The sequence below is a fragment of the Fundulus heteroclitus genome, unplaced genomic scaffold, assembly GCF_011125445.2.
Source record: "Fundulus heteroclitus isolate FHET01 unplaced genomic scaffold, MU-UCD_Fhet_4.1 scaffold_200, whole genome shotgun sequence".
Taxonomy (NCBI): domain Eukaryota; kingdom Metazoa; phylum Chordata; class Actinopteri; order Cyprinodontiformes; family Fundulidae; genus Fundulus; species Fundulus heteroclitus.
This window is the reverse complement of record NW_023396612.1, coordinates 69359-213537: the sequence shown is the minus strand read 5'-3', so window position 1 is coordinate 213537 and position 144179 is coordinate 69359. Positions and strand designations below refer to the sequence as shown.

The 144179-nt window shown below is 41.6% G+C and overlaps 1 protein-coding gene and 1 long non-coding RNA gene across 2 annotated transcripts in view; one reads left to right on the top strand and one right to left on the bottom strand.

Moving 5' to 3' along the window:
* Positions 1 to 42560: 42560 nt before the first annotated feature.
* On the bottom strand, positions 42561 to 128781 carry LOC118559011 (coxsackievirus and adenovirus receptor homolog). The gene is made up of 5 exons (XM_036129682.1): positions 128376 to 128781; positions 126944 to 127297; positions 60241 to 60525; positions 47844 to 47912; positions 42561 to 43780 (listed from the first exon to the last, which is right to left on the bottom strand). The coding sequence occupies exons 1-5, from the start codon at positions 128440 to 128442 to the stop codon at positions 43539 to 43541; spliced, it is 1017 nt and encodes a 338-aa protein (XP_035985575.1). The 5' UTR covers positions 128443 to 128781; the 3' UTR covers positions 42561 to 43538.
* Positions 128782 to 144163: 15382 nt separating this feature from the next.
* The window catches only part of LOC118559013, a 69212-nt gene continuing 69196 nt past the window's right edge, over positions 144164 to 144179 (top strand). Inside the window, exon 1 of the long non-coding RNA XR_004928598.1 lies at positions 144164 to 144179. This exon is cut by the window's right edge and continues 103 nt beyond it. This is a non-coding gene — a long non-coding RNA (uncharacterized LOC118559013).

The window sequence follows — 144179 nt, the reverse complement described above, 5'->3', positions numbered from 1 at the left end:
CAGGGTGTACCCCGCCTCTCGCACATTGACAGGTGGAGACAGACAGCAGCACCCCTCAGAACCCCACAAGATAGGCGTGTTAGAAAATGGGTGGATGAAGATCCTGAAGTTATCATAAAATGGTGTTGAGGATCCAAAGACAGCGACGACGATGGAAAGAAAGATGAATTAATGATTTTTACCCTCATTCAGGTCTGTGGTACCTGGTTTTGATACAATAATGTATTTTTCTCAAACCTGGATTCGTAAGCCTTGTCTCATTTTTCATAAAACAGACATCTAGACACATTTTCAGGTGTTCAGGTCCAGTGGCTGATCAAAGCAGTAGATGGGTGTCCTCCAGTCTAGACCTGCTGTTAGTGTGTCATCATGTGTGGGTGAGAGCTTTGTGTGTCTAAACGTAACAGTTTTGACAAATGCCCAAAAATCAGCACAAAATGTTACCTCCAATACTGTGAGGTACCGAGCCGGACAAGCATGAGGACACAGTGGTAATTTTCAAGAAAATAGGTTTTATTTCCCCAAAATAACGAAATTCCAAACAATAATTATAGGGAAACTTAAAAGTGGTTGTTTGTGGGGTTACCGACTGTGTGGCTGCAGGACTAGCCATCACAATCACCAGCCTGCACACTTTAGCTTTTGTCTAACAGGAACCAGTTTTCATTTTCTCTGTTTCTGTCCCAGCAGCAAACAGGGAGTCACAACATGGCTTTGCAGTTTTGTTCCTGTTTTTAGCACTGAGCTATATTACACACTGGAGTGCTAATCACCCGCTGTGAGAACGAGACGCTTTGAAGCCACCAGCCGCCATATTGGTACTCCCTATTTCCCCCCAGTAACTAAGGAATATGTGTACTACAGCATCGAATAACGAGGATTTTCTCATGTTCAGGGGGGGCTTAAGACTTTTAAAATGTCAAATGCCATATACTTTTATGTTATGTTCTAAAAATATCAAGTACTGAGAAAGTCATGTGCTGAAATATTTTGCATTTTATTTATTTAAATATATATGTTTAACATTTATAAATATATAAATAACAATATACAAAAACATATATTTACGTATGTGTATACATATATATATATATATATATATATATATATATATATATATATATATATATATATATACATACATATACACATACTTATATATACATATATTTAATATGAATAACATGTAAAATATTTCAGCACCTAATTTCCCAGTAGTTGATAGTGTTAGTACATCCACTGACTGTAGAATTACCTGTGAAATGTTTTCACACAGCCAGAAAACTGCTTGTTGTTGCAAATAAATCCTATGGGATTCTGTGAGGGTAGGGAGTAGCAAGATGGCGGCCAGTGACTTCACTTTTTCGGCAAAATCAGCACTCCAGTGTATTATATAGCTCAGTGGTTTTTAGCCAATCTGCATGGCAAATAAGATAAGTGTTATGCCAAAAAGGCTGTAAAATTTAAAATAAATATCAGTTTTGAATGTTTTCAAGCATTAAGTGTAAAATAATTCCCTGTCTTTATTTGATTCCTAATCTGTAATAAATTCTTAGTCAAAAATCGCTTTGAATTAAATTCTTTTTTTTTTTTTTTTTTTTTTTTTTTTTTTTTTTTTTTTTTTCCCAGTGTCCTGTCTTGCAATATGGCAATAGGAATTGATGTCTCAATGCCAGATAGAGCTCGACAGATTTTGCTTTTACAAGTGGAGCGTACAGCTTTCGCCATAGTGCTCCACTTGATTTATGCTTGTAAATAGCTTTATTATGATTCCTGCAAGGAGAATTTCAAATTATATGGACATGACAATGGGAGAGTAAAGGAAGAACAAAAAGTGAAAGAAAAGGAAAAAAAAAAGAGTAGAGGTGAAAGAAAGAGGAGATAAAAGGGAGAGAATGATAAAACCTTCTTTGTCTGCTCCATCATCTGGAAAGAGACACAAAAAGAACAGCACAACCAACAGAGATAAAGCAACAGATACACTCGAATAACACCTAGATGCCATTGCTAAATCATATGTATTATTATGTAAGCTGACATGTGTAATGTGATATTTGAAAAAAGAAAGTGAAAGAACATAATTGTATATAAGTGAACACTTAATACCTGGGACCCAGCACCTGTGGGAGATGTGAGAGTATACTAGTTTAGGTGAAAATTATCCAGAAATAGCTTGATAGTGAATGTGGAGAACCGAAGACCCACCTTCCCCGAACACAGAGGCAGGTGTCAGGGCACCCGTAACCCTGGACTCCCAAAGGGGCCCCCAAAGCAGGTCGCCCAGGAGGGGCCGACACAGGATATCCGCAGCCCCCCCCCAAGGAAGGAGCAGAGACGACCCCGAGGAAATCCCCCAGCCACCGCAATGCCGACGCCCTCAAGAGCCGCGGGGACGAGCCCGTGGGCTCCGCCGGCAGCTAGCCCCGCTGAAGTGGTCCCGGCCATGGGCCCTGAGGGCCAGAGGCCCCAGGGGCGCCACGCCCCCGCGACGGGGGCCCCGGCCGCCCCTCGGGGGGCCAGGCCCCGCGAAGAGGCTGCCAGGAGTGGGCAGGCGCACGCCCGGGAACCCGCCCCAAACCCGAAGCCAACCAATGCGCCAGAGGGCCAAGGCGCCCGCCAACGAAGTGGAGGAGGGCAGGAGGACGTGGGGGGATGGGCTCCGCACCTAGCGGAGGCTTGAGATGTTCTTGGGAGAGGGAGCGGACCACACCCATACCTGGGGAAAAAAAAAAAAAAAAAAAAAAAAAAAAAAAGGAAAACTCATTCACACCATCCCTCCCTTGTGCCCCACTCACCACACACAAAAAAAAAAAAAAAGACGCTGTACACACATTCCCACATAACACTCACATCCACCACTGACAAGAGGGGGGGGGGGGTCACCCCACATCGACTATACGACTGCTTGTGCCCGACCCCCGGCCCCGGACCGGGCCCCCCCAAGAGGGCGGGCCAACACGACCCGCACGAGCCACCCGGCCAGAGCCCCCCCCTCCCCCCTAATACCTAATAAACCCCCTCCTTCCCCCACTTAACCCTTGCCATCCCTGCCCCCTGCCCCTCCTGGGGGGAGCGGAGGCATCAGCCCCAGACCTGGCAAGCCGCTGACTACACACCGCAGCCCCCCGCCAAGACCCCGGACACAGTGGCCCGCACCTCCTCCAGGCCCCAGACTCCTTGCCGCCATCGGAGAACGGGGGTGTGCAGAAGACCCCGATCCTCCCTACGCCCGCTCAGATGTTGTGTTGTTGCATGTTGTTCTCAAGTGCGTTTAAAAAAAACTGGGAGCGCCGAAGGGGATGCACGGCACAGCCCACCCCCCTTCCGGAAGGAAGCTGGTGCCAGCGCACCCCCTCCGGACGACTGCCCAGAACCCTCAATGTCTAAGTGGGAGAGGAGGTGAAGGGAGCCGTCCGAGGTGAGGCTCACACAACATAAGCCCCCCCCCCAGACGTCATCTCCCCACCCCCCCCCTACCATGGCCTATATGAGTGTGCGATGTGAAAAATGTTTGAAGTGAAAGTGTCTAAGATGCATGATAAAATTGGGGAGAGGGGCGTCACCAGAAAGTGGCCACCTCCAGTAACGCCCCCTCCCCCAGGACCTACATGTGTGGCGACGTGATGGAGCAGGCAGAGGGAGGAGTCCGGGGATGGGGAGCAAAGGACTGGGAAGCCAACCCAGGGAGCCAGCTCCCCTACTGACTCCAATAGGCACCCCCGCTCCCCGAAAGCCCCACCCAGAGAAGGGGGCCTCGCCAGCGGCACCACCGTAGCCCGGGGGCCAGGGAGAGGCCGCAGGGCCCGCCAGCCAACCACCCACCAGGACCAACACCTCAACCCCCCGCAGCCCACCCACCAAGCCTACCGGCCTCCCCCCCCCCCCCCAAAAAAAAAAAACCTAACTAAATAAATAAATAATTAATAATAAAATAATAATAATAATAAATAAGAGGGGGGGACCCCGGCCAGCCGGCCCGCACGGGCCACCCCATACCCCACCCCCCAGTTGAAACCCGCCCCGGAAGACGACACGGACCAGGACCGGGACAGGGGGCCGGACACAAGCCCACCAGAACGTCCACCCATCCCCCCCCCTCCACCCGTAGATTTAATCCCTCCCCAACACTAACGTTCAAACAACTCACCATAGATTCGACAGTAGACATCCAGGCTGGGTAGGTCCCTACTCCCCCTCCTTTCCCCCTCCCCCCACTGGCAGAGTGCCTATCCAATGAAGGAGAAGAGCATCTGCCCAGAGATGTTAATGACCATGCCCCCCTACCAGCCCGATGGGCCCCGAGGCCCCCCAGCGCACCAGAGGCCCCGTGCAGGGGCGGACACCCGGGCGCGCGCCGGCCCACACCAAAAGCGGCACACCCCCCGGAACCGTAACCCCAGAGGCCCCGCCGGGGCCCCCGCCCGAGGGCGACGCGCCCCAGGGACCCCAGACCCCCAGACCCACCCCGGCCCCACCCAGCGGCAGCCCAGCTACCAGGTCAGTAACCCACGTCCGTCAACACGCAGCTCCCAAAGAGCGCCGCAAGCGGCCGCTGTGGGCCACCCGTAGGCCTCCCAAGCTCCTCCCAGATGGGGGCAACAGACCCCGGAGCCGGATCCACCAGGCGCCCTACTCCAAGTGACCCCAGGGCCCCAGGAACCCCTCCATCCAGCCACTGCGCCCTGCAGGAAGTAACCCACCGCCCCCTATTCCACTAAGTGATGGTGTTGATCAAAGGAGCCCAAAGAGACCAATCAGATGTGGAAGCAGATGCTGTCTCTAGATTAATATGATCCAACAAAAGATCTCTGTACTGATTGATACTGAGATTTTGTTTACTTTTCCAATTCATGAGGATAGTTTTCTTTGCGATACATAAAGCAGTAAAAACCATGTAAACTATTTCTTTTTTCAAAGGATTTTCCTCAAAATTACCGAGCAGGCAAACTGATGGGGAAGGTGTAATTTTACAGCTCAAGCACTTTGATAAGTCCTTACATATCTGTGTCCAGAACCTCTGGACTGGTGTGCATAACCATAACACATGAAAATAATTATCAGGATGATTGCCTATGCAGTGTGGGCAGATATTAGATTGTGCCAGACCCATCTTGAATAATCTTTGTCCTGTGTAGTGTACTCTGTGAAGGATTTTGTATTGTATTAGTTGTAAGTTGGTGTTTCTAGTCAATTTGAAAGTACTTAGACATACCTGAGCCCAGAAGTTTTGTTCAAAGTTGACTGATAGATCCTCTTCCCATTTCATAATAGGAAGAGATATTGAATCATCTATTTTAGTCAGTGTCCTGTATGATTTAGACATTAGTTTAGGGGGGTTTAAATCTAGGAATTCTAATATATTACTTGGAATTTGTAAACCACCTTTAATATGCTTAAATTTTTTTCTAATTATAGATTTAAGTTGTTCATATTCCAAAAATTTATTTTTACTAATGCCATATTGCATATTTAGTTTGGAAAAATTTATGAACTCGGTTCCATCAAGTAAGTGTTCCAGATATTCAATACCTTTATTCTTCCAGTATGTAAAGTTTATCATTTTATTATTTTGTAGGATGTCAGGGTTGTTCCAGATGGGTGTACGACTGCATGGGATAAGTGACGACTTTGTCATTTTAAGAAACTCCCACCATGCTGTCAGAGTAGAGCTGATATTGATATTTTTAAAGCATGTATGCCGTTTTATATTTGAGCTAATAAACGGCAAATTGAATTAAATTCTAAGTTGTAAAATTTTTTTCAATGTTTATTTTTTTCCAGAAGTTTACCCAATATTTATTTCTGTTTCTCACAATAACGGACTTAAATAATGAAATAGCCCGAAATAATCAAAACTAAATAAATTCTGAGGGACATGAACACTGAATAAAGCGTGCACATTATGTTGAGAAAAGAGTTAAATAATAAAAAGAAGCTCAAAATAAAAACTTCTAATCCTTATCAATATCAATGTTGCCAAATGTAACTGTGAAAAACATAAAATCTCACATTGTAATCACCCAAAGGCACAGGTTGTAAGGCAAGGCAAGGCAAATTTATTTGTATAGCCCAATTCAGTACAGAGAGAATGCAAAGTGCTTTACATAATTAAAATATAGGAAAATAAAACAGAATAAAAGCAAGTAGGAATAAAATGTAGAAATTAAATAGAACATTACAAACAGTTGGACTACAAAGTGAACAAGTGATGTTTTAGTAGAACCGTTTAACTAGAACAGTCAAAGGCAGTCCTAAACAAATGTGTTTTTAATCTTGATTTAAAGGAACTCAGGCTTTCAGCACTTTTAGTTTTCTGGGGGTTTGTTCCAGATCAGTGGAGCATAGGAACTAAATGCTGCTTCTCCTTGTTTAGTTCTGGTTCTGGTTCTAGGTATGCAGAGTAGGCTGGAGCCAGAAGACCTTAGTGGTCTGGAGGGTTGATACACTGATAACAAGTCTGTGATGGATTTAGGTGCTAATTCAGGGATTTATAGACTAACAGAAGGATTTTAAAGTCTATTCTCTGAGGTACAGGGAGCCATGGAAGGACTTCAGAACCGGGTCCATGTTCTCTACTTTCTTAGTCTTAGTGAAAGGACTTCAGAACCGGGTCCATGTTCTCTACATTCTTAGTCTTAGTGAAAGGACTTCAGAACCGGGTCCATGTTCTCTACGTTCTTAGTCTTAGTGAGGTTGCGGGCAGCAGCGTTCTGTAGTGGTCTTTACAAGCAGAAAATGGTGCAGATGGTAGAGAAACACTGATTAATTGCCAATTTAATTTCTTGTTTATCCAACATGATTTTATCATGTTCTCGTTTGAAACATGAAATTATTGTGTTAAAAGTACATGATATTCTTTTATTGATGTTATAACCCCTGAAGTTCCTTTTTTTAAGTGATATGTCCAAAAAATTTAAATGCTTTTTGTGTCATTATAGAGAGGTCCTGTTTCTGTAGTGGGGGATGGAAAAAAGTCAATAAGCTACCGAGAAACTAATGAAATAAAATAAACGGATAAACTGACAATCCAGCAAAACTCTGTTATCTATCCCACCAGTTAGCTTGTTGAAAAGATCTTAAAGTTTTAAAGGGATGATGAAGTTTTTACTTTACTGTTGTAACTCACAGGGGTTCATCTTCTGGTGCTGGAGGTGGGTCAGGTCTTGATGAAGAATTTCTCTGCCTTTTACAGAGCAAGATGACTCCGACAGCAAGAAAAATAAAGGCAATAGCTAAAACTATAAAACCAACTATCGAACGAGTAAAGCTCCTTCCATCCTCCTTTAGTTTCTCCTCGTCTCATGCATGCTCAGTATGAGGGATTGCTGCAAAGCCATCAACAATGCAGACGACTGTCCACTGTGGCTCTACGCTCTTTCAGGAGGAGTGAATGCTGCTTGGAGAGACTCGTAAAGATTTCTTTGGCTGAAAACGGAAAATTTCAAGGTCATTCATTGTGGACAAATTCTGGACAAAGCCCTGGGATTCAGTTATAAAGATGAAACAATAAATTAAATAATTAAAAAGTTTAGAAAAAAACCTTCATAGAGAATCTGAGCATGAAAACAAAATTTGTTAACATTAGTTTTAGAGTTAGTACTTCAGAAATGTGTGACTAGAGAACCGAATCACAATCAGGTAGAAATCAGTTTCAACCTTCATGTTGGTTTGCTGACAACATCTCCATGGTTGGTAGGAATGATCAGACAGTTAGAGTCCTGTTGTAACTTACATGGGTTCATCTTCTGGTGCTGGAGGTGGGACAGACCTTAGTGAAGAATATTTCTACCAAGAATATTTGTTCTTACCATCTTGACATTTTTTGTATATCTGTACACATCCTGAGCTGGGAAGGAGCACACATAACATAAATCACAGTTATAACAGATATAATATAAAGTCAGTTAATGCACAGATCAAACACTTCCTGAGAAGCTTAAAGCATGAAAATAGTGTTTGGTGTCTGAAGCTGAAGGTTTCTTCAGGTGGAAATGATGCCTTGATGTTCACTCTTCAGCTGGAGACGGTTTTCAGGATTCACAGGTTCAAGTTCTACTCCAGCTGCAGGAGAAGTTTTCTGTTCCTGATGCAAACGTCCCTGATGTTGATAGAGCAGAAAATTTACTGCAAGTGAAACCAAAGCAAATCCAACTAGGAGACCACAGCATCTCTATGGTTGGTAGGAATGATGAGACTATTAAAGTCCTGGTTTATCTTGCAGGGCTTCATCTTCTGGTGCTGGAGGTGGGTCAGATCTTGGTGAAGAATTTCTCTGCCTTTTACGGAGCAAGACAATTACAACAGCAGCAAGAAGAATAGAGGCAATGGCTAAAACTATACAACCAATTTTCCAGCCAGTCCAGCTCCCTCCATCCTCCTTTTGTCCATCCTTGTTTCCTGCAGAAGAGAATCAGGAGTTAGTCTGGTCTTCCAGCTAGGAGACGATAGAGAAGCTGCTGTCCCACATCATCTACTGATCTCTGATCTCAGAGCAGCTGCTTCCTCCAGAGTCTCATCAGCATCTCCAGCTCTGTTTCCTCCACCTTTCTATTACGCTCCCTCCTCTGAAGGTCCACTAGATTAAATGTTGTAGACAGCAGCAGAGCATAGCAGCAGTTCTTGAAGGTGACCTTGTAGTGCAGCTCTGCAGCTTGTCATGTTGCTTAAAGTGACTAAACAGCTTGATGGTAGAAATCTTTCTCCACCTTTAACAGGATCCTGAGGAAAGTTCTGGAGGATTGTTGCTGTTCTGCTCCAGAACAGCAACAATCCTCTGATCCAGAAGCTGTTCTCTGAAAGCCAGGAGTCCATCTTGGTGCTGGCCAGGAGCAGATCACATGATGCTGCTCTACATATCTGATGTCTGACTACTGGGGACTGAAATAGACTTTATTCTGCATTGATTTCAGCATCTTTACCTGAAATCAGCTGATTGGTAAATGACTGGAATGACATGGAGACTGATTTTAAACAGAGTCACTGCCAGCCCTCATTTATCTTCTGATTCTCCACATTTGTTTCTATGTCTTCAATAATAAATAAATGTCTTAGAGCACATCAGTAGAACTGTAATAATAGATGATTTTAGCAGCAGCAGCAGCAAAGCAGCATCTGATGCTTCTTGAACTAAATCAAAGCAGCTGGATGACGTTCTACATTTCTGTTGGACTTTCTGGAAGAAAACTGTCAAATTGTTCAGTTCTAGGATGGTTCTGTCAGAAATGAAAACCAGGATTCATTGAAGTCTTTCTGTCCATCTCCATCATCTAACATCTGATCTGTTTCTCTCTTCCATCAACAACCAGGAAGCTGCAGGAGCTTCTGATCCACAGACAGACTCACCTGCTTCAACTCTCAGGTCAATGGTGCTGATGAACATAAATTCATTCTTTCCTCTCTGAATGACTCGACACTCATACGTTCCTGTATCATCAGTCGTCACGTTCTTCAGAACCAAAGACACGTCTCTATTCTCCACGTCCAGCAGAGACACCCGGTTCTTAAAGGATGGAGGCTGACCCTCTGGATTATACTGTCTGTCTCTGTAAAGAAGAACATATTGATCTGACCCCAGATCAGTTCTCCTCCACTCTACAACTCTAACATCTTTGTTCTCAGCTGCTCTACATGTCAGAATGACGTTGTCTCCTGGTTCTGCTGTGATGATTCTCTGACCTGCAGGAGAGAAAACAAACAACACAGAGCAGAAGTTAGAGAGGAACATGCACTATAAGAAGAATTTAATGTCTAATCCTGCTTTAGAAACATAAACACTAGACATCAAGGCATTTAAAATAAACAACTGATGCTTGGCATGGGGGGGGGGGGGGGGGGGGGGGTACCAGATCTGGTTTCAACCAGAAATTGGTGTTTCTTGTCTCCAGGCCTCAGCAGACCTTCATCATGTTCCAGACCAGAGAAGAACCAGAAGTCTCTGCTAGGCCCAGAAATATATGGATTGTAATGCACCTAATAATTGTGGAGCTACTCTTTCAATTCTAAAGTCGCCTGGCTTGACCCCTTGTTTCCAAGTGTCGTCTAACTTGACCACAGTAGTGAACAGACAGATACACTTTTAAAATGTGTATCTTGTATAAATTCCTGTGTTACTTTCAGTCACTCCCGCTTATTTGTCATTATCTTTTTCATGACTTAAATAAACTCTTTAGTCAATTCATTTGGAATAATCGGAAAGGAAGACTTTGTTTTCAGCCACTATATTTACCTGATGTAAGAGGTGGTCTTCAACTTCCAAATTTAAAATGGTATTTTATGGCAGCCCAACAAACATCAGCTTAAAATTATTATTATTATACAAGTTCACCCCCATTCTGGGTAAGTATCACTTTTATATTTACCAATACATGGCTATCTTTACTCTGCAGATTTCTCACAGTTCAGATCATTGTGGCACAATAATCAATTTACTCCTCAAAAAAGGTGGAGAATTTAAAATATAACTTGATTCCTAAAGTATTGGCTAAAGTAATTTTTTACTAAAATTATATTTTTCTCTATATCAACTCAACTTATTCATCCGTCCGTTTTCTTCCACTTTATTTCACTGTTTATGGGAATGTCCTTAAATACTGAAAAGCTGAAACTATGTTCTAAAATGTGTGTCAGATGTGTTAAATGATAAAATGCCATTTTCTGCCAAATGTTGTATACTGGGAATACATCCTGAAGAATGATGTCACCAACAAGCAGACGACAGATTTCCTGATGGGAAAAAGAAGGATTTTCACAGGCGTCATTTTGCATGAGATTGACAAGTATAAATATGGCTGGAAATGTACGGTTTGTCTTTGAGTTCCTGAGACCACTTGTTTCACTGCTGTCCTGCTTGTGTCCCCTTCTGGAAGAGCATCAAATCATTTTGTTTCTTATGCATAAAAATAGCAAAATGATGTGGTACTGAATATGTTTTTTAAAAAAGAATGAGGCTAAAACAATCTTTACCAATTAAAAACAAACCAAATTTATGGATATTAGACTGTTACAAGCCACAATTCACTTGAATTGAACTGAAAGAGCTTGGAAGCACCTTTTAAAAAAACAATGGGTTATACAACAAAAGCCTGTTTCCATTACAATCCCCAGGCTTTGGTTTTTAATTATCTTCACATATTTATGTAGGTTTGATGTTTAGATTTCAGTTGCAGATCTCTTTATGCATGTTTTGAGTTATTTAATGTTTATTGTTATTTATGAAAGCATTACTCTCTCATAAACAGAGGCAATATCGCGTGATGGGTCCATACACCGGACAGATGCTGTCCCCGTTGTATTAAACAGGGAAGACGGTCTGATGAGTCCACCACCCTCACATAATTCCCCTCTTTTAATTAGGAGGTTGATCTGGGCGGGGACCTCTCTGGAAATATCACTGCTAATTTGTTAATAGACAATTCAGCATTTATCTGTATCGACATTTGTCCAAACTTTAACAGAAAAACAATAACCTGATTGTTATATTCGCACCAGAATGCTGCTGCCCGCGTCCTCACTAAGACTAAGAAAGTAGAGCACATCACCCCAGTTCTAAAGTCCTTACACTGGCTCCCTGTATCTCAGAGAATAGACTTTAAAAATCCGTCTGTTAGTCTATAAATCCCTGAATGGCTTAGCTCCTAAATACATCACAGACTTGTTATCAGTGTATCAACCATCCAGACCACTAAGGTCTTCTGGCTCCAGCCTTCTCTGCAGAACCAGAACCAGAACCAAACACGGAGAAGCAGCATTTAGTTCCTATGCTCCACTTATCTGGAACAAACTTCCAGAAAACTGTAAAAATGCGGAAATCCTGAGTTCCTTTAAAGCAAGATTAAAAACACATTTGTTTAGGATTGCCTTCAACTATTCTAGTTAACTGAATCACCACTTTTTTGTTCTATTTTCTATCTACATTTTTTCCTACTTGCTTTTATTCTGTTTTATTTTGCTATATTTTAATCATGTAAAGCACTTTGCATTGTCTTTGTACTGAATTGTGCTATATAAATAAATTTTCCTTGCCTAGCCTTACCATGAAAGTCCAAATTACTACTGTCCTGGAGGCATCAAGTGGGTCACAAACGTAGCAAAAGAAACAAGATCTACCTTATTTAATTCTCTGTTGTACAGTAAAGAATTGTATGTTCTTTCTGGGTTTACAAATGTTTCCAAACTGGCAACTTTCTTAATAACCACATTTGACTTTGCAAAGGATTTGACAAATGTTTCATGCTGTAGGATGGGAAATATGGACAATCCTCACAGGATTAGATGTAGATTAGATTAGATTTCTGTCCCCATAGGGGAAATTTGCCTTAGACTACATTCACTAAAAATATCAAATAAAAAACAACTGCCACCATAAAATACCATAAATAAACATCAAATGCAAATATTGCACACTACACCACATTAAGTGCAGAAAAAAAAACGTAGTGTTCAATAGAAACATAGAAATTCACCAAACCGCATATATTCAATTAACAAACCAACACAGCAAACCAAATCATCCACTGTGTTTATTAATCTGATGCTGGCAGGGATGAATTAATATTTATATCTATTATATTTGCAAACGAGCACTCGGCATGAATTGATGGTCTGTACAGGTTACCCTTCTCAAAAACCCAGCTATAGTCATGTGACCTACAGCACTCCTTAAACAAGATGGCTACCTCATGCCAGTGGTCTACAGGGTAGCTGAGCCTGGAACTTTTAGGTCTAGGCCCCCTAGAGCTTAAATGTTAAATATTGTTGCTTTAAAGAAAATAGCAGATGGGTTAGTTGCTTTGAGGAGGATTTTCTCCTAAAGAGCCACAAAGGAGCTTCTTCTGCAGCTCCAGATCTTTCTTGGTCAGCAGCAGTAGTGAACTGATGAGGGTTCCAATTATTACAAGACCACGGTCATAAGACCAATATATTGGGAATAGTAGCAACCATGTGTACAAACTTTTACACTGATGAAAAGAAAAAAAATAAATGGCAGTTTAATTTAGGGTGCATTAGGAACGACCTCACCCTTCATACTATAGGCTCTAGATTAGGCGGAGAGCATTAGGCACTTTTAATCTTGCGCTTAATACCTTAATCAAATGATTTACACACTTCAATAATTTTACCAATTAAAACAACATTTACATTTACTAATTAGTTGTCTAATGCTGAAAATGACAAACACATGACGGTCCATCAACAAGTTAAACAACCTTTCTCTGTGCGGTGATGCAGGGAGAGACCTAATGTGGCGGGGGAATGTGGCTCGGCGCAACACAAGCAAGAATTACAAATTTTTTATAAAACAGAATATCTTAAAAGACATGATGTCACATGAAAACATCATGCTTTGTTATCATCAAAGATTAAACTTACCTGCAGAAACTAACATGAAGCTCAAGACGAGTGACGCAGTTAGAGGAGCAGGCATTTCCTCTTTCAGCTCCTCGACCAGTTTAACGATGACTTCAATACAATGCTCTGCTCTGAGGAACAGAGTTTAACTTATTAAACAGTGTTAGATATTTGTCAGGGTTAGGAAAACTTTAGCTTTAGTTTAGGCAAACTAAGGATTTATAGTTGAAAATCGACGACAACGGTTGGATCGAGGAGTCGCTGCGACAATTTCCCGGAAGACGGAGGAGCGTGAGGCCGACTTAGTCTATAAATAAAATCTACCATCAGTTTCAGGTACAAAAGAATAAACAGGTTCTGCACCAACCAACAAACTGGTGTCTGAGCCAACATTTAGTTCTTTTAAAAGCCGTCAGAGATCTTCAGCCTTAAACTAGAACATAAAGACGGCCAACACCCAGATGTCAGAGGTCAGTACGCATGCGTCGGTGCTGCTCTTCATGTAGATCACGAGACTTCTAGAGAAACCCTGAACTCCGGAAATATGAGTTTATTTCCTCTAAGTAAAGACGGTGTTCTTTACGTGTTTCAAACTCAGCAGCAGGTTTAATCTGAAGCATTTTCTCCTGAAATCGAGACAAACAACAAATCTGCTCCAAACTCTATAAACATCAGACGGAACCTGATTTACATCAAGAAGTTACAATTATCAAACCAGGTAAACTGGCTCCAGAAACAACTCAAAGTTTATAGTTTCAATTATATTTATACTAAATACAGTCATGCCCATAATTATTCACACCCCTCCTCATCATCACCCAAACCTTGAGCTCCATTTAGACGTTTCTGTCAGATTCATTTGATGATTCTGGTGGAGCTGCTCTGAAATGTTTAGTTTATCACCAGTCAGAAGAAACATGATTCTAGGATTAAAATTTTAATTTAAACTTAAATCTGGTAGGATGTATGAATAATTTTAGGCTTAACTGCTGCTACCTCAGGGTTAAATAAAAAAGAAAGTTGAAGTTTAATGAATAGCTGCTGAAATCCAAAGTTTGAATTAAAAATTTATAAATTTAATCACTTTGATCATAGACTAAATGTATAATAAACCTACCTTTCTTCTATGTGTCATAGCAAAATAGAAAAAGCACCAACAGCTGTTAGAGGAAGCTCCAAGCAGTCAAACAAATACAGTCGACTGAGTCTGGTGTGAATTTATCAGGGTAGTTACTTGCTTCTCGCCCACAGGTTTCATCGTGACAGGATGTGGTTCACATTTTTTTCTAAAAGGTTTTTGAGTGCCAAACTGCAACTTCTTTAAACATCATCAGATCACCTCCCTCTGTTTGCATCATGGAGAACCAGCTGGTTCTTTGTCATGCAAAAAGAAACCAAAGAACAATGATTAAAAAGAACAATGATCCAAATAACACCAGCAAGTTCACAATTGGTTGTTTTAACAATAATAACAAGGTGACCCCATTCCATCCTGTACGTTCACTAAGGTGCAGAGGGTTAAGGGTCATGGCACTATAAATAAAGTACAACAAGTTTACAATGATTGGTGATTTAAGGGTCTGGATGGGGTCTCTGGGTGATCTGTCAGACCATTTTTATTTACTTCATCTCTGCCAGTTCATCTGGACCCCTGCAGGTCAGACCTACTGCAGGTGTAGATGAAAGAAAAATGACAGAGAATCAAAATCATATTAATGATTAATCATTAATCATATTAAGGGGCTTGAGATTTTACCGAAATGCCAGTTTAATCTCCTTAATAATGAAAACTCCACATCTAAACACTGTTTCTTGGTAGGGTCACTATCAGGAGTTCCTTCATAAATTCACTCATTTTCCATCATCACTTTATCCTGTTCATTCTATCCGCTACTGTCAGCATGAATAACTAATGATGACTGAGTTATTATGCAAACTTTATTTGAACCTGTAGTGAGATATTACACAGACTAGAACATTAATATGATTTAGATTCTTTTTTAAAGTGATTATAAACTGAAAACATGTTTATTATCCCTCATATTTTCATGAAATCTGAGTTTCAGTCACCAAATCTATACTGAAATAAAACTGTAAATAAAAGTGAACAAAACAAGCAGATCAGTGTTGATTAAGTTTAAGCTCTGACTTTCTGACTCACTCACAGCCAGGAGATGTTTAATCATGGCATTAAATTATGACATGAAATGTCATTATTAAAGTAACCTTTTCAGCGGCATGAAAGCTACTGAGAAGATTAACGACCTGATTTTAACTGAAGGGAGAAACTGCTAAATGAGGAGTTTTACAAAACAAGGCTTAGGTTAACTTTTTGTTGTTTGTTGTCACAGACATGACAGCAAACTACAATCCTTCAACCTTTCCATGCAGCTCACTACAGTTTCTGCCTGTCTGAAACCTCTGTTATCGTGCCTGTCCCAAAGAAACCAACCATCACCTGCCTCAATAACAATAGTCCCATTACTCTGACCCATCATCGTGAAGTGCTTCCAGAGGATCCTCCTAAAGTCCATCAAGGACACCATCTCTGCTGGCCAGGACAGTCTGCAGTTTGTCTACAGGGAGAATCTCTCCATAGAGGACGTTGTCTGCTGAGCACTCAGCTCTGAATCATCTGCAGCAGAACATCACCTGTTAGGATGCTCTTCATGGACTTCAGCATCAACACCGTGCTCCCAGACATGCTGGATCTGAAGCTCCACAACATGGCAGCATCTCCACTCTTCTCTTCTCCTGGATCAGTGACTTCCTCACCAACAGATCCAGGTAGTGAGGATAGGGAACATCTGCTCCACTGACCCTCACCACAGGAACACCACAGGGATGTGTCCTCAGCCCTGCTCTCTTCAGCCTTTTCATCCAGGACTGTTCTGCTGTCCACCCCACAGACACAGAGATGATGTTTGTCGATCACACCACTGCAGTGGGTCTCATCTCCTGCAATGATCAGTCCAACTACAGAGATGGGGTCAGCTGACCCAGTGATGCTCCAGGAAAAACCTGATCCTGAACATCAGTGAGACCAAGGATGTACTAATAGACTACAGAAGGTCCAGGGGACTGAACACCTCCTCTCTACACACCGGGGGGGGTGGACAACTTCCTGGCCGGTCAGATCTCCTCTGACCTCTACTGGACTGCAAACACCTCCTACCTGGTGAAGAAACGGCTCTTCTTCCCCAGGAATCTGGATTCTTATTGAGTGTCACCTGTTAGTTTTCCGTGTTCACACCGAAAAAGTAAAAAACAATACAACTGGACTTGTTTTCCGTAGTTGAAGACGTTTCGCTTCCTCTCCCGGAAGCTTTCTCAATTCAAAAAAGTCTGGAGTAATGATGAGTAACAAGCTTTATACCATTACCAAACAAAGGCCTGTAACGGCTTAGATAACATGCAAATTCAATCGAAACAGGACCACCCCTTAGTAATGGTCGTTAAAGCCATTAAGCCAGCAGAATGGACCGAAACTGGTCCACTCCTCTGTAACGAGGAGTCGTTAGGGTCGTTGTTGGCCTGGCTTAAAGGAACGATGTTTTGATCACCCGAATGAGGGTGAGAGTTAAGTTGACGATTGGCTGGAATTAATCCTATAGCTGTGTTGTAAGTTTTTGAGAGTTGGAACCTAAGACCTCCTCCTCTGTGTTCACCTCACCAAAACTAAAGAAAATGTCAGGAGAGAGAAGAGAGCGCACACTCTGTAGTTTTTTTTTTCTGATTGTAGGCCCGGATTTGACAAGAATCACCCATGTGCGTTTTCATCATGGAATGATGAACAGGAACTAGGACCTTTAATTCAGGATATTTGGATGAAGCCCAATAAACTGACTCAAGCCAGACGTATGTCGCTCCGCCTAGCTCCACTCACATACATCTGGGACACCGCCCATTGAAAGTGATTTCTCCAACCAATTTTATGGTCTGGCCAATCAGGACGCAGGGCTGGCATTTCATAGATGAAATGCCAGCCCTGTCTGGAGTCCAGCAGCCATGATCTGGAATGATAAAGAGTCACTAGGGTTCCTGTGGACGAGAGGACAGTGATTGAAAGTTCAGTTCCATCAAAATCTTGTCTCTGGGAAGGATTGAGGCATGTTGGGCAGAGCGCTGACCCTAAATATAAAATAGTCAGACATCCATCGGAAGTATCACAAATATTTAGACATACACCAATGCATGGCCACTTCATAACGTACACTGTCATGTAAATTATGAAGGAACAGAGACTTAAAGAGTGGGTCTTCTTCAGCACCTGGAGAATTACATCCCTGAGAATAAACGTTCCTTAAACGATAGTAATAATCTCTGGGTGTTTCATTTTCCTGTTGAATAACGCTGAAAGCATCAAGAGTTATTGAAGCCTGATCCGTGTACACAGAATATTCTTCTCTTAAAGCTTTGCAAAGAGCTGAATAACTGTCACGAATCTCTGGAGGAAGAGCTTTAATGAAAACATGAACGCTTCTAGCTGTTGTTTTCCATATAAGCTTTAGTTTCTCACGAGATAAAGGAAATGGCAGGTCAAAACGACAGCGTTCGACTTCCTGCAGATAATTATGAATGTTGTAATCATGATTATCTGGGTCGAACTGTTCTATGTCCTGAGCAAGGTACTCAAGTTGGCGAGAATGGAAACCGTAATTATGAGGTGGCCCTGGACCACCTGGGAAGTCAAATCGGTTATGTTCGTGACCTGATGGAGGTCTGTGAACTAACTTTTGATGTAAGGAAGAATGTTCCTGATCTAATTGAGAGTTTTCTAAGGTGTGAACTCTGACATGTGGTGGGGGTTTAGGTTGGTGTGGACCACCTGTGTGGCTCTTCTGGCCCATAGGGGGCGGTACAGAGTCAGGGCAGGTGGTGGTATGAGTCAGGTGTGATGTCTGCTCATCCCTCCAATCTGAACCACCTGTGTCTGCAGAGTTGTTTACCTGGTACTCTTTGGGGCTGTCCACTGCAGCAGGATGAAGCAGGACTTCATCATGGACAGTCTGACTTCCAGCATCTTCCATAGAGCCTGTGGAAGTACTTCCTGTAAACTCAAAATTTAGAGGTTCTGTTCTAAATTTTGGCGAGACTGGTTCTGTTCTAGGTGCTGTGTTAGAACCTGCAGGGCTGTTCTGTGATTCCAGCTCCTGCAATGATTCAACCTGCTGAGGTTGATCGTGTGAAGATTTCACCTGAAGGGTGGAGAACTCTAACCTGACTCAAGCCAGACGCATGTCGCTCCGCCTAGCTCCACTCACATCCATCTGGGACATCTCCCATAGAAAGTGATTTCTCCAACCAATTTTATGGTCTGGCCAATCAGGACGCAGGGCTGGAGTTTCATAGATGTGACGTAGTGGAGATGCGACCATGACGTGAGACTGTTTTGATAGCAATGGCGGCTCATCGAGGAAGCAAGTGTTAACATTGATGCTGCTATTTCTTCCGTGTTGTCCAATCTACCTAATATTGTTTCATTAAAAGAACATCAGAGAACGGCTCTGAAGGCTTTTGCCCCGGAAAACCGAGCTTGCGGTTAGCACGAACCATGTTAGGAGGCCTTTAGTCCTCAACGCGGTCGGCATGGGATCGACCCTGACCCGCTGCGCTTTGCCACCTGGCTTCCCCCCTCTTCCTGTCAGCTCACTGTCAATAAAACGCGTGCCACTTGAGCCGCAAACACATAAAACACTTTTTTTTTATCTGCGTCGCTCTCATCAGCGTCACGGGTTAGCTTCGGTGTGAGTGGTTGAAATAGCACGTCGATAAAGATGACAGACAAGTGGCTTATCCAATCATATGCAAGGAGTTTTGATAAGGCCCAGCCTTCAGTAAAGGCAATTCCTATGGTGAGGTCCCAGATGTATGTGAGTGGAGCTAGGCGGAGCGAAATCTATCTGGCTGTTGTCAGGTTAGAAGCCCAAAGCATAAAAAGTAAATAAGAGTGAATGCTGCTAATGTCTTAACATTTCCTTCTTGTTTTGTTAAAAGAAGAGAAAGAAAAGTGAAAATTAAGAGACTTCTGTCAGAAATCATTATAAGCATTGTGAGGTTGAACAAAAAAAAAAAAACTTAAAATATTTTTACATTGGGAGCAGCTTCAGCCACATTCAGAGCACATTAAAGGGGAGAGCAGAAGTAAAACAACAAAGAACCAAACAGAAAATCAAATGTTGTATACTGAAACAGCTGGCACTGCAGAATTAGGTCAGAGCTGCAGGTTTTCCAACCACAGCCTCCATGCCAGCAGAAAATACTGCAAAGACCTGCAAAAGCAAAACTAATCCACTTCCTCCTAGCTACCCAACTCTCACTCACACAGTTTGAGCTTTGTAACCTTCAGTCCATGTGTTCATGTGCTGGTTCTGGTTTAACTCTGGCCTGCTGACCATGATGGACACACAAATCCACTGATCACTTTCTAATCAGTGTATGCATCTTTCCAGACAAAACACAATCTGTTGGTATTGTATCTATGTATTTATGTTGAAATCTCTCTGTGTCATGTACCTCATGTGAAGGTAGACAAAAGGGGGATGTAGCAAAGCTGCCAACCAAAGGAAACCACAGCAGACACAAGTTAGAGGCTTATTACAGAAGAAACCAATTCATTGCAGGTTTAAATGATTCTTGTCAAGATGACGATGAAAACATCCTTGCTGTGTCTGCTGGGTATGTAAAATATGAATTATAAGTTAGGGTTATGATTTTGTAACAGAAAACAGTTTAAAAGCAGATTGTCAGGATCCCACTAGCTGTGGACATAATTAGTTGATTTGCCTCACCTGAGTTTGATTATCCTCTGTGTGTATTTAAGTTCCCTCAGATTGTTTCCCTGTTGGCTCATTCTACATTTCTGCCTTCCTCTGTGTCATCTCCTCAACCTCCTTCGCCTTGTAGGAGTTGACATTCAGATAAACTCCTCTCCAAAATGATTACACAGACAAGAGGGCTCTTTACTGAAGCCAGTTGGAGTAGGGTAAAACTGAGAAACAAACATACAAACTCTTAGAAATACACAGTAGCAAACAATGCAGCACAAAATACAACAAATTGCTCCAGAAAATACAATTAGCTCGAGCATTGCTTTATACAAATGGCTACATCATTCTTAGTCAACAAAAATCGACTTAAAAATTTCATACATACCGACAGTTCTTTCAAAGACCAACCAAATCAAAGTTGCAGTGTTACTGGGAGAAAACCATGCTTTGTCTTTTCCTGCCTGGTCTGCCTTTTATGACATCATCAAAAATGGCAGACTCTTAAATGTAATACATAACTTCCTCCAGTTGATGGCAACAACTAAGCACTTCCAAGGTATAAATGTGTGAAATCTCAGCAACTGACATGCACAGCACACTCTGTGTCCTCCTGTGTTCTGGTCTGTGTTCTCTCCTACGATGCCGCTGCCCTGAGTTTCTGTTCCCGAGTTTTGTGTAAGCTTTGCTTCGATTAAACATCTCCTTTTCACCACGCCTTGTACCCGCCTAGGTTCGCCACCACCAAACATGACACAGATGATGTGTCTGTTTTTGTGAAAATCAAACCTGAAACTATAACCTGTCTTTTTTTCCTCTGTTCTGACATCACTGCTGTGCTGCAAGACTCACCAAGGTCAGTAAATGTTGGCACTCTTTGAAAACTCTTGATCAAAATCAGTAAAATGAATTAATAATACAAAATGAATGTGAGCTGCAGCTTTAAAAGCAGATAAGCTGACTCTTATACGAATTACTTAAACTGTATGACGCAAGTAACCCAGTCTCCCTAAAAAAATGTGTAATAACCACATTAGTCCACAGGGGGAAAAATAGTGTCACAAATTGGCTCCTTTAAAGTCAACTATCACTTTGTGTCCCCTCAGATAAATTCTCATTACAGCTAGGTGGGACAAGAAGACATAGAAAAGAAGATGAATGTGAGCTGCAGCTTTAAAAGGAGCAAAGATTTGAGCTGCCCAGTAGTTCCACTCTAGGTTTGGTAGCTGTAGCCCACCTCTGTCATATGACAAATATAGCAGTGACAACCTGTGCCTGGGACGTCTGTTGTTCCAAACAAAGTTTGAGAAAAGCTTTTTGATGGAAGGAAAATTATTGTGGAGGGGAAAGTGGAATATACGGGAAAAGGTGTAAAAATAAGAAAAACCCTTTGATGTAATATGAAAGGGAGTAAGAACAGACGTATATTTGCCTAATTTTCATTTAACAGCATCATCACGGATTTAGACTCATTCACTTTGTAATCTGCAAAGGAGCCAAACACCCTCAAAAGATCCAGCAGAGTAGGTCAAGTAGTTTTTAAATTGGAACAGGACAAGATTACGTTGTTGGGATACAACACTATACGATGCTTTAGGTCTCCAATCTTAATGCCTCTAAGTTGATGCCACTGCAAATTGCCAGGGTGAAGAGGGGCAGTCTGGCTCTGTTCCTTGTTGTAGTTGGAAGGGCTGAAAGGTCTGTCCATTAGTTAGGATTACTGCTTGTGGATCAACAGGAGTTTAATCCAGCTCAAGAATTTTCCTTTTATTCCAAATCTTCCCAACACATTAAATAAATGCCACCATTCCACTCTAACAAAGCCTTTTCGGCATCCAATGAAACAATGGCAGTATCCTGGCACCCTGCCTTCCCAAAAACTACATTAAGTAACCAACATTATGGAAGCCTTGTCTTCCCTGGACAAATCTATTCTGATCAGAGTGTACCATCCACAGGAGGTAATTTTCTAGTCTCGCTAATACTTTACTGAGAATTTTGAGGTCATTATTCAAGAGTAAAACGGCTCTATAAGATCCACAAGAGGTCGCCAGGTTCCCAGGTTTTAACAGTAGTGTAAATATGCTGGTGTCATACTCTGGGTCCTGGGTGCAGGCCAGGTTTACTCTCTCTCTCCTCAGCAGGGCTGGACAGGCAGGTGCACTACATCTGAGCTGAGTACCGCCCTTCTTAAGGAGCTGTAACCAGGAGGAGGGCGTCAGTTCGTAAACGCTTCAGCGTTGGTACAGACCAAAGCCTTGTCCTGTTCCTGAGACCTAAACCTGTGTCTGACTTCGTTCTTGCTCCTTGCAGAACGCAACCTGGAACCCAAAAGGGACCTTGGACTTATCCACCGCTTAGCCCTACTGCCCGCGCTCACCTGCCTGTCCACCCTTGAACCGTCTACCAGGAAGAGGGTACTGGGCCTGCACTCGTACCACTGGATACCAGTGTACCAGATGGTGATGGAGGAGGTGAGGATGGACTCAATGATGGAGGAGTAGAACTGCACCATCATTGTCCTTGGCAGGTTGAATTTCTTCAGCTGCCTTCTTCAGGAAGTACATCCTCTGCTGGGCTTTCTTGGTGAGGGAGTTGATGTTCAGTTCCCACTTTAGGTCCTGGGAGATGATATTTCCCAGGAAGAGGAAAGACTCCACAGTGTTGATGGTGGAGTCACAGAGGGTGATGGGGGTAGCTGGGGCTGAGTTCTTCCTGAAGTCCACAACCATCTCCACTGTTTTTGCAGCGTTGAGCTCCAGGTTGTTCTCCCTGCACCAGGTCACCAGATGGTCAGCCTCCCACCTGTAGGCGGACTCGTCACCATCAGAGATAAGTCCGATTAGAGTGGTGTCGTCCGTGAACTTCAGGAGCTTGACAGACTGATGACTGGAGGTGCAGCTGTTGGTGTACAGGGAGAAGAGGAGAGGAGAAAGAACACAGCCCTGGGGGGAACCAGTGCTGATGAGCTGTGAGTCAGAGTCATGTTTTCCCAGCTTCACCTGCTGCTTCCTGTCAGACAGGAAGTCTGGAAGTCAGTTAGGTCCAGGTCAGGTGGGGAAAGGGGACGTGTCATCTGTTCTTCATCTTTAACATCTTTACCTAGCTACACAGAGCACTACTATAACGCATGAGATGGAGCAATGCCCTGCATAAATATCATTGTCTTTTTATAAGATGCAGACTTCTTTCTGTGTCACTGCTTGTAGAAAATCTTTTCTAAAACTGTCTGTAGGTTTGGGAGTCAATTTTCCAGCCCAGCCTCAACCCCAAATGGTCCAACCAGCTGATCTTTAATAATACTGGCTCATACTGTAATGATGCTCACACAGCAGCTGTAGTCCCGCCAACAGGGTTTATTAGAAATAATACGTGCTGCTATTTCCTGAGGCTGCAGCTCACGCCTCTAACAGAACTAGTGAGTTCAACTCCTAGCTTCGCTGCTAACAACAACGCACCACAACCCCCTGCTCTCTGGTCCTTGTCCTCCCGCTCCTGATCCCCCGCCAACATGGCATCACAGACCTATCACAGTGGTGCGGGAGCCAGCAGCGTCAGACAGGGGAAGCCCACAACACTTACACACAACAATAAGGGTCACAATGCAACTCATAACAAATACATAATGACAAGGAACCCCAGCAGAACCAAAACTCAGAATTGTTACAATATCATAGCCCCACATCCATCTTTTTGCCGTCCGACTCAAAGAGATGTTCTGAACCAGTTACTGATCCATCCACAGGCCTGTCCCTCTGGTCCATCAAGTGTCACTTTCATCTAATCAGTCCATGAAACATTTGAAAAATCTGTCTCTGGATATGTCTTGGTCCAGTCTAGATGCTTCGGTTCAGGTGTTGTGCAGTGGTATCCTCCACTGTACAATATCAAGTAATTTTCCAGATTGGTTGCAGTAAAGAAATAAGACAGAACTGGGAGATAATGGGTTCCTGGTAGCATCACACTTTCTTCCTCTCTAATAATTTGGCAGATGATTTGCATCTTTTTATTTTTTCTCATGACCCTGTTGACGATTTGCAACAAAACTTTTTAATGGCTCTGTGATCACAGCCCCATGTCCCTCTGAGCCACTTTTGGTCATTTTTCATTTTTCAGAGGCTCATTTTGCCTGAAACAAAGAAGATGCCTAATAATTATGTAGGGTTGTCATGATTCATCAAATAATTTGAAGACATTGAGTATTAAAATACATCAAAGGAGATTATCTGCCTTGAGGCATCATTAGATTACGTTTATTTAATCAGCGAACATGTGGGGAGGTGGCTAGCGTTAAAAATAGCCTACCCTGCTGATACATGGATGCCAGAATGAAAATCACTTTGAAGTGTAACTCCCCCTGATGTAAAAACATAACCCCACCCCCAGACACATTTAAAAGATGCTATCAAAGTGGGCGGTGCCAAGAGGCTCTGAGGGCTGGGACTAAGTGTAATGATGAAAGGTGGGGGTTATTAAGTGGGGCTGTGGTCAGGATGATGGAAGTGACATGTTGAAACATGGAGTGAGCAGGGCGACTCTGGTGATTTTGCTGCTGATCTGTCTTTTGGAGTGAAGGCTTTTCCACCCCCTCATCACCGAAGGTTGAAGGAGCCTGTGTGGAACCCAGCGGGGCTGAGAGTTGACGGTTGGAGCCTTTAGCTAAAGGTGCTGACTCAGCGATGTCTGAAGCCAGCACTGCCAAGGCAGTCGAGGACAGAATGGGTGAAAATTTCTGAGTGGTAAAGTGATGTTGTTGCTGTTATGGGCTAATGTTCAAAGCACTAACAAACACTAAACACAACCGATCAAGGCAAACAATCCCCGTGGTTCCAACTCCTCAGTTTGGTCGAACCGTCGAACCGCTTCGACCAATAGTATAATTCAACTGCTGTGGACACCTTACAAACCTAAGATGGCAGCACTGAGATAGTTTAAAGACAATTGTTTTCTAGAGAAATAAACAAGTTCACATGGAAATATAACAAGCAATTGTAGAGCAACATTATATTACCAGACTTAGGCCTAGTTTATACGGTTTATCTGCAAAAAGTTCATGTTGCAGTGAGCTACACTTTAAAGCTATAGTACGTACTCCAGGTTCACGCCTGGAGTACGTACTAGAAATAATAAACCTAGTAAATTAATTCAATATAAAAGTGATATCTTTTTTGGCCATATTTTAAAAACAGGGCAGCATAGTCCAACTACTCTGACCTCCTGACAAAGATGGATAGCCCTCCCTTGAAGGAGAAAGATGTGTACATGGAGGGGCGGAGGGATATTGCACACTTGGGAAGAATATTTTGTGAGCTTTATAACCCGGTGCACCTTACGCTACGAAAAGTATGGTACTCTTCACTAGAATCTGTCAAATAAATCAGACTGAAACCTTTCTGCTGCTCTTCCTCCATAAGGTTAATAATGTGCTCTGTCTAATCATCCAACAAGCCTTTATCTCCCACTTATCCATCGTCAGTCAGGGCTTGTCTAACCCCAGAGGTAACACTCTCAGGCATTTTGTCTGCTCACGTCTAGTTTGACTAAGCCAAGTTTGACTCCCTTCCAACTCCACCTGTTTTTCTCTCTTGTCCAGTTCGTCTGCCTACCTGAATCCTTTCCCTCACCTGGACTCCCCAGTAACGACCTCCTGCCTGCCTGCCACCTAATTACGAGGATGGCCCCCAAACACGGACTGACGCCACGGACCTGACCCCCACCTGCCTGACCTAGAACCTTCAAATAAACTCCATCTAACCCCTGCCAACTGCTCAGTTACGGAGTCCATTTGTGCCTGTAGTGTGACAGTTTATTATTCAGAATCATCAAGTTGACTTCAGTTCCACTTTGCTCTCAGTGAAAACAGTTTGAGTGCTAAATACAAAAAAGCTAAGTGAAATATATTTCCTTTGAATATGAATTTATACATTTTCACCAAAAGAGTAAAACATGGTAAGATTGGTACAAATAAGCATGGTAGTGGTAGTGTTGTCTCACATGAGAATATGGATGAAACCCAGTCACAGCCGTGTGTTTTCAGACTGTAGACCAGGACCGTTCACCTAAACTGCTTAGGGGGTTCACAGTTCCCGAAGGCCAAAAGCTCAGACATCTATGTTGTCCCAACATAGATGTCCCACATCATCTACTGATCTCTGATCTCAGAGCAGCTGCTTCCTCCAGAGTCTCATCAGCATCTCCACCTCTGTTTCCTCCACCTTTCTATTACGCTCCCTCCTCTGAAGGTCCACTAGATTAAATGTTGTAGACAGCAGCAGACCATAGCAGCAGTTCTTGAAGGTGACCTTGTAGTCCCCTAGCTTATCAGAGATCATCGTTTCAAGCAGTGAATAGAACCAAAACAGAACCATTTATCCCCATAATTAATAAAAATACCAAAGTAAAAATAAACAGATTTACCATAAATGAACAGCATGGTTCCAAAATGGGTTTTATCAGATTGGATTGAGGAAAGGACGAAATTGTGAAATATAGGAATAAATTAGGGGGAAAGAATCAGCTAAAAGATCAATTAAAAACTTTTACAGAAAGGGAAATATTTTAAATCACATCATCTCACATCAAAACATCATGCTTTGTTATCCTCTAAGATCAAACTTACCAGCAGAAACGACCATGAAGGTGAAAACCAGCAGAGACAACAGGAGTGACTCAGTTAGAAAGGAGCCATTCTGTGTTGTTCTTCCTCAGTGGGCAGTGGCATCTTCATAACTGCAGCACTGCAGCCAAGTATCTCTGTATATCTCTCAAGGACTCTACTATCTTTACCATCTTCACCAGTTTTAAAACAACTGCCCCCTTTTGGTTTCCAGCCAAAGCCTCCCTTTTACACCGGGCATTACCCTGTGGGTTGGTGAGATCAACAGATACCCATTTGCAGTGCGTCAGATGAATCAATGTGAAATGTTCAGCCACTTTAACTGGTGTCAGCAGAGGTGGTCAGCAGAACCTGGTAAGGTGCCTACCACTTAGGGTCATGCCAGTGTTTCTTTTTAATGACCTTCAGTAATCAAATCAAATTTATTTATATAGCACATTTAAGAACAACTGTGGTTAGTCAAAGTGCTGTATGCCAAAGTACATAGATACACCGCAGGGTTGTGTCCTCCACTGGGCCTTGGAGACTGACTTTCAGCAACAATGTACTGACAGTGTTTCTAGATGCTGTAGCTCTGTAATTCCACCACTAGATGTCCCCATTATCCTTTACCTTTAATTACACTGCTTCTTCACTTCTATACTTCAGCTTTTCTTAAATAACAAATAGTATTGTACTGAGGTAGTATTTATCCATTTTAGGACATCTTGAGGATTAAATTGTTTTTAAATTATCTCCAATTTGCAAAACTTTAAAACTTAAAGAGTGTTATTACCACCACCATCTTTGTTCTCTGGCTGTACTTTAGGTTACAAGAACTATTTGCATTTTATGTTTTCCTCATTGCATCAACCCGTCTGACTGTTTTCCTTTGTTTTTCTTTTTAGCTGAAGCTCCTCCCCTTCTCCATGACAACCAGGGAGATCATCACAGAAGCACAAGCCCCTCCCACTTCAAACCAGAAACACAAAAAGTGCGTTTGAACCTGAGCTATTAATAAATAAAAAATTACCGTTCTGAATGTCACTATTTGTAAGTTACACGCTAATTAGGATCAGTGCAGGTGTGGCATCAAATCTAACTTGACTGTGTTTACCTAAAACTGTCCAACAAATGTGACTGTCAGCTTTGTTACTATCAATATTTGATAGACTGTTTTTTTGTTTTGTTTTGTTTTTTAGGGGAGGGGGTAAGTCATTATTGTCACTTTTTCTAAATAAAACAAAAATATTAATTTTTGTCTGGAACATTTTTGTTTATAACTTGTTTAACAACTTTTCTTCATTGCCATTTTTGTCTTTTTCATGTATTTGAATAGTATTTGAATATTCTTATTTATGATGGTTATGGTTTTAGGATCAAACTGTTTATTCTAATGTCTGTCGACAGTCTGAACAGATCTCTGGTCTTCTGATGTTAAATCATGATAACAATGTTCTGTTTCCTGTGTATTATTCAGGTATACAGAGTTTAATTTCACTTTGAACAAAACATGACAAATTCTTCAGGGTCTTTGTAACAGAAACATGAACTGTTTTTAAAAACCTGTTGGGCAACAAATTAAGGCAGCTGGATGTGGATTTCAGGTTCTGAAATGTTTCTGTCGTAGACCAATAATTCAGTTTGTTCAACTAATTCAGAAGCTGTAATGATTCTGTAGTCACAGGAGGTTAATTGGTCTCTCTTAACTCTCCTTAGGCGTGAATGGTTGTTTGTCCTGTCTGTCTCTATGTTGCCCTGCCATGGACTGGTGACCTGTCCACTGTGAACCCGCCTCTCACCCAATGAACGCTGGAGATAGACACCAGCACCCTTCGTGACCCGAACAGGGATAAACGTGTCGGAAAATGGATGGATGGATTGTTTTGCCATGTGCTGTTATCAGTTTTGCCTTTTGTGTTTTTCCACATTGCACATTGTGCAAATTGAACAATGATGTGCAAAATTAGAGTTTTTATTCAGAAATAAGAGTTTTTGGTTTCTAATCAATTTTTTTACACCACTTCTGCTGCCCTAAAAAAAAAAAAAACCTTCACAGGGCACTGCAGGTGCAGAAAGATGCAAAAAGATCTCGACCTCAAATCTCTTCCTACTGTAAAGGTTTTACAGGGACCTAAAGCTGCAGAGTACCTGGATCATTACACTGATCCACAGCACACCAGCAAGTTCAGTTAAATGCCTCAATGATGACAGCTTTCACGTCTGGACATGTTGCATGCAGGACCGGCCCGAGGCATAAGCAAACTAAGCGGCCGCTTGGGGTCCCCTGGTAACTCAAACAAGTGATATAAATGAATGATGATGAAAGAATTTATTTAATATGTTTTGTGACAGTTTGTATTCAGAAGTTTAAAAAAAAGATTGAAGTATTTTTTTGTATCGTTTATTAATTTATTTTATATTAATACATAACCTCACTGTATTCGTTTATAATATTCACTACAGTCACAGACTATGATTTCGGTGACCCTTAAGAAAAAAAAATCCACTTAAATGTGAATAATTTCGTCCAGTGAGTCTATTCGGATGTCATTATAGGATAATAATTTAACTGACGTGATCTTTTATCTGTGATGTTTTAGTGTGTAATTTGTTTTGAGGTGCCTTGTGTATAGTCACTGTGTTTTGTGTAAAATCCCAACTGGGGACAGGCATTGAGAATTAGCCTTAGCTAAAATGTTGTAGTGTGTGACATGATTCATGAAACATACTTGTCCCTATCAAATAAACGAATAAATAAATATTGACCAAGGTACTAGCAGCAAGGATTGAGCCTGTTAGAAGTAATATAATACATCCTGACCAGACAGGATTTGTTGCTGGTTAACAACTTCCCACTAATCTCCGTCGCCTTTTTAATTTGATGTACACTGCTGAAGATAACATTGATCAAGAGATTGTAATATCCCTAGATGCCCACAAAGCCTTTGATAGAATACAGTATCTTAATTTGTTTACCATCCTTGAGAGATTGGGATTTGGTCCTAAATTTCGTTCGTGGATTGAGTTAATAGATGCAAATCCCCAAGATATAGTAAGAACGAATAACATAATATTTGACCCATTCCCTCTGTTTCGGGGAAACATGACAGGGGAGTCGTCTGTCACCTCTGCTCTTTATGTGGCAATCGAGCCTCTTCCAATAATGTTGAGGAATGACCTTCTCCTTTTCCTGTCACATCCTGCCACAAGCATTTTGGTGGCTCTCCTGATAATTGAAAACTTCGGTAGGGTTTCGGGTTATAAAATTAATCTAGAAAAAAGTGTTTTTCCCAATTAATGAACAGTCGAGGAGACTATCATTCCAGGCCTATTCTTTTACAACCATGAAAGACAAACTCACATATTTAGGTGTTACGGTAACAAGCAAATATAAAGATTTATTTAAGCACAATTTTAAAGTAACAGCGGATAAGGCGAAATCAGATATGGAAAGGTGGTCATCTCTCCCAATATAATTTTTATTCCCCTATATATATATATTTTTAAAAATTAAATAAATGTACATCTACCTTTACATTATTACAGGTCAGCTAATCTACATAAGTTGCTATTCTGGGTCTTGCAGTTAGATGATGAGGAAACCCCAGTATGGGTACATATGGAAAGATGTGCATCTAGCCCAATATCCCTGCGTTCCCTGATTTGTGCCCCTTTGCCCCTAAGCAAGCACCTTTACACAAATAACCCTGCTGTACTAAACTCTATCCAAATCTGGGTCAAATTCAGAACTCATTCTAAAAACAGAAATGCCTCCTGTCTGCTCCCGTTTATGGCAATCACCTGTTCTCTCCAGCTCTGGGGGGAACAGCATTTAAGGAATGGTATAGAGCTGGGGCTGAATCTGTTAAAAATCTGGTTAAAGATGGTGTACTTATGTCTGCTGCTCAGCTGGAAAAGGAATATGGAATCTCCTTAAAAACTAATTACTTCAGATACTTTCAGATTCGACACTTTGTGAAAAAGACATTCTCATCTCTTGAATCACCAGTGGATAGATTGGCTATTGGATATGAATCTGACTACTAAGGGGTCGGTTTATATGCTCTATGTAAATATCCAGAGGGTGGCTTTCCCATCCCTTAACCACATAAAAAGGAAATGGGAGGAAGAATTAGAGCTGGACATATCAAATAATGAATGGAGGTGGGCAGTAGAACACATACATTCTTTGTAGCATAGGTGATTCTGCATGGTGGGAGGGGGGCCCCCAAATCAAATTCTGCTTAGGGCCCCCAAGAGGCTCGGGCCGGCACTGGTTGCATGATAACAAATGAACCAACCAAACCAGCCTGTTTACACAAAACCTTTTATTTAGCAATGCAAACAAGCTCCAGTTTCAGACTAGCCCAGACAGGTGGTAGGCGGACCTCCTTTGGCCTTAGATAAAATCACCCTGCAGGGATCACTCTGTCCCTGAATGCTGGGAGCTTCTTCTAACAGAGGTTGGTGGGTTTTTTTTTATTTTCTGATGATGCAGGAAAGACAAGTAGATTTATTTTACATGTAGTCTACAATTGTAGTGATTAAATCTGTACATTTTTAATTTAAATTTTGGATTTTAGCAACTAAGGTTAAGTTCTGTTTTTTATTTTTCACTGTTATTATTCTTCATACCTTCCAGCAGATTTAGGTTTAGTCACTTATGACCATCACAGGAGAATGAAACAGTGAATATTCATGTTTAATCTGTTTTATTCTTCTGGGTTTTGCAGAACTTCTTGAGTCTGAATCAGGAACAGTGGAGCTGACCAATCAGAGAGGAGAAGACCTCTGACTGAAGGATCAACCTGGGAGGCTGAAGATCTGAGGCCTCAACCTGTTTATCTTCTACCACAGGGGTGTCAAACTCATTTTGCTTTAGGGGCCACATTCAGCTTAATCTGATCTCAAAAGGGCCACACGAGTAAACTCATTGCAAGATTAAATAGAACTAATGAATGTGGACTTGTTGTTGATTTTGATATTAAATTAATTTCACTTTTACACAATATATTATGAATAACCTCAGCGTTTATAAGAAAAGTATGTGCAATTTCAACAATACTTTTACTCATTTACATTTACTTAAGTGCATTATGCATAAGAACTGATCACAGTGATTGTACAAATAAAAAACATTTATTCACATTTTTGGAACTTAAAAACACTGTCCTGCATGACAAAATACATCAAACAGAAAAATTAAGAAATGATTTGAATTTTTCCACACCTGAAGCTTAATCTGCTAATTAAAACACAGCGCCCCTCGTGGACAATATAGGAACTGCGGATTTTCAATTAAACAGAGTACATGTTCTTTTTCAATAATTGTTTTATCATTCTCTTCCTTTTATCTCCTCTTTCACCTTTTGTTTCTTTTCCTCTTGTTCTTCCTTTCCTCTCCTACTTTCCCACTGTAATGTCCATATCATTTGAGATATTCCCCGCATGAATCATAATAAAACTATTCACATTCATAAATCAAGCGGAGAACTATGGCAAAAGCAATACTGCTCCACTTGTGAAAGTTAAATCTGATGAGCTCTTTTGGGCATAAAGACAACAATTCTTATTGCCACATTGCCAGACAGGACACTGGGAAAAAAAAAAAAAAAAATTTTAATAATGATGATGCATTTAGCCACCGGGCCGGACTAAATTGTTTGGCGGGCCGGATCCGGCCGTATGTTTGACACCCCTGTTCTACCAAGAAGCTGTTGTTACTCAGAGGACTGACAGGAGGAAAACTCTTCATACTAAAATAATTAAAAAAAGCTTTCAAGCCAGGACTTGTTGTGATTTAAGAACAACAACCACACCCAAGGAACCACATAAACTGGTTTTACATCATGCAAACTAGGCAGCTGATCAGTTGACGGTTAAACAAGTTAAACAGTCAGTCACTGCATTTCAGCAACTATTCATTAAAGTCTAACTCTTGGACTTAACGTATTTTTTCAGTCCAAGAGTTAGACTTTAAACTTTAGTTTTCTGAGGTAGCTGCAGTTAGGCCCAAAAATGATCCATACAGCAGATTTAGGTTTAAAGTAATATTTTAACTCTGCCAACATGTTTCTTCTGGTAATAAAATAAACATTTCAGAGCTGCTTTGACATGATCCTGACATGAATCTATCATGATGCAGTCTGTCTGCTGCACCATGCACATACTCAGGACACTTTCCACCTTCCATACAGCTCCAGTCTCCGGTTCAGTAATCATCCACACCTGTCAGCTACTAATCAGCCAGCATTCAGCACACCTGTCAGCCTCACTACTTAAGCTCACTGCATTCTGTCATTCCTCGTTGGTTCGTTCTGTTTTTTCCTGCTTACCTCTGTTTCTGCTGCTCACCTCATCCAGTCTCGTCCAGCCCGAAGTTCCTCCATCTCCGCCAGCCTGCTGTGCTTCTGGTTCTGCTGCCTCCGTGCTCAGGTTCCGACCTGCTCGCCAGTTCCTGCCTTCATCATCCTCCTGCTTCAGCTCAGTACTGACTCTTGGTTCCTTCCTCCACTATCCACAAATTTCAATAAACTGTTAAATTTACTCTGTTGTGGTTGTGTTCGGATTCAATAACAAATCATGACAGAATCTGATAGAAACATCTGTTGATGGAGCTCATGGTGAGGATGATGATAAAGAGAGGGTGTGAATAATTATAGGCCTGACTGTATTTATTATAACTATAACTCAGACTATAAACAGAGTTGTATCTGGAGCCAGTTTACATGTTTTTTTTATATTAACTTCTTAATTGCTGCTTTGGGCTTCATTTCCTGATATAAATCAGCTTCAGTCTGATGTTGTCAGAGTTTAGAGCAGATTTGTTTGTCTGGATTTCAGGAGAAAATGTTTCTGTTTTAAACCTGCTGATGATGAGTTTAAAACAGGTAAAGGAAACATTATTTACTCAAAAATGTGCCTAAATTAAAGCTATAGTTTCCTTTAACCCTGACAGGTATTTAACAGAGTTTAACAAGTTAAGCTCTGTTCCTCAGAGCTTTGTATTAAATTCAGGGTTAAACTGTTTGAGCTGCTGAACGAGGAAATGGCTGCTTCTCTAACTGCTTCACTTGTGTTGTCTCTGCTGGTTTTCAGCTTCATGTTTGTTTCTGCAGGTAAGTTTGATCTTAGTTGATAACAAAGTATGATGTGTTTTCATGTGACATTGTGCGATTTAAAGTATCCTGTTTTGTAAAAATGTTTTTAATTCTTGTTTGTTTGCGCCGAGCCACGCTGTTTAACCTGTTGATGGACCATTGTGTATTTGTCATTTTTAGCATTGGACAACTAATTAGTAAATATAAAATAGTTTATTCAAATACTGCAAATATTTCTATTGTGTAAATCATTTGATTTTAGGGTTTTAGGCGCAAGATTAAACGTGCCTATAATATTAAGAGATTATTCTTAATGCACCCTAAATTAGAGTGCTGTTTATTTTTTTCTTTTCATCACTGTAAATGTTTGTACACATGGTTGCTACTCTTTCCAATATATTGGTCTTATGACCATGGTCATGTAATAATTGGAAACCTCCTTTAATCATCAGTTCACTTCCTACTGTACTGCTGACCAAGAAAGATCTGGAGCTGCAGAAGAAGCTCCTTCATGGTTCTTTAGAAGAAAGCCCTTCTCAAAGCAACTAACCTGTTTGCTGTTATCTTTAAAGCAACAATATTTAACTTCTTATTAAAAGAGGAAAATTATGTGAGGGGATGTACAAACTCATCAGACCATTTAAAAAAAAGTCAAAACAAAACAACTGGACTTGTTTTCCATAGTTGAAGACGTTTCGCTTCCTCTCCAGGAAGCTTTCTCAATTCAAAAAGTCTGGAGTAATGTGGAGTAACAAGCTTTATGCTACTGCCCAACAAAGGCCTTGTAATGGCTTAGATAACATGCAAATTCAACAGAAACAGGTCCACCCCTTAGTAATGGGCGGTCGTTAAAGCTATTAAGCCAGCCGATTGAACAGAAACTGGTCCACTCCTCTGTAACGAGGAGTCGTTAGGGTCGTTATTGGCCTGGCTTAAAGGAACGATGTTTTGATCCCCCATATGAGGGTGAGAGTTAAGGTGATGATTGGCTGGAATTAATCCTATAGCTGTAAAAGGATTCAAGGGAGCGCTTGTTTTATTGATGCAATTCTACCTCCGGGAGCTAGGGGTTGCTGTAGCAATCAGACTGTAAATTCGGTTGCTCCTAAAGTTAAACAAAACCACAACCGAATGACGGCGAAACGAAACGATCGAGCTTTATGCTTCTAAACAAGCTCTTTTTGAAAGTCCGGAACCGGATGTAACCATAAGCTAAACAGCATTTTTGGCTAGTGGATTTTTGGCGCTGACTTTAAAAACTTCAGCTTTTATTTTAGTCATAATGAGTAAGCCGGTTAACATAAACATTAATATACCATCAACTCAATTACATTTAATTTTATTTATATGGCGACAATTCATGAAATATGTCATCTCAAGGCACTTTACAAAATCAAATTCAATCAAATTATACAGATTGGGATAGATTGTACAGAAAATGTCCTATATCCACCTTATTTTCAACAGAAATACGGAGCCAGCAAGTTGCGTTTTTTTTGTGCAAGACTTCCGGCCGCTCACTTCCTGTCAGTGGGTAACTTGCTGAAAAGCGACTCATGCAGCTACTTCGTCTCAAATTACTTGTCATTATGACTTTGAGGAAGACCGGGATCGATTATGCGGTTAGAGGTTGTTATAATAACGCGTGTAAAAGAAAGGTTTATGCGGAGCAGGAGTGTTTTAATCATCGATCGTGTACAAGAGCTGCGGATGTGAGGCACCCTACTTCCTTCGCCCTCAGCTGAAGAAGGAGGAATCCCTTCGCCTGTGGTTAAAAGCTTTAAATCTGAAGAAACCACCAAAGCTACCGTATATTTGTTGTTTTCATTTTGTGGACAAACGACCGACAGAAGACCCATGACGCCAGAAAAGTGTCTGGGCTACGAAGTTCTATTAAAAACAAAAACAAGGAGACAAAGAGGAGCACAGACAGGTAAGCTAAGGGACGTTTACAATGTTTACGTTTGTGCCGCTCCTGATAAAACATTCGCTTTCACATGAAGCCAGCCGCCTTTTAGCTTTGTTCCCTCTGTAAATGATTTTCTGGATATTTTTCATCCCTGCTGGTAGACCTATGGGGTTCTGTTTATAAAGTTATTCAATGAAAGATAAAAGGCATGGCTCAGTTTTCATATTTTTGTTATTCATAAATCTATAAATAACTCACAGTTTCAAGTTAAATATTTGAATAACAAGCTTAATATTTAGCTCCAAAAACAACATTTTAGTTTGAAAACTAAACATCTAATTTGGAGTTAAATATTTAATTTGAAAACTAAATACTTGGTTTGCATCTTAATATGTAGTTTACAAACTAAACCTTTAGCTGTGTAATAAAATATTTAGTTTGGAACTGTGACATTTATGAACTGACCAGCAATCTAATCACAACGATACAATAGCTAGGATGTTTTGAATCAGACGATTCATAGCCTACCATCCATAAGTCGCCGCTGTCTGACTGAAGGCTTTCCCTGGAGCCGCAGCACCAGAGCACTCCGGTCGTCTCGGTAGAGCTGGTTGATGCAGTCAGGATCCAGCAGAGTGAACGTCGGACTAGTTTTGGCTTGAACGGACATCAGCCTCCATGGATACCAGGTTATCCTTGTTGATATTTATTAACACCAAGCCAGCTTTTCCACTGCGGAGGATTGCCTCGATAAAGTTGCACTGCACAGCCGTCCGCAACAAGTGACGACACAAACAGGTTAAAATGTCCTCCTTCGTTATATGAGGCACTTCTTCATGTCATCCTCTCAGTCATGAATAGTTTGAGGCTCTGGCACTGATCTGCTACTTCGATTGCTCTGCAGGTTTTGACAGTATTGCCGCGACAGTTGATCATTTCAGTCAAACTAATGTTTTTTGGCCGAGGGAAGCGCTGAAATGGAAGTGCCGCACAAACAAACAGAAGTTGGATGCATAGTTATTTCTGCGTTCGAAAATAAGGCGGATAAGGGAACCAGTTGATTGCTTCAAAGTCCCAACAATCAGCATTCACTCCTGAAGAAGCGTAGAGCCACAGGGAGAGTCCTCTGCATTGTACATGGCTTTGCAGCAATCCCTCATACTGAGCAAGCATGAATCAACAGTGTATGAAATTGTATGAAACCCCTGTAGAGATAACGTTTGTTATAACTATAAAAACACACTCGGCAATGACATGAAACCGAATGCTAGCAATGAGCTACCTCCGTTAGCTTTTTGTTTTACTATCATGCACAATGCATCACACAAACATTCCCAAATGAACCATTTAACCTCTCCCTTTGGGTCTCTCTATCCAACCTGTCGGTGCCTCATGTGAGTTCGGTCCACTCTGGCCATCCAAGGAATGAGAAAAGCAGGGGAAATCATTGGTCTGTTCAGTAGTGGGCTAGCATGCAGCTCTGCAGCCTAGCAGCAGCAACATGTGGTCGGGGGCCCCTGGTGAAGTGTGGTCAGTATCAGAGGCTCAGATGTCCTGCAGACAGCCTCTGACCCGGTTGCCATCAAGATTTCAGCGGGTTTTCCTCAGCATGCAAAAGTGTTGCTTTGTCGGCTTTCCATGCTCTGTCTAGAGTCCAGCAGCCATGATCTGGAATGATAAAGAGTCACTAGGGTTCCTGTGGACGAGAGGACAGTGATTGAAAGTTCAGTTCCATCAAAATCTTGTCTCTGGGAAGGATTGAGGCATGTTGGGCAGAGCGCTGACCCTAAATATAAAATATTCAGACATCCATCGGATGTACCACGAATATTTAGACATACACCAATGCATGGTCACTTCATAACGTACACTGTCATGTAAATTATGAAGGAACAGAGACTTAAAGAGTGGGTCTTCTTCAGCACCTGGAGAATTACATCCCTGAGAATAAACGCTCCTTAAACGATAGTAATAATCTCTGGGTGTTTCATTTTCCTGTTGAATAACGCTGAAAGCATCAAGAGTTATTGAAGTCTGATCTCTGTACACAGAATATTCTTCTCTTAAAGCTTTGCAAAGAGCTGAATAACTGTCACGAATCTCTGGAGGAAGAGCTTTAATGAAAACATGAATGCTCCTAGCTGTTGTTTTCCAAATAAGCTTTAGTTTCTCACGAGATGAGGGAAGTGGCAGGTCAAAGAGACAGCGTTCGACTTCCTGCAGATGATTATGAATATTGGAATCATGATTATCTGGGTCGACCTGTTCTATGTCCTGAGGAAGGTACTCAAGTTGGCGAAAACGGAAACTGTAATTATGAGGTGGCCCTGGACCACCTGGGAAGTCAAATCGGTTATGTTCGTGACCTGATGGAGGTCTGTGAACTAACTTTTGATGTAAGGAAGAATGTTCCTGATCTAATTGAGAGTTTTTCAAGGTGTGAACTCTGACATGTGGTGGGGGTTTAGGTTGGTGTGGACCACCTGTGTGACTCTTCTGGCCCTTAGGGGGCAGCACAGAGTCAGGACAGGTGGTGGTATGAGTCAGGTGTGATGTCTGCTCATCCCTTCTATCTGAACCACCTGTGTCTGCAGAGTTGTTTACCTGGTACTCTTTGGGGCTGTCCACTGCAGCAGGATGAAGCAAGGCTTCATCATGGACAGTCTGACTTCCAGCATCTCCCATGGAGTCTGTGGAAGTACTTCCTGTAAACTCAAAATTTAGAGGTTCTGTTCTAAACTTTGGCAAAACTGATTCTGTTCTAGGAGCTGCGTTAGAAACTGCAGAGCTGTTCTGTGATTTCAGCTCCTGCAATGATTCAACCTGCTGAGGTTGATCGTGTGAAGATATCACCTGAGGGGTGGAGAACTCACTTCTCTGGTGAGATGCAGCCTCGCTGACATCAGGAGCTTTGAGGTCCTTGGTCTCAGCATCAGCTTCCTCCATCCTCACCTCGGCCTTTGAGAGCTCACATCTGGCAGCACTCACTCTGTCTAAAACCATCTGATGCTCAACCTGTAACTGACGATATTGTTCATCTTCTAGTTGTGACTTACGCTGATGTAACAATGTAAGTTGTCCCACAACCTCTTGAATCCGAGTCCTTTTGGTCGGATTCTGAATGAAGTTAATTAGTTCCTTAATCTTTTTTATCACATTCAGCAAGGTTAAAACTATTTAAGTTGCTCCACTCATCTGACGATAACTTGATGAGTCTGCTTGGTCCACCAAAGGTGCAGCTTCAGATGTGAGACGTTCTGGCTCCATCTTGCTAACACAAAACGAACACAAGTTATGACAAAACTTTGAAAATAACACAAGATCCAATCTCTGTACGCTTAGCTATGCATTTATGTTTAAACATACATTTTGTGACTACTTATTTGTGTGTGTGTATAAACAGGTGTGCAAGTTCAGTGTTAAGATGCTAAACCTTTAGGAATTATGAGCTCTGTAGCAACTGCTTACCTTTCCTTAGGAATATTTTTGTGTGTTCACAAACACGCAACAAACCATGTTGTTGTCATGATTTCGGCACTGCTGTCTGGTCTAATTTCTCATGTCACACACCTGCTTAGCTCCGCCCATTCCTCATCAACTAAGATCTGTTCCACCTGCTCCCACTAGTATATAACCAGCGCTTTGACAAGACAGCAGTGCCAGTTTATTTCAAGTCAGTGGTGCGATCTATTCCAGCGTTCTTTGTTCCGATTTCCTGATCCTGACCTGTTTTGCCTCCTCACCTCTGAGCCTGCATGTCCCCTGCCTGCTTGTGTATCGATTTGGACCTGCTACCTGACCACCGAGCCTGCCTGACCTCGTCTTGCCTATCAGCCTGACCGTGTACCGAACCTGGATCTGTGTCCTGACCTCGTCCTGGAGCTCCCTCTGACAACTCAGCTGAAATCTGACCACCTAGCTCTTACTTTGGATCTCATCCCCGACATTGGCTTCTGGTTCATCCTTCTGACCTCCTGCCTGTCCCCCGACCGCCGTTACATCTGCTTCTGGGACGTTCTGAGCGGCAGCCGCCGCACCGGGTTAGCAACCCACCAGCAGGGATCTACCTCTGCTACTGGATCTGAACTGGACATTAAGACCAGGTTAGTGACCGACACGTTTGTGCGCAAACACTTTCAGATAAGCGTGGTCACTAACCTGTTGTCTCCTCCTGCAGAGGCTCCCGCTGTAGACGCTGACGCCTCCCGCTCTGTGTCTGATCTTAATAAACTGTTAAACCTAAACTGTTTGTCTGCCTCGAATACTGGGTCCACCCGTTCTGAGCCTAACAGTTGTGCTGCTCCCTCTTCAACCGTTTGTGACTGAACCAAAAACGGTTCTGGCCAATCACATCACAGTATTATATTTTAATTCGAGACGTACAGCTGTGACCAAAACAAGTCTTGCCGAGCCCACAGCCCTACCAACATGTGTCATGATGCAGCCTGAAGGCTGCGTTCTGAACTTTTCTTGCTCCTTCCCCAGTGCAGCCCTGATTGGGAACACCTGTCAGGCTGCAATCAACCTTGGACTCATTCCACCTGCTCACATCTCTATAAAAACTCACCTCAGTTTGTCCATAGTCATCGGTTCGTCTCCAGTCCTCTGAACATTATGCCTGTCCTGTTCCTGCTCGTCTCCTGGTCCTGGTCCTGTCTGCAAGTTTCTGTACCCCTGCAACCTCCGTCTGGTAAAATGACTCTGGCTTTCATCGTCCACTTCCTGCTGCTTCAATAAACTCTGGAAACTAGCTCTGTGTGTGTTTGCTGTGTTCTGGGTTTATCCAAGACAAATCATGACGACCTGACAGCGCAGGAAATTGCACATTTAGCTGATAGTATCGATTTTTTTTGAACAGCAAAAAGTGCCTGACATGGGTAACTTTTTGTGTTTTTTTTATTGATGATATGATTGGCTAAAACCAATCCTTGGTAGGCGGGAACTAGGTGTTGCTTCGTCCAATCATCTATGATGACAATCATTGACAGTGGCCATAACTGACAATCTGGCCTGCCTAAAGTTTTCTTACTTTATTGAACGATGCTGATTTTAAGCAAATAAGTCTTATGTTAATCTGAGATGATAAACTTTTGATTGAATGTGTTTTAATGTTTTGCTTTGCTCCCAGTTAAAGTGCTAATGGAAACAAGATTTTTCGTAAAACAAAGATTGGAACAAGCTTAAACATTTTAACCTCTTTTTTCATTTTCAGCTTCACAGTTAAAGCTAAACTTACAAAAAAAGCTAAACTTACACCTCACACATGACGCTCAGTGTTTTAATTCAGTCATGACATCAGAAGAGTCATTTTCTGTCTTAGCCTCTACAATAAAGTTAATTTTAATTTTTTTTACCTCACATATTAATGTTGGAGTTGAAAACAGAACTCATATGAGGGTTTATGTTGTTGAATTACAGTATGGAGGTGAAACATTATGCCACACCAGAGCTCTTTGTAAATTAAATGTGTTTTTTATGAATAAAAAAATCCAAGCTGCTGCTCTGAGAAAAGATAAACCCAGTTTCAACTTGCTTGTTTCTGGTCAAACAGGTTTGAGGATCAGTTCTCTGGAAAACTACAAGGAGCGGCTCAGACGAAAAACGTTCCTGGATGTCACTTTCTACCTCCAGTCCTGATAACATCTTAGATTATAAACATGTTGATGCTTTTCAGAAAGAAGCTTCTGCTGTTGCTCTGCTTTCATCCAGTCTGCTGGTCTCTACACTGTGGACCTGGTTTACCAAGATGACCCAGTTTATCCACGAAGCCTGGTTCCTCAACAGAGAATCTGTTAAAGTCACAACAACCTGGCCTTAATCAGAACGTCTGGAGAATGAACTGAACTCATAGAGGTTTATCATTGATGGTAAATAATACCAGCATGTTTATCAGCTTTAGCAAAGCTTCATAGAGCCTTTGTTACCATTGTTTTCTGTAGGTGGGAACAGTTATTCTGTTTCCTTTTTTTTCAGAATAAAATCTCTGCCAGGATTAAACCTGCTGCTCACCTTGGTGCCTTTTAGTTAAACGCCTAGTAAATTATTTCCTTACATTGTGACACAAAAGGATTCAGGAGCGAAAGGTGAGGAAGCTGAAGATCCTGAAGTTAAAATGGTGCTGAGGACCCAAAGACAGAGACATATTTGTCATATTTATCTTAAACCTGAATTCATAAGCCATGGCTCATTTTTCATAAAAAACATATCTAGACACATTTTCAGGTGTTCAGAGCTGATGAAAGGAGTAGATGGTAGATGGGTGTCCTCCAGTCTAGACCTGCTGTTGGCATGTGTATCTGTGAGAGTTCTGTGTGGGTAAACTTAACAGTTTTGACAATTGCTAAAAAATAAATCAGCGCAAAATTTAATCGCCAACACCGAGCTGCACATTTTACCCTTTGTCTAACAGGAACCAATCTTCATTTCTCTGTTTCTGTCCCAGCAGCAAACAGGGTGACACAACATGGCTTTGCAGCATTGTTCCTGTTACAGCCAATCATATAAGTGTCATGATGAAAAGGCTGTAATGAATTAAAGTAAAGATCAGTTTGGAATGTTTTCAAGAATTAAATGTACGGAATTTGCTGTTATTTTATTACTCATCTGTAATAAAATTGCTTTGAATTTAATTTTATGTTGTAAAAAATCTTTCAATGTTTTTTTTTTCCTGACGTTTACACAATACTTATTTTTGTTTTTCTCAATAGACTTGGATAATGAAACAGCTCAAAAGTAATCAAAGCTGAATTGATTATTTGAAGGAAATCAACACTTAATGATGAATAAAGAGTGCACACTGTTTAGAAAACAGCTAAATGAAAAGAAAATGAACCACAAAATAAAATACTTCAAATCCTTATTAAACACACATTAGATTCATTTTTTGATTTATAAAAATAAACAGAAATATCAAAGTTGAACAAAATAGCTTTGAAAAAGCATAAAATCTCACATTTTAATCCCACAGAGCAAAATGTTGTAGTGATCTGTCCAAACTTTTTAAATGCTTTTCATTTGTGTCATTAGAGAGATTCTGTTTCTGCAGCAGGGAATGAAAAAGAGTGAATAAACTACACAAAAACTAATAAAATAAATACTGACAAACACATGTTTTCCATTCCTACAAAAACTGTTATTTATCCAACCGTTCTGCTGAAAGCATCTGAAAGTCGTGAAGGGATGATTAAACTGTTACGGTACTGCTGTAATTTGCTTGTGTTCAGTTTCGGTCCCTGTAGGTGGGTCAGGTGTTTGTGAAGAATATATTCAGAAATATGTCAGAATATTTCTGAATATTTATTGTCATGGTGACATTTTTGCATATATGTACACATCCTGAACTCAAGATGTGCACAGACATAACAGATATAATATAGTCAGTTGACTGCACAGATCAAACACACTTTCTGAGAAGCTTAAAGCATTTCTGCCTTTGCACCAAGTCTAAAAGGTCTGATATCAGTCCCTTTGTAATATGTAATGAATTAGGTGGGTCAGGTCTTAGTGAAGAATTTATCTGCATCCTTTGATGCACATAAACAAGAAGAAGAAAACTGAGAGACCAAGTATCAATCCGTCCTTTATCCCTGCAGAAGAGAAGCAGGTGAGTCTTTATCGTCTCTTTATATTCTGTCACAGAGCTGCAGGTTTCTTCCAGGTGGAAATGATGCCTTGATGTTCACTCTTCAGCTGGAGGACGGTTTTCAGGATTCATAGGAACAAGTTCTAGTCCTGCGGCAGGAGACAGTTTCTGTCCCTGATGCAAACATCGGGGATGTTTATAGAGCAGAAAACCAACAAGTGAAACCAAAGCATCTCTATGGTTGGTAGGGATGATTATGGGGAGGGTTAGGGGGAGGGTTAGGGTTAACTTGCAGGGGTACAGCTTCTGGTGCCGGAGGTGGTTCTGATCTTGATGAAGAATTTCTCTGCCTTCTACGGATGAAGACAACTACAGCAGCAACAGCAGCAGCAAGAACCACCAACCCAGCACAAACCAAGGGACCAGCTATCAGTCCAGTCTTGCTCTCTCCAGCCTTCCTTTGTCCCTCCTTGTTTCCTGCAGAAGAGAATCAGGAGTTAGTCTGATGTTTCAGCTAGGAGACGATAGAGAAGCTGCTGTCCCACATCATCTACTGATCTCTGATCTCAGAGCAGCTGCTTCCTCCAGAGTCTCATCAGCATCTCCAGCTCTGTTTCCTCCACCTTTCTATTACGCTCCCTCCTCTGAAGGTCCACTAGATTAAATGTTGTAGACAGCAGCAGACCATAGCAGCAGTTCTTGAAGGTGACCTTGTAGTGCAGCTCTGCAGCTTGTCATGTTGCTTAAAGTGACTAAACAGCTTGATGGTAGAAATCTTTCTCCACCTTTAACAGGATCCTGAGGAAAGTTCTGGAGGATTGTTGCTGTTCTGCTCCAGAACAGCAACAATCCTCTGATCCACAAGCTGTTCTCTGAAAGCCAGGAGTCCATCTTGGTGCTGGCCAGGAGCAGATCACATGATGCTGCTCTACATATCTGATGTCTGACTACTGGGGACTGAAATAGACTTTATTCTGCATTGATTTCAGCATCTTTACCTGAAATCAGCTGATTGGAAAATGACTGGAATGACATTCAATTTTATTTTCAATTCAATTTTATTTTCAATTCAATTTTATTTATATAGCGCCAATTCATGAAACATGTCATCTCAAGGCACTTTACAAATTAAGTTCAATCATATTATACAGATTGGGTCAGATTATACAGATTGGTCAAAAATGTCCTATATAAGGGAACCAGTTGATTGCTTCAAAGTCCCGACAAGCAGCATTCACTCCTGGGGAAGCGTAGAGCCACAGGGAGAGTCGTCTGCATTGTACATGGCTTTGGTACAATCCCTCATACTGAGCAAGCATGAAGCGACAGTGGAAAGAAAAAACACCCGTTAGCGGGAAGGAAAAACCTCCGGCAGAACCGGGCTCAGTATGAACGGTCATCTGCCTCGACCGACTGGGGTTACAGAAGACAGAGCAGAGACACAACAAGAGAGACAAAAAAGCAAAGAAGCACACATTGATCTAGTAATCTGTTCTACATTAGATGGTAATAGCGGGTGAGCCGTCTTCTCTGGATGATGTCACAGTTAACAGAACACCAGACCAGGTGTACCTACTATGAAGAAAAAAGAGGTATAGAGGTAGCTCAGGGTAACATGAGCCACTCTAACTATAAGCTTTGTCAAAAAGTAAAGTTTTAAGATTAGTCTTAAAAGTAGACAGGGTGTCTGCCTCACGGACCAAAACTGGGAGTTGGTTCCACAGGAGAGGAGCCTGATAGCTAAAGGATCTGCCTCCCATTCTACTTTTAGAGACTCTAGGAACCACCAGCAGACCTGCAGTCTGAGAGCGAAGTGCTCTGTTAGGAACATACGGGGTAATCAGAGCTCTGATATATAATGGAGCTTGATTATTAAGGGCTTTATACGTTAGAAGAAGAATTTTAAATTCTATTCTTGATTTAACAGGAAGCCAATGAAGGGAAGCTAAAATTGGAGAAATATGATCCCTTTTGTTGATTTTCATCAGAACTCTTGCTGCAGCATTTTGGATCAGCTGAAGACTTTGAACTGCATTTTGTGGACTTCCTGATAGTAAAGAATTACAATAGTCCAGCCTTGAAGTAACAAATGCATGGACTAGTTTTTCAGCATCACCCCTGGACAGAATGTTTCTAATTTTGGCGATATTCCTGAGGTGAAAAAAGGAAACTCTGGAAATCTGTTTAATATGGGATTTAAATGACATGTCTTGGTCGAAAACAACACCAAGATTTTTTACTTTACTACCAGAGGCCAAGTTAATGCCATCCAGATTCAGTGAATGATTAAGACGTTTATTTTTTGAGGACTCTGGTCCAAGGATTATAACTTCTGTCTTGTCAGAAATTAAGTGCAGGAAATTTAAAGTCATCCAGCTTTTGATGTCATCAAGACATGACTGCAGTTGAAGTAACTGATTGGATTCATCAGGATTTATGGATAAATATAGCTGAGTATTATCAGCATAACAGTGGAAATTAATCCCATGCTGTCTGATAATTTTGCCAATTTGAAGCATATATATAGTAAAGAGAATTGGTCTAAGGACTGAACCCTGTGGCACTCCACAGGTGACCCTAGAGTTTGAGGAAGATTTATTATTAACATGAACAAACTGGAATCTGTCCGACAGATAAGATTTAAACCAGCCTAATGCTTTTCCCTTAATCCCTACAGTATGCTCAAGTCTTTGTAGGAGAATATTGTGATCAACTGTATCAAAAGCAGCACTGAGATATAACAGGACAAGTATAGACACAAGTCCATTATCTGAGGCCATGAGAATATCATTAGTGACCTTCACCAGAGCTGTTTCATTACTATGATGAGCTCTGAAGCCTGACTGAAACTCCTCAAGTAGGTCATTACTTTGTAAATGTTCACAAAGTTGATTAGCAACTACTTTCTCGAGAATTTTAGATAAGAAAAGAAGATTATATATAGGTCTGTAGTTTACTAGCTCATCTTGATCAAGAGATGGTTTCTTAAGTAAAGGTTTAATAACAGCTACTTTAAAAGCCTGTGGTACATATCCATTTACTAAGGATAGATTAATCATGTCTAAAATAGGACCACTGATCAGAGGGAATACCTCCTTAAACAACTTGGTTGGGATTGGGTCTAACATACAGGTAGAAGGTTTAGATGAAGCTAAAATTTTAGATAGCTCAGAAAGCTCTACTGCTTCTAAACAGTTCAGACACTGCGCAGGTTCTAAGGATTCCTCCAATGCTGCCTCACTTACTGAGGACGAGGTAATCATGTTTGGGAGGATGCCAATTATTTTATTTTTAATGGCATCAATTTTATTTATGAAGAATCCCATAAAATCATTACTACTAAGAGCTAAGGGAATGGATGGATCAACAGAGCTGTGGCTCTGGGTAAGTTTGGCAACTGTATTGAAGAGAAATCTAGGATTATTCTTATTCTCCTCAATTAATGATGAAAGATATGCTGCTCTAACTCTGCGAAGGGTCTTGTTATACAACAATAGACTGTTCTTCCAGATTAGGTAGGATTCCTCTTGGTGTGTAGAGCGCCATTTTCTCTCCAATTTCCTAACATTGTGTTTCAAGGAACGCAGCTCTGAATTAAACCAAGGAGCCAGCTACCTGTGAATAATCACCTTCTTTTTCAAGGGAGCTACATTGTCTAATGCAGAACGCAATGAGGAAGTCACATTGTAAGCAAAGGTATCGATTTGTGAATGGGAAGAAACAACATTGCTGCCATCTACAGGGCATTTCTGCAATACGGAGGATATTAAAAGGGGGACAGACTCTTTAAAGTTTGATGCAGCATTGTCCGATAAAGATCTACTATAATGGAACCCTCTTTTGGGGGTGGAGAACTCAGTTAGATTAAACTCAAATGTTATTAAAAAATGATCAGATAGGACAGGGTTGTGAGGAAATACTGTTAATACATGGAGACTGATTTTAAACAGAGTCACTGCCAGCCCTCATTTATCTTCTGATTCTCCACATTTGTTTCTATGTCAATAATACATAAATGTCTTAGAGCACATCAGTAGAACTGTAATAATAGATGATTTTAGCAGCAGCAGCAAAGCAGCATCTGATGCTTCTTGAACTAAATCAAGATGTTCCGTCATCGAGAACCTAGGATCTCAGACCAGCTGCGTCCTAAACAGTCTCACCAGTATCTCCAGCTCTGTTTCCTACAGCTCTTATACTACGATTCTCCTCTGGAGTTCAAGTAGATTACGCTTTCCACATTAATCTATTACTAAAATAATCAATAGCATGACCCTGACTAATGATTTTAGCAGCAGCAAAACAGCATCTGATGCTTCTTGAACTAAATCAAAGCAGCTGGATGACGTTCTACATTTCTGTTGGACTTTCTGGAAGAAAACTGTCAAATTGTTCAGTTCTAGGATGGTTCTGTCAGAAATGAAAACCAGGATTCATTGAAGTCTTTCTGTCCATCTCCATCATCTAACATCTGATCTGTTTCTCTCTTCCATCAACAACCAGGAAGCTGCAGGAGCTTCTGATCCACAGACAGACTCACCTGCTTCAACTCTCAGGTTAATTGACCTGATGGGGTCACCACCCAAATGAGATCTCTTCCTGCGATTATTTCTTGAATATTTGACTCGACACTCATATGTTCCTGTATCATTAGTCGTCACGTTCTTCAGAACCAAAGACACGTCTCCATTCTTCACGTCCAGCAGATCCACCCGGTTAATAAAGGATGGAGACTGACCCTCTGGATCAGACTGATCATTGTGCAGAAGAACATGCTGATCTGACTCCAGATCAGTTCTGCTCCATTCTACAACTATATCAGGTTTGTTCTCAGCTGCTCTACATGTCAGAATGACGTTGTCTCCTGGTTCTGCTGTGATGATTCTCTGACCTGCAGGAGAGAAAACAACACAGAGCAGAAGTTAGAGAGGAACTCTGGACATTTACAATAAGAATCATTTGATGTTTAATCATGTTTTATAAACAGAAAAACTATTTGTATAAATAACGTTCTTTCTGAATTATTAATAGTTGAAAGTAGGGCTGGTACTAGCGATTGTTTTAATAATCGATTAATTGGTAGATTATTTTTACGATTAAGCGATGAATCAGACAAAAAAAACTGTGTTATAAGAGCACAAAGTTGCTAATTAGGTTTTCTGTTACAATAATATTAGGTAATAAATAATTTTGTTTTAAAGCAGTTCATCATTTAATTGTCAATGTTGTCTATATGAACAGCGATTAAACACACACTTCAAGCTGTAAAACTGGTGTCAAATGCAGTTTGGTTGAACCTCACTCTAGTTCTAGTGAGCCTAGACTAGAGGGATCTGACACGAGAATAGAGGTGTGAATAGAGAAGTGGGGAGATGCTCTGATAGATGAGTAGGCAGAGGCAGGTATAAGTAAGCAGGTGAATAGAGCTGAATATTATTAGTGGCAACAGGTGGAGGTCATCTAGAATTGGATGATGACTGGTGGCTGAGAGTTGACAGGTTAAATGAGAAAAGTCCAGGGGTCCGTTCTTCGTACGTTGCTTAAAACATCCGAGATCAAATGACACATCCAAGATGATTTCATCCGGCTAATCATGATCCGGCTAATTGGGTTCTTCCAACACACCTGTTGTTTATGATTAGTATCACTGGATTGAGTTATCTGAGATAACTGCGCGTTCATGCGTTTGTTTAAAAGGGGAAATGTATCGATAGTAGAAACATTGATCAGCAACGCTGCTATTGGCTGTTCAGCATGGCCAAAGAACGCCCACAGTTTTTCTCCCAAGCAGAACACGAGCTTTTAATGGAAGGTTATGATGAATTTGAGTCATTAATTAAAACGACAGGGAACACCTCAAAGTCTGCTAAAGCCAGGAGAGAGGGCTGGCAATAAGTAGCAGACAAATTAAATGCATAAGTGCTGTCCATGTTTTCTATCACTTTCTACAGTAGGTATTTTTACATTTAAATAATTTCATATTTACTTTGTTCATTTATGTCAGAAACTCCACCGGACCCACTAGAACATGGGGAAAAAAGTGAAGTACAAGAATATTCTACAAAATGGTAGCCTTTATTTGTTATACTATATTTTTAAAAAGCCACTTTTTCCTCTTTTTAAAAGCCACTGTTAAATGATGTGATTGTCTGTTTATAATAGCCACCAAGAAAAAGGCTGAAAATAAACAGGTTCTTTTTACTTTTGTTGCATGAGGAATGTTTCACCCTTTCTTTTTCTTTCACAAAATGACACAGGGTGACATCCGTTCCCTATATAAACGGCATCTTCAACAAAAAATTTAGTATTTTGACCTGAAAAAACACAAACTAAGAGGAGAAATTGAACTCCACAACTGGAGAAATTGCACTAGAGATCGAGTTGCTTCAAAAGGACCTTCAGAGTAAGTTCTAATACACCATTTGACAGTAGTATTGTTGACTTTACATAACTATCTCTTATTGCAGGCAAAAGATGACTTGCTGCCTTTTCTTTATAATGATTTTTTAAATAAAACGACAGGAACTAAGCATTATTTGTTTCGTCTTTTATTAAACATTAAAAAATGGTGTTCCACAATTCTGTCCCGTCCTCTGCCACTAGGTGGTCCAAGTGCACTGGCTGGACAGACTTCTCTATCTCCTCCGCTTATAAAGCTGCGATCTAATCCTGTTTACATGAAATAAGCCTGCTCTCGAGCAGGTTTAAGGTTGCGCACATGTTGCTATGACAACAAGTACAGGATGAGTTTCGAAGAACCAAACGATCCAAGATCATGCCAAATCATCAACAATCAAATCCAGCTAACTGAGTTAGCGACGCACGAAGAACGGACCTCTGGTAAGTCCAAAGGCAAAAACAAACAAAAATCCAAATCATGACAACATGTTACATTTGGCCTTGTAAACATTTTACTTCAAAGCAAGGTTATTCTAGATTTTTTTCCTAATTTTTCTTGAAGAGTCAAAAAGGCTGTTAGATATTTAATACTTTTTGTTTCTTCTGAGAATTTTAGATTATTAAGAGTGTTCTTTAGGGATGCTTATGTCTTGTTTTTATGCAAGTGTTTTTAATTTGGCTCTGCCTCTTTTCATTCTGAGTGTCTCACTAAAACTTCATTATGGTTACATAACAACAATAAAGACTCTTGACTCCTGAAAAGTTAGTTTAGAGATCTGCTCCTCTCACCCATATAGTACCTTCACTCAGACTTTGTCAGCAAATTAAAAATGAAACCTTAATCAACAAATTATTACCATCAGAATGAAATTGTATTACTATTGAGAGAGCTGCTTCATGATCCATGATCTGATCAGCGTCCATCTAAACACTTGTTCTGAATAACTCATAAACTTACAGCGTATGCATGTGGAGGATGGAGCCGCATAACAGAACATTTTGGGATGATCATCATTTCCACCCGCTTTCTCAACAACAACAGCAGGAGTTACAGAGTCTATGGAAAGCCTTAACCATCTCAGAACCAGGGGTCCGTTCTTCGTACGTTGCTTAAAACATCCGAGATCAAATGACACATCCAAGATGATTTCATCCGGCTAATCATGATCCGGCTAATTGGGTTCTTCGAACACACCTGTTGTTTACGATTAGTATCACTGGATTGAGTTATCTGAGATAACTGCGCGTTCATGCGTTTGTTTAAAAGGGGAAATGTATCGATAGTAGAAACAATGATCAGCAACGCTGCTATTGGCTGTTCAGCATGGCCAAAGAACGCCCACAGTTTTTCTCCCAGCAGAACACGAGCTTTTAATGGAAGGTTATGCCGAATTTGAGTCATTAATTAAAACACCTCAAAATCTGCTAAAGCCAGGAGAGAGGGCCGGCAAAAAGCAGCAGAAAATTAATGCGTAAATACTGTCCATGGTAGATGTTTCTATCACATTCTACAGTATGAATTTTTGCATTTTAATAATTTCATATTTACTTTGTTGTTTTATATCACAGCCTCCATGGGACCCACTAGAACATGGGGACAAGTAGAAGTGAAATACAAGAATAGTCTACAAAATGGTAGCCTTTAATTATTACACTGTATTTTAAAAAGGCACTTGTTATGTCAAGAGATCCAAATTTCAGTGTCATTCCTTAGACACTGGAAGTAAAGGACACATGCAAACTGGGATTTTTAACAAAAAAAAATCTTTATCCATAAAAAATGAAAATCTTCCTTTTCCAAGTCATACACAGTTTACACGGTAAAACTGTATTGCTCCGTGTCTAGATAATCCATCCATAGTTTTTTCTAATACAATATACGGCTCGACAGGAAGCAAGCCTTTCAAAGTAAAACTAAACTTCACAATAAAATGGCCCGAACAACTCTTCTTACTGAATATGATAAAAATAAAAAGTAAACTATCATACAAATAACTTAAATATTTTCTATTTATGGCTCTAACACCACTTTTTCCTCTTTAAAAGCCACTGTTAAATGATGTGTTTGTCTGTTTATAACAGCCACCAAGAAAAATCTCTCTACAATTAAACTGTCGCGCTGCACTAAAGGATCCTGTCTATTGCGCAATACGCGATTAATTCGAAAAAACTCTGCAAATTAATTCTTGCACCTTCCGCAACAGGTTGCAGTCGTAAAAATGGACATGGCTACGGCAGACTTCCCTATCTCCTCCGCTTATACAGCTGTGATCTAATCTTGTTTACATGAAATAAGCCTGCTCTGGAGCAGGCTTAAGCTGGCGCAGATGTTGCTATGACAACAAGTACAGGATGTCTTTCGAAGAACCAAACGATCCAAGATCATGCCAAATCGTCAACAATGAAATCCTGCAACTGAGTTAGCGACGTACGAAGAACGGACCCCTGGGGTGGGTCCATTCTATGCGCTCAGAACAGTTGGCACCAACACACCTCACTGCCGTCAAGCTAGCCGACCATCAGAAACGACAGTCAGGCCCACCCTCATTTCATGTTTTGTAGGTCCTGAGAGCCACATGCATTATAATGCATGTGGCTGTTATATACTCAATACTATTGATAAATTTTTTTCGACGGGTAGGCAACGTAAGGGGGACCCGTCCGGTCCTGATTTGACTTATTTTGTGAGATACACCCTAAATTCCTGGAGGAAAACGGTGTGTCTTTCGACCTTGTCATTCCTGGACGTTTGAAATTTTCACATTGGATTAAGGATACTGGGATCTCTACTTATTGGTTTTTGTGGATTTTTGAAGTATCGGCAAATACAGCGGATGTCGGAGCCATTTGGCCTTGATCAGGCTGCCGGCTGCATGACGTGCTCACTCTGGCTCTGAACGGACAAACCTGGCAGGTGAATGGAGCGAAGCCGAAAAGCTGCCTGTGTTAGAACGCAGACTGACTTTGGGGTTGAACTCAAGGGGAGATGGGATAAAATCTGGGAGTGAAGCGCGAAAAAGCCCAATAATTTGGAAAATTGGATTTATGTGGAGCCAGCAAAAGACTTAAAAGCTGACAGGAAAGGCAGTGCAGCTTGTCTCATAACAAATAACATATTTGGATTCCCTCCCTATCTCTACTCCTGGATTGTTATGACGGAGAGTGCTCAGAAAAGCCCCCGGCTACCCCCCTCCCCCGCTGACACCTGAGGATGCTTCTCTGAACTGTGGGCCGGCTGATAACATCAAGGACAATGGCCTCTGGAGAGTGTTCACGGAGAAAAACACTTTCACCCAAACACACACGCATAACTGATACTCATAAAACTGATGAATTACACACACGCATAACTGATACTCATAAAAACTGATGAATTACACACACGCGACAGGTCTCAAATGTTTACCTTCTGCATACATGTTGTCTTGTGTTTATTTGTGCTTTTGTGCTATGAGGGTTTTTTTGTGTCGGTTGTTTGTCTCTTTATAGGTGAGAGCATAAATAGGCAAACATCTGTCTCTTTTTTTTCTCTCTCCCCTCTTTCCCCATGTTGTTGCTCTTTCTTCGAGAGTTTCAAGGCAGCGCCTGTAAACTCCGTTTAGGCGGGGTCTGGGCAGTTTGGAGGAATGTGGCCTTGACAGCTGCGCTTTTTAGCAGCGGCTGGCTGGCTGCGTTCCTTGGCAACGCAAGGCCTCAGTCAATCGTTCCCCCCAAATGTTTGTTTGTTAAGTGTATGTGATGGACGGTTGTACTGGAACTGACTTTTCGATTGCAATGCAAATTGTAATTGACAAATAAAATTTGATTGATTGATTGATTGATTGATTGATTGATTGATTATGGTAGTAAAGCCTGAGACTATTTTTCAAAATCAAAGCAATGTGTTTGACGTGTATTGTCCTTTTTGAATTTACTTTTACACACATTGACTTCAGTTAGTTGATATAATTTTTACTGCTTTACGTAATATTTTTATTATTGAGGTCTGCTGGTGAATATGGAAATATATATTTTGGTCAGAGTCACTAACCTCAATAACTACTAAAACAATAGCAAACAGGCTTCAAAGGGCTTTCTGCTGCGATGATCCGGATAACTGAGAATTTGCACAGGCATAGTAAAACAAGTTTTTCCCCAAGTGACTACTTTCACTTACAGATGACAGATGGAGATCTTGAGATGTTACTCATCAACGTGCATCTACATGATGTAGAATTTCAAAGTAAAAGCCCTCAAAAATCTCAACATTAAATCAATTTGACCTAAGTTGCTTTCAATGTAGCTATTAAACCTTATGTTTTCAGTGGATAATGTCACTTCTGTGACGATCCTGGCACTGGAGCTGATCCAATTCTCTACTCAGCACACCTGTTCATACTCCACCCTGCCTGCAATCAACACTCAATGGCTCCACCTGGTTTCACTTCTTTATAAACCCCGTCCAGATCTGTTTCCAGTGCCAGAACGTCTCGAGCCGTACAATGAGAACCTTCCAGCCTGTTATTGAATCAAGCCTGTCTGCCTACCTGTTGCCCGACCTTGACCAGGGGTCCGTTCTTCGTACGTTGCTTAAAACATCCGAGATCAAATGAGACATCCAAGATGATTTCATCTGGCTAATCATGATCCAGCTAATTGGGTTCTTCCAACACACCTGTTGTTTATGATTAGTATAGCTGGATTGAGTTATCTGAGATAACTGCGCGTTCATGCGTTTGTTTAAAAGGGGAAATGTATCGATAGTAGAAACAATGATCAGCAGCGCTGCTATTGGCTGTTCAGAACGCCCACAGTTTTTCTCCCAGCAGAACACAAGCTTTTAAAAGAAGGTTATGCTGAATTTGAGTCATTAATTAAAACAAATACCTCAAGGTCTGCTAAAGCCAGGAGAGAGGGCTGGCAAAAAGTAGCAGACAAATTAATGCATAGGTGCTGTCCATGTTAGATGTTTCTATCACTTTCTACAGTATGTATTTTTGCATTTTAATAATCTCATATTTACTTTGTTCTTTTATGTTAGAGCCTCCACCGGAGCCACTAGAACATGGGGCCACTTCTTCCTCTTTTTAAAAGCCACTGTTAAATTATGTTTGTCTGTTTATAACAGCCACCAAGAAAAAGTCTGAAAAAAAAAACAGGTTCTTTTTACTTTTTTTGCATGAGGCATGTTTCACCCTTTCTTTTTGTTTCACAAAATGACACAGGGTGACATCCTTTCCCTATATAAACGCCTTCTTCAACAAAACAAAAAAATATTTTGACCCGAAAAAAAACACAAATTAGGAGGAGAAATTGAACTCCACAGCTTGAAAAAGAGAAAAATAGAGATCGAGTTGCTTCAAAAGGAAGTTCAGAGTAAGTTCTAATACACCTTTTGACAGTAGTACTACTGACTTTACATAACTATCTCTTATTGCAGGCAAAAGATGACTTGCTGCCTTTTCTTTATAATGATTTTTTAAATAAAACGACAGGAACTAAGCATTATTTGTTTCGTCTTTTATTAAACATTAAAAAATGGTGTTCCACAATTCTGTCCCGTCCTCTGCCACTAGGTGGTCTAAGTGCACTGGCTGGACAGACTTCTCTATCTCCTCCGCTTATAAAGCTGCGATCTAATCCTGTTTACATGAAATAAGCCTGCTCTCGAGCAGGTTTAAGGTTGCGCACATGTTGCTATGACAACAAGTCCAGGATGAGTTTCGAAGAACCAAACGATCCAAGATCATGCCAAATCATCAACAATGAAATCCTGCTAACTGAGTTAGCGACGTACGAAGAACGAACCCCTGGACTGTCTCCCCCATAGACATCATATACGTAGACGCCCCATTGTACGCTGCCAGCCGCTAGGCCGACGTGCCTACAGGGCGGCCATCTTGGGTCAGACCACAGATCAGACAGCTGCTGTCAAAATGAATAGGAGACAGCTCAGATCTCATTTTAATCATATGTTCACAATGCTCGGGACCGTTCAGACAGATTGCACATATTAATTCAGAACCAAAACTATTTAAATTGAAGTCAAACTGGATGAAAAATGTACACGCACTTACATATTTTGCAGTTACATATTAATCTAATATACACTATATATAAATATATATATATATACTGTATATATAGGCTATATACACAGACACCGATCTACAGACAACAGCACTGATCTACAGGAGCAAAACTATATACAGACAAGTGAGAGCAGAGGTGCCCATAACAGCATTTAAAAATTATATAATACAAACCGCAATTATTATTAAAAAAATTAAATAATATATTATTATATAAAAAAAATCTGGGGTAAAAAAATCAACAAAAAACCTAATAACGCATCTTTGAATCAAATACATTACAAAATCATAGCAAAAACTGTATAATACCCCCCCCCCCCACAAATCATGTCTATCCAGTAATTTAGGATCATTTTGTTTGTTTTTGGTGTTTAATATACTTTTCTCTACTTCCATCCCTGCTACCCATTAGCACATTTTGTGTTTATGCCGGAAAAACTGTAACTGTAAAGAATGAGGATGATCAGACAATCTTACTTATGGAAGGTAATTCCCCAGGATCTGTTTCCTAGTGTCCTTTTATTTGCGCACCCATAAGCGGAGTAAAAGTCGGGCTTCCTGGGACGTAGCTCTGGAAGTTTGCTTACTTTCAATACAAAATTGAAATTATTTATTAAGTTAGACAATCATTTAATTCAATCAATTGGTCCCATGTAGCCCCTAAAGGGGTGACGTTTTCAGTCAGTTGATTTATCTGGAAATCGGGTGAGAATTCACCGGATTCAGAGTGTCTGAAAACATAAAGTACATTTTCCTGAATTGACTTGTATTATGTCTGACTGCAGCTTGGTCTGACTTAAGATGGCCGCTCTGTCAGCACGCCTCTCAACCGAGGACGCGGCGTCTACGTATTCATGTCTGTGGTCTCCCCACAGACATACGTAGTCAGTTGATTTATCTGGAAATCGGGTGAGAATTCACCGCATTCAGAGTGTCTTAAAACATAAAGTACATTTTCCTGAATTGACGTGTATTCTCTCTGAGCGCAGCTAGGTCTGACCTAAGATGGCCGCTCTGTCGGCACGCCTCTCACCCGAGGACGCGGCGTCTACGTATTCATGTCTGTGGTCTCCCCACAGACATACGTAGACGCCGCGTCCTCGGGTGAGAGGCGTGCCGACAGAGCGGCCATCTTAGGTCAGACCTAGCTGCGCTCAGAGAGAATACACGTCAATTCAGGAAAATGTACTTTATGTTTTAAGACACTCTGAATGCGGTGAATTCTCACCCGATTTCCAGATAAATCAACTGACTGAAACGTCACCCCTTTAGGGGCTACATGGGACCAATTGATTGAATTAAATGATTGTCTAACTTAATAAATAATTTAGATTTTTTATTGAAAGTAAGCAAACTTCCAGAGCTACGTCCCAGGAAGCCCGAGTTTTACTCCGCTTATGGGTGCGCAAATAAAAGGACTCTAGGAACCAGATCCTGGGGAATTACCTTCCATAAGTAAGATTTTATGATAGATAATCCTCATGCTTTACAGTTACAGTTTATCCGGCATAAACACAATATGTGCTAATGGGTAGCAGGGATGGAAGTAGAGAAAGGTACATTAAACACCAAAAACAAACAAAATGGTCCTAAATTACTAGATAGACATGATTTATGTCTATCTAATATATTATACAGTATTTTTGGTTTTGCTATGATTTTGTAATTTCTCACCTGTTTTGGTGTTTTGGTCCTGTGAATACACCATGGCAAGGTATTTATCTACTTATAATTCTGGATTCTAAGATGCATTATTAGGTTTTTTGTTGGTTCTTTTTTTCCCCAGATTGCGGTTTGTATTATATCATTTTTATATGTTGTTATGAGCACCTTTGCTCTCACTTGTCTGTATATAGTTTTGCTCCTATGTAGATCAGTGCTGTTGTCTGTAGATCTGTGTCTGTGTGTATATATATATATATATATATATATATATATATATATATATATATATATATATATATATATATATATATAGGAAGAAAGAAAGAGAGATTTATGTGTGTATAATTTGTGTGTATATTAGATTAATATGTAACTGCAAAATATGTAAGTGCATGTACATTTTTCATCTAGTTTGACTTCAGTTTAAATAGTTTTGGTTCTGAATAAATATGTGTAATCTGTCTGAAAGGTCACGATCATTGTGAACAGATGATTAAAATGAGATCTGAGCTGCCTCCTATTCATTTTGACAGCAGCTGTCTGATCTGTGGTCTGACCCAAGATGGCCGCCCTGTAGGCACGTCAGCCCAGCGGCCGGCAGCGACCAATGGGGCGTCTACGTATATGATGTCTATGTGTCTCCCCGTGCACCAGACCCGGACCGAACCTGTGCTCGTCCTTGGAGAACCCTTCTGTACTGCCGCTGGATATTTGGCCTCCCCGTTATCGGATCCGGACTGCCCTGGATAAACGCCCCTGGAAAAACGCCCCTGGATAGCCCCACACGGGCTCTGCTTATCAGCCTCATCTGCCTGCAGACGGGTCTCAGCTCCAAAGCTAGTTCGCCCTAACGATCCAGCTCTCTGTCAGGTTAGTGATCCAGCTTTTAGCAAATTGTCACATCTGCCTCCGCTGGTCGCTAGCCTGTCCCTTTGCCTCCAGGAGATTGCCAGCCGGTAAGCGTGAGCAGCGCGTCCTGAGAGCCACGCTTCTCCTCCCTTTAAATAAACTCTGTTCCCAAAATGTCACTGACCTGTTTCGGGTTGTCTTTGGGCCCGACTTCAGTACATTACAACTTCAGCATGACAGTAGAAAACCTCCAGATGCTACTCAACAAATTTCAATAATACCTGATGTGGAATTTAAAAATTAAAGCCCCTCAAAATCTCTATATTTTTTACTTACCTAAACTGGCTGGCTGCTTGTCACTGTCTGCTTCACTCTGGTAATTAACGTAACACCAACTGTAATATCACTCCACTGCCTGTATATCCCAGGCTGCGCTAACCCCTGACAAACAAAGATGTTGTAGTGATAGTGAAGCTCACAGCATTAAAAGAGTGTTTTTTGGCCTTATCTGCCAACATTAAAGGTAAAAATAAAGAGGAAAAATATTCCAAACGAATGGTGAATCATGTCAGGGAAGTTATTTTAAGGTAACCACAGACATTTAGATGTTAAAGCCTAGGTTAAAATAGCAAACTAAAGGCTGGTTCACATGGAAAGATTTTAAAATAGTTGGCAGATTTCAGATTGATATGGAGGTGGCCTGTTCTCTCATCCAAAACCCTTTTGTGAATTCAGCCAAGAGAGAACTGCCTGAATGTGTGACTTTTACAGGCATCAGGGGACTGATATCACACCAGGGTGGCCCACTATACAAAGACCTAACCCTAACCCTAGCCGCCCAGGCTTATCTTCTTCTTCTGCTGCTGGTCAACACTCACAAGAGGGTAAGATCTCTCCCTGTCCATTCCATTGGGATACCTGTCACATATGCAGGGCGGATCAAAGCTAATTTCGCAGTCTTCTGCCTAATCAGACATCGTCATCAACTCACTCTGCAGGCAGTGAGCACTGACAACGCTCTGCATGGGAGGTAAGCAGCTCAGTGACATGGCGAGTGACGCTTTAATCACGCAACACAACGATGAGATTCACTGCCAATGCTTTTAATTCTTGCATTTTAGCAATTGTATCGATTTGCATCCCTAGTTGGAATCCAACCAGAACCATTTTCTGATCCCCAGGCTTCAGCAAACCTTCATCATGTTCCAAACCAGAGAAGAACCAGAAGTCTCTGCTTCCATCTCTGACTGATTGATCAGAGAATCTCTGATAGAAAGTTTCAGCTCACAGATATCAGTTTCATAAAATTATCAGCCATCAACGTCAGATTTAATCTAAAGTGAAAACCAAGAACATTTGTTTATAGTTAAGCATTTAGATGATGCTAAATATTGATGCGTCAACATCATGATCCAGGGGAAACAAGATGTTCTGATTAAAGTTATCTGTCATTGAGAACCTAAGATCTAAGAGCAGCTGCTTCCTAAAGAGTCTCACCAGTATCTCCAGCTCTGTTTCCTACAACTCTTATACTGCGATTCTCGTCTGAAGGTCAAATAGATTACGTTTTCCACATTAATCTATTACTAAAATAATCAATAGCATCAACCTGACAAGTAATAGATGATTTTAGCAGCAGCAAAGCAGCATCTGATGCTTCTTGAACTAAATCAAAGCAGCTGGATGACGTTCTACATTTCTGTTGGACTTTCTGGAAGAAAACTGTCAAATTGTTCAGTTCTAGGATGGTTCTGTCAGAAATGAAAACCAGGATTCATTGAAGTCTTTCTGTCCATCTCCATCATCTAACATCTGATCTGTTTCTCTCTTCCATCAACAACCAGGAAGCTGCAGGAGCTTCTGATCCACAGACAGACTCACCTGGTTCACCTGCTTCAACTCTCAGGTTAACGATGCAGATGGGGTCAATGTCCAGAATCTTCCCTTCATTATTTCCTTCCTGAACGACTCGACACTCATATGTTCCTGTATCATCAGTCGTCACGTTCTTCAGAACCAAAGACACGTCTCCATTCTTCACGTCCAGCAGATCCACCCGGTTAATAAAGGATGGAGACTGATTCACTGGATCAGACTGATTGTCCTTGTACAGAAGAACATGCTGATCTGACTCCAGATCAGTTCTGATCCACTCTACAACTATAACATCTTTGTTCTCAGCTGCTCTACATGTCAGAATGACGTTGTCTCCTGGTTCTGCTGTGATGATTCTCTGACCTGCAGGAGAGAAAACAACACAGAGCAGAAGTTAGAGAGGAACTCTGAACATTCACTATAAGACAGATAATTCTAATTCTGGTTGATTAAATCATTATTAAAACATTCTTATTGAATTATTTATGCTTGAAACCAGATTTTGTGGTTATAACACCAGAACAGCTTATTTGACCCGTCCTGTTTTGTTGGACCACTTGCCTTCTGGTCATTGTACAGTGATTTTCTGTAGAGAAAATGGTTCTAGTTACAGGCGTTTCATACCAACCAGGTGTTGGTTTTTACCAAAGGAACATTTTGTATCAACCATGTATTTTTGTGTTTTTTTTGTTTGATTGTTTTTAGCAAGGGGACATTTTTCTCTTTTGTCTACTGCAAGTAGAAATGTGGTGACAGGACTGATAAATATCATCCAGCAACAGGAAGAGATTCAGGGTTTCTGTGGTTGGACAGAGATCCTGATTTTCCAGTTCTCCTAGAACCGATCTAATCAGTGAATAGAACCTAAATAGCACTACTTATCATAATAGAAATTTCAAAACACTTAACTAAAGTAAATATAAACTTATTTACAACAAATTAAGTTACATAATGGGGTTTTTAACAGACCAGGTTTGTAAAACTTTGGAATAAATTAGCAAAAATTATCAGTTAAGAATTTTTACACAAAAGAAAATACTTTAAATCACATCATACCACAAGAAAACACATAATTCTTTGCCATCATCTTCGATTAATCATACCTTCAGCAACAACCTTGGAGCTGAAACCCAGCAGAAACAACACGAGTGACGCGGATAGAAAAGCCATTTCCTCATTCAGCTCCTCGACCAGTTTAACGCTGGGTTTATCATCCCCTGCGGAACAGCAGTAAATAGTTTAACTTTAATAATAATAGACTACATTAGGAAACTTTAGCTCTTTCAGGCAACGGGTTAGGGTTAACTATCTCTAAGTTAGGAGAACCCAACAGTTGCTTCGACTGCTTCCCGAAAGGAAGCAGACAAAGGAATAGCTGAGAGGAGGAGCGTCAGACCGACGTAGTGTATACAAATTTATTATCGATTTCAGAGTCAACAGAATAAGCAATATTTGCATCACTCAACCGGTGTCTGATCTAACATTTACCTCATGTAAATACCATCACAAAATATTCTTCAATAAGTGAATAAAGACGGTCAACGCCCAGATATGAGGTCAGTGCGCATGCGTCTGTGCTGCGCTTCTTGTAAATCACGTGACTTCTAGAGAAACAAGTCTGAACTCTAGAAATGTAAAAGAGTTTATTTCCTATGAGCAAAGAGGTTGATCTTCATCTTTTTTTAATTCATCATCAAGTATTTAACTATTGAATCTGAAATATTTTCTCCTGAAATCCAGACAAAAAAATAAATCTTCTCTGACAATGAAAGAAGCCCAGAGCGTCAAGCAGGAAGTTACAGACATTTAGACAAGTAAAGTGACTAGTCGTCAGAAACAGCTCAGAGTTCAACTTTACACTAAATTAAAGTTTAGTGTAAAGTTACTGAAAGGCAAGGTTTGAATAAATAAGCACAGTTTTAATCTCTATGATTATTGACCAAATGTAAAATAAATCTACTTGTCTATCCTGTGTCATCAGAAAACAAAACACCAACCATTGTTAGAGGACGATCCCAGCTGTCAGTGACAAAGTGAAACCTGTACGCTGCATTTATCAAAGCACAACCAAGGTCCGCCTACCTGCACACAGCTCAACTGATAAACGTGTTTACATAGTTTTCAAGAACGTTTTGTGTGACACAGGCTTGAACCTGTTTAAACATCAGCAGGTCGGCTGCTTTTGTATGTATCATGGAAAACAAGTTTGTTTGGTCTCTTTCTGTCATGGTCTACACAGTTCTTGATTATTGTGTATAGTTTTTTTCGGTTACAGTTACACTGGTTTTATTGTTCCCCTGTTGCCACCGGCTCTCTCTCCTCAGTTTCTCTCCCAGCTCCTTCGCGACACCTGTGGGTAGTGAATCTACCCCTGCCTTTGTTCCAGCAAATATCCTGTGTTGTGCAATTATACACTGTTTAAAGTTATTTAATGTTTCATAAATAACTCTCTGTCTGTTAAGTATTGTCTGGTGATGATCAGCTCTTAAGCTGATATCAAGACAATGGTTGAAAGGGATGAATTTGAGCACTAACGACCTTTTAACAGCAAAACCTGCACACACATAGAATAAAGGAGTGACATCTTCTTTTCAAGTTCAAGATTTTAATAACAGAAATAAAATGAACATCCAGAGAACATCACTATGTAATCCTGTTTACCTGAATTAACACAATATTTCGATTAATAAATCCTCTCTACTAGGCTAGTGAAACTTAACTAAACTACTAAGCAAAATGAAGATAAAAAGAAGTTAAGCTAAGGAACTATTTACATGCAAAACAAAAAAAAGACAAACAAAAGTGGTTGATCATAATCAGAATACTTCAGTGAATCCTGGTTCACTGCAGATCTGATTAACAAAACAAAAACATGGAATGGAGTTAAAAAAAATCTGCCATGTATTTCAATCCATTCACAATGCAAAGCCCAAATCAAACAAAACATTATTTGTTGAAATAATATTCTGAGGACCGTTTTGTCCTGTAAAATCATTTAATTCAGAATCGCTTGCCTTTGTTTATGCAATTTTACCTTCGGCCGCTAGGGGTCGCTACAGCGATCGTCGCTAACCTGGTTAAAATCTATAGTTATCAAAATTGTCTTGAAAACCGGCATTAATATACCATATTGATACGGGAATAAGGCTCATAACACCATCGGAGGATGGCGGAGCAGAATAGTTACGCTTTATGCTTTAAAACGAACTCCTTTTCAAATGTCCGAAACCGGATGTTAGCAAGGCTAATAGCATGTTTGGCTAGCGCGACCTACCGGTTAGCCCTTTGTTCTAAACACCACGGGTTACAAACATTTCCCAATAAACGTTTTTAACTTCACCCTCAGACCGCTGCCCAAACCTCTGTCCTTTGTTTCGTGTCAGTTCGGTCCTGTTTTGGCCATTCACGGGAAGAACGTTGAAGGAGGAAGTGGTTGGCTAGCGTTAGCGGGCTAGCGCTTGGCTCTTGGCAGGCTAGCGTTAGCCTCGCAGCAGCATGTGGCTGACAGCGTGGTCTGGGTTGGAGGCCTGGTCCTCCAGGCAGACTCTGACCCCGGTTGCAGTCACAATTTAAGCAGATCTCTCCTCGGCATGGGGACGTTGCTTCTGTGCCGGCTTTTCAGCTCTGCGTTGCCTGGAACCAGCTCCGTCTGTGGTGCGCTGAGAAAGCAGAACAAAGCTGGCAGTTTCTCCCTATGCCAGGGAGGAACTGAGTTTCAGAAAGGCTCATTCTCACTCAGCTCGCGGCCTCTTTCAGGCCCCATCGATGGTTCCCGGAGGCCTTCAGTCACATGGCTCCCCCCTCTTCTTGAGTGCTGGTCCTCAGAGGGTTTGGAGGTGTGTGTCTCAGCAGCTTGGAGTCAGGAGAAGAGCGAAGAGAAGTTCTTTGTCTGTTGGAGGACGGTTTTATCTCAGCAGGAGTGGTCACAGCTGACCTCCTGCTGGGAAAAAGGGCCGTCTAAGCCTTGGGTGTCTCGTGTTACGGGTAGAGTGGAATGGGGTACCGCGAACGAGCTATGTTTAGAAACGTAACGTCACGATGACGTCACATCACGTGGTACGCAGTGGGGCAAACACCGGAAACCCGCCGCTGTTTTGCTTTAAAAGAGACGTGCGTTAGCCTAGGTTTTACTCGTTAAAACGACTGCTTTTTCCAAATCTAAGACCATGGTTTTTAAACATTATTGCTATGGAACGTGCAACAGCGACTCGAGGTACGCTGATCGGCCGCATATGAAGGATGTTTTGTTCATTACTTTCCCGAAATTCAAGAGTGCCAAGGAGAAATGTGTGCGCTTGGTCCACCGGTACGGTCGGCCTACATATGTAGCAAGCATTTTGTCGGAGGAAAGGGCCCAACTGAAGAACATCCTGACCCAATTCCAGCGACATCAAGTCAAGGTAAGAGTATTTTGGTGACCGACATGTTAATAAAGTAGCGCCTGCTACCATGATAGCATATAGGCTATCATGGTAGCAGGCGCTAACATGATACCCTGCTACCAGGATAGCCTACTCAAAAACATTTCAAATGAGACAAACATTAAACATTTACCGATTCCTGGACGGTGATTGCAAACAAAAAAAAAAAACACGGCCGACGCCGCCATGATCGCCGCGCAGGAAAAAAAAACCAAAGCTTACCGTTCATCAACTCGGTTCATTTTCCAGTCTTTTTAAGCCCTCGACACTCAAGCCATCGTTTGAGCTGAACGTTGGTGTGTTCTTCGACAGTGCGACCAGTAATCCGTGCGCCTGGAACATCGTCTTGGGAAAGTTTAATGGCTGCAAAGTCGGTCATATCGCTGGTTCTGTTGCGCTTGTAATAGCTGGTTGCTACGGGCGTTCTCTACCTGTATGCCCTACCTAAGCGGCAAAAGGGGCGTTGCTCTTGAGACGGTGACGTCACGTGCGCGGTACCCCATTCCTTTGTGACCCTTCCACAGTTCAGAATTCAATCTGAGATCAATTATTTTGATGATCCTGGCGGTAATATCATAACACCTCCAAGTGTTTAAGCTCCTCTCATTTGTTCTCTCCTTGCTGGTTACTACTGCTGCTTCATTTCACCGTGCCTGATCACTTCCTCATTGCTCCCCAGGTCTGTGTTTTGTTTTGCTCTGGCTCCTGTGTTCTTCAGTTTTTGCAAGTTTAGTTTTTTTATTATTATTATTAAAACTCACTCAGAATGGCTCCCTGCCCTGGTTTCTCTGCATTTGTTTCCTACCACAACCTGACACTTTATCATGCATACCTCGACCTGAAAATCATGATCCTAAGCATGGCAGTAAGTTCTCAGTGGAATGCCTTAAAAGTAATAAAAATATGGTCTCCTAGTTCAACTATCTGCAGTTCCAAAGGTGCACATCACATCCTGAAGAGAAGGCCATACATGTTTGATACAAGACAAACGTGGGATTAAATCACAATAACTGGTTATAAAAGGTTGGGGTTTGTCTTACATAAAGATATTTTCTGAGAACATTAAAACTACCAAAATTATGACAGTGAGTCTGAAGCTGTCCTGGGGAGAAAGCAGCTTACGCCAATGTTTAAAGGACAGCAGTTTCACAATGGGGCTTCTATCAGTTGTATCAACTCTGTAACAAGACAGTCTTAATGACAGAATAAAAACCGATGTTTAAAGGTAGTAGAGAAAAAGGGTAATTAACACAAAGAAAGCATAAGGCAAATGGTGTCCCACAAGCCAAATCAACAGACACGTGAGATGGCAGTCATACAGTGAAATTGATTGATTTTTTTTTTTTACTCAAAAAAAGTTATTTGAACATTAGACGTAACAGGTGTGAGCAAACGCTAGTTTATATTTCATCCAAATCCATTTTTTTGTGTAATTTCCCATGTGTTCCCGCTCTTCTTGTTATGGAAATATATAATTAGCTGTTGCGTTAATCAGGCTGTAATTTAGGGCTGGGGTTGAGTGCTATCCGTTGAGATTTGGAACTCTCAAAAAAAAAAGGGGGGTACCTTCTTTAGTATCTCAGCTGATGAAATTAAATCCTGATATGCCTGGTTGTGAATATGTTCGCTGGGAAAAAACATTTAGTAAACTATTTGCATGTCTCTCAAGAAGGGGAGAGGAAGAGAAAGCAATAAAAATAGGAATTACAAGATCAGTTAATTAAATTGCAGTTACTGGAAGCAAAGCAGACAGTGAATAAGAAAAACACAAAAGATTGAACATGTGATAGTATCAGCAGTTGGGTCATCTGGAGCTTCAATCCTGAAGGTGTCACGTCAGTTTAATTCACTCCAAGGAGGAGGCTTGCCTCCTTCTTCTCTCTCTTCTCTGTCTAATTGTAGGTTTGCTGGTCCTGGACGTGGAACCAGATGACAGTTTGGTGGTCAGTGTGGGTCCGAGGGGGGAAGACAGTGAATATAGCCGACCTGTGAGAGCACCCATCGACTGTGGTTGCCCTGGACATTGGGAACTTTGGGCTGTTTCACCCCACTGGCAGGTCAGCCCGGCATGGTGCCACCAAATCCTAACGTGGCCCCACCTTCACAAGGCCAGTACCAAAGCATGGGCATGACTCTTCTTATGGACAATATTGACACAGCCCTGAGGAGGAATACTAAGCAGCATGAGTACTGCAGACCTGTGCCACTCGCATTCTTGTTGTCTTCATTAAGTTTTCTGGCAATGCATTGAACCTGAATTTCTATGAAGGGTCACTTAGGTTCCTGTTTTTAGCTGTAGTAAAGGCCAGTTAGAGTAAAAGGAATAATAATAATAAATAAATAATAAAAGTAACAAACAAAGAAACAGTCCATGCTTAACTTAGTTGAATAAACAAAATGTACAATGTTGCCTTTTACAAATGTAATAATTGTTTCCTTTGAACTATGAAGTTACTTTCAATTTTCAAATTGCTAAAACTAAAAGCAACATTTTAGCCTTAGCTAAAATGTTGTAGTGTGTGACATGATTCATGAAACATACTTGTCCCTATCAAATAAATGAATAAATAAATAAAAGGAATCAGTCCTTGCACCCATCCTCTTCATCATCTACATCCTCCCCTCGGTCATGTCATCAGCCACCATGGAGTCTCTCCAAAAAAAGTAAAAAGCAAAGCAACTGGACTTGTTTTTCGTAGTTGAAGATGTTACGCTTCCTCTCCAGGAAGCTTTCTCAATTCAAAAAGTCTGGGGTAATGATGAGTACCAAGCTTTATACTACTGCCCAAACAAAGGCCTTGTAATGGCTTAGATAACATGCAAATTCAACAGAAACAGGTCCACCCCTTAGTAATGGGCGGATGTTAAAGTCATTAAGCCAGGAGATTGAACCGAAACTGGTCCACTCCTCTGTAACGAGGAGTCGTTAGGGTCATTATTGGCTTGTCTTAAAGGAACAATGTTTTGATCACCAATATGAGGGTGAGAATTGTGGTGATGATTGGCCGGAATTAATCCTAAAACTGTATTGTAATTTTTTGAGAGTTGGAATCTAAGGCCCCCTCCTCTGTTTAAGGTTGTTTTTTCTCTCTTAACATAGATGGCTTCTGTTAAGGGAAATAAATATCTTAGTTGTTATATTAATCAGGTATTTGTATGGAAGTAATGAGGAATAGCTGGCCTTTTAAGACTGTCTCCCTTTGAGGGCAAAATAAACATGCAGCATGCAGGATGTGCTAAGAGCCAATTTACAGTTGGGAGAGATAATTTGGCTTGACCCCTAACCAAGAAGAAAAGCCTCTTTGTTCGAAAACAGATAGCCCCAAATCTGAAACCACCCCCTCCCAAACTAGGCAGGAGGGGTAGTCAGCCTATTAAAAGGATGTCTTTGCGAACCTTAGATTAAAATTGCAATGCCTGGGAGAAGCGTGTAGATAACAAGGGTAATGTAACTTTTGTCTCCTTTGGAATTCCAATGAATTAAATATGCATATTTTAATGTTTGCCTCTGATCAATGTTTTCTCCTTTACTGCCAAATCTTAAACCGGGGTAAGATGGGCCTTCAGAGATGAGCAGTATTAGGCCAGTATTAATATCTACACTTTTGTCACACCCCTTTCAAACATCTGTCTTCTTTGCCCAAAATGTGAACATGTTGGTCCTCAAAAGAATGTCCTTTGTCCTTAAGGTGTAGGTGGACAGCAGAGTCTTGTCCTGAGGAGGTAGCTCCCCTGTGTTGAGCCATGCGTCTGTGGAGAGGTTGTTTGGTTTCTCCAATATAAAGATCAGAACATTCCTCACTGACTGAACTGCATACACCACTCCGCTCATCTTAGGTTTGGGGGTTTTGTCCTTGGGATGCACCAGCCTCTGTCTGAGGGTCTTGTTTGGTTTGAAATGTACTGGGATTTTGTGATTGGAGAAAATCCTCTTGAGTTTTTCAGAGACTCCAGCAACATATGGGATGACGATGTTTTTTCATTTATTCTTCTCACCATTATGTTCTGCAGCGGGTCTTTTGGATTTTCTTTTGGACAAAAGCCCAGTTAGGGTACCCACAGGTTTGGAGGGCATCTTTGATGTGTTTCTGTTCTTTGTGCTTCCCTTTTGTTTTAGTAGGGACATGCTCGGCCCGGTGTTGTAATTTTCTGATGACAGAAAGTTTGTGCTCCAGTGGGTGGTGTGAGTCAAGAAGAAGATATTGGTCTCTGTGAGTGGGTTTCCTATACACTTCAATGTTGAGGTTTCCATCTCCTTCCATGTTCACCAAACAGTCCAGAAACGGTAGCTTGTTGTCGTTGGCTGAAGAGGAACCAGCCATGGTCCCGAGGCCCCAGGGGCGCCCTGCCCTCTGGCGGGGGGCCAGGCCCTGCGATGCATCCGGCAGGAATTAACCGGCACCTACCCCCAGACACAGAGTACCACCAATACACCAGTGGGCCAAGGCGCCAGGCAGTAGAGGGGGGCATGATGGGGGGGTGCAGCAGCTCCACACTTAGCGGAGACTTGAGATGTCCTTGGGAGCAGTTCAGACTTAAACCTGACAAGTAAAAAATGATGTTCACACATTCGCATATACCACTCACATCCCATATTCCCAGGTCCAGGCACCAGCACCCCAAAGGGGTACCAGGCCCCCAGACCTGGTAGGTGAATCCTAAAATCAAGATGGGGGGCTGTACCTCCACAACCCAACCTACCCGGTTCCTGCTTTGGTCCCGACCCCCCATCCCGTAACCAGACCAGACGACCCCCGGGACAAGTGGGGCCAACATGACCCGAACAGGCTGCTCAACCAGAGCCCCCCCCCCCCCCCACCACGCATAAACTAACAGCCCCACTGCCTCCCCCTCCATACCCTAGCCACCCCCCACCCATTCCAGGTGAGAGCAGAAGTGTCAGCCCCAGTCCCGGCAAGTCACTCAAGCCCATCAACAACCGCATGCCAAGACCAGGTGGCCCACTCCTACTCCGGGCCCCAGACTCCGGGTGGCAATCGGGGAACAGAGGTGTGAGAAAAACCCTGATCCTGCTTCCGCCTGCTCAAATGTTGTGTTGTTGCATGTTTGCTGGGAGCAAATGTACTTTTTTCCCATCATCTCATAAATCAATCATTCTACCTCTGTGATGTCAGTGTGAAAAACTGTTGAAAATATTTGTCAGCTTATTACTTCACTATGTATTGTCAACACCAGCAAAGATGGTCCCAGTAAAAGATTAATGGGTGAGCATTTTACTGATATATAAGACTGATAACATAAAAAAATTAATGATTTTCAGCATTTTATTAGCTTAGTTAATTATCAGTAAAAACACTGAAAACATGTTTGTTCACCCACAGATGTCCATGACATCCAAGGTTCTTTCACCAAATCCACAATGAAATAAAACTGTAATTTTACTATGATTGAAAACAATCAACAGCAGCAGAAGCAGTAAACCGATTTAGGTTTAAGCTTTGACTTTCTGACTCACTTGCTGGCAGTACAGGTTTAATCACGGAGACCATGAACTGTCCTTAAAGTCACCTTTTCAACAGCATAAAAACTACTGAACATACACTTTCCAATAATTTCCAATAATAATTTTAAAATAGCAGAAAAAAGACTGAACACTAGTTTTTTGCCATCATGTTTCTGTTTAAAACCTTTATGAACCCTGCTTGGACTGCGATCAAGTCCCCGGTTGGAAGCTGTTTGACCTGGGAACACTGCTGGAAACTCTGCAGGCTTTCCCTGCGTGGCTGTGTCCTGAGGGCCTCTGCACAGTTTGAATGGGTAATTTTCCGATCATCTTTTCTCCTTCAAAAGCTGAGGAACGGTTATAGGTAGTCTGATACTATGGCAGTCTGCTGTTTAAGTTCCAATGCTAGTTTCACAGAAAACAGACTTCACTTAGCATGGCCGGCACTGCAAATGTTTGTTTGTAGCTGTTACGTCCCAACTCATCTAGGGGGAAGGGGAAGTAGCATTTAAAATCAAAACCAGGAAGGTTTATTGTCCAGTTTGGGTTATGAACAAAAGAAGTTGAAACAATAAATACACCCCCAAAGGACACAACACAAATAACAAAAGAAAAACACAAAATGACTTAAGACCACAAAACCTAGTCCAGGGGTCCGTTCTTCGTACGTCGCTAACTCAGTTAGCTGGATTTGATTGTTGACGATTTGGCATGATCTTGAATCGTTTGGTTCTTTGAAACTCATCCTGGACTTGTTGTCATAGCAACATGTGCGCAAACTTAGGCCTGCTCGCGAGCAGCAGGCTTATTTCATGTAAACAGGATTAGATCGCAGCTTTATAAGCGGAGGAGATGAGGAAGTCTGTCCAGCCAGTGCACTTAGACCACCTAGTGGCAGAGGACGGGACAGAATTGTGGAACACCATTTTTTAATGTTTAATAAAAGACAAAACAAATAATGCTTAGTTCCCGTCGTTTTATTTAAACAATTCTTTATAAAGAAAAGACAGCAAGTCATCTTTTGTCTGCAATAAGAGATAGCTATGTAAAGTCAGCAATACTACTGTCAAATGGTGTATTAGAACTTACTCTGAAGGTCTTTTTGAAGCAACTCGATCTCTAGTGCAATTTTTCTCTTTTTCAAGTTGTGGAGTTTGATTTCTCCTCCTAATTTGTATTTTTTTTCGGGTCAAAATAATTTTTTTTCCTGGCTTTAGCAGACTTTGAGGTGTTACCTGTCGTTTTAATCAATGACTCAAATTCGGTATAACCTCCATTAAAAGCTCTTGTTCTGCTTGGGAGAAAAACTGTGGGCGTTCTTTGGCCATGCTGAACAGCCAATAGCAGCGCTGCTGATCATTGTTTCTACTATCGATGCATTTCCCCTTTTAAACAAACACATGAACGCGCAGTTATCTCAGATAACTTAATCCAGCCATACTAATCATAAACAACAGGTGTGTTCGAAGAACCCAATTAGCCGGATCAGAATTAGCCGGATGAAATCATCTTGGATGACTCATTTGATCTCGGATGTTGTAAGCAACGTACAAAGAACGGACCCTGGCGCTACAAACAGCATCGGGACTTAACAAAACAAAAAGGGCAAAAAGCAAAATAAACATAGCCTACACCACTTTAAAAGACAGCTACTTTGAACAAGACCTTGTAACACAACCGTCAGTTAACAGGTTCACAAAGTGTCACAGCTAAACAATATTGTTTTGAAGGTCAACAAGCTAAACCACCCAGCAAAGCGGTAAGCTGCTCTAAAACACAGCTGCCCTATCTCTGTGGGAGAGCTGGGTTTAAATAAAGAGGTCTCTCCACAGATTGGTGGGGCAATCAGGTCAACATCCAATCCAGATGAGGATAATTGCAGTAGGGAGTGGCTGAAGGCAGACCAGGAAGAGACACAGGGAGGCTGGAGGTTCCCATAGTGGCACCAGCTAGCAGGAAGATGCAACTTCACCTGCAAACATGCACCCAAAAAGAAAAACAAAACAGACAAAGGCCACTGGCCGTAACAGTGGCAGTCCCCGTATTGTGAACCACTATCTAAGAGGGCTCGTGGACAAAGAGGAAGATATGCTTGGGGCAAGGTTGGTTCATAGCGGTGGCCCCGGGCTATGATGAGGGCAAATCTTTATTGCCTGTAAAAGTCTCATATATCACATGGCTTTCAACTTACAGTCTGATTTGTTTCACATGGTTGAAATCGCAACACTGATAAACCTCAATTTATTCTTACTAAGATAAATGACTCTGAACCAAACAGAGATAGAGATTGAACCAACCTCTAAAATTTTAGCCCAGAAAGGACCCCAAAACCACATTTAAAATCAGGCTGTTTGTACCTGTAACTCTGGGAGTGCTTACCTGTTTGTTTCTGGAGAGATAAGATGAGGAGCAGGGACTAGTGTTAGTGTAGGACAATGTGCTCTAGTGATGATAAGCTCAGAATCCTTCCCCTTTCACATCTGATAGGAGTTACAACAAGGCTCTATCCAAATCCCCTTATAGAGCAAAGACTCTATACCACTGCAGAAGTAGGTCAGAGCAGCAGGTTTTCAAACCACAGCCTCTATGAGACCTGCACTGAGCCACTTCCTCCCAGCTACTCAACTTTCATGTACACATGACGAGATCTGCACACAAGTCGAGCTTTGCAACCTTCAGTTCATGTGTTTGTGACTTGGTTCTGGTTTACACTCTGGCCCGCTGATCATGATGGTACACAAAACCACTATTGATATTCTAATCCCTGTATGCATCTTCCCAGGTAATGCACAATTTATTGTTGGTACTTTATCAATGCTTTTATGTTAAAATCTCACTTCTTTATGTACCTCATGTGAAGGTAGAGAGAGAGGGTTGTTACAAAGCCTCAAGCGTAGGGGAAACCACAGCAGGTTATTTACAGACAAAGCTTAGAGGTTCATTACAGAGGAAACCAATTCATTGCAGGTTTAAAGGATTCTTGTTAAGAACGATGGAAACACTCTTACTGTATCTGCTGGGTAAGTATGATATTTTTACAAGTGTTATGATTTTATAGTGTTATGATTTAATAGCAGCCAACAGTTTAAAATTATGTAAAGTGTCCGTCTTTGATTTGAAATGAACAGGAAGCTGTTTGTGAACATCTACAAAATGCAGACATACAGATACTACGTTTGTGGGTCTGATGTCGTTGTGAAAGTCAAACCTGAAATTTTAACCTTACTGTCTTCTCCCCTCAGTTCTGACCTCATTGATGTGCTGCACGACTCACCAAGGTCAGTAAATGTTGGCACCATTTGAAAACTCAATCAAAATGAGTAAAATGAGTGCAGCACTGCAGCTTTATGTGGAGATAAGTTGAATTGCTTAAACTGTATGACATGGATAACCCAGTATTGTGCAATTATACACCGTTTTAAAGTTAATTAATGTTTGATAAATAACTCTCTGTCTGTTAGATATTGTCTGGTAGATATCAGCTCTAGAGCTGATATTAGGACAATAGCTGAATTGAATGATCCGAGCACTGGCGATCTTTTAACAGCAAACTCTGCACACAAATAGAATAAAGGAGTGACAGCTTCTTTTCAAGTTCAAGAATTTATTTAATAACAGAAATAAAAAAAACATCCAGAAAACATCACTATTTAAGGCTGTTTATATGAATTAACACTATATTTCAATTAACAAATCCTCTCTACTAGGCTAGTGAAACTTAACTAAACTACTAAGCAAAATGAAGATAAAAAGAAGCTAAGCTAAGGAACTATTTACATGCAAAAGAATACAAAAAACAAAACAAAGTCGTGATCATCATCAGCATAATTTAGTGAATCCTGGTTCACTGCAGATCTGAGTTAAAGAACCAAAGTTCATCTTATAGAACATGTAATGAGCTTAAATTAGTTTAACTAATTCTGAACAACATTTGGTATGTTTTCCAACCCATTCATAACGCAAATCCCAAGTTGCACAAAACGTTATTGATGAAATAACATTTTAAAGAAAGATTTCCTGAGTAAAATCGTTAATTTTGGGAGCACTTGATTTTATCAATGCTATTATACCTCCAGGAGGTAGAGGTTACTGTAGCGATCGGTCACTAAAATTGGCTACTGCTAAAGTTAAACAAAACATCTTTAAATCGACATTAATATTCAATAACAATGCTGTGATAACGCTCATAGCACTATTGAACGATGGTGGAGAGAAACGAACAAGCCTTATGGTTGAAACAAGCTTTTGTTTAATAGCCGGAAATCGGAAGTTACCAGGCTATTAGGACTTTGGCTAGTGGATTTTTGCCACTAACTTTAAAAACGGCTTTATTTTTTAGCCATAATGAGTGTGCTGAATAACATAAACGTTCATTTCCAACCAATATATGAAACCCTTGTGGAGATAACGTTTGTTATGACCATAAAAACACACTGGAATCATTTTGCAATGGCCTGATAAAGAATGCTAGCATTGAGCTACGTCTGTTAGCTCTTTGTGTTTAAAAAACACCAAGTAAATGTACCATGGTACAGAGTGAAGCTGTCCTCCACTACACATTTAACTTGCAAGTCAGATTTATTTTATTCTGCAAAGAGCCAAAAATTTCATTTTTAACAACACAGTTCGCCACATACATATATATGCTCCACATTCAAGTGTCCTCATTCTCTGAATTACCGACAACACACAGTGAAATTCTGAAGTAATAATTGAATTAAGACAGCAGACTTGGACCCCTGGGGGAACCTGGACCTTTCTGAAGTTCTCTTCCTGATATCTTGGCTTATTTCTTTTGATATCACCTTGAAATCAAAAGAAATAAGTTGCGACACACCAAGGTTCTTTGTCTGAAAGATTTGGTATTCACTATTGTGGACTTCTAGAATAATAAACAGACTCTTGAAAAATAAACCATACTTCAACATGTTTAATATAAACTCTGCCCGTAACAAGAGGGATGTTCAATCAATCATTCTGTCCAGTCTAATTATGTTAGGCTCTGTGTCTCCAGTGACCGTTGTTTATCTATGGTTTCCATGGTAACTGCCTTTCTCAGTCCAGTTTCTGTAATCTCATAATCCTACTTGGTCCTTTGCTCTCAATTTCCATCCATCACTTCCATATCTTACATATTTCACCCTCAGGGAAATCCCACTCTTGGCCAAACTGAGCCAGGAGACCCCCTGTTGAATCTCAAAATTATTATTATTATTATTATTATTATTATTATTATTATTATTATTATTATTACCACCAAGTCAGATCGAGTCAGATAGTGAGCAGAATACACTGACCCAACTGGGTAATCTCCTGAAACGTTTACATTAAGGTTAGATTTGTTTTATCATATCTTTTTAAACCTTGCAGAGTAACTGTCCCTCTCAAAATCTTTTACGGTTCGCCTCAACTTAGAATAATTAGATATCGTCAAATAATGTTTAACATGGCATTTTATTTCCCTGAAGCACACTTCATTTCTTATTCAAGATGTATTACAATTCTGACAAAAAACCTTCCCTCAAAAAAGCACATCATATTCAATTTAGTACCAAACTGTCATGATTTTGTCTTGGATGAACCCGGACAGATTACGCACACACAGAGCTGGTTTAAGAGAGTTTATTGCAAGCAGTGGATGATGATGATGACGACAAGAATCAGAGTCAGTAACCAGACAAAGATGTAGGATGCAGGAGCTGGCTGGCAGGAGCAGAGCGGAGAGACTGACCAGGAAACGGGGAAGCTGCGCTATTACAGAACCGGGAGTGAGGCCAGAGTCCATTAAGACAGGAGCGGATGTACAGAGTCCAGCAGTGCAGCAACCAGGAACAGGACAAACGGGAATCAAGATGAGAGGACAGGAGCAGACAGGCACGATGTGGGAGTGACTGAACACTGTAGCAGATTCCATAGCAAAGCAGAGAGGGAACTAGAGCTCGGCAATAGAATCTGATTAATGACCAACAGGTGTTACTGACTGCAGAGGGAGTGAAGTGAAGGCTGAGTGAGGCGAAGGAGGAGCTGAAAACTACCAGAAAATAAAGTCAAATCATAACTAAAACCCTAACAAGGAGGAAAAACTGAAAACTAATAGTAAATAAAAGCCAAGTCAAAACTCAACCCTGACACACACAGACTTTTGATTAAAGTTAAAGCATTCATTAATTTAATTTGTTTATACATTTATCAAAATAAGACCGTCAGCCTTACTCTGAAATTTTCAGAACCTATTAATCATCTCATGTATTGCTTCTTAAAGTCTATTTAATGCCTCCCTTTTAATGGACGGGTTTGTGATCAATCATCATTGTTGCAAGCAATTTCCTATCCTCTGTTATTTTTTAATTTACCAAAGGCCAAAATCAGAGATAGAATCTCTGGTTTGTTTCTGTTTGCTATTTTAATTCTAATAATATTCTATGATTACAGTATAATTGTCATGATTTCACAGGATGACTCTAGTGCAAGCACAATTACGGAAAGCAAAGTTCACAGGTAAGAAGTTCATGTGACACACATGACTGGAGGTTGTTTGGTTTGCAAGAGGTGGGACTGGGAGCGCATTGGGTGAAGAGGAGGATGTTCTGGGAGTAAATGCATCCGCAAAAGGGCTTGGCTGCTTACTGGTTTCAAGAGACTGGTGCTTTGACCTAGTGTTTTCAGGAGAAGTGGGTGTGGAATGTTGAAGGGTGGACTTGAGTCAGGGGTGGGTGAAGGAGCAGCAAGGAGGCTGAGAATGAGACACTGAGAAGGAAGCACTGAATGGAGGAATTAGCATGGAGCCTTAGGATCCAGGAAACTTTTTCAGGAAGTCAAGGTTGTGAGTGGTAGTTGACCAAATGGCGTCTGTCTCAGGAAATCCACATACTGCTCCTTAACAAGCACTGATGAGCATCAGCTGAGCACAACACCTGCCAATCACACCCTGCAAAGGAGGAAGGTGAGAAAGCAACAAACACAAGCTTGCGGATGCAAAAGTACCACCTTCCCTACTCCCTAACCATCCCCTCAACGGAGGCCCCCCGGTGGCTGAGAAGAGGAGGCAGAACGGCCTTCAAAGTCAGATATGAGGGTACTGCCAAGAATAAATAAACAGGTAACTCAATAACAGTCCTGTTGACAATAGCCAGCCTTATCCACCATGAACTGAAGACCCTGACCCCGAGGACAGACACGACTATCCGCTGCACAGTAAAGGCAGGATGACGTCAATGACCCAGGTAGGAGGAAGGGTAGCGGCCAGAGGGCACAACGAGCTGGAGTGTTTTGGTTTTAGCTTTGAAATGTGAAAGACAGGATGGACACAAAGATGAGATGGAAGCTTGAGACACACAAGAGAAGGGCTAATGACAGACTGAAGAAAATCCTTAGACAAGAGCCAGACTTCTTGGCTTGGAAAATACGTTGGAGCCAGGATGAATCTGCGGTCAGCCAGCATTTCATTCTGTGTGCTGTTCGGTCAAGCGTAGCCCTAGTCTGGACCCATTTCCTGTAACAATTATTGAGGTGAGTTCTGACTGAAGGAGTGACTGAATCAGAGAATCAGGAAAAGAAGAAGACAGTTGGAAGTCGAGGGAAGCCAAAAAAAGAGAGTGGCCAGTTGCAGCTTAAATGTGTCCATTATGGGTGTATTCAATCCAGGGTAATTTGATACTCCAGGAGATTGGGTTATTGGTACAAACACACCAGAGGGAGTTTTCCAGCTCCCGGTTTAGGTGCTAACACTGACCATTAGTTTGTGAATGACATCCAGAAGACAGTTGTGGTTGGGCTCCAAGAAAGGTGCACAAATCATTCAAGATCCAGGAGAAAAAAATTGGGATTCATGGTTGGAGATGATCCCAGTGGGAATGCCGTGTAGTCTAACAACATTCGAGAAGAGGAGTCAAGCTGTCTCAGAGGCTGAAGAATGTTTTTTTTTTTTTTTTTTTTTTTCCTTCCCAGTGTCCTGTCTAGCAATATGGCAATAGGAATTGATGTCTCAATGCCAGATAGAGCTCGACAGATTTTGCTTTTACAAGTGGAGCGAACAGCTCTCGCCATAGTGCTCCACTTGATTTATGCTTGTAAATAGCTTTATTATGATTCCTGCAAGGAGAATTTCAAATTATATGGACATGACAATGGGAGGAATGGGAAGAATTTTTTTTAGAGCAACAAGTTTGCAGGCAATAGAAAACCTATCTATGATAGTTAAAATAACAGTCATGTTTTTAGAATTAGGGAGGCTAGTAGTAATGTCAAGCGATTTGTGAGACCAGGGCCGACAGGGCAAAGAAAAAGGCTGGAGTAACCATGCAGAAAGATGGTGAGAAGGCTTTCCTTGAGCATAGACAGTGCAGGAAGACACACAATCCGCTGTATCCTTAAGAGATGGCCAGCAGAAATAACGATGGAGGATTTCAAAAGTATAGCTGACTCCAGGATGACAGGAGAACCGAGAAGAGTGAGCCCACTGGAGGACCTTGGAGTGAACTTTACATGGGAAAAAGAGACAGTTCGGATCTGGTTCTTTCACAGCAGCTTCCTGAAGGAGTTTTTCAGAATCAGATATACTTTAATAATCCCAGTGGGAAATTGTAAGCACTTTGCATTGTCTTTGTACTGAATTGTGCTATATAAATAAATTTGCCTTGCCTTGCCTTGCCTTGCTGTTTCAGTACAGGTGTAACCAAACTAATATACCCAGAGTCCTGATAGCAGTTTACTATCAACCAGAATTTATTAATATATTTCTGGGACAGAAATACAACACACTTCAGTATCCTTTAACATTTATTGATACATAATAAAACAATAGTATGGACAAGGACCTTATAATGACAATTCAGCGCTGTAAATCACAGAACAACTTAAAATCTTCTTTGAAACTAGCAAAGGAGATAACTTCTGTAATTTTAATTTTCAGGAAATATTGTCCTTCCGTTCTGGAGTATCTACTGAAAAAAAAAAAAAATCACCCGTTCAGGAGTCCAACAAACAAACAAAAAAACCCTCCTAACTGTTGTTTCAAAAATAAAATAAAAGCTGGCCAGCAAAATAAAATAAATTAGAGCCCTTCTCCTTTTATTTCGTGTTCATGTGTATGTAGTGCAGAGGGGAGCTGGGGAATATGTCTGTGTGTTGCCTGCAGGATGATCAGGAAATTTCAAGACGTCCTCCGTGAGCACTGGGGCACCTCAGCCAAGCTCTCTCTCCCTCTCTCACCCGTGTCAACCGACCGCCGTATCTTTGGTCGCTCTCTCTCCCTCTTTTGTATCGCCGCAACTAACAATGAAAAGTCACAGTTGTGAACTGGAGGAGCACAGATGTGTCGCTCTGGTGTCTCATACGTTGCTTAAAGCCCACGATTTTCACTCAGGGCAGCAAACCAGCAAACTGTCGCAAAACCGCCACAAACTGTTGCAAACTGTTGTGCAATTATACACTGTTAAAAGTTATTTAATGTTTCATAAATAACTCTCTGTCTGTTAAGTATTGTCTGGTGATGATCAGCTCTTAATAAATCCTCTCTACTAGGCTAGTGAAACTTAACTAAACTACTAAGCAAAATGAAGATAAAAAGAAGCTAAGCTAAGGAACTATTTACATGCAAAAACAAACAAAAGACAAACAAAAGTGGTTGATCATAATCGGAATACTTCAGTGAATCCTGGTTCACTGCAGATCTGATTAACAAAAACATGGAATGGAGTTAAAAAACATCTGCCATGTATTTCAATCCATTCACAATGCAAAGCCCAAGTCAAACAAAACATTATTTGTTGAAATAATATTCTGAGGACCGTTTTGTCCTGTAAAATCATTTAAATCAGAATCGCTTGCCTTTGTTTATGCGATTTTACCTCCGGCCGCTAGGGGTCGCTACAGCGATCGTCACTAACCTGGTTAAAATCTATAGTTATCAAAATTATCTTGAAAACCGGCATTAATATACCATATTGATGCAGGAATAAGGCTCATAACACCATCGGAGGATGGCGGGGCAGAACACTTACGCTTTATGCTTTAAAACAAACCCCTTTTTAACTGTCCGACACCGGATGTTAGCAAGGCTAATAGCATGTTTGGCTAGTGCGAGCTATCGGTTAGCCCTTTTGTTCTAAACACCACGGTTTACAAGACATTTCCCAATAAACCTTTTTAACTTCACCCTCAGACCGCTGCCCAAACCTCTGTCCTTTGTTTTAGTGTCAGTCTTGTCCAGTTTTGGCCATTCACGGGAGGAGTGTTGAGGGGAGGAAGTTGTTGGTTTCTTCTTGGCAGGCTAGCGTTTAGCCCTGCACCATGATGTGGCTAATCACAGCGTGGGGAGGGAATGGAGGCCTGGTCCTCCAGGCAGACTCTGACCCCGGTTGCAGTCACAATTTAAGCAGATCTCTCCTCGGCATGGGGACGTTGCTTCTGTGCCGGCTTTTCAGCTCTGCGTTGCCTGGAACCAGCTCCGTCTGTGGTGCACTGAGAAAGCAGAACAAAGCTGGCATAGACGGATTCCTTCACTTCGGCATCTGTTTAAGCAAAAGTGAGAGACTTATCTTTGAATTGGCTGGCAGTTTCTCCCTATGCCAGGGAGGAACTGAGTTTCAGAAAGGCTCATTCCCTTCTGCTCGCGGCCTCTTCCAGGCCCCATCGATGGTTCCCGGAGGCCTTCAGTCACATGGCTCCCCCCTCTCCTTGAGTGCTGGTTCTCAGTGTGTCTCAGCAGCTTGGAGTCAGGAGAAGAGGCTGAAGTGATCTGGGGACTCTTTGTCTGTGCTGTGTCTTATCTGTTAGGAGGTCTCACAGCTGACCTCCTGCTGGGAAAAAGGGCCGCCCAAGCCTTGAGAGTCTCGTGTTACGGGCAGAGTGTAATTCCTTTGTGACCCTTCCACTGTTCAGAATTCAATCTAAGATCAATTATTTTAATGATCCTGGCGGTACTATCACAACAAAACTGTCGCAACAGCACTGAAAGAGCAATGCACCTTGAACGCACCAAAGAGTAACTCTAGTAACCTCTAGGTTACACAACCGCCATCCTGGGGGACAGTTTACTGAGGCCATGCTGCCAAGGACACTATTTACACAGTGCCCACAGGGCGCTGCCCTAAAGACCTCAGGTGTGATTCCCCAATGTACAAGATGGCGAGAGAATGGATCCCACAGTCTCTTCAGTCTCATCAGGGTAGAACTGTCAAGAAAGTGCATCCGGTTTTGTGCTTCTGGACCCTAGGCAGTAAGTTATGTTAAGATGAACCTGTAGAAGAACAGGGTCCAGCGAGACTGTCTGAGGTTGAGTCTTTTGGATTTTTCCAAATACAAAAGGTTTTTGTGGTCTGTCCGGACTATTACAAGAAAATCTGTTCCTTCTAAACAGTGTCTCCACTCTTCTAGGGACATCTTTACTGCTAGACGTTCACTGTCACTGATACTGTAATTTCTTTCTGGAGGGGCGAACCATTTCGAAATGAAAGCACAAGGGTAGAGTTTGTTATCTTCTGAGGACCTCTGGGAGAGGACAGCTCCGACACCAGTGTCCGAAGCATCAACCTCAACGATGAACTGAGAATTCGGATCTGGGTGAATTAGAATGGGGGCCACAGAGAATCTTTGTTTGCTCTGTGAAAGCCTGGTTGGGCTCAAAGGTCCAACTGAATGTGTTTTTGATAGAGGGGAGGGCTTTATGTGGAGCTCTAATGATGCTAAGGTTCCTGATAAACCTCTGGTAAAAATTTGCGAACCCTAGGAAACGGAGTTGCTTTCTGGAGTTCGGAGCACGCCATTCCAACAATGCTTGTACCTTCTGTGGATCCACCTTCACAGATCCACCCTTGAAGATGAAACCTCAGAAGGTTATAGAAGATACATGGAAATCACATTTTTCTGCCTTTACAAATAGATGATTTTCCAGCAATTTTCCAAGAACCTTTTGAACGTGAATTTTATATTCCCTACAGATTTTTGAAAATAAATTAAGATGTCATCCAGGTAAAAGAAGACAAAGATTTGTAGAAATTCCCTTAATATATAATTTACAAACATCAAAAAAACAGCAGGAGCGTTACAGAGCCCAAAAGGCATCACAAGGTACTCAAAATAGCAACTGTGTGTTTTAAAAGCTGTCTTTAAAAGTCATAAGTGTGTTAAAGAAACAAACTACCTGTTGCCACCCACAGCCTTTCTTGGACAATTTTGGTTTTTGGAACTTAGAAGGCCACAACACATGTCAAATAAAAAACAAAAATAAGATATAGGACAACTGTGTCTTCTACAGAAACGACAAATTCATCTCAGATAATCAGTCAAAGCATCTATAGCCCCATATTTTCCTCCAAGTCATTTAATACTTCTTTAAAAGGCTATATGTGCTCTTCAGCTCATTTTCCATCTCATATAAGGCAGAAAGAACAAACTGAATAACATCTGCTAGTCCTAGCAGTTAGATTTGAGCAACAGATGCCATTGTATGAGTCACAGAATGATTAATTCCACTCCGAATGGCTCGCATTGACTTTGAGGGTTAACTGAACTGAGAATGTAACAAATCGTTTATTGAGGTGATTCTATTCAGTTTGTTCATACAAATGATGAATTTGAACAAATAATTCATGAACAACGATGCAGAAGTGAATTTCTCTATTGTGAGATCAATAAAGTTTGATTATTATGCAAAAACAGTTTGCACCTGCTACTTCACACACAAATTGCTCACCGTCTGATATGACATACACACTAATTAGTTTGCATGTGTTTTATTAGAAACAGACGTTTTGAAGATCAGGCTCTAAGTGTACACAGAGCTCAAAATCAAAAAGTAACCATGTTTTACTTCCATCTATCTTCTTCACAGCTCATCTGATTGTGAGTCCCAGCAGATCTCAGTTCTTTGAAGAAGCATCTGTGTCTCTGAGCTGTGGAGAGGACAACAGCTCTGCTGGGTGGACCGTCAGAAGAAAGACAACCGTAAGAACTTCTACATGTGGAGATGGATGGGGAAAAGTAGAAGGTTCTGTTTGCAAAATTTCATTTATTTTGAAAAAACACTCTGGAGTGTACTGGTGTGAGTCCAGAGAGGGAGCAGCCAGCAGCAGCATCCAGCTCACTGTCACTGGTAAGATCAGACTGTGGAGTTAGTGTTGATGAAGCTGTGTGGAAATGGATGAAATGCTGTAGTTTGTCTCTGTGTTGAGGTGGATCAGTGATCCTGCAGAGTCCTGTCCTCCCTGTGATGGAGGGAGATGACGTCACTCTGAGCTGTCACACAAAGACCACTCCCTCCAACCTCCCAGCTGCTTTCTTTAAAGATGATGTCTTCATTGGCAATGAAACTTCAGGCGTCAAGACCCTCCACCATGTGACCAGCTCTGATGAAGGCCTCTACAAGTGCAGCATCAGCGATCATGGAGAGTCTCCATCCAGCCGGATCTCTGTCTCAGGTCAGGGGTTGATACTATACCATACAATAATAGTTTTATTTTTGAGGATTATTTTTATTCATCGCCAATTAACTGTGCTAGAGCTCTCGGTTTATCAAAATGTTAATAAACCTTAAATAGCATTGCTTAAGAAGGTAAAAGGAAGGCTTTGGTTTTTTTTAAGAGAATATCTGTATATGCACAAATATATGGCAGCTATTGTGCAGAATTATTATGCAGCTAAGTTGAAAAACCAAAAAAATCCAACTCAGTTTTTTTATTTGGTTTGGCTCATTTACTGTAAAACCTCCAGTTTAACAACTGCCCACAAGTTCCCAACATCTTGTGGCTTTTCCAGGTGGGTTAAGGAGTAAGACAGAACTTATTAATCATCAGGGACATAAATAAAACAATCGATTACTAAAATAATTTGCTGTGGCAGCCCTATCATTATGCACACCTAGATAAAGGGCTTTGACCTCCTCAAGTGACAACCTCCTTCAATATCCTGCCCTTCAGGAAGTGCATTCTGCTAGTGGTGGGATGGGAGGTGAGGGGCATAAAGTGAACCCAGCTTGGTGGTCTACCGTTGTATGTGTGGGGTGGGTTTAATTTAATTTTACTTTCCTCGGTGGGGTGGAGAGAGTATTTCTGCTCTAAGCGAGCTGCTCTAACCACTAGGCCACCATTCTGATTTGTGACGTCCTTTGCCCGAATGTTATTATACAACATAGGAACTTTAATTATTTCTAACATTCTCACAACACATATACGTAGGGCATTAATTGGGGGCGGGGGGGTTGGCTGCACTGGTTACCCCACTTTTGGCCCTCCCAGTTTTAAATGCACTTAAGAACAACATGCAATAGCATGACATTTGAGCAGGCGGAAGAAGGTGGTCCGCTGGTGTGTTGGTGGTCCTCGTTATCGAGGGCTGGATGCTCAGGCAGGAACCGGTTCACTGCTGGTAACTGCTTCACAGGGCTAGGCCCCCATGGCTCTGTCGGGGCCTTGCAGGAGTCAGGGTGCCCCTGAGCCTCAGGGCTCTGCGCCCATGGTTCCGCTCTGGCATAGCTGGCTGCACCTGGAGCCCATGTGCTCATTGCAATCGCTCATCTTCCAGGGGCTTCGGCATTGTGGCTGTTTCCGGGAGCTCATCTCTTCTCTTCCTTGGGATGGAGGAGGCAGCTATCCCTATGTTGGTCCCTCTTGAATACCTTTGCTATGGGGGTCCCCTCGGGCATTAGGGGTTCTAGTTTCCCCTGCATCTGCCTCAGTGCTCTGGGGGGCGGGTCTTTGGCTCCTCACAACCATTACTGAGCATTTTTCTCATGGAAAAATCTAACATCAACATGTGCAAAAATCTATTTAATACACTGTGCTATAACCTATGCAATGATCCTGGAAGAGGTGACTTCTGCTGCTATCACCAAGTGAATCACCAAGTGAATATATATATATATATATATATATATATATATATATATATATATATATATATATATATATATATGTGTGTGTGTGTGTGTATAACCGTGAAAGTACACATGACATCTTCTGCCTACTCCGATTTCTTTTGTATTTCATTTTCTTTTTGATCCACTGTATATAGGAAGGTACACTGTATAGAACTGATCCACCTTTTCCTACTTTTGGCACCTTCTCCTGACTATTGACTGACTATTGAGCTGATGTGACAAGTGAATTTCTCCAATGTGAGATCAATAAAGACTATCTTATCTATCTTATCTTATACACAAACACCCACAGGTGCTTGGATTCAGGTGCTTACAGATTCACTTCTATACAGAAACCCCCTATTATTATCTTCAGCAGTCACTTTATACATCTCATAGTATTTCATAATGTATATTCTTCAGTGATGGTATGAAGGCGTTGGTTTTTTTGTATCTGTAATCAGACTTGGAAGATGTTATCTAGCTCTCTCCTTTTCCTTTCCTCTATTTATTGGTTGGTTTTGCTGTTCTTTTTCTATCTTTGCAGGTATAGCAGCAGAATCAGAGGATGTTATATTGTTCTCTCCCTTTTCTCTCCTCTTTCACCTTTTCTATATTTTAGCATTTTTTGTTATCTGTTTCTCTCCTTTTCTTTCTCTTCTACCTTCCGATTTCTGTGTCCATTGAATATGAAATAGTCCCAGCATAAAATCAAATAAAGCTGCTTGCATATATAAATCAAGCAGAGCACTACGGCGAAAGCAGCACTATGGCTAAGATGGTGGCGCCCTGAGCGGCTGCGGCTACTACAGCTTTCGACAACATGCAAGCATTTCTACAAAAATATGCCGCCTTACATGCTATAAATTATACATTGATCCAGTAGATTAGTTTGTCCATCCAGTAGGTTAGTATATGACCACCAGTGGTGTCAAAAGTACACACATTTGTTACTTAAGTAGAAGTATAGATACTGCAGTTTAAAAACACTCTGGTAAAAGTTGAAGTATCAACTTGACCTCTTTACTCAAGTAAAAGTGAAAAAGTATGTGCTCCAAAAACTACTTAAAGTATAAAGTAACCTTTAAAAAAAATGCCACTATATGAATTGAAAGCTTAATTTAAACACTGATTAACATAATCATTAACCCATTAGTCAAAGACAAAGTCACTCAAGGAGCATGTTCTCTCAAACTTTATTGGAATTCAATTCCAAACAGAGATAGTATTCAAGCCTGCAGAACTGCCAGAACATAAATGTGTGAGTTCCATCAAATACGTAAGGTAAACTATACCCTTTGGTGCAAAAACATTCTATGTAGTTTGTGTGTGTAGAGAGAGAGAGAGAGAGAGAGAGAGAGAGAGAGAGAGAGAGAGAGAGAGAGAGAGAGAGAATAGCTATAGAATAGCTAACCAATGAGTTTACGTTATATGACCTATCCAATTACACTAGTTCTCACTAGGTGTGGATGCCGCCAATGATCTGCATTGGATGGCGCACATTACGTGAAATAAATATTTATAAATATTAAACTGAAGCCAAGACTAACGAGTAACGTTTGTTTTAAAAATGTAAGGAATAGAAAGTACAGATACTTGTGTAAAAATGTAATGAGTAGAAGTCAGAAGTAGGAAGAAAAATAAGTAATTGAGTAAAGTATAGATACCTAAAAAGTGTACTTAAGTACAGTAACGAAGTATTTGTACTTCGTTACTTGACACCTCTGATGACCACCAGTGCCTGCTGGAGTTACGGTCATAAAGTGTTTTTGGAATTCAATTCAATTCAATTCAATTTTATTTATATAGCGCCAAATCATGAAACATGTCATCTCAAGGCACTTTACAAAATCAAGTTCAATCATATTATACAGATTGGGTCAGATTATACAGATTGGTCAAAAATGTCCTATATAAAGAAACCAGTTGATTGCATCAAAATCCCGACAAGCAGCATTCACTCCTGGGGAACCGTAGAGCCACAGGGAGAGTCGTCTGCATTGTACATGGCTTTGCTACAATCCCTCATACTGAGCAAGCATGAATCAACAGTGGGAAGAAAAACTCCCCATTAACGGGAAGGAAAACCTCCGGCAGAACCGGAGGTTTTCCTTTTCCCTTAATCCCTACAGTATGCTCAAGTCTTTGTAGGAGAATATTGTGATCAACTGTATCAAATGCAGCACTGAGATCTAACAGGACAAGTATAGACACAAGTCCATTATCTGAGGCCATGATAATATCATTAGTGACCTTCACCAGAGCTGTTTCAGTGCTATGATGAACTCTGAAGCCTCACTAAAACTCCTCAAGTAGGTCATTACTTTGTAAATGTTCACATAGTTGATTAGCAACTACTTTCTCAAGAATTTTAGATAAGAAAAGAAGATTAGATATAGGTCTGTAATTTACTAACTCATCTTGATCAAGAGATGGTTTCTTAAGTAAAGGTTTAATAACAGCTACTTTAAAAGCCTGTGGTAAATATCCATTTACCAAGGATAGATTAATCATGTCTAAAATAGGACCACTGATCAGAGGGAATACCTCCTTAAACAACTTGGTTGGGATTGGGTCTAACATACAGGTAGAAGGTTTAGATGAAGCTAAAATTTTAGATAGCTCAGAAAGCTCTACTGCTTCTAAACAGTTCAGACACTGCGCAGGTTCTAAGGATTCCTCCAATGCTGCCTCACTTACTGAGGACGAGGTAATCATGTTTGGGAGGATGCCAATTATTTTATTTTTAATGGAATCAATTTTATTTATGAAGAATCCCATAAAATCATTACTGCTAAGAGCTAAGGGAATGGATGGATCAACAGAGCTGTGGCTCTGGGTAAGTTTGGCAACTGTACTGAAGAGAAATCTAGGATTATTCTTATTCTCCTCAATTAATGATGAAAGATATGCTGCTCTAACTCTGCGAAGGCTCTTTGTATACAACAATAGACTGTCCCTCCAGATTAGGTAGGATTCCTTTTGGTGTGTAGAGCGCCATTTTCTCTCCAATTTCCTAACATTGTGCTTCAAGGAACGCAGCTCTGAATTAAACCAAGGAGCCAGCTTCCTGTGAATAATCACCTTCTTTTTCAAGGGAGCTACATTGTCTAATGCAGAACGCAATGACGAAGTCATACCGTTTACAAAGACATCTATTTGTGAATTGGAAGAAACAACATTGCTGCCATCTACAGGGCATTTCTGCAATACAGAGGATATTAAAAAGGGGACAGACTCTTTAAGTTTTGATACAGCATTATCCGATAAAGATCTACTATAATGGAACCCTCTTTTGGGGGTGGAGAACTCAGTTAGATTAAACTCAAATGTTATTAAAAAATGATCAGATAGGACAGGGTTGTGAGGAAATACTGTTAATTCTTCACAATCAATGCCATATGTCAGCACAAGGTCAAAAGTATGGAGCCAAGAGTGCGTCGGTTTATGCACATTTTGAGCAAAACCAATTGAATCTAGGATAGTTTTAAAGGCTACACTAAGGTTATCACATTCTGTGTCAACATGGATGTTAAAATCACCCACTATAATAGCCTTATCAGTATTTAACACCAAATCAGATAAGAAATCTGACAACTCATCTAAAAACTGAGTGTAAGGGCCTGGTGGACGATACAAAACAACAAACAGAAGAGGTTTTATTGCTTTGCAGTTTGGATGAGGGAAACTGAGGGTTAAATGTTCAAAAGAACTATAGTTATTAATTGGCCTGGGACTAATTAATAAATCAGACTGAAAGATGGTTGCCACTCCTCCTCCTCTTCCCACAGATCTGGGAATGTGGAAATTTGAATAACTGGAGGGGGTTGACTCATTTATACTAACGTTGTCCTCTTGTAGCCAGGTTTCTGTGAGACAAAATAAATCAATCTGATTATCAGAAATCAATTCATTAACTAACAAAGTCTTTGGAGGGAGAGACCTTATATTTAATAGACCATATTTAATTGTTTTATTTTTTGGTTCAAGGTGAGTCGTATTGATTTTTATTAGATTTTTAGGATTTGTTCCTTTTAGATCAGTTTTTTGATCTGTTAAGTTTTGGCCGTGGGAAAGACACCGTCTCAATAGTATAATGGGTGGGTAACAGTACAGAAGCTGCAGAGAGGTGTGTTAAACTACGGCTCTGCTTCCTGGTCTGGACCCTGGGTTGTCAGCATTTAGGAGAACTAATAAATCCGGCCAGATTCCTAGAAAGAAGAGCAGCACCATCCAAAGTAGGATGGATGCCGTCTCTTCGGATCAGACCAGGTTTTCCCCAGAAAGTTCGGCAGTTATCAATGTAGCCCACGTTGTTTTCAGGACACCACCTAGACAACCAGCGGTTGAATGATGACATGCGGCTAAACATGTCATCACTGGTCAAATCAGGCAGGGGACCAGAGAAAATTACGGAGTCCAACATTGTTTTAGCAAACACCAGGACTACAGAGAGCAGGTGGAGCAGCTGGTGGGCTGGTGCAGAGAAAACAGCCTGAACCTGAACGTGGAGAAGACCAAGGAGATCATCGTTGACTTCAGGAAGAACCGGCCTCGCCGCACTCCACTGCTCATCAACAGCTCAGCTGTGGAGGTGGTCAGCAGCACCAAATTCCTGGGGGTGCACATCACCCAGTGACCTTTTTGAATCATTATTTTGCACTGCCAATGTTGCTGAACTTTTATAATCCATTTAAATCTAAAAGTACACAACTTTACAATTACTGCATTTTTGCACAATCATTATTTTGCACAGCCAACTCTGATCTTAATACCTTTTTTGCACCATTATTTTTGCACTATAAACATGGCTATACATTCTACTGCATACTTTTAAAAAACAACAACATTTTTCTTCTGCATTGTTACATTCTTCTCACTGCTGCACTTTATATTGTAATGTTATTTTATCAATTGCAATCTCATTACATTGTCATAAGCTCTATGCAACAAAATGTCGTTTTGTATGCACTGTGTGCATACAAAACGACAAAGTCTGTCTAAGTCTAAGAAAGCAGTAAGGCTCCACTTGTGAAAATAAAATCTGTTGGCCTTTTTTTGTCATTAAGAGAGCAATTCTTAATGCTACAGACAGACAGTACATGTTAAAAAAGAAAAAGAATAGGCCTAAAAATTATGATATGGTCAATATACTCACTTGCCTACTAATTCTGCACACAATATATATGTATATGTATTTTGGGATTCACAATGTGATATTGCTGAAAACAATATTCAATATATGTTTGTATTGTTCCTCAAAATAACCCTAAAGGGTAACACTTTTAAATAAAATAATTACCGAAAAACCCAGAACTCTGAAAACTCTCTGTATATTCCTACTCTTCACTAGAATCTGTCAAGTAAATCATACTTAAACTTTTCTGCTGTTGTTCCTACATTCTGGTAATAACATGTCCTGCCTAATCATCTAACCACCCTTTATTTCCCACTAATCCACAGTGAGTCAGTTCTTGTGGTCTAACAGGTACAAGGAGAAACAGGAGGTCTCAATCTCACACTCATTCTGGGGTATTTCGAGTGTTCTCGTGGTATTCATTGCCTAGAAGGGATATCTAAATCTTCCAATAACCTTTGGTTCCAGCAGAGCTTCTCACCACTGGTTTAACTCACCTGTAAAACCTCTGAAGGAAAGAAACTAGGAGGCATCTTACATCCAAGCCTATTCAACTGACTCATGTGAAATGAAAAGGAACAGAAACTCAACTCTGGGATCCCAAAATGATGAAGTTCTTCATCCCACTTTCCCCATTTGAGAAAAACAATCTTTTTCGAATAGAAAACTACAATAGGGAATCATGGCTCTTAGCTTCAGTGAAGGTGGCTCTATTTTACCAGATGGCTTAAGGAGATAAGCTGAACCACATCACTCTCAGTAGTTAAGACTGTAGGCTGGACTGTATCTGCTACAGCCATATCCTTTCATCCCTCCAGCCATCCATTCATCAATCATAGGGGGTGATGCTGTACTTTATTAAACATTCTCTTAAAAAACATTTTAAGAAGTAAACTTATTTCCTGTTCAGGTAAACCTCCAGTAACCTTATCAACCCCCATGACTGAGGTCTCCTCCAAAGCTCCGCCCCCTGCCTCCAACCCTCTTCGGTTCTTCTTCCTGGTGGTCCGACGTCTGCTGGTGTTCTCTCCTTACTTCATCTCCACTCTGCTCTTGGGTTCTTTATGCCGACGCAGATGGTCAGGTAATGATACTACACCTGAACTCTCAATCAATAATAACTCTGAAAAAAGCTCCACCTCTTGCTGATATGTTTTCCTTAAATGCAGCATCCAGCAACACTGTCTCTGGAGGAGAGCCTCAGTCTGCCCAGGAACTGGAAGATGAGGCTGAAGGTGCTACCAAGGAGCATCACCTGTAAAGTGAGACAAATATGTCTCCATCAGTCTTTGACTATTTGGAAAATATGTTCATTATGCTTTTGATTTTTTTTTGTCTTATTCAGGAAACCTTTCTAAAGTCACGTCTCAGAGCACTCAGTGGACTTTGTTTTTATTCTTACAGCATTGTGTTGAATAAAAATCAGAATCAAGTTTAATTAGCAAGTTGCTTCTTACGAGTTGACTTCCGTTCCACTTTGCTCTCAGTGAAAACATTTTAATTGTCATATACAAAAGATGCTAAAAAGAAATATTTCTTTTGAATATTAATTTATACATTTTCAACAAAAGAGGAAGACTTGTTTGGATATGTGCAAATAGGAATGGCCTTGATCTGTCTCACATGAGAAAAAATTAATATTGATGGAATATGAAATATGGATTAAACACAATCACAGCCCTGTGTTTTCAGACTTTAGACCAGGGCTTTTTAATTGCTTATTGCTTACTGAAGGCCAAACACTCAGGGATCAAACATCCAGTGAAGTTATTAGAAAAAAAACAAGTATTGCGATGATCTTGTACCTTTGAAATTGTTGTATTGTACTGCATCTAACAAAAATATACAATTAGCAGAAAATAAATGTGTAATTTAAAGAAATGTGTCTAGTACTGTCTATGTGTTGTCCTGCGACAGACTGAAACCCTGTCCAGGGTGTACCACGCCTCTCGCCCAGTGAACGCTGGAGATAGGCACCAGAAACCCCCATGAGGGATTAAGTGGGTCAGAAAATGGATAGATGTCTAGTGCTGAAAATGCTTTAATCTTCTATGTAAAACTGAAAAAAGAAACATGAGAAAATATGGATTAATATTTGTGTACCTTACAGATTCAATATAGTCACAAGATTTAGAGGAACATGCAGGAACATTCTCATTATCATTCTTTTTGTCAAAACACGTGGCAGTTTTATTCCTTATTTGTTCACACAAATATTGTGTAAGGCTACTACCACTTCAGTTAGTGGTCTTAGATTAAATGCCAAAGGAGAGCAAAGTGGCAGATATTACAAAAATATTTTAGCTAATATGTTTAGCTATATCTCATATTTATTTTTAAAACAATGTTACAACACCATAACAAACTCTAACTCTGCTCTAACTCTACTCCTCAGGTGTGTCTAGTTGGCTGAGGGGGCGTGGCCCACACCTGCAGCTCGTTGCAGGCGGCTTCCTCTGGCTTCTTAAGCAGAGCGCTGACAGATGGAAGACGCCAGAGCCTTAACCAGTCGTGTTTTTGGTGCTTGGATGCACTCACCTGTCTTGACGTCTTGTCCGAAGAACCAGACCTACAGAATCCTCTCGCTCAGATTTTGCTCTGGCTCTCCACTCATACTTCCTGGATGTTACCCAGCGGGGCCTGAGATTCCCCCTCCCGGATTCTGCTGGCTCTTCTTTCACTCTGGTCAATCCATCTGTCACCCACTGCCGAGGAGGCTCGCTCTGGATCCCTCGCCAGTAACATCTGCCACCCTCAGCCACTAGCCGCCTATCACCACCAGAGTAGGTTCACAGAGTTCCCTCGGTGCTACTTCTCCCCGGTTTGGTCCGCCCAGCTTTATGGTAAGCAGCGCAGCTTCTAGTAGTTCTCCTGGTTCACCTTTCAGAGTCACTTACTCTTCTTCTCTTTGCAGTCTTTCCAGCCTTGACATTCTGACCCTGCCGAGTTGCCTGTAGTCCCGTCCGTTAGATCTGCCTGTTTCCTAAATAAACATCTTTAAACTGTGCTTTGCTTCCCGATCGTATCTGCATGTGGGCTCGTCATCTGAAAACCATGACAGAAAGGTGGGGGTTATTAAGTGGGGCTGTGGTCAGGGTGATGGAAGTGACATGTTGAAACATGGAGTGACCAGGGCGACTCTGGTGATTTTGCTGCTGAGTGCTGCTTTTGGAGTGAAGGCTTTTCCACCCCCTCATCACCGAAGGTTGAAGGAGCCTGTGTGGAACCCAGCGGGGCTGAGAGTTGACGGTTGATGACTTTAGCTAAAGGTGCTGACTCAGCAATGTCTGAAGGCAGCACTGCCAAGGCAGTCGAGGACAGAATGGGTGAAAATTTCTGAGCGGTAAAGTGATGTTGTTGCTGTTATGGGCTAATGTTCAAAGCACTAACAAACACTAAACACAACCGATCAAGTCAAACATTTCCTGTGGTTCCAACTCCTCAGTCTGACTCGCCATGGGGGGGGCAAACGTGGCTGAGATTGTTTATACCCAAACGCAGGGCTATGATGACAAAATGGTGAACCGCTTCAACCAATAGTAAAATTCAACTGCTGTGGCCACCTTACAAACATAAGATGGCAGCACTGAGATAGTTTAAAGACAATTTTTTTTCTAGAGAAATAAACAAGTTCACATGGAAATATAACAAGCAATTGTAGTGTAACATTATATTACCACCCTTAGGCCTAGTTTATATGGTTTATCTGCAAAAAGTTCACGTTTCAGTGAGCTACACTTTAAAGCTATAGTACGTACTCCAGGTTCACGCCTGGAGTACGTACTAGAAATAATAAATAAATAATAAACCTAGTAAATTAATTCAATATAAAAGTGATATCTTTTTTGGCCATATTTTAAAAACAGGGCAGCATAGTCCAACTACTCTGACCTCCTGACAAAGATGGATAGCCCTCCCTTGGAGGAGAGAGATGTGTACATGGAGGGGCGGAGGGATATTGCACACTTGGGAAGAATATTTTGTGAGCTTTATAACCCGGTGCACCTTACGCTACGAAAAGTATGGTACTCTTCACTAGAATAAATCAGACTGAAACCCTTCTGCTGCTCTTCCTCCATAAAGTTAATAATGTGCTCTGTCTAATCATCCAACAAGCCTTTATCTCCCACTTATCCATCGTCAGTCAGGGGTTGTCTAACCCCAGAGGTAACACTCTCAGGCATTTTGTCCGCTTACGACTAGTTTGACTAAGCCAAGTCGGACTCCCTTCCAACTCCACCTGTTTTTCTCTCTTGTCCAGTTCGTCTGCCTACCTGAATCCTTTCCCTCACCTGGACTCCCCAGTAACGACCTCCTGCCTGCCTGCCACCTAATTACGAGGATGGCCCCCAAACACGGACTGACGCCACAGACCTGACCCCCACCTGCCTGACCTAGAACCTTCAAATAAACTCCGAGGCCGTTTCTCAATATGCGTTCTTGAGCGTTCTCGTGTGCTCGTGACACGTCATCAGCCTCAGCCCGAGCACTGTTCCAATGCTGAGAAAGCCAAATCGAGAACGCGCCGAATTCCCCGGATGTTGTTCTCGCCCGCCCTCTTTATCGAGCATGCATCAGAGCAGACTTGTGCGTTCTTCAGACTGACCGTTTTCCCAGAATGCACCGCGGCAAGATATTTTTTAGGCTTTTTAGAAATTAAAAATGTTGTTTTAATTTTTTTTTCAATAAGATTTATTGTGGCGTAGTATATAAATAGTTTTGCATGTTAAAGAAGTGCTAAAGAACTGTGCGTCTCATGACGTCACAAGTACGCTTCTGTTCCAATACACCATACGTGCTGCGTGCTCGCGTTCTTGTCAAGTCCGATCTTCCTGTGTTCTCGCCAAGACCGGACTTGACGAGAAACGGCCCATCTAACCCTTGCCAACTGTTCAGTTACGGAGTCCATTTGTGCCTGTAGTGTGACAGTTTATTTTTCAGAATAATCAAGTTGACTTCAGTTCCACTTTGCTCTCAGTGAAAACAGTGTGAGTGCTAAATGCAAAAAAGCTAAGTGAAATATATTTCTTTTGAATATGAATGTATACATTTTCACCAAAAGAGTAAGACATTGTAAGATTGGTACAAATAAGCATGGTAGTGGTCTGGGTTCTGTCTCACATGAGAATATGGATGAAACCCAGTCACAGCCGTGTGTTTTCAGACTGTAGACCAGGACCGTTCACCTGAACTGCTTAGGGGGTTCACAGTTCCCGAAAGGACAAAAGCTCAGGGGCCGAACATCCAGTAATTAAAGTCATTACAAAACAAAAAAATAAGTATTACAATGACATGTTACCTTTGAAACAGTTATATTTTTCTGCATCTAATAAAAACATCATTAGCAGATGCAAAAGGAGTTATTCAAAGAAAGATATTATGCTGAAACACTTTCATCTTGAATGGAAAACAAAAAAGAAACAAGAAAGTGTGGATTGATTTTTTTGCACCTAATTGGTTGTTGCAGTGACGGTGGGCTACGATTCCCTGATGAAACCTCCGCTGGTTGCTCCCAATCAGATTTCACTGGCCAGACGCAGGCCGGGCGCCGGCAGCTCCTCCACCGTGTACTCTCTCTCTCTCTCTCTCTCCTCCTCTTATCAATGTATGGCCGTCCCTTTTCTTCCTATCTCCCGACACTCATGATAGGAGACACCTGTGTAATTATGACCTGGCCAGAGAGAGGGAGTGGGAACCAGTCTCCTTCAATAAGCATGCACAAAAATATACAACAACCATGCAACAAACCAAAGCTTAAACGCAAACATGCACTTAAAAAAAACACCTTCCTACATATCTACTCGAGTTAGGAACTTTCACAAGGAAATCAAGACATGGAAGATGGTCTGGTATCACAACACATGACAAACTGACGCCTCCTTCCTGGTCTCAGCTCCTTATTAAGGCCCTCTAAATAGTGGATATGGAGAACACCTGCCAGTCACACCCTGCAGAGAGAAGAGAGTGAGCAACCCAAACCTGCACACAGACCCGTGAGTATGACACTGTCAGACTGCTCCCTCTGCGCTGGAGGACGTGGGTTTATTGGCCTGGTGCCTGTGCTGCTTTTGGGTGGTTATAAAATGTTCTCAAATTCACAAATACTTTGTGGATTAATCAGCTCCTGAGTCCTCTTTCCGACACGATCTCCTCTCCATTCTGGAGGAGCAGGATGCTGCCTGTCAGTCTCTATGTGAAACCCCTGTAGAGGTTTGAGCCTCCATGCATTGAAGCAACCAGCCAGAAAACAGGGCCCTGATTGAATAACACACAAAATGTCATCACTTCCAGTGAGGTTAAACCTCTCAGGTGGTCTATGGAGCAGAGGGCGGCATGAAGCTGGCTGCTTGATGCTAATTAGCATAAAACGATAAAAGATTTTTGACTGATAGTGGCCAGACAGAGAGGAGGTTTTCCTCATGAGACCCAGACGAGAGAGGAAGTGAACAGTTGTCTTTTGCTGAACTCTTGCCGTGGTTTCTTGAGTTTATTATTTCTGAGCGCTTCACAACAGCTATTTTCATCTGCTGTACACACAACGTTATAAATTAATTACTAAACCCCAGCGTTATTGAAACATTTGCATCTTTTTAAAGTTTTGTTTGTTCTTTTGTTTACCATTGTAGGGAAGCTACTTGTGAGCTAGGTTGCTGTTAGCGCAGCCATGATGGCAGCAGACATTGTGGACATGCTTTTAGGAAAGACATTTGATAGTCTTCCTTATCAGGAAAAAAACTTGATCAGCAGGGAAGACTAACACCAAACATTAGCTTAGTTCAAAAGAAGGGTAAAGGAATTCAGCTCTTCTGGTACAATAAGGTTAACTGGCTCACAGGGAGTGCTGTTCCACACAAAATGTATTGGTGAACATGTCTTTTAATGAAACAAGTTCAGGGATGTGCTGTTTGGTCAAACATGGGGTTTTCATATCTGAATACTTTAAAGAGGATAAAAAATTAACAGAGTAAAGAACATGTGGTTTCATGTGCACGGTTAAGTTGTTTGGGAAAGTTCAGGGGTGAACATGCTATGAATGTAGGTGTGCGCATTCAGGATACAAAACTGAATGATTTGAGTGAAACAGTAAAAAATGAGAGCCTTCTTAGAGCAACTTATTGATGTTACTTCTTTACTTTGGTGCAAAGAGCTAGCCTTTAGGGGGCATGATGAGGGCAGTGAATCAGCCAATAAAGGGAAAACAGAGAATTTACAGAATGATTAGAAAATGTGACTCTGTCTCTTCCCCACAACTCCAATCATCAGCTGTGTTTTTTTATGTCTCATTCCATCTATAATGATCTGATTTATCCTATTGCTGCCACTGTTTCTGATTAGATCAAAAGTAAAACTCAAAGTGCCCCATTTTTTTGGATGGCAGGTGGATGAAACTGCAGATTGATCATGCCATGCACAGATGTCTGTTATTGTTCTTTATGTGGATATATGCAGCTAAATACAGTAACATTTCATTGGATTTGTTGATGTGTCTTAAGGATAAGATGTTCAGTCTGTGTTTGACGTTTTAAGCCACAACATGCAGAGCTACAATTTCAGAGAAACTAGAGGCTGAACCTATGATGGTGCTTCATGGTTTCTTCAATCAGTGGCTTGCAGGTCAAGGTTAAAGAAACAGCCCTCAGTTCTGCATTTGTGCCTTGTTATACACACAGGCTGAACCTAGTGTGATTTCAGGATTCTAAATGCTTGCCTCAACCATGAGTATTTTTTGAAACTCTCACTGGGTTTGCCACTTTTTTTTTCAAAGTCTACAAAGAGAATGTCATTTTTTGAGTCTGTAGGGTGTTCAAAACTGCCCAAAAATGCTCCTACAAGAAGAAAATGTACACCTCGCATTGTGAGCACTGTGGCAAATAAATGATACAGGTTTTTGAAAAGTTTGTCTCTGAAAAAATTGATGGACATTGATGATGAGATGATAGATTGTGCCAAAGGGTACATGAAGAAGATGGAGAACTTTGAGTTTGTTTTCCTTTTGTACACAGACAACCTAATCCTTAGTAAAACTGGTGTTTTTTTACATTATCCAGCAGAGGGCTATGGATGTGGGGTTTTACAAAGTTAAAATTTAATGTTTCCTGGCCTTTGTCAGGAAGAAAAGTTCAGAAGAGGCTTTTAGGAGTTACATGGTTAAATAAACAAATAATGTGATATGGGACAACCTTGTGGAATTCCAACATTGACTTTAAAATTAGGAGTTGAACCTTTAGAAAGACTTATACAACTACTAATGTATTTATAATAGTCCACTAATTATCTCTCTAAATTTAAGTGTTCATGTGTCGCCAAAATAAACTGATGTTCAGCTGAATAAAAAAGTCCAAAAAAAGAAGCCTTTATCTTCAGTTAGTTCTCTATATTCAATGAGGTCAATAACAAGCTTTTTTGAAAATCCAGACTGTGTCTCGGAAATCATATTGGATAGATCTGACTGAAGACGAGAAGCAAAAATGTAAGTAAATAGTTTGTAATCTGAGTTTCTAAGCGTTGTGGGTCTCCTGTTTTCTAGTATTCTTGGATCTGTTTTAAATTTTGGAATTAAAATTATGGCTCCGTGTCTCATTGTAGGTGGAAGTGTAAAGGTCTCATGGATTTCAAGAAAAGCCTGGTAGAGTAATTCTCTTATATTCCCCCAGAAATGCCTTTAAAAATCCCCTGTACCTGAAACATGTGCTTTAAGTGAGAGACGATTAACTTCTGCAATAACAAGTTGACTTTCACAAATGTCTTTATAAACATTCTCTATTTTTAGAACATATTGGTCAATATATGTAAAAAAAATTCAAAGAGTGGTTTAGAAATTTTAGATCTATAAAGTTGATATTAATATCTAAAGGTTTCTTTCACATCATCTCACATCAAAACATCATGCTTTGTTATCATCTAAGATCAAACTTACCAGCAGAGATTGCCCCCTGCTTTACCAGCTGTCGCCCCCTGCTGGGAATACTGAGTCTGTACACTTTACAATATCACTGCTGGGAACTCATATTTTTTTTAAACTCTTAACTTATCAGGAATGTTTCATAGCACAGCTTCATGCACAGTTCTGTATATTGAGGTTTAACAGTATTGCACAGAATGTACTGTAGGCATGAAAGTATCTTGAAAGAATCTTTGAGTGACTAATTCGTGCAACAAAGTAAATCACATTATAAAAAGGACTGACTTTTTAAACTACAGGTCCCAGCAGACCCTAAAGACTGTTCTGCACGCTTGGTCCTTTCACTGAGTGGTTGACCAGTGGAGCCAACTGACTGATTTAATCTCTCTGTGTGTTTATCTTTCACTTTTTGTCACGAGATTTGAATCATGACACAAATAACAAGAAATGTGGCCTAGTCAGAGCTGAGAGTGTGTATCCTGGCAATGCTGCAAATTCCCCGGTTTGATTTCTACAGACTGCCACTCTGTCCCTGAGCAAGACCCTTAGCCCCAGAAGGTTCACTGAGATCCACACAGTGGCAGCCCTCTGCTAACCTGACTCCGCCAGATAGATTTGCTCCGCGAATTTGATCTGCGAGGTGAAACCTTGAAAGCTTGCGAGATCAGGATGGTCTCACGATCTAGCCCTCTGCTCCCTAAGAGATTAATCTCTGGGATGGACGGATGGCACATATTTTACCCCATGCTTCCAGTATGCTCATTGGTTTGCTCATGAGCATAGAGGCAGCTTATCAGGTTCCCCAGCAACATGCTGACTGCCCATTCATGTGATTTAGAGGTGCTGAAACAGGCAAACATGTAAAACATGCAGGACTCAGGTCTTTGAGCAACAATGTACTGGACAGTGTTTCTAGATGCTGTAGCTCTGTATTCCTCCACTAGATGTCCCCATTATCCTGTACCTTTAATGACATTGCTTCTTCACTTCTATACTTTAGCTTTTGCTAAATAAAAGATAGTATTGTACTGAGGTAGTATTTATCCATTTTAGGACATCATGAGAATTAAATTGTTTTTAAATTGTCTCCAATTTGCAAAACTTTAAAACTTAAAGAGTGTTATTACCACCACCACCACCATCTTTGTTCTCTAGCAGTACTTTAGATTACAAGAACTATTTGCATTATAACACATTTTACTCCTCATTGCATCAATCCGTCTGATTGTTTTCCTTTGTTTCTCCTTTCAGCTGAAGCTCCTCCCCTTCTCCATGATAACCAAGGAGATCATCACAGAAACACAAGCCCCTCCCACTTCAACCTTACCTGACTCTGCCAGATAGATTTGCTCCGCATATCCATCTGGAAACCTTCCGTTGAAGTAATTTTGGGAAAGGGCGAAAATACTGGTTAGCTGATTGGCCTATGTTGGTGATAGACGGGCCAAATAAACCAATCAGATTCGTCGTCGCTCGTAACAGAGCGACGACGAAAACACAACCACAAGCCAAGCTACTCTTGCTGCTGCAGGTAAAGGCTCGTTAGCTCATCAAAGAAATACTCTGTAATTCCGATAAAACTTGCTCGATAGCCACGCTAACGCTAGTTTCATCGGCTGAAGCCGCCATGTTCTTTAGACTGAACTGTCGCGCTTCTCGTTGCGTCACACCTCAACCCGCCTCAAAGCCAACGCTGATTGGACGTTCGTTTGGTGAACGGCTCCAAATTTTCTTTAACGGAGAGTAGCCAGACTGATCTGCGAGTGAAACCTTGAAAGCTCGCGAGATCAGGATGGTCTCACGAGGCTAACTTCAACCCAGAAACACAAACAGTTCGTTTGAACCTCTGAGCTGTTAATAAATAAAAATGACTGTTCTGAACCTCATTGGTTGTAAGTTACACACTAATTAGGATATGTGGGGGTGTGGCATCAAATCTAACTTGACTGTGATTGGTTACCTAAAACTGTCCAACAAATGTGACTGTCAGCTTTGTACCCACTGTCAATATTGACAGGTTTTTTTTTTTGATGGGGAGGGGGTATGTCATTACTGTCACTTTTCTAAATAAAACAAATATATTAATTTTTGTTTGGAACATTTTAGTTAATGATTTAACAACTTTTTCTTCATTGTTATTTTTGTGTTTTTCATGTATTTTATTAGTATTTTAATATTCTTAATTACAATGTTTATGGTTTTAGGATCAAACTGTTTAATCTAATGTCTGTCCGCAGTCTGAACAGATCTCTGGTCTTCTGATATGAAATCATGACAATGTTCTGTTTCCTGTTTATTCTTCAGGTGTACAGAGGTTAATTTCACTTTGATCAAAACATGACTAATTCTTCAGGGTCTTTGTGACAGAAACATGAACTGTTTTTAAAAACCTGTTGGGCAACAAATTAAGGCAGCTGGATGTGGATTTCAGGTTCTCAGGTGTTTCTGTCGTAGATCAATAATTCAGTTTGTTCAACTAATTTAGAAGCTGTAATGATTCTGTAGTCACAGGAGACATCACCGGGTTACCAGAGTTGGAGCCTCGTACTGCTTGTCTTGACAAATCCGAGTCCATCAAGACAAGCATGAAGTGATTATAGAATAAAAGGAATCTCCTTATAAATGTTATAGTGAACAAGAAACAATAAGTCTTTCATTTTGCTCCCCATTTAAATGACAATAAGTAGTTCATCGATCACACAAAGTTTATTATGAGAGTCATCTCTGCCTGATTAATTAATTTATTCATTAAATCTAGTTTCAAATAATTTAGATTTTGTGCAAAGTTATACAAAGATCTAATGACTTACAATATGTAGACCTGCTCCCTCAGCAAGATGCCAAACTGCAAATGACCGTGAGCATTTTTAGCTCTAACAATAGTGTAACATTACCTCTGACTGCCACAACCCCTTCAGATGCCCTAAAAGCTGGAGCAGACTCACCTGTCCTCCTCTTTAGCACAGCAGTGTAGCCACTTCAAATCTTGTCAAAGTCTGTTATGAAAAAATGAGGCGTAACAGCCATCTGATGTTAGGTTCGTTCTTCTCAGTGAAGGACACGGTGGCCACATTAGGGAGATTCTTTAGATTCTGCAGTTCCCAAAATGAAAAGCAGGCATGGCCTGGGAGGTCCCATGTCCCCCATTTCTCAGAGGCTGCCCAGAACATGTTGATCTTTCTCCATGATTTTATTTTAGCCACTACCAAGGATGTAAAAGTGAAATCAAAATATCTTGACCTTGGGTATTTAACAAGTTTCCAGTCCAATGATGGTTATGTTCTGGGTCCTGATTTCCTCCTATCTAGGCAACAGATTCCCCACCAAAGGACAGCTTGATTCTCATGTGATTCAGTTGTAGAAGACCTGTTAAAGAGTCTAATGATGACACTACATCTTTGAACATTGACATTTACCCAAGGTGGCCTGGCACGAGTTTGGATTTAAATCTGATTGAGATGTTGTTTTTAAAAAAGAAAACTCTAAATGTTGGTTCATGTGAGAATCAGATTACCAACATTCTAACTGTTGAGACTTTATTGGAGAATCAGGGTTTGGTTGCACAAGAACTTCTTATATGTCCAACCCTCTGTACTAACTAAGGTGAACATGACTTCCTGAAGAGAAGGATCATACATGTTATCATTCATGTTGTAACATTTTACCAAAAGGCCTGTTAAATCTCCTTAATCATTAAAATCACACATTTAACTGCATTTAACAGACCTCCTGAGCTTGTCAGTTGGTGACCCATGCAGAAAGTCTGGAAAAGCAAAAACCATGCAGAATCTTTGGAAACTTAAAGGAAATTAAGGATGACTTTGTGTCCCTTTTCTCAATATATATCTGTAACATCAGATATTATTGATAATTTGCAATGGATCCCCTAAACATAGAAGTAAAGCCAGAAGGTTAAGTATTCCTAGTGCAAATGGCACATCTAACTGAGTTAACAGTTAACTCAAATAGAAAGCAGAGAAGACGGACAGAAGAAGACATAAAAGAAAGTCTTCTAATATAATTGATAAGACCAAAGATGAAAAGAATGACCAGCTGACTGTCGAGGAATGTGAACAGGGGAAGGATCCTGAGTTAAGAACACCTCGCCAGTGACGATTATCCAGAAACATGAAGCTAATGGAGAGGGATCAAAATGAATCAAAGATCAGAGTTGATATTTTTCTTCTAAGCAATCCAACATGCAGCAGGCAGCTTCATAAGCTGTTAAAAACAAGATCAGCTTTCTCCACTTAAATAAATATAATTAATGTCCCCAATGAACAAGCGGAGACACTTCTTAGCTGTGTTGAAAACATTCAGAGATACACAGAGTGAAGTCAGCATGTCCTACCACTTCTGTGCTGTGGTCCAAACCTCCTTCATGCCACTGATCAGCTGCACCGTTTTCATTTACTCCTTCATGAACAGCGTCCAAAACCAGTACCACTGTCACAAACTCCAAGGTTTCTCCATACATCCTCTACATTGTGCTCATTCTAATGTATGTATTTAAGCTGTTTTAACTAAATATAGCAACTTTCACCCATAAATAAAGCAGCTGCTGGCTGAGCTGCTGTGCTCCGTGACGCGTCTACAATCAGCCTTGCTCACAAAACTTGTTCTGGCCGCCAACTCACCGCCTCGCCTAACCAAATTCCTGTGGGAAACACTGAGTTTGGATAACAGAGTTTAGATAGTGGTTATTTAGTTTGAGACAGTTTGGTGTTTGGAGAGTTTAGGAGAGCGATAGATAGATATGAGATTTAGGATTGCGAGGACAGGATAGGAGTAGGATGGAGCCGGCAAGAAAGAGGAGGATATCCCCTATGGAGAAATTGTTGTTTCTTAATAAAAATGCATGAAATCATCTAAGTTACACAAGCATTAGCCTATTCACTACCCCCTGCCTAGTTCCACAAGCACTTTCATTGTCCTCTGCCTGATTAAGCCCATGCCATTTTTCAAGAGTCACAGAAAAACATTATTACACAACATGCCATATCATGTCACTACTATTTTGGGAATAATTACACACAGAGAATACATTCAAACAATATTTTATGATACACATATGTGTAGACATAATTTATGTAGACAAATGATTTTTCCCTACACCTTTTGTGAAGTCATTCCCAAGAGTCTGAATCACTGTGTATGGGGGCTGACATTACTGCCCATATTTGGGCAGTAAGGGGCGTTTGACATCACATCCTGGGGCGTGGAAAAGCGGAAGCGGCGACAGCATTTCTCTCTGCTTTCCATGCAAAGTCAATAGGAGCCGTTCTACATAGCTGCGATCATTAATAATTTTTTCTGATTTCCAGAGGACTTCACCGCTGACATTCCCAAGAGCTATTGCTGAAGCAACAATGCCCACGTGCATGGCCATCGGATGTTCCAACACAACAGGGGGTTTTCACTGACGTCACTGGCCAACTTCCGGTCCGCCATATTGGGTGGCACACTTCCTTATCTCTAGTTGTCGTACACGTATTATCGTATCGCGAATGGATAAGTACGCCAGCACGCTAGAGCGACCAGATAAGGACGTATATCTGAGGAAATGTTCCGTGATCGACCATATGGACCCGTATGCCCTCCACGGTGCCTTGTTTAGCCGTAATCCAGATGATCGGCCAAATGTAGAGCACGGCGACATAGTGCATTACCTGGTGTTCGGTGAAAACCCTCTGCACACTCTTGAGGAAATGAGAGCTTACAAGGGTCTAAAGGCTCACAACCAGTTCACATCTGGTTATGTACATCAAGGAAATCGCCATCATACGTGGACGGGTGAGTTTTAATAAGATGGTAAAAATGTAAACAATCCGACGCAAACGTGTCGCATGCTTCTGCGGTGGCTGACGGCCGGCGGTGCGCGAAGGCGCTTGGCTGCAGGGCCGATCGACGCCGCTCGCGGCTTTAATTATTTAAGCAGAACAATGACCAGTGCAAAATTAAGTTGTATTTACCGTATTGGCGCCGGTAGGAGCTGCAGATCATAAAGCCAGCAAACAGTGGGAACACAGCAACTCGTTCAAAGGTAAGCTGTGCTCAGACGGGCTCTGGCCCATGCTAGTTTAGTAGCTGCTAATCGTTAGCGCTAACAACCACTCGCGCATGTAATGTACTTTTAACCTGCTGCTATGTGTTTCAAACGTTTAGAACACACTCTCATTGACATCGGGATACTGTGGAAAGTTATGTTCGGTCGACTTACAGCCGCGATCCAAGCGAGCCGACGATCTCTTTGTTATCTCTGTAACTCGTTCAAAGGTAAGCTGCGTACAGACGGGCTCTGGAACATGCTAACCATCAGTGCTAACAACCACTCGCGCATGTAATGTACTTTTAACTAGCTGCTATGTGTTTCAAACGTTTAGAACACACTCTCATTGACATCGGGATACTGTGGAAAGTTATGTTCGGTCGACTTACAGCCGCGATCCAAGCGAGCCGACGACTCTTTGTTATCTCTGTAACTCGTTCAAAGGTAAGCTGCGTACAGACGGGCTCTGGAACATGCTAACCGTCAGTGCTAACAACCACTAACGCATGTAATGTACTTTTAACTAGCTGCTATGTGTGTAAGTGACAGTGAAATGATTTATTTCTTGGAAAAATGTATGTTTATTTCAGATTATGTATTTTAAGTTGTTTAGTTCAAATTTTGAGGTTTATGTAAAATTATTGTATTTTATTTCTTTTGAAACCATTTGTTGAAAGTTATCGCGAGATTTGCGTATATAAGAAAGGTAGCGAGATTTGCATGAGAGAAGGAGCAGAAATCTGGGAAAGAGTCGCAGTCTCGTAGTTCCTGTAGCTGTAAAGGTATTTGTATTTATGTTTGTAATATTTTGTAAATTTATTGGTTATGGTGTTTTAATTACTTAATATTTAATTTAGAGTGGACAAAGAAGAATTAATCTATTTAAGACCTCCGAAGTGGCAGGCGGTCACGAGGTAACTTTGTTACAGTATGTGTCACCTGACTGTCTGTAAATGTATCCATTTCTAAAGCTTGTCTTTATTTTGTAGTTTTCACGGCATTTATTAAAGAGCCCGTTTTGAAGGAAGCCGTGCCAGTGTTGTCACTTTGGAGCAACAGTGAAAACTCCTCCAGCCAGCGCCGGTTACAAACCGTTAAGACGACAGCAGCCGCAGTGAGTGACAGTGCAACTCTCCAGCCAGCGCCGGTTACAAACCGTTAAGAAAACGGCAGCCGCACCAGCGCCGGTTACAAACCGTTAAGACGACAGCAGCCGCAGTGAGTGACAGTGCAACTCTCCAGCCAGCGCCGGTTACAAACCGTTAAGAAAACGGCAGGCGCACCAACGCCGGTTAGGACCGTTAAAGAGGACTGCCGCTGCAGTGAGTGACGGTGCCGTGGTGTAACACAAGAGGGCGCCATTTGTCAAGCTCACCGTTTTCAAGAAACCAAGCGCAGCAGCAACGTACATCAGAAGTTCGGTGGAAATGAATTAAGGACAGTGTTAAAAGTAGAATAAGAGTGGATTAGGTGAAGTTTAAAGCCACATAAGTTTCTACAACACATTTGTCAAAAGGTTACTTATTCTCTACTGAACTTCAAAGTGATGTGTTGTTGTTAAGGAAAGAGTGTTGTGTATGTATCTTGAGGTCAAACTAAGTGGGAAGTTAACAAATTTCTTTAAGTTGAAATACATCTGTATTAAGAATGAATCTCATTACAGCTACAGTATAAAGTAATATTCAAGTCACATAAGTTAGAAATTTAAAGGAGTATTTTGCAATTTAAAAAGAGCATTTAGTGACGTTTAACCAGACTTATAAAATGACTGACAAAGATCATAAAGAACTCTATGCTCTATCAAGTACTGAAGTGGAGGAAAATGATACTGAGCAAATCTCAGAACCACAGACTGTTCGAAGAAGTGAAAGAGTTAGAACGTTAACCGAAAAGGGTAAAGAGCTTCAAGAGGAGAAACTTAAAATGCTTCAACACAGATATGCAGTCGGTTTTGAAAAATGGAGATATGAAGCAAGACTGAGCAAAGTCATATTAAGAAAAGAAGCTTCAGACAGTGAATTAAAGGAGCTGATTAACAATGTAAACGTCACCTGCATATATATGCAAACTATTTATGAAGAAATACGGCAAATACACACTCCTGGTGCAGACGCAAGGCGCAAAGTAGATGCATGTACATCACTTTCTGCATTTATTGTCAGAAGAGCTGAGAAACAACTGCAAGGAGACTCTGCAGAAGACGACGAAGAGCCATGGCCAGATTTTGGGTCATGCTTAGGATCTGAAAGTATGACATCAAGGTCAAAATCCAGAAGCTCTAAAGGTAGTTCAGGTAGTTCACAAACAACCAAGAGATTGGAAGCAGAGGCGGAGGCAGCTGCATCTCAAGAAATATTAGCAGTTATGGAAGAGCAAGAAAAGGAAACGATTGAGTTACAAAAATTAGAACGCGAGAATTTGGAAAGGCAGCAAGCAATGGAAGAGCAGCGAAGAAAGATTAAACGCTTGGAAGAAGTTAAAAAACTGAATGCCGCAAAGGCACGAGTAAAGGTTTATGATGAAGCTGAAAGTATTTCTGAAAGTCAGAGTTCATCACAGAGCATTAAAGCAGAAAGTGAAATCCAAGCAATCCCTGTCACAGCGCACAGTTCTTCTCCAGCTCTAAATATTACCCATTTCCATAATGCTAAAATTGTTGAATCTATGCCGCATAATCCTACAGTAATAAACCAAGCCCAACAAAGTCCTGCTGAACAACCTAAGGCCACCATAAGCCAAACACTTAATGCATCAAGTCCACCATTCATCCCTCAAGCCACACAGGTTTCCTCTGCTGCAGCTCAACAACAGTCAAATTATGAGCTAGTTGGCATACTAGCAGAAGCAATAAGCGCTAATCGTCTTCCAACTCCAGAACCTGCATTGTTCACTGGTGACCCCTTAAAGTTCAAAGATTGGCAGTTGTCCTTTGAAACCCTGATAGAAAGGAAAAACATTCCAAAGAATGAGAGACTCTATTATCTCAGAAAGTATCTTGGTGGACCCGCGAAGAAAGCAGTTGAAGGTTTTCTTCTAGTGGGGACAGATGAAGCATATGACTCAGCTTGGAAAGTGCTGGAAAAACGTTTTGGAGATCTATTCACCATAGGAAAATGCTTCAGAGACAAGCTTCACAGTTGGCCTAAAATAAACTCCAAGGATGGAAGTGAGTTGAGAGAATTTGCTGACTTCCTGAAGAATTGTGAAGCTGCAATGTTACACATAAGGTCACTGGAGATTCTCAATGATTGTATGGAAATCCAGAAACTCTTGCTAAAACTTCCAGATTGGTTGACCACAAGATGGAACCGGACAGCCATGAAAATAAGAAGGGCTAGTGATGGAGAATATCCATCTTTTCATGTGTTTGCTGATTTTGTATCCACTGAAGCAGACTTAGCATGCGATCCTATAGCATCAGTGCAAGCTCTTAGAAGTTTGGAAATAAGTAAACCCAAACAATTACGCAACCAAGTCATCCAAGCAAAAACGCTAACAACAAACTCAAACAACACAAATCCTGTGACCTGTCCTTTCTGCAAAAGAAATGGTCACATCCTTGATAAATGTTTCAAATTCACAGAAACCCCACTCCAAGACCGTATCAAGTTTGCACAAGCAGAAAGGCTGTGTTTTGGATGTTTAGAGAGAGGACATCATTCCAAGAAGTGTGACAAAAAGAGCACATGCGAAAAATGTCAAAGGAGACATCCAACATGTCTGCACAATGACGCGTTCATTGAACGTAACAGGGTAATACCTGCAGTGAGTGAAAAGTCTCCAGACAACGACGAAGCTGACGCTGAAGAAGGAGACAAACCATCGGTGGCGATCTCTAACAGGGTAACTCAAGCAACTTCAAGCACGTTGACATCCTCTATTCTACCTGTATGGGTTTCATCAAAGAACGACCCAGACAGAGAGGTTTTAGTTTATGCACTACTTGATTCACAAAGTGATACATCCTTCATCTTGGATGAAGTAGCCCAAGGTCTTGACACAAATAAAAGTAAAGTCAATCTGTGCTTGTCAACTATGTCCACCAAGTCAACAGTTTTACCATGTGACAAGCTGGTAAACCTTCAAGTTAGAGGATATAAAGATGAAAAAAGAATTACACTGCCACCAGTATATACAAGAGAGTTTATCCCTGTCAACAGATCACATATCCCAACGTCTGAAACCGCCTTAAAGTGGCCTCATCTGGAAAAGCTGGCAGATAAGCTACCTCCACTGCTCGAATGCGAAGTTGGTCTACTTATTGGCTATAATTGTCAACAAGCCCTCCTACCACGCAAAGTTCTTGCAGGCAAAGAGAACCAACCTTACGCACAGTTAACTGATCTTGGCTGGAGCATAGTTGGTTGCTCATCTCAATCTCAAAATCACAACGATGTCATCGGTACAAGTCACAGAATAATTGTTCGTGAAGTATTCCCTGTTTCACAACCAGCAGTTGAACTCAAGAAACAAGTACATTTTGTATGCAGAACTCAAGTAAAGGAAGCCAGTCCAACTGATGTGATTAAGGCTTTGGAATCCGATTTTTCTGAACATGCAACAGATGACAATCCAGTTTCACAGGAAGACATTTTGTTCATGTCAAAGGTGACCAAAGGTATAAAACAGAAGAACGATGGTCATTACAAACTCCCGTTACCATTCAAAACAGACAATCCGAATCTCCCAAACAACAAGCAAAGTGCTGAACACAGATTGTCTTCATTGGAACGTCGACTTAGAAAGGAAATGGTGGAAGAAGTTGAAGGGACAGATCCTGAACTCCGTACAGGTCATGCACACACCGTGCAGTCAAAACAAGTGAGCCCTGTTCTAGAGCGTCTAAAGAAGTTCTCTGATTGGTCGAGAGCTGTAAAGGCTATTGCCAGACTCAAACGATGCATAAAAGAGTTTAAAGGTGTTCAAAAAAGAACAAACAAAACAACAGATCTTGAAGAGAGAAGAGACACAGAAGTTTTCATTATCAAGCTAGTGCAAAAGGAAGCTTTTACTGAGGAAATACAGAAAATCAGATCTCAGAAGGAAAATTCTCTGCACAAGCATGGCAGACTAAAGCAACTAAATGCTTTCTTGGACAAGTCCGATGTTCTCAGGGTGGGAGGAAGATTGTCCCAATCAGCCTTGCATCATCATGTCAAACATCCCGCAATTCTTACCAAGGAGTCCCATGTATCAGCTCTCCTCGTTAAACACTACCATGAACGTGTACATCATCAAGGAAGAGGCATGACCATAAATGAATTACGTGCAAATGGCATATGGATTTTAGGATGTGGAAGTATGGTTTCTTCGCACATTTACCACTGTGTTAAATGTAGGCGATATAGAAAGACCACAAATGTCCAACAGATGGCAGAGTTACCAGAAGTAAGAACAAAAACAGCACCTCCTTTTACATATTGCGGTGTTGACTGTTTTGGCCCATTCATGGTAAAGGAAGGAAGAAAGGAAGTCAAAAGATATGGATTATTGTTCACCTGCTTATGTTCACGAGCTGTGCATATTGAAACACTTGATGACTTATCAACTGATGCTTTCATGAACGCTCTTCGGGTTCTGATTGCCATACGAGGTCCTGTTCGACAACTAAGATGTGACCAAGGGACAAATTTTATGGGAGCCAGAAGGGAGTTTTTGGAGCTAATGAAGGATATGGACCAAGAACCACAAAGAGCTATTGGTTGCGAGTTTGTGATGAACATTCCATCAGCTAGCCACATGGGAGGCATCTGGGAACGGCAAATTCGAACAGTACGAAGCATACTAACAGCAATGTTAGATAAATTCTCAAACAGACTTGATACAACTAGTCTAAGAACGCTCTTTTACGAGACAATGGCCATCATTAACAGCAGACCCTTAAGTGTGGAGTATCTTAATGATCCCTTGGGTCCAGAGCCTTTAACTCCCAATCACCTATTAACGATGAAGTCTTCAGTTATTCTTCCCCCTCCAGGACAGTTTTGCAGAGAGGATTTGTACTTGAACAAAAGATGGAGAAGAGTACAATTTCTAGCAAACGAGTTTTGGCAAAGATGGAAACGAGAATATCTGCTAAATCTCCAACAGCGACAGAAATGGCAGAAAGTTTCACGGAACCTCCACATTAATGACATTGTGATCCTACAAGATGATAATGCTCCAAGATGTAAATGGAAGCTAGCTCTAGTAGTAGAGACTCTAGAGAGCCCAGACGGCAAGGTTCGAAAGGTGAAACTAAAGACAAGTGAAACGACATTTGACAAAGGAAAACCACTGACAAGGTTGATATATTTAGAAAGACCTATTCATAGGGTAGTGACGTTACTTGAGACTAATACAGAGTAAAACAGACTTTAATTCTGACATTCATTGAAAAATCACATTGAAACAAATTAGTGATTTTGGTGGGAGTGTAAGTGACAGTGAAATGATTTATTTCTTGGAAAAATGTATGTTTATTTCAGATTATGTATTTTAAGTTGTTTAGTTCAAATTTTGAGGTTTATGTAAAATTATTGTATTTTATTTCTTTTGAAACCATTTGTTGAAAGTTATCGCGAGATTTGCGTATATAAGAAAGGTAGCAAGATTTGCATGAGAGAAGGAGCAGAAATCTGGGAAAGAGTCGCAGTCTCGTAGTTCCTGTAGCTGTAAAGGTATTTGTATTTATGTTTGTAATATTTTGTAAATTTATTGGTTATGGTGTTTTAATTACTTAATATTTAATTTAGAGTGGACAAAGAAGAATTAATCTATTTAAGACCTCCGAAGTGGCAGGCGGTCACGAGGTAACTTTGTTACAGTATGTGTCACCTGACTGTCTGTAAATGTATCCATTTCTAAAGCTTGTCTTTATTTTGTAGTTTTCACGGCATTTATTAAAGAGCCCGTTTTATAGGAAGCCGTGCCAGTGTTGTCACTTTGGAGCAACAATGTGTTTCAAAGGTTTAGAACACACTCTCATTGACATCGGGATACTGTGGAAAGTTATGTTCGGTCGACTTACAGCCGCGATCCAAGCGAGCCGACGATCTCTTTGTTATCTCTGTAACTCGTTCAAAGGTAAGCTGCGCTCAGACGGGTTAGCACATGCTAACCGTTAGCGCTAACAACCACTCGCGAATGTAATGTACTTTTAACTAGCTGCTATGTGTTTCAAACGTTTAGAACACACTCTCATTGACATCGGGATACTGTGGAAAGTTATGTTCGGTCGACTTACAGCCGCGATCCAAGCGAGCCGACGACTCTTTGTTATCACTAACAGTTGTTCTCCGTGGTTGCGCCTCCAGGCAGGAAAGCGGTGGAAAATTAATCCGTTTCTATGTTTTTCCCATGGCGATCATGTGTTGCGCTGTTACAGCCCACAATACAGCAACGGTTTACCATGGTTGAAATCAAGTTAAGGTGAAATTAATCAAATTAAAACACGGCTGAGAGAGGGAGTACAGTATGCGGTAGTCATAGGCAGTAGAGGCGGCGGAGGCAGTCAACATGACAGCCGCGGAAAGTAATAAGTCATAACGCCCAAGCCCTATTATTAATATATTCTTCTTACATGTTTTAAATACTTAACAGTTAATTACCTGTGACAAAGTGAGCACCGCAGACTCTGGCGTATTCCAGCTTAACACCGTCCAAATCGGACCTGGATATCCGTGTCAGCCATAGGTGACGGCGTTGTTCAGAGAGCTGTTTTGTTTTTTCACATTGATTCACTATTACGGCTGGTAGGCGATAGAAAGCGTTGATCTCCACCTCCACGGGCCGTGCAACCAACCATTAAACACGTTTTCCCCATTGTCCACTTCCAATACTGCCTAAGGCGTCATACAATGCAGGTCAACGGTGCGAAACGACTGCCACCCAATATGGCGGACGCGCTGAGTAGTCACGTGAGCGTGACGTCAGCTGAAAACCCCCTACTGGTAAAAGTAGAAAAAACATTGCTTATTTCAACTTCCCGATTCATGAGCCACCGGGCTCATTGCTGGATTGCCAACTTGAAAAGAACGGATTTGCCATCTAACTTCTGGCCAGAGAGAAAACACGTCATATGCAGCGACCATTTTGAAGAAGAATGTTTTGAACATGACATGAGAGAGAGCGAGGATTTTCGGTAAGTTATTTTTTATTTTACAATTTTTTATTTAGAATTTGCGGGGATGGTTACCGACCAGAGGGGCGGAGGGATACCACATGTGATGTGGTATCCCTCCGCCCCAGCATGTGCTGGAATGCTCTTATATTTTAATATTTATACAATAATGACCACCTGCCCTATTTACTAGAGGGAAAATGTATAACTTAAGTCACTTCAGCGATCTCTCCTCCGCTGTGTGTGTGTGTGCGCGCTCCGCTGTAGCGCCGGCAAAGCCGTGCTGCGGCGGAGCGCACACACACACACACACACACACACACACACACGCGTGTATACGTATATACTGTAGGACCCGACTGAGTTTGCACTGGAAATAGGTACGCTGGATTCCGTCAAAAGTCTGGTTTCTGTCAAGAAACTCTTCTAAAAAAATCCATATCGCTATCAGATGATGATGACTCCATAGAACTCTCATCACTGTCACTAAGTACTTCATCACTCTCTGCTTCGTACAGAACACCAGTCGTCGCCATCTTGGAAAATAGTGCGCCGTGACAAACAGAGCGTTGAAACTTGCTCAACTGCGGGTCCGCCGAGTGACGTCAAAAAATGGGAGGTGACAGTACTATTCTTGACCAAGATGGATTCCTCCACATAAACATGATTAAATGAAAATTATTCTTAATTAAAAAAACGTATATTTTTTTTGCACAGTATGTAGTAGTTTTATATTTAAAGTACTTTCAGCAGTTTGAATTCTGATTTTGACCGGACTTCTCCTTTAAGATACAGCTGGCTGTGATTATACACCTGGCCAGTAGGTGGTATCGTGTGCACATGAAGCTCCAAGAAATTAACCCTTTCTCTAACCAGTTGGCTCAAGTGGTTCAATGCCTCATGAGGCTTTATCTCACCATCACTAATTTAGAGTAACCCTGATGCTGCTGATGATGAGTTTAAAACAGATGAACAGTTCCTATATTCAGAGGAAAGAAACTAATTTATATTTCTGGAGTTCAGACTCGTTTCAGTGGAAGTCACGTGATTTACAGGAACAGCAGCACTGACGCAGGAGTACTGGCCTCTGCTACCTGGGCGTTGACCGTCTTTATGTTCTAGTTTGAGGTTGAAGATCTGTTTTAAATCAGGTAGATGTTGGATCAGAGTGGCCCGCTGACCTGGACCGGACTGCTCAGCAATCATAGAGGTTCGATTAACTCTGAATCATGGGCGTCGCAAAAATGATGTGTCAATGGGACGTGTCCCCCACTTTTGAAAACTATCTGACTGCACCGCTCACATTTACAGAAATATGACTTCCCCTCTCGCTTTCTTTTGCTTCCTGAAAGTATCCATTCCACTTGATTGATAGCAGTGGCGGCTGGCCAGTAGGGGGCGCTCGGCGCCGCCCCCTTAAAATTGTTTAGATAATAAATTATTTCTGAACTGCAAAGTACTTAGAAATGTATTTATTCATACTGTGTGTCCAATAGACATGTTAGAATATATTAAAATAGTAATTCTATTTAATTGCTCACATTGTTCACACTTCCTCCTTTCCTATGTGCAGGGCGCCGGTCTAATGGGAGTGAATGTAGGCGCAGCAACTTGGGCAAGCACGTGATCTGAGGCTGACTTTTAATGGGTTATTTAAGGTTTTCCACAGGGTGCAGCACTCTGCGTCCCGGACACACCTATTCTGTTGTGTCATTACTGGTAGAGTGTCAGTACTGGCTAATTTTTTTAAAAACATTGTGTGATTGGACAATCCCCGATTCGACTCAGCTCAGCTGCAGTTTGTTAGGTTGATTCACGTTTAAGTTTGCAAAGTGGAGTAGTTTGGAGTTGTGGCCGAGTGGTTAGAGCAGCGTGCTTGCACTCAGACAAGGATGTGAGTACCCGGTTCTATCCCCAGTCCAGACATATGGGTCCATGAGCAAGACCCTTAACCCCTGATTGCTCCCCAGGCGCCGCACAGTGGCAGCCCACTGCTCCCCGAGGGGATGGGTTAAGATGCAGAAGTGAATTTCTCCATTGTGAGATCAATAAAGTTAAATTATTATTTTAAAGTGAGAGAAAATTCTGTTTTGTCTTTACAAAAAAATGCTTTTACAAAGCGTTCACTTGAAGAAAAAAACAGGATAAAGGAGCTTTGACCGGATCGTCTTAATTTACAAATTCAGCAGCAGGCAAGTGATCTCTCCACTCCATGGTTGGACAAAGCAGTGTAGGTAGTAGTCAGCCAGTGAAGAAGCGTCGGACACTCAGTGTAGAAGACCATGAAAGGATTGCTGCAGAGGTGAGTTGTTGTGGAAAATCACTGTTACACTGGTTTATAGTAATGTTATTTAATATATTAGGAAGATGTGCTTTGTAGTTAGAAATACCTTTAGTTGTGTCTATGCTGTGTAGGTATGTTGATATAATGTTTGTCAGCAAGATATTTTATTATTTAAGTTGTACTGAAGTTTATGGGTAATGGGGAATAAAACATTTGGTTACTGAATTTTGTATAATCTTGTCCCACAAAAATGCTGTAACACATTTCATATCATGGCCTTAAAAAATGGCAGCAAATGTTATTAAAATCAGGAAAACAATCTAGAAGAAGTCTTTTCAGAAACTGTCACGCTCTTGAAGATTCTCATCACCACACCCATGACCACAGCAGAAGCTGAAAGGTGCTTTTCAACTCTGAAAAGAATCAAGACTTTTCTGAGAAACTCAATGACTCAGGACAGGCTGAATGCATTGGCCATGTTGTCAATGGAGAAAAGACTAGTCACAGAGATGACTGACTTTAACAAGAATATAATTGAGACATTTGCTGGGCAGAAGGAAAGGAGGGCAAAATTCATGTTCATATAGTGCTATTTTTTAAGATTTGTTTTGTTTGTTTTTCGTTTGTTTGTTTGTGTGCGCCCCCCTCAGTTTTTTTAGCACCAGCCGCCACTGATTGATAGGAAAAAGCTAAAACTACTAAAACTCCACTCCGGGTTTTCCTGGTTACCCACAACGTCTCACCACACCGCTGCTTTCTCCAAGCATAAATAAATAAACTGAATGGCAGCTGAAAACTGGGGTCCGTTCTTCGTACGTCGCTAACTCAGTTAGCTGGATTTCATTGTTGACGATTTGGCATGATCTTGGATCGTTTGGTTCTTCCAAACTCATCCCGGACCTGTTGTCATAGCAACATGTGCGCAAAGTTGAGCCTGCTCCCGAGCAGGTTTATTTCATGTAAACAGGATTAGATCTTAGCGGAGGAGATAGGGAAGTCTGTGTCTAGCCAGCGCACTTGGACCACCTAGTGGCAGAGGAAGGGACAGAATTGTGGAACACCATTTTTTTATGTTCAATAAAAGACTAAACAAATAATGCTTAGTTCCTGTCGTTTTATTTAAAGAATTATTTATAAAGAAAATTCAGCAAGTCATCTTTTGCCTGCAGTAAGAGATAGTTATATAAAGTCAGTAATACTACTATGTGTAAAATGGTGTATTAGAATTTACTCTGAAGGTCCTTTTGAAGCAACTCGATCTCTATTGCAATGTTTCTTTTTTTCACGTTGTGGAGTTCAATTTCTCCTCTTAATTTGTTTTTTTTTTTTTTCAGGTCAAAATACTTTTTCTTTTGTTGAAGATGCCGTTAAAATAGGGAACAGAGGGCATCTTGAGTTATTTAGTGAAAAAAAAAGAAAAAAGAAAAAGGGTTAAACATGTAAAAGTAAAAAGAACCAGCCTTCTTATTGGTGGCTGTTAAAAACAGACAAACACACAATTTAACAATGGCTTTTAAAAAAGAGGAAGACGATGCTTTTTAAAATACAGTATAATAATTAAAGGCTATCATTTTCTAGAATATTCTTGTATTTCACTTTTTCCCACATGTTCTAGTAGCTCCCATGGAGGCTCTGACATAAATGAACAAAGTAGCTACTTATGAAATTATTAAAATGCAAAAATACATACTGTAGAAAGTGATAGAAACATCTACCATGGACAGTATTTACGCATTAATTTGTCTGCTACTTTCTGCCAGCCCTCTCTCCTGGCTTTAGCAGACTTTGAGGTGTCACCTGTCGTTTTAATTGACTCAAACTCGGCATAACCTTCCATTAAAAGCTCTTGTTCTACTTGGGAAAAAAACTGTGGGTGTTCTTTGGCCATGCTGAACAGCCAATAGCAGCGTTGCTGATCAATGTTTCTACTATCGATACATTTCCCCTTTTAAACAAACACATGAACGCGCAGTTGTCTCAGATAACTCAATCCAGCCATACTAATCATAAACAACAGGTGTGTTCGAAGAACCCAATTAGCCGGATCATGATTAGCCGGATGAAATCATCTTGGATGTCTCATTTGATCTTGGATGTTTTAAGCAACGTACGAAGAACGGACCCCTGGGCAAGGTAACGTCAGTCTCACTGGCATCTCACAAAGCTTTTGGTAAAAAAAAAAAAAAAAACTTTTTAATGTCCTTAAAATGAGCCGTGGGTCATCATGACAAATGACTGCTAAACAAATAAATATGCTGGATGAATCTACCTTACTTCACCACTAAATGGATGACATGTTTGTTTGCTTCAGCTCCCCTGACACAATCAGAGGAATTCCCAAGAAAGAAACCAAAAGCAAGTCAAAATTTCCCGACAGGACAGTTTTCTCCTAATCTGATGTCTGTGCAGTTAGCTGTAGGTTGTCATCCTGCCTGTAAAATATAGAATTGTCTTTTTTCTGATTGTTTTGTCTGTTTTGAAGCAATACTGGATAATTATTTCCATATTTTTTCATAAATGTCAGATATGCATGTGTATTGCACACATTTCAAAATAAAGTCAAACATGAAGAGAAAAACACACCTGCAGGTTATAAGGTTACTCTGGTGGTCACATGGCCTGGGGTGGTATGAAATTTTCCAGCCAGAATAATTTTCCCTGTCTGCCCCTGTGTGCATGTATACATATATAAGAGAGAGGGAGGTCAGAGATAACAGTAAGCTGTTAGATTCTCAGATTTAGTGACTATAATCAATACTTGATTTATCAAACCTTCTCTGATTCTCTGTGTTGTCTGAAAATAGAGAACTCAACATTTTAAGGAGATGCCTGTTGCTCTGTGATCAGCAACAGATTCAGACTGAGGCTGAATTCAGTCACAACAAGCCTGCAGACCGCATGTCTGCGCGTTTTCCTGATGATGAAAATGTGTGCAGTTCATGTGTTTGTGTTGATAATTATCTGCTAATGTTTCAATACAAAGAGACTAGATATACATATCTGGACCTTCAGCAGCAGAGTCACAGACACAGAACTCTTTGTTTGCACTTTGTAAATCTGAATTAGGTTTATTTTGCTATACAACAGGTCAAAACAGGAGCTCTACTCACTAAGGTGTTTATTATCTCTATGGCAACAATGTATGATTTTCCTGCAGAGCCTGAGATATTGTAACTCCCTGAAAAAGTAATTTATTTGAATTAATATGAAAAGAAAAGCATTTTTTTCTTAACCTTGGTTGCAAGATGAATTCTCACGGTATTTGTGCGTTCACCAACACACTACTACTACTACTGCTTCAACCGTTTGTGTCCGGACCAAAAACGGTTCTGGCCAATCACATCGCAGTATTATAATTTAATTTGTGACGTACAGCTGTGACAAAAACAAGACCTGCTGAGCCCACAGCCGAACCAACATGACAGCACAGGAGGACGCACACATAGCTGATGGTATAGATTTCTCTGAACAGCAAAAAGTGCCAGTCACCAGGGTAACTTGTTGTGGTTTTTCACTGATGATGTTATTGGCTAAAACCAATCATTGGTAGGCAGAAACTTCAACTGAATGTCCCTTCTGAGTCCGGTCCCCAAATGGATTTGATGATACCAGGGGTCCGTTCTTCGTACGTTGCTTAAAACATCCGAGATCAAATGACACATCCAAGATGATTTCATCCGGCTAATCCTGATCCGGCTAATTGGGTTCTTCGAACACACCTGTTGTTTATGATTAGTATGGCTGGATTGAGTTATCTGAGACAACTGCGCGTTCATGCGTTTGTTTAAAAGGGGAAATGTATCGATAGTAGAAACAATGATCAGCAGCGCTGCTATTGGCTGTTCAGCATGGTCAAAGAACGCCCACAGTTTTTCTCCCAAGCAGAACAAGAGCTTTTAATGGAAGGTTATGCCAAATTTGAGTCATTAATTAAAACACCTCAAAATCTGTTAAAGCCAGGAGAGAGGGCTGGCAAAAAGCAGCAGACAAATTAATGCGTAAATACTGTCCATGGTAGATGTTTCTATCACTTTCTACAGTATGTATTTTTGCATTTTAATAATCTCATATTTACTTTGTTCTTTTATATCAGAGCCTCCACGGATGCCACTAGAACATGGGGACAAGTAAAAGTGAAATACAAGAATATTCTACAAAATGGTAGCCTTTAATTATTATACTTTATTTTAAAAAGGCACTTGTTATGTCAAGAGATCCAGTATCGGTGTCATTCCTTAGAGACTGGAAGTAAAGGACATGTACAAACTGGGAATTTTAACAAAAAAAAATCTTTATCCATAAAAAATTAAAATCTTCCTTTTCCAAGTCATCCACAGTTTACACGGTAAAACTGTATTGCTCCGTGTCTAGATAATCCATCCATAGTTTTTTCTAATACAATATACGGCTCGACAGGAAGCAAGCCTTTCAAAGTAAACTAAACTTCACAATAAAATGGCCCGAACAAATCTTACTGAATATGATGAAAATAAAGAGCAAACCATCATACAAATAACTTAAATATTTTAGATTTATGGCTCTAACACCACTTTTTCCTCTTTAAAAGCCACTGTTAAATGATGTGTTTGTCTGTTAATACCAGCCACCAACAAAAATCGCACTGCGCTAAAGAATCCTGTCTATTGCGCAATACGAGATTAATTCGAAAAACTCTGCAAATTATTCTTGCACCTTCCGCAACAGGTTGCTGCCGTAAAAATGGACATGGCTATGGCAGACTTCTCCATCTCCTCCGCTTATACAGCCGTGATCTAATCTTGTTTACATGAAATAAACCTGCTCTTATCGCTGCGTCGAGCAAAGCGCAAGCACAGCGCAGCGCACCGCTTCGCGCGCCGCGCCGTGACGAATGCACGCGTTGCCATAGAAACCGCAAATGCGCTGCGCTGAACCCCGCGGCCAGCGCAGCGCAAATCGCGTCCTGTCTGAAAGGCCCTTTAAGCTGCCGCATATGTTGCTATGACAACAAGTGCAGGATGTCTTTCGAAGAACCAAACGATCCAAGATCATGCCAAATCGTCAACAATGAAATCCTGCTACTGAGTTAGCGACGTACGAAGAACGGAGTCCAGGTCTCTACACTGTGGACCTCATTTACCAAGCTGACCCAGTTTGTCCATGAAGCCTGCTTCCTCAACAGAGACTCTGTTACATGTCACAACAACCTGGGCTAAACCAGAACATCTGGAGAATGAACTGAACATATAGAGATTTATCATTGATAATAAATAATACCAGCATGTTCAGCAGTTTTAGCAAAGCTTCATAGAGCCTTTGTTTTTTGTTTTTTCTGTCGTTTTATTTAAAAAAAAAATATAAAGAAAAGCCAGCAAGTCATCTTTTGCCTGCAGTAAGAGATAGTTATGTAAAGTCAGCAATACTACTATGTGTAAATGGTGTATTATAACTTACTCTGAAGGTCCTTTTGAAGCAACTCGATCTCTAGTGCAATTTTTCTCTTTTTCAAGTTGTGGAGTTCAATTTCTCCTATTAATTTGTGGGGTTTTTTTTAGGTCAAAATACAATTTTTTTCGTTGAAGATGCCGTTAATATAGGGAACAGATGGCACTATGTGTCATTTTGTGAAAGAAAAAACATGAAACATGCCTCATGCAACAAAAGTAAAAATAACCTGGGGGGGGGGGGGGGGGGGGGGGTGTTAAGCCTTTTCTTAGTGGCTGTTATAAACAGACAAACACATCATTTAACAGTGGCTTTTAAAAAAGAGGAAGAAGTTGCTTTTTAAAATACAGTATAATAATTAAAGACTATCATTCTGTAGAACATTCTTGTACTTCACTTTTACTTGTCCCCATGTTCTAGTGGCTCCTGTGGAGGCTCTGATATAAAAGAACAAAGTAAATATTAGTGATGTTACGTTATGTGCCGAGGCTTCGAGGCGTGTGTCGAGTAATGGAGGGGGCGTTTCCTTAAAGCGCGTATCGAGGCTTTTTTTTAATTTTTTTTTATTCAACAATTGCACAGTTTACATGAACATTCCTTTCCAATGAAAGAATAATACAATGTGCAGTTTCCACCATTGCGGGTGTTATAGCAAAAAACAAAAATGAAGATTTACATCATCACATTTTGCCAGGGGAAGTACAAGTTTACAAAAAGATATTAAATTGTTTACACACATTCACAGTTGTTATTGCTTTTTGATTAAGAGAATACTTAATCGTGTTGACATATTGCTTGACCTCATTGTTAAAAGCAATAAAAGATGTTTTGGAATGCGCAAACTTACATTTATGAATGTAAAACTTTGCCAAGAGAATAATCAAATTTATAATGAAAGTTTCATTTGGCCTAGTTCTGTTGAGGTCATAAAAACCAAAAAGGACATCCTTCCAAAATAACTTGAAATCTTTCTCAATTTTTTCTGCAATAAAATTACAAATGTCAGACCAGAGATTTTGGACAAAAGGGCAATGCCAAAACAAATGTGTTACTGTTTCAACCCTCATAGAACAGAAAGTGCACATAACATCAATGTCTACGCGTATCGAGGCTTGCTTCATAGACCCTTTTCACAGTGACGTCATGCAACTTCCGTTCTGCGGTGAAGCAGGGGAGGAGCCGAAAACGATGACGTCCGAAGCCTCGCTGGCCGGCTGTACCACGTGACTGCTTCAGGAAGTGGCTCAGATGTTGGCGCGGCTTCGACAGCTTTTAGAATCCCCACAAGCTCCATTCAAAATGTGGGTTGTTGTAGGCGAGTTGCGGTCAGTTGAGAGAGTGGATAGAGTTTTGATAGTTTGGATAGCAGAGTTTGGATAGTGGTTTTTTAGTTTGAGACAGTTAGTTTGGTGTTTGGAGAGTTTAGGAGATAGATAGATAGATAGGAGATCAGTGCTCTCAACTATCACGCATTGACCGTCACTGACTTCACACGGTCACACGCAAACATGGCATTTTTCACGCATAAAAATCCCAACGCCCATCTGGGCAGCGGACGATAAAAACTCCGCCTTCTGCTGAGATGTTTCAGCTTCTTTCACAGCTTGTGGCCATCAGTAATTCCTGCTGCAGTTCATGTTAACAGAGCAGCAGGAAGAGCGATCAGAGTTATGAATAATTTTAGTCTTAACCAGCGGTTGAAAGTGTGCCGGTAAGGTCCTGTACCGCGTACACAGGAGGGAAGGGGGGGGGGAGCTGCTGCCAGATATTGACTTCATTCAGAACCAGTGATGGCTGCACTCTGGATCATAAAACAGTTCTGCTCACCAGATGCAGTTTAAAACGCTACGTCTGGTTATAAGTTGTTTTTATTAATTCTGCATTTTTTAACTACATGCACCGTATATCTGTGCCTCAGCGCTTCGATGCGCTTCTGCCGTGCGCTTTTTTCAGGTGCGCAAAATTACGTTACTTGTAATTTGGGTGCGCGCTTTCATTTTAAAGAACTTGTAACATCAGGAGGCTGATCTCAGACCGGTCAGCTCCTATGATCACTGTATAGGAGCCCTTTACAGTTTTTATTTATGCATTTCCACCCTGTTTATCCCTCGCACGCAGCGCACCATCGATTAAATCCTCCCACCTCACCGCCCAGAGCGCACTGAGCAGAGCAATAGAGATTTGTCTGGTCGACTGAGATGAGAAACCTGTTGCTGTGAAAGGTGATATAGGTTATAAACTGTTACTGTAAGTGCATTGAGCTGAAAAGAGGGAGACATCAGCAGCTGGATCGTGCGTAAAGACGCAGCGGGAACCTCTGTGTGCTTCAGTGTTGCTGCTGTTAAATGTGGGACCGTATAGTACTGGGCTAATCATCGGTCACAGTACCCCAATCTGTACATACTTGCACTTATTTATTTATGCACCCCGGCATCATCTGTGCCATGTGAGCGTGTCTTTTCAAAGGTTGGATAAGTAGTATCAAAAAAGAGAAATCATTTGAAACCAAAAACTGTGGAGAAATTGTTGTTTCTTAATAAAAATGCATGAAATCATCCAAGTTACACAAGCATTAGCCTATTCACTACCCCCTGCCTAGTTCCACAAGCACTTTCACTGTCCTCTGCCTGATTAAGCCCATGCCATTTTTCTAGAGTCACAGAAAAACATTATTACACAACATGCCATATCATGTCACTACTATTTTGGGAATAACTACACACAGAATACATTCAAACAATATTTTATTGTACACATGTGTTTACAAAATTTATGTAGACAAATGATTTCGTCCTACACCTTCTGTGAAGTCATTCCCAAGAGCCATAATAGACAAAAATGATATGCATCACACGTGTTAAGATCCAGCTGGCTGTGATTATACAACTTGCCAGTAGGTGGTGCTGTGTGCACATGAACCGTCAAGAAATGAACCTTTTCTCGAACCAGTTGGCTGAGTGGTTCAATGCCTCATGAGGCTTCATCTCGCCATCACTAGTAAATATGAGATTATTAAAATGCAAAAATTCATACTGTAGAAAGTGATAAACATCTAACACGGACAGTATTTACAATGTGTCAGGGTTCTCTGTGTTGTGCTGCTCTAACTCTACTCCTCAGGTGTGTCTAGTTGGCTGAGGAGGCGTGGCCCACACCTGCAGCTCGTTGCAGGCGGCTTCCTCTGGCTTCTTAAGCAGAGCGCTGACACATGGAAGACGCCGGAGCCTTAACCAGTCGTGGTACGACGTGGCCTCTGTCCCTACTCTCGGAAACCAGCTTGTGAGTTTTTTGCTCTTTTGACTTTGACTAATTTTGGATCTCCCTGTTTTTGTCTCAGATTTTGGGTGCTCGGAAGCACTCACCTGTCTTGACGTCTAGTCCGAAGAAACAGACCAGCAGACCTGTCTGCTCAGATGTTGCTCTGGCGCTCCCCTCTTACTTCCTGGATGTTACCCAGCGAGGCCTGAGATCCCCTCTCCCGGTTTCTGCTGGTTCTGCATTCACTCTGGTCAATCCATCTGTCAACCGTTGCCGATGAGGCTCGCTCAGGATCCCTCGCCAGTAACATCCGCCGTCCTCAGCCACTAGCCGCCTATCTCCTGCTGAGTAGAATCATAGAGTACCCCCGACACTACTTCTTCCCGGTAAGGTCCGCCCAGCCTAATGGTAAGCAGCGCAACTTCTAGCAATTCTCCGGGTTCTCCTTTCAGAGTTACTCACTCCCTCTTTCTTACAGACTCTCCAGCCTTGACGTTCTGACCCAGCCGATTCACCTGTAGTTCCATCCGTAGATCTGCCTGTTTCCAAAATAAACATCTTAAAACTGTGCATTGCCTCCCGATCGTATCTGCATGTGGACTCGTCACCTGAAAACCATGACACAATTTAATTTATCTGCTACTTTTTGCCAGCCCTCTCTCCTGGCTTTAACAGATTTTGAGGTGTTTTAATTAATGACTCAAATTCAGCATAACCTTCCATTAAAAGCTCGTGTACTGCTTGGGAGAAAAACTGTGGGCGTTCTTTGGCCATGCTGAACAGCCAATAGCAGCGCTGCTGATCATTGTTTCTACTATCGATACATTTCCCCTTTTAAACAAACGCATGAACGCGCAGTTATCTCAGATAACTCAATCCAGTGATACTAATCGTAAACAGGTGTTTGAAGAACCCAATTAGCCAGATCATGATTAGCCGGATGAAATCATTTTGGATGTGTCTCTCAAGTCCAGGATGAGTTTCAAAGAACCAAACGATCCAAGATCATGCCAAATCGTCAATCAAATCCAGCTGAGTTAGCGACGTACGAAGAACAGGGACCCCCGCTCTCTATTATCTACTGGATGCTGGGAGCACAAAGTGTCAGACTGCAGCTACTTCAGGGATTTATTTAACCCTCTTTATTGATTCACACGCTGTAACAAGTACAGGTGATTGTGCTTCATTAGGGTTTTTCTGCCTCTAAATACAAATGCAATATAAATTATTGGTGAGCAGAGCTAATATTAGCTGTAAATAAAAAAATATAATTGAACAGCAAAGTAACAGCATGAAATGGTCACAATGAGGCACCTTTAGACCACGTGTTGCTTATCAGTTATCAGTAAATTTTGATGATATAAATCAATCTGCTCAGCAGCAGCAGAGATGAGGACAGCAGTAAGGCTGAGATGAAGATCTCTGATACGCGATAGAAAAAACAACATTTTATAATATTTTCATTGCTCTTAAAGGCCCTCATTAGAAAGATGAACTTTATCTGGCTGAGAACTGCAAATTTAAGTGTCAGAGAAAACTCTGCTCTATGACCTGATGATTAAGACACAAAATCACACATAAAAAATCAATATGAATGAAACAGAAGCTTCCTAAAATGCAGCTGATTAAGTCTGAGCAGAAATCTCTGACTGCAGCAGAGAAACACCATCAGCTAGAAGTTAGTTTATCCTCCATGTTGATGTGTTGAAAGCTTCTCCCAGGTCAGCATGGAGGATTTTACCCATCTGGTCCTGTCAGCGATTCCTCAGCATCAGCTGCAGCTGGAGGACGTTGGATTTCAGTGATGAAATTCTGGACCTTTGATAGAACACAACAGCAGCAAGAAGAAGAGCAACAAGAGCACAAACTATAAAACCAACTATCCAGCCAGTACAGCTCCCTCCATCCTCCTTTTGTCTGTCCTTGTTTCCTCCATCCTGGTTTCCTGCAGAAGAGAATCAGGAGTTAGTCTGATCTTTCAGCTAGGAGACGATAGAGAAGCTGCTGTCCCACATCATCTACTGATCTCTGATCTCAGAGCAGCTGCTTCCTCCAGAGTCTCATCAGCATCTCCAGCTCTGTTTCCTCCACCTTTCTATTACGCTGCCTCCTCTGAAGGTCCACTAGATTAAATGTTGTAGACAGCAGCAGAGCATAGCAGCAGTTCTTGAAGGTGACCTTGTAGTGCAGCTCTGCAGCTTGTCATGTTGCTTAAAGTGACTAAACAGCTTGATGGTAGAAATCTTTCTCCACCTTTAACAGGATCCTGAGGAAAGTTCTGGAGGATTGTTGCTGTTCTGCTCCAGAACAGCAACAATCCTCTGATCCAGAAGCTGTTCTCTGAAAGCCAGGAGTCCATCTTGGTGCTGGCCAGGAGCAGATCACATGATGCTGCTCTACATATCTGATGTCTGACTACTGGGGACTGAAATAGACTTTATTCTGCATTGATTTCAGCATCTTTACCTGAAATCAGCTGATTGGAAAATGACTGGAATGACATGGAGACTGATTTTAAACAGAGTCACTGCCAGCCCTCATTTATCTTCTGATTCTCCACATTTGTTTCTATGTCTTCAATAATAAATAAATGTCTTAGAGCACATCAGTAGAACTGTAATAATAGATGATTTTAGCAGCAGCAGCAAAGCAGCATCTGATGCTTCTTGAACTAAATCAAAGCAGCTGGATGACGTTCTACATTTCTGTTGGACTTTCTGGAAGAAAACTGTCAAATTGTTCAGTTCTAGGATGGTTCTGTCAGAAATGAAAACCAGGATTCACTGAAGTCTTTCTGTCCATCTCCATCATCTAACATCTGATCTGTTTCTCTCTTCCATCAACAACCAGGAAGCTGCAGGAGCTTCTGATCCACAAACAAACTCACCTGGTTCAACTCTCAGGTCAATGATGCAGAGGGGATCAGTGTCCAGTAGAGATCTCTTCCTGCGATTATTTCCTCCATGAACGACTCGACACTCATATGTTCCTGTATCATCAGTCTTCACGTTCTTCAGAACCAAAGACACGTCTCCATTCTCCACGTCCAGCAGAGACACCCGGTTAATAAAGGATGGAGACTGATCTTCTGAATCAAACCGACTGTCTCTGTACAGAAGAACAAACTGATCTGACTTCAGATCAGTTCTCCTCCACTCTACAGCTATAACATCTTTGTTCTCAGCTGCTCTACATGTCAGAATGACGTTGTCTCCTGGTTCTGCTGTGATGATTCTCTGATCTGCAGGAGAGAAAACAACACAGAGCAGAGAAGTTAGAGAGGAGCTCTGAAGATTCACAATGAGAAGAATTTAATGTCTAATCCTGTGTTAAAAACAGAAACATTAGTTGATTCAAAACAATAAGAATTATTTTCTTATTGAATTATTAACAGCTAAAATCTGACCAGAACTATTTCTGTCCCAGACCAGAGAAGAACTAGAAGTCTCTGATCAGAGAATCTCTGATAGAAAGTTTCAGCTCACAGATATCAGAGTTTTGAGACATCAATACAAGATTTAATCTACAGTGGAAACCCAGAACACTTTTTAGGAACGGCATCAGATCTTGTTAAACATTGTTTTGTGTTTACATCATGATCCAGAGGAACCAAGATGTTCTGGTTTAAAGTTCTCCCACCAGGAGAACCTCATGTGGACCCATGTGTCCTCAGAGCTGCAGGATAACATCAGAGCAGCTTGGTGGACGAGTCTGATAAAAACTCACCAGCTGGAAGACACTCAGAGTATGAAGTATAATTAATGTCCTAATATCTTATTCTGGAAGAGATCATTAATCCACACTGGAATAGATACCAAATAGAATCATTTATCCCCATAACTAACATTTAAAGAAGCAATGAGCGATATTTCACCACTATGTGGGGCTAGAGCACTGCCTGCAGATCAAAACAAGGTGTGCTTCAAGCCAGAGTTCTCTCTATGAACTCCTGCTGGAACCCCCCACTGCTCACCTTCTTAGTTTCTTGTAAACAAGAAGATTGGAAAAAGGTCACAGTGCATCTAAAAATATACGTTGAGTGCTTCACATCATTGTTATAGTTCTTTTTATCTAAAATAATTACATTTTGATTATTGCTCCTTTAACCAAAGCAGGAATAAAGTGATTTACCATAAATTAAATTCATGGTTCCAAAACAGGTTTTAACAGATTGGATTGAGGAAGAGATTAAATAAATCAGAGGTAAGAATCAGCTAAAAAGATCAGTTAAGATGTTTTACACAACAGTCACTATTTTAGATCACGTCATCTCATATGAAAATAAATTATTCTTTATTATCAACCAAACTCAAACTTACCAGCAGAAACACTGAAGCTGGAAACCAGCAGAGACAACAGGAGTGACTCAGTTAGAGAAGCAGCCATTTCCTCCTTCAGCTCAGACCAAAAGAGATCAGTTTAACGCTGAGTTAAAAAAAAAAAATCAGCAGAAACAGAGTTAAACTTTAAGAATAAACTCTGTAGAGCTCCTTCAGGGTTAGAGGAAACTTTAACTTAAATTAAGGCAAACTACGAATTTCTAGTCAAGACGACAGCGGTTGAACCGAGGACTCGCTTCACTTCGACGGCTTCACGGAAGAAGGAGGAGCGTCAGAGTGACGTATATAAAAATAAAATGTACCATCGATTTCAGGTGTAACAGAATAAACATCATCTTCTTCAACCAACAAACTGATGTCTGACTCATTATCTACTGATGGCCTTTAAAAGCCGTCAGAGATGTTCAGCAATAAATAAAGACGATCAACACTCAGATATCAGAGGCCAGTGCGCATGCGTCGGTGCTGCTCTTCATGTAAATCACGTGATTCTAGAGAGACGAGCCTGAACTCCAGAAATATAAATGAGTTTATTTCCTCTGAGTACAGAAGGTTTTATTCACCTGTTTTAAACTCATCATCATCAGCAGGTTTAATCTGAATTATTTATCCTGAAAACCAGACAAACAACAAATCTGCTCCAAACTCTGACAACAACGTCAGACTGAAGCTGATTCACATCAGGAAGTTAAAATATTAAACCAGGTGAACTGGCTCCAGATACAACTAAAAGTTTATAGTTTCAGGTATATCTACAATAAACACAGTCAAGGTCCAAAATTATTCAGACCCCTCCTCATCATTACCTTGAGCTCCATCCACAGACTATTTTATCAGATTTATGTCAGGATTCTGTCAAAGCAGCTCTGAAATGTTTAGTTTATTACCAGTCAGAAAAAAAAAACATGTTGGTAGAATTAAATATGACTTTAAACCTAAATCTGCTAGGAGGTGTAAATCATTTTGGGCTTAATTGTAGCTAATTCAAGGTAAAACTAAAAAGAAAACTAAAGTTTGGTGAATAGTTTCTCAAAGGCAAAGTTTTAATTCAAATGTACATATTTAATCACTTTGATAATTGATTAATTGTAAAATAAACCTACTTTTCCTACCTGTTTCATCAGAAAATAGAAAAGACACCAACCTCTGCCAGACGAAGCTCCCAGCAGTCAGTGACTGAGTGTTGAACTGGTTTAACCTTCAACAGATCAGCTGCCTTGTTTGCATCATGTAAAACCAGTTTGGTGGTTCTATGGGATTGGTTGTTGTTCTTAAATCACAACAAATCCTGTCTTGAAAGCTTTTCATACTGTTTTAGTATGAAGAGCTTTCCTCCTTTCAGTCCCCTGAGTAACAACAGCTTCTTGGTAGAAGATAAACAGGTTGAGGCCTCAGAGCTTCAGCCTCCCAGGTTGATCCTTCAGTCAGAGCTCCAGGTCTTCTCCTCTTTAGCTGAACTTCTTCTCTGTCCTCGATCTTCACTGGAAGCCTTCTGTGAGAAACAAACTCTGTGTTCCTCATATTTGTCTATAAACAGTCAAGCTTACATCTGCATTAACAGCATTTTCATTTAATGCAGTGACTTAGAATGTTCTCAGGATGATGGGCCTAGGTAGATTAGGGGTCGAAATGTTTTCAGAAAGAACTGAGAGAAAGTCTTTGCCTCTGATTTAAGTCTGTTTGCCATTGTTATACTACTTTTTCAGCCCCTTATGTACTTTACAGAGTTCTTGCTTAGAGGGAAGTCTTTGCCTTTACTAAACAGAAGGAATTTTCTAATGACAGGATCTGCTTCTTAAAGTCTTTAAATCAGCTGCAGAGCGGATTGGAAAAGCTGAAATGGTTTGATCAGAGCCAGGATTTGAAATTAAACCAGTCTTGGACTTATTGGACTTCTTCAGGGACAGTCAAGCCTGGAAAAACTGGTGAATCGCATTAAAGTTGTACTTGACGCCACAGCACATATGACTAGGCGAGGCAAGTTTTTTCTAGTAAGCACTTTTCAGTAACAAGATGGTTAAAAGTGCTATACATCAACAGAACAGAGAAAACATTACAGAGGCAAACACATTGGAACAGTAGCAGCAGGTCTGATACAGTATAAGACAAGTTGGACTACAAACTTCCACATAAATATTTAAAGGCAATTCTTAAAAAAATGTGTTTTTAATCTTGATTTAAAGGAAGTCAGGCTTTCAGCATTTTTCCAGTTTTCTGGAAGTTTGTTCCAGATCAGTGGAGCATAGGAACTAAATGCTGCTTCTCCATGTCTGGTTCTGGTTCTGGTTCTGCAGAGCAGGCTGGAGCCAGAAGACCGGAGTGTTCTGGAGGGTTGATGCCCTGATAACAAGTCTGTGATGGATTTAGGTGCTAATTCAGGGATTTATAGACTAACAGAAGGATTTTAAAGTCTATTCTCTGAGATTCAGGGAGCCAGTGGAAGGACTTTAGAACTGGAGTGATGTGCTCTACTTTCTTAGTCTTAGTGAGGACTTCAGAACCGGGTCCATGTTCTCTACGTTCTTAGTCTTAGTGAGGACTTCAGAACCGGGTCCATGTTCTCTACGTTCTTAGTCTTAGTGAGGACTTCAGAACCGGGTCCATGTTCTCTACGTTCTTAGTCTTAGTGAGGACTTTAGAACCGGGTCCATGTTCTCTACGTTCTTAGTCTTAGTGAGGACTTCAGAACCGGGTCCATGTTCTCTACGTTCTTAGTCTTAGTGAGGACTTCAGAACCGGGTCCATGTTCTCTACGTTCTTAGTCTTAGTGAGGACTTTAGAACCGGGTCCATGTTCTCTACGTTCTTAGTCTTAGTGAGGATTTCAGAACCGGGTCCATGTTCTCTACGTTCTTATTCTTAGTGAGGACGTGGGCAGCAGCGTTCTGGATCAGCTGCACCGTTCTGATCCACTTTTTAGGCAGACCTGTGAAAACACCGTTGCAGTAAGGCTTGGGCCGTTTCTCAATATGCGTTCTTGAGCGTTCTCGTGTGCTCGTGACACATTATCAGCCTCAGCCCGAGCACTGTTCCAATGCTGAGAACGCCAAATCGAGAACGCACCACATCCTCGGATGTTGTTCTCTATGGAGCGATATTTGTGCCTTCAGATTGAGCGTGCAGGAACCAATCCGAGCGCGCAGTGAGACAACGCACGCATGCTCAAAACTGGTCTGGCACGAGCTCAACTCTGAAAAGCTCTTCTCAACCCACTGTCCTGCTTGCGCTCGACTTTGCTTGAGCGCTCAACCTTTTCCTTCCACGCTCAACACCAGGGCCGTTTCTCAATTCACGAGAACGCGAGTCCGTACTCGTGTTCTCGTCAAGTCTGTTCTCGGTAAGAACACAGGAAGATCGGACTTGACGAGAACGCGAGTACGCAGCACGTATTGTGCATTGGAACAGAAGTATACTCGTGACGTCATCACACCCGCAGCTCTTGAGCATTTCTTTAACGTTCAAAACTATTTATACACTACACCATCATATCTTATTGAAAACGTTTTTTTATTAATTTCTAAAAGGTCTAAAAAATATCTAAAAAATTACAGAACTGTGGGTATAAAACCAGCAATAGCGTGAATAACTTTGTTGGGAGTTGTAATTGTTGTAGTTGTAGAGGCGATTCAATCTTTTTTAAAAATCAGCACTTTGTAGAAGCAAAATGAGCGATACGAGCAATATTGCTGTTGCTTCGGTCGTTGGTCAACTTTACCAGCAGACTGAAGAGGAGGTGATGCAGTTGAGGAGGAAAATCCGAGCAAGGAGAAGATTGGTGCAGCAGAGGAGGCTCAGAAGGCAGGCTTTGCTCACCCATCTATTGCCAACTGGTAGGCATTTTAAGATTGACAGCCTGTTTTCTACTTTTTGTTTTTTTACTTTTAAAAAAACATTGAGGATTGTATTAAACACGTAATCAGGTGTAAATTGTGACTATTCTTCTCTAAATAATTAAAATGAAAACCCAATTTTATCATTAGTAACAGTATGACAGTATAGAGTTAAGCTACTTTATTGCACCTACTGACCTTCACAGCATTGATCATTAATAAAGGAAAAATGTTTTTTATGTCTGTCCACCTTTACAGTGATTAATCTATAAATTATGTGCAGTTAGTTCAGCCCATTTTTTCAGTGAAATGGTAAAAATACCAGAGAAGGGAAGCCATTTGTTACATTTACTGTACATTTTATATTTTCTTTCTTGAGAACAATATTATTATGCATGTTAAGCAGTTATAGTTTTATGGTGTGAAAAGATGAGAATTGAAAAAAACAATGATGGTAACATTTGGCATTTTTTATTTACAGGAAGAAACAGAAACAAAATATGTGAGGATAAACACCTCTGTGCCGATCCTCCAAATATTTTTTAATGAAGGGGACCTGAAACCAGCCTTCAGGCTAAACAGGTCCACCATCGTCCTCCTCCTTCAGCTGCTGTCCATCCAGAAGGTCCATGGATGGCCACAGGAGATAGAGGTGCTGCTGACCCTCTGCTGGCTGGCCTGTGGTGCATCCTACAGGGAAACAGCTTGCCAGTAAGATCTCTTACCTCCTTGTCCTTAAATAGAGCCAGCAATGACACACAATTGATACATAGATTATATTAATTGGATAGAAGATTAAGACATATCAGCATATTACCTAAATTACAAGTTAATTTTATATTTGGTACAGGTCTAGTGGAGGCACGCTACAACAGGCACCACGCCAAGGCTGATTAACATCACTGAGCGCGCCTTTGGTGGTCTGAAGACACGGTGGCGTTCCATCTTCTTTAGGGCGCTGGAGGTCCGCCCGACCTTTGCCCCAAAAGTAATCGCCGCCTGCTGCATCATCCACAGTATTAGTATAGCAGCAGGTGACCAGCTGGACGTGGAGGATGAGGAGGTTGACCCAGAGGAGGACCAGGAGGTTGACCCAGAGGAGGACCAGGAGGATGACCCAGAGGAGGACCAGGAGGTTGACCCAGAGGAGGAAGAGGAGGCTGACCCAGAGAAGGACGAGGAGGTTGACCCAGAGGAGGAAGAGGAGGCTGACCCAGAGGAGGACCAGGAGGTTGACCCAGAGGAGGACCAGGAGGCTGACCCAGAGGAGGACCAGGAGGCTGACCCAGAGGAGGACCAGGAGGTTGACCCAGAGGAGGACCAGGAGGTTGACCCAGAGGAGGACCAGTAGGTTGACCCAGAGGAGGACCAGGAGGCTGACCCAGAGGAGGACCAGGAGGTTGACCCAGAGCAGGACCAGGAGGTTGACCCAGAGGAGGAGCAGGAGGTTGACCCAGAGGAGGAAGAGGAGGTTGACCCAGAGGAGGACCAGGAGGCTGACCCAGAGGAGGACCAGGAGGCTGACCCAGAGCAGGACCAGGAGGTTGACCCAGAGGAGGACCAGGAGGTTGACCCAGAGGAGTACCAGGAGGTTGACCCAGAGGAGGACCAGGAGGTTGACCCAGAGGAGGAAGAGGGGGCTGACCCAGAGGAGGACCAGGAGGCTGACCCAGAGCAGGACCAGGAGGTTGACCCAGAGCAGGACCAGGAGGTTGACCCAGAGGAGGAGCAGGAGGTTGACCCAGAGGAGGAAGAGGAGGTTGACCCAGAGGAGGACCAGGAGGTTGACCCAGAGGAGGTTGACCCAGAGGAGGACCAGGAGGTTGACCCAGAGGAGGACCAGGAGGTTGACCCAGAGGAGGACCAGGAGGTTGACCCAGAGGAGGAAGAGGAGGTTGACCCAGAGCAGGACGAGGAGGTTGACTCAGAGCAGGACGAGGAGGTTGACCCAGAGGAGGAAGGAGGAGGCTGACCCAGAGGAGGACCAGGAGGTTGACCCAGAGGAGGACCAGGAGGTTGACCCAGAGGAGGAAGAGGAGGTTGACCCAGAGCAGGATGAGGAGGTTGACCCAGAGGAGGAAGGAGGAGGCTGACCCAGAGGAGGACGAGGAGGCTGACCCAGAGGAGGACCAGGAGGTTGACCCAGAGGAGGAAGAGGAGGTTGACCGAGAGCAGGACGAGGAGGTTGACCCAGAGGAGGACGAGGAGGTTGACCCAGAGGAGGACCAGGAGGTTGACCCAGAGGAGGACCAGGAGGCTGACCCAGTGGAGGACCAGGAGGTTGACCCAGAGGAGGACCAGGAGGTTGACCCAGAGGAGGACCAGGAGGTTGACCCAGAGGAGGACCAGGAGGTTGACCCAGAGGAGGAAGAGGAGGTTGACCCAGAGCAGGACGAGGAGGTTGACTCAGAGCAGGACGAGGAGGTTGACCCAGAGGAGGAAGGAGGAGGCTGACCCAGAGGAGGACCAGGAGGTTGACCCAGAGGAGGACCAGGAGGTTGACCCAGAGGAGGAAGAGGAGGTTGACCCAGAGCAGGACGAGGAGGTTGACCCAGAGGAGGAAGGAGGAGGCTGACCCAGAGGAGGACGAGGAGGCTGACCCAGAGGAGGACCAGGAGGCTGACCCAGAGGAGGACCAGGAGGTTGACCCAGAGGAGGACCAGGAGGTTGACCCAGAGGAGGACCAGGAGGTTGACCCAGAGGAGGACCAGGAGGTTGACCCAGAGGAGGAAGAGGAGGTTGACCCAGAGCAGGACGAGGAGGTTGACTCAGAGCAGGACGAGGAGGTTGACCCAGAGGAGGAAGGAGGAGGCTGACCCAGAGGAGGACCAGGAGGTTGACCCAGAGGAGGACCAGGAGGTTGACCCAGAGGAGGAAGAGGAGGTTGACCCAGAGCAGGATGAGGAGGTTGACCCAGAGGAGGAAGGAGGAGGCTGACCCAGAGGAGGACGAGGAGGCTGACCCAGAGGAGGACCAGGAGGTTGACCCAGAGGAGGAAGAGGAGGTTGACCGAGAGCAGGACGAGGAGGTTGACCCAGAGGAGGACGAGGAGGTTGACCCAGAGGAGGACCAGGAGGTTGACCCAGAGGAGGACCAGGAGGCTGACCCAGTGGAGGACCAGGAGGTTGACCCAGAGGAGGACCAGGAGGTTGACCCAGAGGAGGACCAGGAGGTTGACCCAGAGGAGGAAGAGGAGGTTGACCCAGAGCAGGACGAGGAGGTTGACTCAGAGCAGGACGAGGAGGTTGACCCAGAGGAGGAAGGAGGAGGCTGACCCAGAGGAGGACCAGGAGGTTGACCCAGAGGAGGACCAGGAGGTTGACCCAGAGGAGGACCAGGAGGTTGACCCAGAGGAGGAAGAGGAGGTTGACCCAGAGCAGGACGAGGAGGTTGACCCAGAGGAGGAAGGAGGAGGCTGACCCAGAGGAGGACGAGGAGGCTGACCCAGAGGAGGACGAGGAGGCTGACCCAGAGGAGGACCAGGAGGTTGACCCAGAGGAGGAAGAGGAGGTTCACCGAGAGCAGGACGAGGAGGTTGACCCAGAGGAGGAAGGAGGAGGCTGACCCAGAGGAGGACCAGGAGGCTGACCCAGAGGAGGACCAGGAGGCTGACCCAGAGGAGGACCAGGAGGTTGACCCAGAGGAGGACCAGGAGGTTGACCCAGAGGAGGACGGCCATCCGGCAGCTGAAGCTAAACAATGGTGGGATTGAAGAAAAAAGAAAAACATTTTAATATTTTAGCCTAAAATATTTAGGCTAAAATATTTAAATATTTGAGTTACTAAGTGAGGTGTGAAAAATGTTTTTGTCTCTTTTCCTTCCAGCTTCTGGGCTGTGATGCAAGTTTCTTCTGATCATATTCATCATCATTGTCATCATTATTTGAAAAGCTATTCACCTGTTACCTCTTCTATGGGTTTATCTCATAATAAGCTGTTATGTAGGAGTTTTCTGAATGTATTTATTGGAAATAGTGGAAGTTTGTTTAGGTTGTGTTTTCTTCCTGAAAGTAAGGGTAGAATTTTACTAAGTACGTTGAAGTCTAAGCTTGGGTTGTTCAAACACTCCATTTATTTTCAGCGATAAAATATATACAATTTAAGATTAAATACATTAAAGCATGGTTTGGGAGCACCAGTGCCTCAGGAGGTTGGACTTCATCCTGTAACCAGTGGATTGCTGGTTTTATCCCTCTCTTCGTGCCCTCCAAGTGGATACATGTGCAACCTACCGCTCCTTTTAAAGGGGGTGGGTTAAAATCCAGAGAACACATTTTTTTCCTCAGATGGACAATATTTCTTAAAATTATCTTTTCTTTCCACTGTATAATTAAGCATCATCACAGGTTGGGATTGTAAAAATTAACAGATGAGAAATTTAGAAATTACAAATTTGGTGGCGCTTATTTTAATAGCACTGAAGCTCAATTTTGCTGCAAAAGTAGGCGTTTGTCTCAAGGACTCTTATTTTGAAATCTCAGTTGAACCGGAAGTAGTGTGTAAGTAGTTTTATCTTGACCGCATCGATCAGTAAGTGAAGAACCAAGGTGTTTGTCGGAGCTAATTAGGAACAATCAGGGAGTTATTAGTTCCCCTGGATTGGCAGACTGGGGTGGTGGTCCCCCTATTTAAAAAGGGGGACCGGAGGGTGTGTTCCAACTACAGAGGAATCACACTCTTAAGCCTCCCTGGTAAGGTCTATTCAGGGGTTCTGCAAAGGAGGGTCCGTCGGATAGTCGAATCTCGGATTCAGGAAGAGCAGTGTGGTTTTCGTCCTGGCCGTGGAACACTGGACCAGCTCTACACCCTCAGCAGGATTCTTGAGGGTGCATGGGAGTTTGCCCAACCAGTCTACATGTGCTTTGTGGATCTGGAGAAGGCATTCGACCTTGTCCCCCGATGGATCCTGTGGGGGGTACTCCGGGAGAATGGAGTACCGGACCCTTTAATAAGGGCTGTCAGGTCTCTGTACGACCGGTGTCAGAGTCTAGTCCGCATTGCCGGCAGTAAGTCGGACTCGTTTCCGGTGAGAGTTGGACTCCACCAAGGTTGCCCTTTGTCACCGATTCTGTTCATAACTTTTATGGACAGAATTTCTAGGCGCAGCCAAGGTGTTGAGGGGATCCGTTTTGGGGGCCTTAGGATTGCGTCTCTGCTATTCGCGGATGATGTGGTCCTATTGGCTTCATCAGGACGTGATCTACAGCTCTCACTGGAGCGGTTCACAGCCGAGTGCGAAGCAGCCGGGATGAGAATCAGTGCCTCCAAATCCGAGACCATGGTCTTGAACCGGAAAAGGGTAGAGTGCCTTCTCCGGGTTGGGGAGGATGTGCTGCCCATAGTGGAGGAGTTCAAGTATCTTGGGGTCTTGTTCACGAATGAGGGGAAGATGGAGCGGGAGATCGACAGGTGGATTGGTGCGGCGTCTGCTGTGAAGCGGGCGCTGTACCGATCCGTTGTGGTGAAGAGAGAGCTGAGCCAAAAGGTGAAGCTCTCGATTTACCGGTCGATCTAGGTTCCTACCCTCATCTATGGTCACGAGCTTTGGGTCGTGACCGAAAGAACGAGATCCCGGATACAAGCGGCCGAAATGAGTTTTCTCCATAGTGTGGCTGGGCTCTCCCTTAGAGATAGGGTGAGGAGCTCAGTCATCCGGGGAGGACTCAGAGTAGAGCCGCTGCTCCTCCACGTCGAGAGGAGCCAGTTGAGGTGGCTCGGTCATCTGGTCAGGATGCCTCCTGGACGCCTCTCTGGTGAGGTGTTCCGGGCACGTCCCACCGGGAGGAGGCCCAGGGGAAGACCCAGGACACGCTGGAGGGACTATGTCTCCCTGCTGGCCTGGGAACGCCTTGGGATTCCCCCGGAGGAGTTGGTCCAAGTGGCTGGGGAGAGGGACGTCTGGGCCTCCCTACTGAAGCTGCTAACCCCGTGACCCGACCCCGGATAAGCGGAAGAAGACGGATGGACGGACGGACGGACAGGGAGTTATTACTGTTGTGACATTAAAGATTAAAAAATAAAGATGAATAAAATAAAGGTAACCGCACAGACTGACGGCAGCAGGAACCCACCCAACAGTGATGTCACGTGACAACATGGCCCGATAACGGGGAGAACGACAGAGGAGACGACAGGTATAACAGCAGAGGAGATGACAGGGAAAACTACAGGTTGTAATTTTTTGTAATGTAGGTATTTTGAGTCAGAAATTGAACGGTCTCTATGAGTTATCAAATTATCTCCTTTTGAGTTAACAACTGCTGCAACAGACTGGGGACCTGTCCAGGATGTACCCCGCCTCTCGCCCATTGAATGTTAGATATAGGCACCAGCACCCCTCCTCCTATGAACAGATAGAACTACAATGATGGTTCTGGTCACCTGTGTAACTGGGATATTTTCCTGGTGTGCTCCTATATGTCTGTAACCTCCAGCAGCTGTTCTTCCCTCATCTAAAGGTTCCTGCAGATTATAAATTGGCAGCAATCATCATTTCTCTGTCAGCTGTGAGCTGCGCCTTCTGCTCCGCCTCTCTGCCTGCTCGGACGCTTTTTTCTCTGCTCCCTGCTTGCTTGCATTTTCCTGCGTTTTACTTTTTATCTTCTTTTTATCTCTTTGCCAAAACCACGGAAAGTTGGATTTAGTTATTTTTATTTATTTTCTTTTTATTTATTTTTGATTTTGATTTTGCAAAGATGCCTACCTTCACCACAGTGGACCTTGACACGCTTCTACAAAAGATCGCCGTTATAGAACAGAAGATATGCCGACTCGAACTGAATTATGATGTAAACGGCGCGTATGGAAATGAAACAACCCTGCCTGCGACTCCAAACGGGGACCACCAGCCCAGCAACTCTCTGAACAAACAGATCCCAGAGGAAAATGAGAATCCCTGGATCACTCAGGGTGCAAGACCAAAGGTTCAACGAACCCCACGCCTAGACAAAGAAAACTGGCCGAGACTACAGAGAGATGTCCCAGGACAAGTGAAAAAACAGCGGGCTGTTCCCACAACAAATGATAGGAGTAAACCTGCTGGAAATGCTGGAATTCCATTACGAAACAGATTCGCTCTGCTCCAAAATGTGACCCAGGAGAATCATGACAACACTCAGAGGTACGTCAACGACTTTCGCTCTAATACATCAGAGAAAAGACATGCCACGGGGCCAAGGACCCTGATTTTATGCAGTGGGTCTGTATGTGGGATTAAACATTTCTGTAACAAGAAAAACACAGAGGTGTTAATTTATAACAATTCGAACTATGGCCTGGTGTCTGATTTATTAGACATCCTTCCAAGGATCTTGAAAGAGCGCCCGACCTTGGAAAAACTCATAATACAAGCTGAAGCCCTGGGCGACGTCACCCGGATAAGAAAATCAGAAGTATTGAAAGAGGATTACATTCGTCTGTTGAACTTAGTTCATGGCAAAAATGTCAAGGTGCTTCTGAGCGGCCCTTTCCCGCCCGTGGCTTGTGGAGACGAGATTTTTTCCCGAATTCTGATGCTAAACAAATGGCTTGAAAAAACATGCAAAGAAACAACTGTAACCTTCATAGACAACTTTAACATCTTCTGGGAAAGAAGACATCTGTTCAACAGAGATGGCTTCTCTCTAAAAAGGTCAGGTGCAAAACGACTGATTTCAAACATCTTCTATTCTGTGAACCATACGGCATCAGCTTTGTCCCAAAACAAAGAACATCCAGTGCCTAAACAAAAGATAAGCCCAGTGCAGCCCGAACAAGCCAAGATAAAGATGGCCAGAAAGATGACACAGAAAGAGGCTACATCAGAGCTACAGGAGGATTCATCCCAGATCTCAGCAGGACAACGAGAGGACCAAGAACCTCCATCGTCACAAACACCGATCCAGATTGGACCCGCCTCCCCTTCTTCTCCACAAAGCCCAGAAGTTCCTTTCCTGGATTTTTCTCACACCATGAACAAAGTCCTTAAGATTGGTCTACAGTTGACATCCTCTCCACATATTAATTCTGAAAACCGCAGTTCTGTGACTAAATCAGCATCTTCCAAAGGACGCAGAGGTCCAGATCCTCCTCCTCCTCTACATATCACAGAACATGCCTGTCCTGAAGACCTTCGGATAACGTCCTTGTGATATACAGCAGGCCCTGGCAGTACGTTTATCAGTCAAGACCGCTTCCAGCATAAGCCTGGGCCTCCTGACGGAGAACATGGAATATCTGTTATAGTACGTGGCAGAAATAAGAAAAGCAAAAGGAAAACAGACAGGAATAATCAGTCGTACTTAAAAGTCATTAACTGTCAGATGCAACCTGTCACAGAGACATCATCAACCACCAAATCATATAAACTGGGTTTATTAAACATTAGATCTCTGTCAGGAAAATCCCTTTTAATTAATGACTTCATTATTGACAATAATCTTGATGTTATGTTTTTAACAGAAACATGGTTACATGAATCTAATGAAGCAGCCATTCTGTTGGAGTCAACACCTCCAAACTACAATTTTCTTTGTGAGAGCAGACAGCAAAGGAAAGGTGGAGGAGTAGCAACATTGTTTAATGATTCACTAAAGTGTAAAAAGGTGTTTTTGGGAAAATTTGACTCTTTTGAACATTTGGCTCTCCAGGTAAAGAGCCCGATACGAACTATGTTTCTGAATGTTTACAGGCCTCCTAAGTCCACATCAAACTTTTTTAAGGATTTCAGTGACCTCTTGTCTGTGATATGTGTTGATTATGACTTTTTAATTATTGTTGGAGACTTCAACTTTCACGTTGACAACCCTGAAGACAGAAGTGCAAAAGAACTGTGTGACACACTTAGAAACTTTGGTTTAACTCAGCATGTTAAACAGCCAACACACAAACAGGGACATATTTTAGACTTAATCATCACTAAAGGTCTAAACATTTCACAGGTCAATGTAACTGATGTTGCCTTATCCGATCACTTCTCCGTTACCTTTGAATGTATCATTACCAGTGACTCATTTAGCCAAAGGGACATCGTAAGAAAACGCACCTTTAAGGACAATGCCACAGAAAATTTTATTCAAGCTTACTTTGCTACTTCAACCTTGGGCTGCAACTCAGTAGATGAGCTAGTAGATAACTTTCAGTCTAAAGTCTCAGACATCATTGACTGCATTGCTCCAGTTAAAGTGAAGGTTTTTTACGGGAAGAAAAAATCTCCTTGGAGAAATGCTCCATCAGTTAGAAGTGAAAAAAGGGAATGTCGCAAAGCTGAACGCAGGTGGAGAAAGAACAGACTCCAGGTTCACTATGACATCTATAAAGAGAGACTTTACAGATATAACTTACAACTGAAAAATGCAAGAGAATCTTTCTTCTCTGAGATCATTAAGAAAAACATTAATAATGCTCGTGTCTTATTTTCCACAGTCGACAGGTTAACAAATCCTCCTGTGTCCGTGGCTTCAGAACTCCACTCCACCAGGGCCTGCAATGAATTTGCTAACTTCTTTACTGAGAAAATCCTAAAAATTAGAGGATCAGTTTGTACATCCACACCAGCTCCAGAACCAAAGCGGTACTCAGCTGGAACTTATCCTGACAAAATGTCCCAATTCAGCCAAATAAACTACAAAAGCTTAGAGCAGATCATTCAGCAGTTAAGTTCCTCCTCATGCTGTCTTGATGTTCTCCCCACAGCTTTCTTTAAAAAAGTTTTACCTGTCATGGCGTCTGATTTGACTCAGATAATAAACGCGTCCCTTCTGTCAGGTGTTTTCCCCCAGTCCCTAAAAACAGCAATTATCAAACCACTGCTGAAAAAGAACAATTTAGACAAACTACTACTCCAGAACTACAGGCCCATCTCAAACCTCCCCTTTATCAGTAAGATTATTGAAAAAGTTGTATTTCAACAATTAAACACCTTCTTAACAACGACCAGCCGCTTTGATGTTTTCCAGTCAGGTTTCCGTTCTCACCACAGTACAGAGACCGCCCTTATCAAGGTGTTTAATGACATCCATATAAATACAGACTGTGGAAGAACCACCGTGCTGGTACTATTGGACCTCAGTGCAGCATTTGATACTGTTGATCACTCCATCCTGTTAGAACGCCTGGAGAACTGGGTCGGCCTCTCTGGTACAGCACTCAACTGGTTTAAATCCTACTTAAAGGACAGGGACTTTTTTGTATCAGTAGGTAACTTTACATCAGAAATGACAAAAATCCCATTTGGGGTTCCCCAAGGGTCCATTCTGGGTCCCCTCCTTTTCAATATCTACATGCTCCCTCTAGCCCAGATAATAAAAAATAACAACATCAGCTACCATAACTATGCAGACGACACACAGCTCTACATCACCATGTCACCAGGTGACTATGGACCAGTTCAGGCACTGAATAAAAGCCTAGAAGAAATCAATACGTGGATGTGCCAAAATTTTCTCCAATTGAATAAAAACAAAACTGAAGTAATAATATTTGGACCAATAGAGGAGAGATCAAAAGTTAGCACACAGCTTCAGTCGCTTCAGCTAAAAACCACTGATCAGGCCTGAAATCTGGGAGTAGTGATGGACTCAGACCTGAACCTTCAAAAGCATCTAAAGACAATTACAAGGTCGGCTTTCTATCACCTGAGGAGCATTTCCAGGATTAAAGGACTGATGTCTCAGCAGGATCTAGAAAAACTAATCCATCCGTTTATTTTTAGTCGAATTGATTACTGCAACGGTATCTTCACAGGACTTCCTAAAAAGTGGGTCAGACAGCTGCAGCTGATCCAGAACGCTGCTGCCCGCGTCCTCACTAAGACTAAGAAAGTAGAGGACATCACCCCAGTTCTAAAGTCCTTACACTGGCTCCCTGTATCTCAGAGAATAGACTTTAAAATACTTCTGTTAGTCTATAAATCCTTAAATGGCTTAGCTCCTAAATACATCACAGACTTGTTATCAGCGTATAAACCATCCAGACCACTCAGGTCTTCTGGCTCCAGCCTGCTCTGCATACCTAGAACCAGAACTAAACACGGAGAAGCAGCATTTAGTTCCTATGCTCCAATTATCTGGAACAAACTTCCAGAAAACTGTAAAAGTGCGGAAAGCCTGAGTTCTTTTAAATCAAGATTAAAAACACATTTGTTTAAAATTGCCTTCAACTGTCCTAGTTAACTGAATCAGCACTTTTTTGTTCTATTTTCTATCTACATTTTATTCCTACTTGCTCTTATTCTGTTTTATTTTGCTATATTTTAATCATGTAAAGCACTTTGCATTGTCTTTGTACTGAATTGTGCTATATAAATAAATTTGCCTTGCCTTGCCTAGCTAACATGCTTCTATCAATGGGATCAGCTGTCGAGGAAAATCAACCAATCAGAAGCCTGCAAATGTTCCAAATATATATTGTTAGGATATCAACAAGGTCAAGTGGAACGAGCTGTTTATCCCAGAACTGCATGGCACACTTAGATGGCACTGATCCAAAAGATTGGCACATATCTATCAGATACCACCCCGGAGGTGACACAGTTTCCCTGCTGATGTCACAGTGTGGATGTGTACCGCCCTTGTATGGGTGTGTCCCAAGATCCCTTTATAATGTTTGTGTGATGAGCACTCGGGGCCTTCCTGCCGATCAGGGGCCCATCAGCGCTGGTGTGACTGTAACTATTTCTCTGTCTTTACGTAGATAAAATATAACTAAAAGCATACTTGTCTGTTTTATGCGTCCTAAATTCAAGGTAATAAGTAAGTGAGGGTCGCCTGACTGGGTAAAATGAGCTGGGTCCACCGAGGGTGCTTCACCGTAGACACGGCACGGTGAAACATTAACAATATTTAAACAAGAAAAAGGGGACCAGGGTAATTTCTGCTGTCCTGTCTCTAGGACAGACTTATTTCTGTAGCTTTATACAGAGAAAACAAACATTTATATGTTAGAAAGAAAGAGGAACCAACCACAGGTTGATGTTT

Coding starts and splice junctions, on each gene's coding strand:
- LOC118559011 (XM_036129682.1), bottom strand. CDS start 128,442: ATGGCTGCTTCTCTAACTGAGTCACTCCTGTTGTCTCTGCTGGTTTCC. Junction 127,298..128,375: donor CAGCTTCAGTGTTTCTGCTG/GTAAGTTTGAGT, acceptor TCTCTCCTGCAG/ATCAGAGAATCATCACAGCA. Junction 47,913..60,240: donor TCGAGTCGTTCAGGAAGGAA/ATAATGAAGGGA, acceptor AATATTCAAGAA/ATAATCGCAGGAAGAGATCT.